Source organism: Acinonyx jubatus, chromosome D4 (assembly GCF_027475565.1).
Source record: "Acinonyx jubatus isolate Ajub_Pintada_27869175 chromosome D4, VMU_Ajub_asm_v1.0, whole genome shotgun sequence".
Lineage (NCBI taxonomy): Eukaryota > Metazoa > Chordata > Mammalia > Carnivora > Felidae > Acinonyx > Acinonyx jubatus.
Genome location: NC_069391.1, coordinates 67,941,768 through 68,085,946, shown reverse-complemented (window position 1 = coordinate 68,085,946; position 144,179 = coordinate 67,941,768). Strand labels below are relative to the sequence as shown.

Genomic DNA, 144,179 nt, shown 5'->3' with positions numbered 1-144,179 from the left:
TAAAATGGTTTCTCTGATATAGTTTAAGAGGGGTTCCCAAGGTAGGGGTAATCTTTTCAAACAGAATTTTAGCTATGGAAGAGGCATTGGCCTGTCTATGAGGGAAAGCTTTGGTCCAGCGAGAAAACTTACAAACTATGATTAAAACATTCTTATATCCATAAGACGGGGGGAGCTGCTGCATGAAATCCATTTGCCAAATGTCAAATGGTCCATTGGGCAATTTAAAATGCCTAGGGGTGGGGTGGTATGGACAGGTTTCCCAGGATTGTATTTTGGACAAATGAGATAAGCAAGGTAGACACTTTTTACAGCCTTCTTGGTATTTCCCCACCAATACTGGTTCATGAACACTATCACTTGTCAGCAGACCAATGGTTTAATGCATGTACTTGTAAGTAGTGGGAATTTTAGAATTTCTGGTAAGGTCAGATTGTTATTTGGTCCAAATCAGAGTTTGCTCTTCTTATCAATCCAATAATTATTAGATTTCCAATATTGTTTCTCCTTTTCTGGGGCCAGTTGTTGGGTATCTCTGGTCAATTTTTCTAAATTGTTATTTGGAAGAAAAACTCTTTGGAACAGGACAGAGGTGTGGCTATTAGTCCTGGAATGCCCAGGAACCTTAGTAATAGCTAGAGCCACAGCAACAGAATGGCATCTAATACATTTTAGACACAGGAGCCCTTTTTAATCATATCCCTTTTGGAGGTAGGGAGATCTTGTTGTTTCCATAACATTCCAAAATCATGAGCTACCCCAAAAGCACATTGACTATCAGTATAAGTATTTGCAGTTTTGCCCTGGGCTAACATATAAGCTTGAGGAAGTCTGTATAATTCAGCCTATTGGGCTGAAGTAGCCAAAGGTAAAGTTGCTGCCTCAGTGACTTCAAAGGGAGTTGCAGTAGTCTACCCAACAGGAAATTGACCATTTTTATCCTTTAAATAAGGAGCAGCAGTAAACCATGAAAAGTCTTCATTGGTTAGAGGAGTTTCTTTGTTTTTTCTTCTTTTTTTAATGTTTATTTTTGAGAGAGAGAGACAGAGTGTGAGCAGGGGAGGGCAAGAGAGATGGAGACACAGAATCCGAAACAGGTTCCAGGCTCTGAGCTGTTAGCACAGAGCCCAACGCTGGGCTCGAACTCGCGAACCACGAGATCCTGATCTGAGCCTAAGTCAGAAGCTTAACTGACTGAGCCACCAGGCACCCCTGGAGGAGTTTCTTGTAAATTGTCATGGTGAGTCAAAAGGTGATCTCTCAGTGTTAAGCAGTTATGAGGGGTTTCACTTGTGAAGTAGGGAGAAGGGCAGCAGGGTTAAGGCTATTGCAACAAGGAAGAATTATATGAGAAGTTAACAGGAGAAATTCACAGGAGGTGAGGAACTGGCTGAAAAGGGTTGAGTGTCATGAAAATTTAGGTGAGTGTCTACCACATGGGGTGCAAGGATGGTTAAGGGGACCCCATGACTATTTCTTCAGTGGTCTTAACTAAGAGGGCAGTGGCAGGAATGACTCTGAGGCCCAGGGGATACCCCTGAGCCACAGGTCTAGGTGTTGGCTATAATACACTATGGGGCAATGAGGATCCCCTGTATTTCAGGGAGCTAACAGGGCATTACCTGCCCTCTCACATGCAAAGAGGAAAAAGGGAAGTTGATAATTAGTATGTCCAAGGGCAAGGGGTTATGTTAGACTTTCCTTTAAAGTCTCAAGTATGGGGCACCTGGGTGGCTCAGTTTGTTAAACGTCTAAGTCTTGGGTTCGGTTCAGGTCATGATCTCATGGTTCATAGGTTTGAGCCCCACATCGGGTTCTGTGCTGACAGCGAGGAGCTTGCTTGGGATTTCTCTTTCTCCCTCTCTCACTGCCTCTCCCCTGCCAACCCCCCCCCCCCAAACTAAATAAACTTAAGAAAATTTAAAAAAAGTCTCAAGGACTATGTCATCCCCCTCTTTTCAAATAATAGAGTTAGGTTTATCGTTTTTTTAGTAAAACATAGAGAGGCTGAGCCATAGAAAGAAGTCTGGAACCCAATTTTGACAATAGTTAGCCAGTCTATGAAAGCTTCTTAATTGGCATTTATTTTTAGGTTTTGGGCAATTCAGGATGCCTTGAAGTCTACCTGGATCCAAATATAGTCCTTGTTATGAGACAGATGCCCTAAATATTGAATCTGAGTTTGAGCAAACAGTAGTTTTTCTTTGGAGACTTTATGTCCCTTTAAAGCCAAAAGTTTTAACAGGGGGATGCTGTGTTCCTGTGAAGAGGTTTGAGAAGAGGAGCAGAGAAGCAAATTGCCTATGAATTGCAACAAAGTAGAGCCTGAAGAAAACTTTATATTATCCAAATCAGACTTTAGGGCTTGTGAGAAATAGGAAAGACTCTGTGGGCATTACTGTCCAAGTGTATTGAGGTTCTTCCCAAGTGAAGGCAAAAAGATATTGGCTATCCTTAGCAACTAGAATACTACAAAAATGTACTAGATAGGTCATTTACACTTGATCTCAGCCAAAAGGACAAGAAGCAATACTATATAGGTCATGTACAGTGAAAACTTTGCTTTCGCTGGGAATGGATGTCAGTAGTGGATGATGGTTGGGAATGACAGGGTGCTGAGGGATCACAATGTTATTTAGTTCTCAGAGGTCCTGGACAAATCTCCATCCTAGGCTGTTGGTTTTATTGGTTTTTGTTTTTTGCTGGTAAAGTAGGGGTGTTATAGGAATTAGTGCAGAGGATAATGAGGCCTTGAGCCTTATAATCTCCTAGTATGGGCGTGATGCCTTGAAAGAATTCTTTATCTATAGGGTATTGATTAATTCTAGGGAGAGTTGATCCAATAGGAATAAATAATGACTACCCCCCAACTCAGCTAAGGCCATCAGAGACAGAGCATAGAAAAGATGACAAAGGGTCATTTATTTCCCCTTGTTCACTATTTTGGTTACTACTGTCAAATTCTAGAGTTATTTTCCCTTTTTGGGAGAAAGAAATTCCAGCAGGATATTTTTCTGAGAAATCTCAGCCCAGTAAATGAATAGGGGCAGTGAAACTAAGGAGAAGAGGATGAGTATCTCTTAAAGGACCTAGACAAAAGAGAATAGGTACAGAGACAGGAACACCCTACTGTTTGAACTGTTTAATACTCTAAGGCAGGGTTTGCTTTATAGTAGTGGGGTTAAGCACTGAGAGTGTAGCTGCGGTGTTAATAAAGACATAACAAGATTCATTCCTAATCTGGAGTATAGTTTCTCCAAGCCGATTAAGAGGGAGGATTGGGAAGAGTCCCTGTAGTTCCTCAGAGCCTTGTCATTGGGAATTAGGAGGACATGGCAAAGTTAGCCAGAGGGCTGAAGGTATCTGAAGTGCTTAAATTTATAGCGACCTTCTTTCCAATGACTTGGTTCCTTGTAACAACAACAGAAACTAGGCTTCCAGTTTTGTTTAGGGGCCTTCATTTGCTAGAGTTGAGCACTAAAAATTTTAGCGGTCCCTCCTCTAGGTCACTCCTCTAGGATGTGAGCAGGCTGGTGTGCCAGGTTAGTTAAATCTGTAGTGGACATAATTTCCCATCCTATCCTGGTCCTTCTGCTATCCAGGGAAAGATCCTGGATAAGTCCATGAATAAACATAGAGTTAAATGTTACTCAGGTGGATTCAATGTCTAAAGGAAGACCAGAATTTTCTTTAAAGACAATTTAGAGTCAATTGTAATAATCATGAACAGATTCATCAGGCTTTTGTGTACAAGCCTGAATTTTGTTCCAATCAGCAGGCTTAGGAAAAGCCATTATAATTGATCCATGGAAATTTCCAGCGAGTTTTCTAGCATCTTGCCAAAACTCAGAGGTCTGTTTCTCTAAATCCTGTTCAAGATTTTCCCATTGGGCAACTTTCATCCAATGTTTGGCCTGGCCCTCAGCGACGAGGATGTGGACCAATTGCTATAAATCTGAGAAAACAGCTTGGTAAGTTTGAATAACCATGTTAAATTCTTCAGCAAACTGATGGGGGCCCCTCAGTCATTTCAGGAAGCTCTTTAACTATGGCCCCCAATTCAGCCTTAGTCCTGGGAACATAAGAAACTTGGGTTCTGTTTGGATCCTCGGAAGATTTAACTTTAAAGGGGCAGGTTTTAACAGATTCAGGAGAGTTGGGTGTGGAGGGAGCTTCTGAAGAAAATCAAGGTTCTGTAAAAGGACTGGAATGAAGGAGTAGAGGAGATGAGGAAAGAGAAGAGAGAGCAGAGGAAGATGGCACCCAAGGCAAAGCACAAGATGGCTGCCACCTGTCAGCAGACAAAGAAGGTGGGGGAGGGGAAGACGAGGCCTTGAAGCTACCCCCTCCCCTTTTTAAATTGTTTGTTTACCTTGTTTAGTTTATAAACTGTAATGAGGAGAGCCAATTTAAATTCCTGATAGCGTTTGGAAGCTTCAAAATACCAGTTAAGATAGGACTCCCATTCAGTTTTGTCAATTTTAAAACCATGATTGTCCAATTCGGCTTTAAGAAAATTAAATTTGGGAGGATTGAAAGTTCCCCATAATGGCCATTGAAGTTTTAAACTACTTCTGGTTAAGTCAGTCCATTTATTTATAAATGCATAGTGGAGGGACCATCAGTTTTAAGCATAAAACTGGCTAGAGTTCCAGTAGGGAAGGCACCCTCAATGCATTCTGATACTGAGATGCCATTTCTTAGTGTTTTTTTTCAGGAACAGCCTGGTTCCAGAAGGAATCAGATCAAAGACCAGCATAGTTCTAGGAAGAACATTCCAGTTCCAAACGGAACTTGCACGGAAGGCTAGCACAATTCCAACAGGAACAATTTGATCCTGAAAGAAGCTGGACTGAAGGCCTATACAATTCCAGCTGACACAGTTCCAACAGAACAGATTCCAACAGAATCGAACCAAAGGCGAAATGATTATTCTCAGAGATAAGAAAAACCAAGACCTTAAAATAGATCCCAAATAAAGCCTAGAGCTCAGAAACAGAGCGGTGGGGTGTGAAATTCAGGAGAAAGCTTACCCTCAAACCCCAGCAGCATTGGTGAGAAAGAAGTGAGCCCATATAGCGCTGTGGGTGCCACCCCTGTTTACTCGCCAGCCCTGGAGCCCTCAGGGGTCTCTTCTGGATCCCACTACAGCCCAAGTAATGTTAACCTTCAACACAGAAACTGCCAGTTATTTTACTAAGAAAAGGTGGGTTTATTGGAGAATACAGGAGAATTGCCATCTGGGACAAAGAAGCTGTGCTGAAACCACAGGCAAGTCCTGGGAACAGAGGAGAAGTATGCTTTTTTAAGGAGAAAAGGGGTAAGTTGGGCAGGCTGTTATAAACTAAAGGTTAATTGGCATAAACTAGGAGTTTGAAGTGTGGCAGCTTCTCATTGGCTGAGCTCTTGTCCAAGGGTATAAGGAAAGCTTCTCTTCCTCCAGCTGGAATAGTAGGTGGAGTACTATCCACATGCAAGGTGAAGTCTGCATAAGGTCAAGTCTCTTCCTTTTGGGTCTGTGATTGACTACAAATGGTAGTGTGTGTGAACTCCCTCTGCTGGAACCTCTGGACTTCGTTTTAGTGAGGTTCCCTGTTCCTGATTTTCACAGACCAAAATGGTGTCCTGAGCCCTCTGTGGTAGTGAATGCGTATGCTCAGAGCTCTTTCTAGAATAGTTTTCATAGGAATGCAGGAAACTGGACATTTATCCAGGGACTTCTGTGTGTCAGTATTTCTGTGCAAAAAGGCAGGTTCGGCTAGGGAAGGAATACCACCTCTGAAGTCAGGGAGCCCTGAACTGGGAATCCAGCTCTATCACTGCTAGTTGGGTAATGTTGAGAAAGTTACTTGACCTCTTTGGATCCCAGTTTGTCCAACTATAAAATGTGTATGATTACAATAATATTAGCAAAATGACAAGGTAGTGCTTGCTATGTGCAGATACTGCTGAAAGCATTTGAAGTTTATTTAATCACTTACCATTCACAGGTTGTCAGGTGGATTAGCCCTAAGTGGAGTACTTTATTGTTCCTGGTTTATTGCATGTTAAAAGAAAATTTTCCACTTCCAGCAGCAGCACAGAGCCTGATGAGGGACTCGATCCTATGAACTATGAGATCTTGACCTGAGCTGAAATCAAGAGTCCCATGCTTAACAGCTTGAGCCACTCAGACACCCCCTAGATTTTCCAAATTAATAAACAATGAGGCCGTTTTAACCAACCAGTATGCAAACCTATGGACTATTAATGGACATCTCTGAAGAGATCTTGGATTAGCACAACCTCTATGAAGCATCTTTTATTACACTTAAAAATCCCTGATTTTTCCCTTTCTCTGAGTTCCTCAGTTACTTTACTCACTAGTGAGTGTTGCCTTGCATGGCAATTTTTTTTCCCCTAGGCACTGGTAGTCTTTGTTCTATTCTTTGATGGGTAAGAAGTCAATTAATGGGTGTTTTTTAAAATTAACTATTTACATATGGGTTTCCCTTTTGGGTGAGTGAGGTGAAGATCCCCTTCTCTCTGCCTCAGTACCCTATAACCACCCTCCTCTTGCTGAGCAAGCATGGAACCGTGGGGCCAGCCAGGTTGCTTGGAACTTACATAGTTTGGGGGACTATTTAAAGAAAAGAATTTTTAAAATTTCAGCAAATTTTTATTTGCAAACAAATATTCAAATATTTAAAGCAAGAGAACAGAATTCAATGGATGACAAGTTTAAAACAAGTGGGAAATTATAGTCTCCTAATTGGAATGCCTATGAAGGATTACTTCTGTGTATCATAAGCCTCCAAAGGAGCTTGGGCGAGTGGAGGGCCCTGAAGCTTAAGCTTTATGAATTTCATGATAAACCTCTCTGATGACACCACCCCTGAATTTTCAACCTCACTCTTCCAACAGCTCAGTGCTTGTGGCTTTCTTTCAGTTTCTAGTAACAAAGCATAATTTTGTGAATTGGGGTGGAGGGTTGCTTATGTATATAGATGCGTCATTGGTTAGATACCTGGCCCTTTCCCTGTGGGTTAGCCCGCTCCTTGGAAATTAACTAACTGTTCTGAGCTTTGCTCTTTCTTGATAAAATGTAATGAGAGGACTTGCAGCTTGCCCCCTGTAATTCTGTAAGAGGGATTGAGTGATGTGAGTGAAGTTTTACATTTCATAGCCACAAGTCCATGAAAACTCATGCATTGTTGGTTTTGAGTGGGCTTTACCCTAAGGAAATCTAATCAACAATACTCCGTAAAAAGCAAAGTAACTAACAGATAATTTAAGATGTGGAAATTTATGCTATGTGCCTACAGACAAGTAATAATAAGTGGCTTTAAGTGATAATAAACAGCCTTTCTTCATGGTGGATGGGAGTGGTCGCTGATGGCTGTTCTCTAGATGCTTCCAGAAACCTACCTTGGGGGTAGGTCTAGCATTTTAATGGGCCTATAGCAGGCTGTATAAATATTTGATGAATAAACACACACATTACAAAATAACCCCATTTTATAGAAGTGACATCTAAAAATTGCTCTTGTAGTGCATCTACACTGATCTTATTCTCTCTTCTTTTTCTTCTCTTTCTTAAATATAAACAACCTTTTCCAATTCTAGGGTCTGGGATCTGCCCCTTGGGATAAACAAATGCCTTCTGGCTGGTAATTAAACCCCTTAATTAAAGAAAAGCAAAGGAATAAAGGTTTTGTATACCCAGGGTCCGAAAAGCAGGCTGACCCCAAGTTAGGATTGGATTTCAGGGCCTGGACAGGACAGAGCTCAGGCAAGTGTGGCAAATCCCAAAGATCCCTGAGCCTGGCTCCCAGGGTGCAGGACATGGGGAGACCAGAAGTGTTCCGGAACAGGCTGGGCCTGGGGGCCTGTGGAAAGTTTCACACGCTGGTTTAGGAAACCTTTTCTTGGCAGAACAATGAGAGTGGCCAAGTGGCAGACCACTTGCTCTCTGCAAGGAGCAAGGGCAGGCAGGAAACCGGTGCCAAGAGTTTCTCCACCACCTCTGGATTCTGTAGGCCCCTGATAACTGGAGGGAAGGGAAGTGTAATTAGAAAAGTGCAATTAGAAAAGACTTTCCATTTGCAACTATGCGGATGGAACTGGAGGGCATTATGCTAAGCGAAATTAGTCAGTCAGAGAAAGGCAAATATCATATGACTTCACTCATATGAGGACTTTAAGAGACAAAACAGATGAACATAAGGGAAGGGAAACAAAAATAATATAAAAGCAGGAAGGGGGATAAAACGGAAGAGACTCATAAATATGGAGAACAAACTGAGGGTTACTGGAGGGGTTGTGGGAGGGGGGATGGGCTAAATGGGTAAGGGGCATTAAGGAATCTACCCCTGAAATCATTGTTGCACTATAAGCTAACTAACTTGGATGTAAATTAAATAAATCAAAACATATTTAAAAAAAAAGAAAAGAAAAGGGACAGACTTGGACTTCCCACCAGGTCAGAAGAGTGGGTGCCTAAAAGGGATTGCATTTGAGTTAGGCAATAAAAGACATGTGACACCACTCACACCCCTCCTGCATGGAGCCCTGGGGACAGAGTGGATAGGTAAGCACTTCCTAATCAAGGGGAGTCTAGTTGGAAGCTACTTTGTAGTTTGGCAAAACATAGCTTGGAAAGCACTCCCAATGGTGGTGGAGGGAGCTGGTTAATGGAGAGTTGGGTCACGAGGCTGAAGCATTAGGGAGTATATCTGGTGGTACAATGGGCAATGGGATGGAGGTAGAGTATGGCTGGGAGAGCGAAACCCTTGGGCAGACATTTGAGTTTCATCTAGGACACACAGGCAGGACTCAGGGAAAGGTTCTGATCAATGCCTGTCAGAATGTGGTGACTGTAGAAGACAAGTTCTGGGGCTAGGCATGGCCTCCAGGAAGCACCAGGTTATTCTAGAGTCTGTTATTATACCTTGTGCCATGAAACATTCTATCCCTTCCAGTGCCAGAGTTCCTTCCAGTGTCAGGGTTCCTCAGAGGCTACTCTTGTCTAGAGACCCTGTAGACTATCATTGAAGACCTCTTGGGTAACTTGCCTGAAAGTGCTGGAGAATCTGCTTCAGGCTCAGGTCAGCCATCTTTCTGAACTTTATCCCAAGACAAAGATAGAGTCAGTGCTCTTGAGTACTGCGCCAGACTTTCTAGAGACATTTTAAGCCATACCCCTCTATCCTAGGCAGTCTCATGGCCTTGGAAGACACCTCAGATTCCAGGCCGTTCTAAAAGCTTTCCCCAAACTTGGATCAAGTGGTTGTGTGGTGATTTGGGAAACATTTCAAGATGACCCAGAAATCTGCATTCTGTTTTTGAACAGAAATTTTTCCCCCCCTCGAGGCCACTCCTGGATGCCGGGACTTCTGTAATAGACAGGCATGTCTTCTCTTTGTTTTGAGAGTAGAAGATTTCTTGCCTTAAGTGTGCTGTGGGGTGTCAGGCCATCAGGCGGGCTTTGTCACAGCACTTTGCAGCTGTGATTCATGTAACATTTCATTTCGAGAAATGGCATTTCTTTAAGACCCTGCTGTAAATTGAGATGAGATGATAATGTGTTTTTAAAGTACTTAAAGAGAGTCAGAGACTCAAGTGAGGTCATGCGTGTTAAATGTTACATGGAGCTGTTGACAGGCTGAGTTAAGGTTTTTGGCATTTAAGTAAATTACCAGTGAGGGAAGAGGGTTCCATCAAGCCACCTTCTGACATGAAACTGCACAGTCCTTTGCGTAATCACCATGCCTCCAGCCTAGAAGTGGAGATCCATGCGTTTATGGGCCTCTTGGTTGCTTTCCTTATATTCATCGGGGAACAGTTTCAGAGAAAAAGGACTTTTGTTAGCACTTTACTCTCTTCTCTTTCCCTTTCTTCTTGGAATTATACATTGGGTAGGAGACAACCCTGTGCTTCTCTCCATTTTATGTTCTAGCACTTACCATCACACCGAGCAGTCTCTAGGTGACAAAGGATTTCTTTTTTTTTTTTTTTTTTTGCATAAGCAGTTTCTCCTTTTTTTCCCCAATATATGAAATTTATTGTCAAATTTGTTTCCATACAACACCCAGTGCTCATCCCAAAAGGTGCCCTCCTCAATACCCATCACCCACCCTCCCCTCCCTCCCACCCTCCATCAACCCTCAGTTTGTTCTCAGTTTTTAAGAGTCTCTTATGCTTTGGCTCTCTCCCACTCTAACCTCTTTTTTTTTTTCCTTCCCCCCCACCCCCCCACCATGGGTTTCTGTTAAGTTTCTCAGGATCCACGTAAGAGTGAAAACATATGATATCTGTCTTTCTCTGTATGGCTTATTTCACTTAGCATCATACTCTCCAGTTCCATCCATGTTGCTACAAAGGGCCATATTTCATTCTTTCTCATTGCCACGTAGTACTCCATTGTGTATATAAACCACAATTTCTTTATCCATTCATCAGTTGATGGACACTTAGGCTCTTTCCATAATTTGGCTATTGTTGAGAGTGCTGCTATAAACATTGGGGTACAAGTGCCCCTATGCATCAGTACTCCTGTATCCCTTGGGTAAATTCCTAGCAGTGCTATTGCTGTGTCATAGGGGAGATCTATTTTTAATTTTTTGGGGAACCTCCACACTGTTTTCCAGAGTGGCTGCACCAATTTGCCTTCCCACCAATAGTGCAAGAGTGTTCCCATTTCTCCACATCCTCTCCAGAATCTATAGTCTCCCGATTTGTTCATTTTGGCCACTCTGACTGGTGTGAGGTGATATCTGAGTGCGGTTTTGATTTGTATTTCCCTGATGAGGAGCGACGTTGAGCATCTTTTCATGTGCCTGTTGGCCATCTGGATGTCTTCTTTAGAGAAGTGTCTATTCATGTTTTCTGCCCATTTCTTCACTGGGTTATTTGTTTTTCGGGTGTGGAGTTTGGTGAGCTCTTTATAGATTTTGGATACTAGCCCTTGGTGACAAAGGATTTCTAATCCTCAGCCTGTGGCCATTCATTTGGAGGAACATCTGATGAGAGTCTCATTACAACAAAACATATGAAATAAGTGCTTTTGAAATGTGTTATGTTAGGTTTGAGTCACTTAGAAAAATCAAATATTATCATACAATACAGGGGCATTTTGCTTTTCCAATCTTCTTATTTCTTAATTAATTTTCCTCTTTTAAGTATTTTCATTTCTAAGTAAATTTTTGGTTTTATCAAACTAGTATCTGAATCTGGTTTTAAAACCCAAATACATTGCCAAAGTTGTTTAAAAAAATCTCTCTTAAACTTTTTTTTTGATTAGAAAATCAATGTATTTTTAAAATTAATTAATTTATTTTGGGAGCTAGATAGTGTGTGTAAGCAGGGAAGGGGCAGACAGAGAGGGAGAGAGAGAATCCCAAGCAGGCTCTGCGCTGCCAGGGCAGAACCCGAGGTGGAGCCTGAACCCATGAAGCATGAGATCATGCCCTAAGCTGAAATCAAAAGTCAGACACTCAACTGACTGTGCCACCCGGGTGCCCTGAAAATCAGTGTATTTTAATCAAAGAAAATTTAGCAAAATTCCAAAAGGTCTAAAGGAAAAAAACTTACATCTACCATACAGCGTTTGTCCACTTGGTCCATTCTCTTGTTAGAACTTCTATTCATTGGATGTTGAACTTCCTGAGCTGGACTTCTCTAGAACACTCGTCTCCCACCTCTTTTAGTACATTTTTTTGTTTGGTTTTTCTTTTTGGTTCTCTCTGGGTAATTCTCCTGACTCCCACTTCTAACATGTCTGATACATTTTATTTTATGTTTTGGTCCTGCCAGCAGCTGAGGGCCGCAACAGACAGCCCCCGAGTGGCCTGGGGTGTCACTTCTCCCTCAGGTTGTCTATGGCTTGCTTGTTTCTGATGCGGAAAATCCGTGCAAGATTCCCTTAGTTTCTTCTTCTCTCACTACTCTTTCAATTTTTTTCTTTTTGCCTTTAGGTTGCAATCACATAAATATTGAGAATCATCTGTGTATTTTATTTGACAGTTGAAGTAATTATGTATAATTAATGTAAATGCCAAGAACTAGGGGAATATGTCTCAAGAGGGATGCCTGCAGTCACAAAATAGGTTATGTGTAGGAGGGCGCAGCCGGGAGAGCAACTGTCCAATAGACAGCACCAGCTTTCCAGAGTCACCTCTTCACAGAAGGGGAGCAGTGACCATCAGAAAGAGGACTGTGCCTTTCAAATGTGCAACATGCACACACGTGCACGTGCGCACACACACACCATTAGGAGCAGTGCTAGAACAGATACTAGAGGGCTCCTCAGAGACATGAGGAGGTAGGTCTAGAATTCCCTTCTCTACCTCAAGCATCTTGAAACAAAGACTGGGACTTTGAGCTGAGCACCAATAGTTACCCTGCCTGAATTTCACTAGAGAGAGAGGAAGTGGAAACTGGAGATTTAACCATTACTGCAGGATTGAGTTTAACTGGTTGAACTACATTCCGTCCTTGTGAGGCAGAATGGGTATGGGGAGCCTGTCAAAGAACAGTGGAGCCAACTTCTCCCTTGTTCTTCCCTGAACCAAGACTATTCAACCACTCCTGTGGCCCAGAGAAGAGAACACCTGAAGAGGTATTCAGCAAACAGTTAAGGGTGCTTAGCTGTTGGGGGCATGTGTGGAGAATGGCAGGAGACATACGTTTTCACATTATGGGTTATTGTAATGATTTATATGTATAAGGTGTGCTATTTTTGTAATGATAACAGAACACCAACAAAGTGTACCCTAAAAGCCCGGAAGCTGATTAGCTGACAGCTGATCAGTCTGCTGTGGCCTGCAGGTACATGTGCTGGTCAGCTGTGCTTGCCAACGGAGTCCTTGCTCATGGGGAGGACTGGGAAAGGCCAGGGCGTGGGACGTGCAGATTAATGCAAACCCAATACTACGGCTAGCAAGCTGATTGGGGGTTCCCCTTGACTGATGATGGGCGAAGAGCTTCGTATTCACATATGATGCATTAGGAGGGCACACATTTAACGTATCGTCCATACCAGGATATTTTGAGAGTTAGTGGGACTTCTAGGAATAATTCTGCTGGGGCATTTGTATAAGCCAGGACTGCTCTGTAAACAGGGGCACAGGGTCACCCTAAGCACAGGACACTCATACAACCTCGAGTACATGCCATGTGGCTGTGTTCTAGGAGTAGAGGTCACCTGACGGCTGTACCCCACGCCCTCAAGAGAATCTAAGCACTCTAAACTGGTCTCTGTAGTGAACTTCAGTGATTAAAAGGCTCTAGAGTAGCACTGTCCTATAAAAATGCAAGGGGAGTCACATATATGTAATTTAAAATTTTTCTAGTAGACACATTAGAGAGATGAAAAGAAACCAGCGAAACTGATTTTAATAATATATTGTACTTAATATACCATATTCACGTGGTGGGCAGAATAACGCCCTCCAAAGATGTCCACATCCTAATTTTTTGCGACCTGTGCTGTGTCACCCTACATGAGAAAAGGTACTCTGCAGGCATGATTAAATTAAGAGATGGAAAGGCAGTTTTGGGTTATTCTGGATTATCTGGGCCTGATCTAATCATTCAGATCCTTAAAAGCTGGAAGCCTTTCTTGGTTGTGGTCTGAGGAAGATGTCACTACATAAGAACGGTCAGACAGGTGGAACATTGCCAATAGCTATGAAGATGCAGAAGGGAGGCCCTGAGATGAAGAATGTGGGCAGCCACTGGAAACTGGGGAAGGCAAGGAAACAAGATTTTCCCCTAGAGCCTGGAGGAACACAGTCCTGCTGATACCTTGATTGTAGTTCTGTGAGACCCATTTCAGACTTCTGACCTGCAAGACTGTAGGATAATAAATTGGTGTTGTTTTAAGCTACTAAATTTAGTAGCGATTTGTTACACTAGCAATAAGAAACCAACACAATTCAACATATTCTCATTTCAACATTTAATCACATAAAAATTATTCTTTCATACATTAAGATTTTTTTAATGTTTATTTTTGAGAGAGAGAGAGCAAGCGAGAGAGAGCAGTGAAGGGCCAGAGAGAGAGGGAGATACAGAATCTGAAGCAGGCTCGGGGCTCCAAGCTGTCAGCACAGAACCCCATATGGGACTTGAACTCACAAACCATGAGATCATGACCTGAGCCAAAGTCTGATGCTTAACTGACTGAACCACCCGGGCTCCCCAATCACATAAAAATTATTAACGAGATATTTTACACTTGCTGGTTTTCACACTAAGTCCTCTCAGCTTTACGTGTATTTTACACTTCAAGCCCAGCTCAGATCTCAATTCAGATCTTGCCCCATTTCAGGCGCTCAGCATGCATGACTAGGGGCTACCATACTGAGAAGCATAGTTCCAGAACCTTTGCCCCAGGATTGCGGCATCTGCAGAGCAGCCCTCCAGAGGAGCCATGTTTCCAGCCCTCTATCTCCAGCAAGTGGCAGTTTGTGTATGTGTGGGTGTGTGTCCCCCCCCCCCCCGTATGTGTGTGTATGTGAGGGTTATTTCCATGAACAGTTATGCTATGCCTGAGGGAGTGGGTGAGGGCCAGCAGCCTTGGCAGACATCCCAGATGCCCCGGGGGGGGGAGGGGCCTTTTTTTTTACAGGTCTTACATGTCCCCCCAGCAGGAACCAGCCTGCAAATTGATCTCCTGCTAAAGATCCCTTATTACTGCCCCAGTCTTGCCAATCTTGGCCAGCAGCTATTTCCACAGCTCCTCAGAGGCCAGCATTGACTTGCGGAGGGTCCGCATTCCATTTTTTAAATTAATTTTTTTATTCCAGCTTTATTGTGATGTAATTGACCTACAACATTGAATACGTTTAAGGTGTACGATGCTCTGATACACATATATATTGTGAAATGTTTACCACAATAAGGTTAGTTAACTTCACATAATTACCATTTTGATGTTGTCGTCATGGTGAGAACATTGAAGCTGTGCTCTCAGAACAACTTTCAAGTACACGATACCGTGTTAACTACAGTCCCATATTCCGCTTCGGTCCGCCTGCCTTGGCACCTGCACTGGGGTTGCCCCAGGATTGCAGCACGGCTGTGCTGACACTTCATGGACGGGACTGAAAGAGGAATGACAAATGATCATGTTTCAAGGAGGCAGAGCAGGAAGCAACCTCCTGAATCTTCATTGCATCCGGTTTACACTGAGAGGTTGCATTTTCTGCCAGTGCTTCATGAGGTTGAGGGGAAACATCACAATGTAGTGAAAGTCTGGCAGAAACATACGGAAAGCTTGAGCTGAGGCCATGTCAGTACGATTTCATACAGAAGGGGACGTGAGCATTCAGATCATTCTTCCGGGCCTCTCCCAGAGCATGATCCACAGTTACCAGGTTACCCAGGGCGTTGGACAGGGGGGCTACACAGCTAGGCGGCTAATACATCTCTTTAATTTGTTGGCATGGCCTCCGCATCCGGAGGAAAGCCAGCGGAGAGTTGCAGGCGCTATAGTCTTAACTCCTCGCATAAGGGACCTTCATAGTATTAGATGTGCGAAAGGTCACAGGAGACAAATTGCACTTGCTAATGGTGGTGTTGCTGTCACAAAGCAAGCAGAAAAACCCCTCCTGCCCTCCCCCTTCCCTGAAAAAGTACATGTTATTCTCGCCTCTGATTAGATTTCCTGGAGAAATGACCCATCACCTGGGCCAGTAATCCTAACGTCCATCTGCTTCTTCTGGGTCCCTGCTTCTGATTGTAATTCATTTCTCTCTCGCACATGTTGTTCTGTATTTCTGATTAGAAACACAGAAGGTGAAAAATAGGGTGGCAGCTGAATATATTGATATAATTTGCTCATGTAATTTATGCTGTTGATGATTCTGAAGTGCATTTAGAGGCATTAGCCTTCTAATTATGGATTTTCACAGAATCTTTTGATATGCAGATGGACAGTCGGCCTCTGAGTGGAGGGCCCTTCTCTGAGGTGGGGAGTGGTGTGCTGGAGGTAGAACTATTTTGACCGCAGAAAGAATGATACGTTTAATGGTTATGGCCAAGCTTTTCCCTGGGCCGATATCAGAGAATTTGCAACCCCCTGCAAATCTGCAAAGTGCTATATACATAAATAAAATGAATTCATTAAACTGGATATGGGAAATAGTTCCAGGGAAAGTCTAGTCTCAATACCACTGTGTTTTTATTTTTAGCTTGCCAGCAGAGAATAGCTCAGACTCCCTTAAGTTTTAACTCTGTGTGTGTGTGTGTGTGTGTGTGTGTGTGTGTGTGTGTGTGTTGCAGTGTGACTGGAGAGGTAGCGGTGTTCTCAAGAGGATAAAAGTGTAAGAGCATGGCACACTGTCACTCAACATTTTTCCTCATCCTTCCATCTCAAGATGCATTTACAGGCTCGGTGGTGGTAAAATGCACTGACAAAAAAGCCCTAGCTCCTTTTGAACATTAATAGGTTAGTGCAAGGCAAGGTGAGAGCTTACACTGGACATCTTGTCCTGAGGAATAATGTATGAGGCTCCTGGCTGGTCTTCAGAGTTGAGCGATCCTTGCAGAGAAGAGCTCAGTACACTTTCTTCCCACCTCACTGGGCAGATGCCCAGGGCCCCCATGTTGCTACATGCTTTGGGCAGCTTAAGGCTGCTTTACTTCCCATAGTCCACCCCTTTGCCAGGTATATCCCAAGCTCTTCCTTGTGACCATGACATTCAAAGCCCTCCAGGATTGGCCACATCCCTCTTCTATGAGCTCATTTCCTTCTATACCCCTTCCTATGCTCCGTGCTTGAAGTCAATCAAATGACCCTCCTCCCCCACACAGCTGCCATCCCTCTCCACTCTGCCATCTTTCACACCTGCTGTGTTTCAAATGTCTCGTCTTTACTACCTCTATGTTCCCAATATTACGTGTTATTTCAGGTATAAGGCATATGTCATCTCTCCAGAAAGCCAAGCCCCGTCCCTTCCCTGAATGCTACCTCTTCTTCCACTGAACTCTGTTCCTCTCTAATGACAAATCTCTTACTCCCTTTGATGGTTATGTATGTTCATGTCTCATTTCTCCCACTAGACTATAAATTTCTTGAGGGTAGGGACCCATGTGAAATCTATCTGCTTCTTCAGTGACATCTTAGCCATGGTAAGTCACTATTTGTCGAATAAATGAATGAACACAGCATTGATCAAAAGCCTTTGAGACAGACTCAGAGGTCACTGGTTTGTCAAAGTGAGTTCCAGGGTCACTTTACCTGGAGTGGGGACAGGAGGTTTTTGAAAATGCAGATTCATAGACCCCTGTAAGACCTCCTGGATTAGAGTCTATGGGAGGTGGGGCCTGGAAATCTGTGTTTTAAGTAAGATCCTTGAGAAGTCTGATTTTTGAGAGCCTCTCAGGATTTGCAAGATGTGTTCAGTCTGGCTGGGTTAGATCCCTTTAAGATAAGGATCTAGAGAGTGATGTTGGGGGGCTGGAGCAGTTATATCCCACTGATGTGCCAGAGTGGCCATTCATATCAGCTTTAAAACTGGGAAAGACGGGGCACCTGGGTGATGCAGTGGGTTAAGTGTCAGACTTTCGTTTAGGTCATGATCTCATGGGTCGTGGGATTGAGCCCCGTGATGGGCTGACCGCTGACAGCACGGAATCTGCTTCAAACCCTCAGTCTCCCTCTCTCTCTGCCCCTCCCCTCCCCCCACTTATGCTATCTCTCCAAAATAAGGAAACATTTAAAAAAAACTGGGAAAGGCAAGCTGAGGTGAATTTTGGTTATGATTTGTAGCAAGCCTAGCCTTTAATATAATGAATCCTTCTAAATCAGGGAGAAAAATACATCCTGGGGCAGACAGTTTAATGTGCATGTGCCCACCCACTGAAGCGTTTCAAGGATTAGCTCCAGCTTAGGAGCAGAACCATGTTAGAAATTCAAAGGTCACTGGTTTAATGAACAGAATTGGGCGTTTACTTATTAGTCAAAAACAATTTTATTTTGAATAAAGCCACTGAGGAAAATCAGCCAGGCTTGAGACCTCAGGGTGGAAAACAGCTCAGTTGAGATACAAAAGAAAAACACACAGCATCCAAGTGAATATTTTAAATGCTTCTAAAATTTTAATAGGAAGTGGGAAATGGATTTCTGTGGACTTTAGTTACTGTGGCTAATGGGTAACTAAGGAAATACTTTATTCTTCCCTATTGATTTTTTCCAGGTGATTTTAACCAAGTATAAAAGCCATCAAGAAGAAAAATAGCATCCCTAGCTACACAGGGAGAAGAGCAAATAAAAAGAAACGCACGTCACCCTTTACATAAAAAGCTTTTTCCCAAAGAAAAGTAATGTGGTGGTCGAGGGTGTCCAAAAAGGCAGGAAGGGACAAGTACCTTAAAGCGATGGCATAACGGGGCTGCTGCTAATATTTAGAAAGACAGAATTTTAAGAGTGGAGCTGCACAGAAAATGGCTCAAGGTTCTATTTTCAGCTTTTCAACAGGTCAGAGGCAGCTAATGAGGGCTGTTAGCAGGACGGCAGGCGCGCTTCTAGCTGAACTGGTTGTACAAGCTTGTACTAAAAGCAGAGACTAGGGGAGCCTTCCTGGGGTTGACGCAGCAGGTACAACAGCCTGTAGGACCCATTTTTCTAAATACTGTGCTCTTTTTTTCCCGTTTAATTTTCAACTTGATGCCCATTAGGAGGAAATGTACCTGGCTGGATCATTTAGACAGAATTACTGAGTCTCCATTTGACCACAGGCTGTGGGTCCGCTAACCCTGCAAAGAACTCCCGGTTAACTCTGAGCACTCAGAAGGCCACTGCGGTGTGATGTTCGTCAAGTGGCCCCAGAAGTCGTAGCAAGCCTTCCTTCTATATGGTCGGGAAGATGGGGACGCTTCCTTGGAGATATCCAAAGAGTTTCAGTTGAACTAGACCGTTGACATCTATTACATTTGCTTGAGGCCAAATTCTGGCTGTGTGTGTGTGTGTGTGTGTGTGTGGCCTCTGGGGTATGTGGTATTTATTTTCTCTCCCTCTCTCATCCTGGGCCAATTTGCCTTATCCAGGTTAATTGCACATCTTTGTTATTATTCTGGAAATTAGGCCATCCTGGCAGTCGCAGACGGAGCCACCTCGACTCTGAGTTACTGCGTGAATGTTTTGGTCAGGGCCACAGAGACAAACATCTTCAGGCACATCTTCCTTCTGGGACTTTCCAGTTGTACTTGCTTACAGGACTGACAAATTCAGGTTTTTCCTGCTGTCTTAAATATCGTGCCACCTTCATCTTGAAAAAGCAAGCAGGACAGTATGTATTGTGCATGGTCAACAAGACCACCAGATCACATTTGGGTCCCTGCCCTTGCTCTCCATGGTGGTGGGTGCTGATGGGATACATGCAGATGAGAGGGCCCCATTTGATGTCCCCTCTCTAGCTGTGGTCTCAGCAACCATGGTTCAACAATCTCATTGAATGGGGGTCATTGTCACAGTTATTGTCCCCAGGATGGAGAGTGAAACAAAAGCAGGCAGGTGGGGAGACGGGCACAGGCTGCTGTTGCCAAGTGGCTGTGACAATATCCAGCCCGTGAGATTGCAGCTGAAGCAGGTACTTAGATCAGTCTCCTCTGGGGAGGATTAAATTCAGTTCCTGTTTTGGAAGAACTTGCACGTGTGAGCCTAATGTTTTAACTTTGACTAATGACTGTTCAAAGAGAAATCAGAGTCCTGGATGATGTCCTCTGAAGAACTCCTTAGGAAAAAAATTACACCACACCCAGTACTGGCTTTACCACTTGTGTAGTGTCACCCAAGGCCCCGGGGCTGGTGACGAGAGGCCATATTTCATCAATGTCTATCAATTACTATGGACAGTGGAGGCAGCATAAAATGCCATAATACTCCTGTCAGCTCTGAGCACTAAGCAAAAATCTTGCCTTTACACAGTCTTCCCCACTTACCTACCCTTCCCTGGCTGTGGGTCTCAAACTAGTCCAGTCTGTTCTTCTCTACTTATGGTATGGTTTTGGGATCCAGACATTGGCTAGAAAGGTTTAGAGTCTGGAAACTAATCTACCAAAGTAACATCTCATAAGTTACTTCCTGGCTGGATGGATCAAGCCCCTAATCCAGTGGGCAATCCCAGCATCACCGATGGTGGGCAGCTAAGTGTTGTGCGTCGCCTGATGTGGCACTATATGAAGTATCCCACATCTCCTCTGATGAATTTTAGCCAGGAAATGTTTGAATTGAATCCTTTGGATCTAATTTCCAGTTTACAGGTAACATGGGAATGGGAGAACAAGATTAATGATGGATAGCCTAAGGAAGCAACAAGGCAAATAAATCCAGAGGAATCCAGAAGATAGGTCTTTAGCTTGACAAGTGCTTGCCCTTTTCAACAACTCAGTGATGTGCAACAAGAGATAAGTGTTCTAGATGAAAGGAAATGTAAGGAAACATAACAACTTGATATAATGCATGGACTTGGATTAGATGCTGGTTTAGCTAAAGCAGCCCACTTTGGGGTCAATGCTGGGGGGCAGGGATCTGAAAGGTATTAGATTAGAAGAAACTTTATAAACATGGAAAGATGAGTGATTATATATATCAGTATGTAAACATATGATATATATGTGATACATATATATGTGCATAAAGTAAGTGTGGAAGGATAGACACATAGGTGTTAACAGTGATAATCTTGGGAAATAAGAACATAATGTTTTAGTTTTCCTTTTTTTAAATCTTGATATTTTCTAATCCTCTCCCAGCTTTATTGAGATATAATTGATCTATAGCATTGTATAAGTTTAAGGTGTACAATGTGATGGTTTGATATATGTATATTTTGCAAAATGATCTAACTTTTAATATTGAAAAGATATTACTTTTGCAATCACAAAAGACTGGTAAAAAGAAAAACAAGTAAGAAACACCTTTCCAGGCAGAAATAATGAAAAGGGACCTGGAAGCCAGGTTGGCTCAGTTGCTTGTGGGCTGACACAAAGGACATGTGAACACGTCCCTGCCTGCCTGGGACTTAGCAGGAAGACCCCAGCAGAGATCCTAATTCTACAGCCACGTAGCCCCCACTAGTTTTATTCTGAGGCACAGGTGAACAATTTAAAATTTGTCACAATATAATTGAAAGTGCAGAGTGACTTCCTACTGACGGATTTGGAGACGTGGGGGCCATTGGGATCGAGGCACAGGGCATGCTCTCCACCATCTGGGCCATGAGGCCAGCCTGCTTCTGCTCAGGACAAGCTTGGTTCTACGTGGGAAGTGCCTCTTCTGCATAGGATCTTGATAGCTTTGTTGATCACCTGGGAAATTGCTCAGGGCCAGGTTTTATCAGTGACGGTTTTTCCTTACTCAAGGCTTATCCTAAGAGGAGGGTTCTGTAAGAGGCAGATGGATGGCACACTGTTTTCTGCCCAAATGTTAAATGACATTTTACACTGAAATAATAGCCAGAAACCTCTATGCTGTAACCAATGTGTCCTTTGTCTCAGGCAGGTTAGAGATACCGGATGATATACTTGAATACTCAAATGAATGAATAACAGAGTGGCTTCTCTGATCATGCTTTGATGGTAAATATAGGATAAGGAAAAACACAAGCAGCAATGAGGCACAGAAGAACCAGAGGGGAAAGATGGCTTATAGCATAGTGGCTTCAAACCTGATTTGCAGGGTTACCTCTGCCCTGCGGGAGGGAGGTGGGAAGGCCAAGGGTACACTCTGTTCCTTAGCAAAATCGATTATGTTCAAATCAGATCTTCTGCCCTGTGTAGCTGAGTCCTAGGACCCGGAGGTACCAAGTCGACAAACCTGCCTTCGATTATGGCTATTACATGCACATTATGACTTAGCATAAGACTGATATCTCTTACAGAACAGCTCTGTTTGGGAAAGGCTGTTTGTTGGTGGGCTTGGCAGATTTTTTTCATCCTTAAGATGTGCTGTTTAAATTAGTTAGTGAAAAAAACCTCTAAATGCATAAAAAGAACTACCAAGGGAGAAAAGTGATGTATACCTCCTGCAAAGTGGGTCAGCATTATACGCTGGTGTTGTCCACATTGGCTAGGTAACATTAGCACTGTTGAATTCCTTTAGCCACTGTGCTAAAATACTAAGATCACAGATATGTTAGCTTGAACCATAGGATTTTTGTAGGTCAAATATGGTCAAAAGGCAGCAATTTCATATGACTCAATCTGATAAGTGGCCTTTTGCTTACAGGAACTTAAACTGAGTTGGGAGGCAGAAGAGTAACTTATAAATAGATGCAAAATGATTAAGAACTAGACTTAAGAAGGCTTTATTTTCAAGTCAGGAACATACATATTAGTAAAGCCTTAAGGATTTTTTTCTGAAGGCTTCCGTGAGGGTGAATCTTTTCCACTAGATGAACCACAGTGGAAATGAACTTCCATGACCATATGCAGCTCCGTTTTATCCCCAAATGTTATTTTCTGCCCTGACCACCCACCTTTTCCCTAAGTTGACTCTGGAAATGTTCACCCTCTCCCTTCATGCCACCGAGATTTATGCCATGGTAGATATTTTGCAGAACACGCTGAGTCTCTGAAGGCAAGTCCCAAATAAGAGTTAATATTTGAGGTGCGGCAGCGTCCCTGGCACAAATATGCAGCTTCCCAAAGTGACTGCTTTAGAGGACACAGGGCTCACTTAGAAAGCTCTGGTTGTGTTTCTTTTAAAATCACACACATTACTTTATAGTCACACCTTGTGAGACAGGGCTCAGGGTCTCCTCCAGAGTCCAGAGAGAGGCATTTTTTTCCTCCTGTCTGCATTTAATTCAATTTCATATCCCATTTGAGTGGCTGTGACCTGAGAGGCTCTTTTTCAGGTTCCAGAGAGACTTCACCCTGGATCATTTATTAGGATTTATTATTTTTCTTTTTTTGGTGGTGGTGGAGATGTTACTATTGTAGTAATTACAATGCTCCTCTGATAGTTTCTGTCCTAACCACTATTGAATTTCTAACACAGCCAGCTGAACTGCTAATCACACACATGTGCTGGACTGATACTTTTTCTCCTTGTTGCTTTCCTCGTTGGTGTTTTTCTGTCCTATAGGGTAAAGAAAAATCTTGACTTTCTTGACACTGTTAAATAAAAGATTAAAATTAGCCCAAACTGTCTTGAAAATCAAGTCACAGAAGTTGTGGTCTCAGTTCTGAAAGGACTTTCTGTGTTGTCTTGGGCAAATTTATTAACTTCTGGCAATACTAGTTTCTTTCTTGGGAAATTGAGGGTGTAAAAGCAGATAACCTCCCAGATTGAGTCATCTGACTCTAAAACAATACGAGTCTATGTAAAACCTTGGATGTCGTCAGGTTGTTTTCTAAATTATTCTATGATCCTTACACATTCACTTTTGTAAGGAGTAAGGGAGAAGATAGCTCAGGAATAGGTTGGTAGGAAAATCCAGGTATGAAAATGCATATAGTAATTGAGTTATATGGAAATCATTTAGATTTGACTATTCTTTTTGAGATATTTTCATCTTTGTAAGAAAATATTTTAATAGGAGGGTTCTGGAGATTCTGGAGTATGCTTCTGACACCTAAAGCTTCTCAATTCCTTTATACATTTGAAAATTGGGGTTCATGGAAACAGAAGTAGTCATTTGTACTGGAATAAATTTATGGCCATCTTGAGGTTCCTTTTTGTGGATGAAGATTGTTGTGCCTGTTTTAATGTCTTGACTCAGACCGGAGCATTTAGACACATGAATGGCATTTGCAGAAATTTGGGCACTGGTTTATGTTCAGGACTAATGTCAGTTAGAATAGTTCAGTCTGTCATCTTGGGCGTCAGACATCACTCAGGGCCCTGGCCCCATTTGCTCCACTGTGAAGTTTGGACTTCAGCAAATATTTGCTCCAGAATGAAGGTTGGGCTTGAGTATCCTTGCTGGGGACATCCTGCCACCTAGTGGCCAGCTGTGGACTTGGGCATTGTGCATTGTTCCCTAAGGGCAGGCTCCTCTAGGCTGAGCCCCCGGTGGAGAAGCGATTTATGACAGGCATTTCCAGGCTTCATGGTTCCAAGCCCAATTCTGTGGGTTCTGTTCACTATTTATAGACTCTTTTACTGATCATCAAATATTTTTAATGCATCCTTCCCCAAAGAGAACCAATATTCCTTTCATTCTTTAAGAATCCTCATGTAGCTGGTGGGATGGCAGAAACGGGAGAGAAGTTAAGTGTTGGAAATTCTGATCTTGGTTCTGCTCCTAAATTGATCCTTGCTTCAAGTAAGTCCCAGATCTGGAGTTGAGAGGCCAGATTCTTCTTGGTTCTGGATCTGCAGATCAAACTGTCCACCTTTGGGAAGATCCCCTCACCCTCCGTCCCCAGCTAACAGCTACAGCATTTCACCAGGGTTCCCCCAGGTCTGTGACCACCTGTCACAGCATCTGTCTGTGGTAGGTACTATTCTTATCATTTTATAGCTTTATGGAGATTCAGAGACACTAAGTAACTTGTCCAAGGTCACTCGGGTGACATAAAGTAGAACTGAGAGCCAAAGTTAAGTAACATGCGTCCCCACTCTGAACCCCTCTGTCCAGTGTCTGTGAAACGAAGTAAAAACACCCACTTTCCTGCACACAAAGCAGATGGAAGACCAAAGGAAAAGATAATGCAAATGAAAACACTTTTGTAATGAAAAAAGACTTCCCCAGATGTTGGTTGACATTATAAAAAATTATCATTATTACTATTATTATGCACGCTGTTGAGATTATTGCTAACTGCAGGCAAAGACTGTCTATTTCCTAAATGGAAGAGAAAAGTGACTTCTTGGAGAGAAACAGGCACATTGATTAAAGAGTTGTTTGCAGTTGCTATTAATGCTGTTCTCTAATCCTCTCCTTTTCTCATTTGCTGCATGGTTTCAGATGAAGCCGATCCTAATTAGAGATTCCATTTGTGGGAAATGAATTTGTTTGTAAATTCAATATATAAATGAAAGGCTGGCTTTGGACCACTGGGGGTAACAACTAGAACCGTGTGATAAAGTTCTGAGGTTTTGGCCTGTTGCTAGGTGAATTGGATAGTTAATGTAAAATAAAGGAAGGAATAAAAGATGTGTAGTCATTCTCTCTAAAGGATAAGGAGGACATCGTTTTGTGTTCTGTGTCAGTGGGACTTACTTGGTATCCTGCACATATACACCCATCAGTCTGCTTGACCAGTGTAAGTGCAGTATGTGTAGCATGAAAATGAGTGATGCTCGGAGTAAAACCCAACAAACAAAAAGCAATGTGTCCTTCTTTTCTCTAAGCCAACGTTAGAGAAGGCTATCAGGAAGCATACACTAACTAAATGTAGCCATAGAGTATAAAGGGACCACATTGGATGCAAAGTATATAAGCGTCTGGTTCAGGGAGCACATATTCACCACTTACATACCCACACACTGTTCTCACAAATCATTCCTTCAACAGGATAAATGCAGAAAAAGGCCCGGGTTGACTAGCAAGTCTTTGGAAGGCAGGATCCTGCTTGATAGGCTGATAGAATCGATGGAGCAGACATGAGGATCCATCAGAGATTTTGAAAACGTATCCCTGTGGCTTCAGGGGGGAGTTCCTTGCTTCCCCCCGGCAAAGGAATGGTACGTTGGAAACTGTTTTGGTTTCCTTTAGTAGATACACATTGCTGACATTCACCACTTCATATTCACAGTTGGGACACCATGACCCACAAGTGAAATATCTATGTTTCTGGTGCCTATGTTTTATGGGTATGTGAGTATCTTGCATAGCTGAATCTTATTATCTACCTATATTGTATATTCAGAGATCTACAGGGACTAGAAGTAGAAAAAAAATGCACATTGAATTCCTCCCCAGGACACACACACACACACACACAATTTTTAATAGGTTTTACATAACCTATAGAATTTAAACTTATATAACTTCAAGGGTATATTGAAGGACAAAATAAATCATAAAATTAAAGGTTGAATGGGGTATGCGAAAGGGAGGACATGTCAGTTTTGCCTATTTCTCATTGATGGTGATGGTGATGGCAGTAGACAACTTGGATATGGGCTAAGTGTATAAGAACTTGGCCTTCTTAACATCCCAGAAGTTACTTCTCTAAGTTCTACCTACCTAATGTTTGTGAGGGATGGGAACTCTAGTATACTACATAAACCTGTACACAGGGTGATTTCAAATTATCTACACGTCTATTCTCCTAGTCTATATTGAAGAACGTCATGAAACACATCGTTTCTTCCATAAGGAAGTTGTTGCAATGTTGTTAATTACATTACATGATAGATATCCTCTTTATGAAGAATCTTAGGGTAAATTAATTTGTTCATGCAGTTCATGCAGGAACAGGGGGTGTTTCTCCTGGACAATTAAAAAAAGAAATCTTATGACACAGAATTGTGTCCTCAAAAGTTTTACTGTCACATTAACCACTATAAGCCCGAAGCTAAATTTGCAACTCATTCAGAGCAAATATAAAGACTTTATGATATATATTTTTGTATTAAGTTTATTTCTGACTCTTAGTATGTTTTTCCTCCCCACTCCTTGCTCTTCCACCTCAATTTACACTAGTAGTAAAAATTAGGTTTGGTTCTGAGGAATGGAAAACCCAAAATGCCAGTGACTTAACCAAGATAGAAGCTTCATTTTCTCTTCGGTAAAACTCTGGGTAGGTGGTCCAAGTTTGGAATGGCAACTCCATGATCATCAGGAATCCAGAATGCTAATGTGTTTCTCTGCCACCCTCAACACACAGCTTCCAACTCATGGTACAATACAGCTGCCTCAGCTCTTACCATCATGTCTGCATCCAGGCAGCAGGAAGGAGAATAGAAGAGAAAAGGGACACAACCAATCCTCCCTTTAAAAGATACTTCCAGGGGCACCGGGGTGGTTCAGTGTGTTTAAATGTCCGACTCTTGATTTCAGCTCATGATCTTATGGTTCGTGGTCTCGAGCCCCACATTGGGGTCTGCCCTGACAGTGTGGAGCCTGCTTGAGATTCTCTCTCTCCTTCTCTCTCTTTCCCTTCTCTGCACTGCACATGCTTTATCTCTCTCTCTCTCTCTCAAAATAAATAAATAAACCTCTCTCTCTCTCTCTCTCTCTCAAAATAAATAAATAAAGCTTAAAAAAAAAAGATACTTCCTAGAAGTTACATGCACAACTTCCATTTATGTCCAATCGACCAGACCTTAGTACATTACTTCAGCAAACTGTAAAGACAGCTGGGAAATGTCCTTAGCCATGTATTTTAGTTAAAAATGAGGAAGGGGAGACATGAGGTATTTGGGAAAGAAGTAACAGGCTGCGTGCTAAGTAGATCTATTTGCAATTTAGATTATATAATGGATCTTTGTGAATTAATTTAAATTGTCTCCATACTGGGGCAGGGGTGGTTATAAGTAAATGAAGGAGTTACATAAGATTACATTCCTTAGTAGGAGGGCAGATCTTGTTACTGTTTCTGTTTGACAGGTGTCAGACTCTCAGAACGGGCTCTGATGCCATGGAGTTCCTGAACAGTTTCTGTGAATCCTATCTTGGGATGCTCAGATCACTGAGTGTTGACAGAGGTCACACAGGTGAGCTCAGGTTATTCTTTTGGTCTCTGAAAGCTTCATGAGCCATATAGATTCACCCATGCTGAGGCTGTAAAGGAAGATACATTTTCTTTGATTTGAAGTGAATTTTTAATTTCTATCAACGTAATAGCTTAAGATGGTTCTCTCTGCCAGTCAGATTCGGGGTTATATAAATCTTTGATTAAAAAAAAAAGAGAGGGGAATTATTTAATACGTGCAACTTGTTTGGTAGGCAGATATCTTTCAAACAGCATGGCTCTTGGGGTGCAAGGGGGATGAAAACCATGACAGAAGGATTCAGAAGAGTGAAAAAAGATTTTGGATGCTGCTGGCTAGGATTTCCATCTTGTCAGGCAATTTCAAATTTATACAGCTACACTACAGCAGTATCTTTCAAACTTCAATGTGCTCAGGACCTTAGGGACTTTGTTAGAAGGGCAGATACCTGTGACCCACCCCCAGAGATTCTGAGTCCATAGCTTGGGGACAGCGTTTTCACAAATACTGGGCTAGAGGATGCTGATTGTCTAGAAGCTAAACATTTCTAAATGGAGTAATTACACTTTCCTTTGAAAAACAAGCCATTTAAAAATGCAGTTTGCTTTAAATACTTAATTTTGTAGGTCCATAAAGGGCCAGCAGCTCTCCCCACCCACAGCCTCTTTTGTGAAGCAGGACCCTCAGATGGTTGAGCTCCACTGAACTCCTGCCTAAATGTTAACGATTTGATGAGGGGCCTATAGCACTGGCTTGCAGCCCTGGGCACCTGACAGGCCAGGCACCAATGGGCTTGGAGAAAGCACTCTTAAGTCCCTCCTCACCATGGCAACCAGCACACACTGATCTGTGTCTGTCAGATTCCAAGCTGGCCACTCTCTAGGGTCACCTGTGTCATAGCAACAGGAGGAAGCTGCTGTTGATTTTGGCACTCCAAGTGCTCTGGCAACAGGGTGTCTGTCCCACGCCCTGACGCCTTCCTCTCTGCAGTTTCCTGGGTGCAAAGTTCTTTGGACTCTAGGAATTGGGGACCTGACAGAGATAGGGTGCGGGGGGCGGGGGGTGGGGGATTCGCAGACATGAGCTATTGGTGGCAGATGCGTGTAAATTGGAGCTGTCAGCTGGAACCACAGGAAATAGGAAGTATGAGTCTTGGAGGAAGGGAGCACATCACACTCATAAAGACAGCTTGAAATTTAGGCCGGGAGGGAAGTATAAGTTTTTCACTATGTGAAATATCCAGACACAAGGAAAATCAACCATCCTTTGCCGTTGAGTGTTTGTAGGGGGTTATGGTAAAAGCAGGACTAGAAGGAGAGAGGGATGGGGCAGCTAGGTGGCTCAGTTAAGTGTCAACTCTTGATTTCGGCTCAGGTCATGATCTCATGGTTCGGTTTGTAGGTTTGTAGGTGCTGACAGCACAGAACCTGCTTGGAGTTCTCTCTCTCTCTCTCTCTCTCTCTCTCTCTCAATCTGCCCCTTCTCCACTCGTGTTCTCTCTCAAAATAGATAAATACAAATTTAAAAAAAAAGGAGAGAGGGATGGTAGCCTTGTGTTTTTCCCAACATTTTAACATACAAACTTTTTTAAACATACAGCAAATTTTCCCATAATCAACACCTCTTATTTTTGGGGATAGCTTGGATTTTAATATTATGATTATTACTTCCTCCTTTCTTTTCTTTCAGTTCTGGTCTTATTCCACTCCCTTCATTTGTCCTCATCCACCCAAAGCCACCATCTTTAACGATTACAACAAGAGCATGGTGTTGAACATGTGTAGTAAGCACAGTGCTAGCTACTTTTCTTATATTACCATCTCATTATTTGTCAGGATGAGAAGGAGGTAAAGTATCCCTCTTAGTGACAGGAAATGGAGTCATGGCTCCAAGTGGCTGAACTAGAATTTGAGCTAGAATTCAAATCCGGTCTTCTCTGACATTCTGCATTGGCAGGCCGGTTATTCCAGGAGGAATAACAGCCCTGAGATCCCTTTTAACTGAATCAGTGAAAAATTCACTAAGATCATCTCAAACCTAGTAAGAAGGTCATTGATAATATCATTTTCCACATGTAAAGGAGCCTTTAGGACAGAGTACAATGGAAAAGTTTTAGACTACTGTTATGTACAAGCCCTCTGGATATCTGCCTTTCTTTGCATGAGAGTGAAGTAGGCAGTATTTTTCTTCCCTCATTATCATTGCTGAGATCATCGAGTTCTTCTATGGGCAAAACATTCCACATTCATTTAATTCTTAAGGCTAATTCTAGGGGGGAATATCACAATCTCCATTTTCGAGATTGTAAGGGAGGGAAAGATCTTTTCCTTTGCCCTGTTAGGTTCTGTGGCCAGAGACCATGAATAAACTTATAAAAGATAGATTAACAAGAGAAACAGCTAACTTCCCATGCAGAGGGGGGATTCAGAAGAAAGAAGTGAAAAGCCAGAAAGTGGCTAGACCGGGGATTATACCATTTTAACAAAGAGCCATCAATTGTGAAAGAAGTAGACAAAGGAAGGTGGTAGATTGTGGGAAGTGAATTGGCAGTAAAATGTAGTTCTAGGGGCAGTTACTTGTGGGAAGGTAAATATACAGGGAACTAATAGACGAAAACCAGTATTCAGTAAGATTTGTTACACAGACTTAAGTGGGTGCCTTCCCCATTGGTAAGAGCCATCTTCAGTGATTGAGTCGTGCTCCTCTTCTGGTGAGAGAGACACAGAGAGAGACAGAGAGAGAGATACCTTTACAAATGGAAACTAATGCCCTGCTTTTAGAGACCAAGGAAGAGGGCAGAGACCTAATTGCTTTCAGTTCAAAACAGTCCTTATACTAAAGTGGCATCGTTAGGGGTAGCATCAATTGATCCTCAGTGGAATAGATAGATCAATGGAACTGAACAGAAAGTCCATGTATACCTCAATACATGGAGATTCATTATGTGATAAAAGTGACATCTCAAATAAATGGAGAATATGAATATTTTTAATGTAATTTTATTGTAATTTTTAAAGTTTATTTATTTTGAAAGAAAGAGAGAGAAAGAGGAGAGAGAGAGAGAGAGAGAGAGAGAGAGAGAGAACAAGTGGGGGAGGGGCAGAGAGAGAGGGAGGCAGAGGATCTGAAGCAGTCTCCAGGCTCTGTGCTGACAGCAGAGAGCCCGATGTGGGGCTCGAACTCATGAACCGTGAGATCACGACCTGAGCTGAAGTCGGACACTTAACTGACTGAGCCACCCAGGCACCCCAAAAATGAACATTTTTAAAAATAATCTCTAAGCCCAGAATAGGGCTCAAACTCACAACCCTGAGATCAAGAGTCACATGCTCCTCTGACTGAGCTAACCAGGCACCCTGGGACAAGGTTTCACATGGCAAAAAAGTACCACAAAAAAGTAAAAATATGAATGACAATATTGGGGAAATATTTGCAATTCACATCACAGACGAGGGTTATGCCCTCTGATAGATAAAAAGCACCTACAAATGTCTGAGGAAAAGAAACTTAACCAACAGAGAAATGGATGAAGGATAAGAATGGACCATTTCTAGAAGAAATGCAAATGGCTCTTAAACACTCAGAAAGAAACTCAGCCTCATTTAACAAGAGAAATGTAAATTAAAACAACACTGAGTTGCCCTTTTCTTTGCATTATGCAAAAATTCAAGAGTTTAATAAAATGGTGCATTGTGTTTGGCTGGTGAGACTATCAATCAGGCTAATCTCCAAAAGAGGGCATTTTGTCAGTATCTTCCAGAATTAAAAAAAAAAATTTTAACGTTTATTTATTTCTGAGAGACAGAGAGAGACAGAACAAGCAGGGGAGGGGAGGGAGACACAGATCTGAAGCAGGCTCCAGGCCCTGAACTGTCAACACAAAGCCCGATGTGGGTTCGAACCCATGAACTATGAGATTGTGGCCTGAGCCAAAGTCAGACGCTCAACTGACTGAGCCACCCAGGTGCCCCAGTATCTTACAGAATTTTATTATTTTTTTAAATTTATTTTTTAATTTTTAATTTTTTTTAATTTAAATTTTATTTTTAAAATTTACATCTAAATTAGCATACAGTGCAACAATGATTTCAGGGGTAGATTCCTTAATGCCCCTTACCCATTTAGTCCATCCCCCTTCCCACGACCTCTCCAGTAACCCTCTGTTTGTTCTCCATATTTAAGAGTCTCTTATGTTTTGCTTCCCTCCCTGTTTTTATATTATTTTTGCTTCCCTTCCCTTGTGTTCATCTATTCTGTGTCTTAAAGTCCTAATATGAGTGAAGTCATATGATATTTGTCTTTCTCTGACTAATTTCGCTTAGCATAATTCCCTCTAGTTCCATCCACGTAGTTACAAATGGCAAGATTTCACTCTTTTTGATTGCTGATTAATACTCCATTGTATATATATACCACATCTTCTTTATCCATTCATCCATCAATGGACATTTGGGCTCTTTCCATACTTTGGCTATTGTTGATAGTACTGCTGTAAACATTGGGGTGCATGCATCCTTTCAAAACAGCATACCTGTATCCCTTGGATAAATAACTAGTAGCACAATTGCTGGGTCGTGGGGTAGTTCTATTTGTAATTAAAAAAAAAATTTTAATGTTTATTTATTTTTGAGAGAGAGAGACAGAGACAGAGTGCAAGCAGGGGAGGAGCAGAGAGAGAGGGAGACACAGAATCCGAAGCAGGCTCCAGGCTTCAAGCTGTGAGCATGGAACCTGATGCGGGGCTCGAACTCACTAACTGTGAGATCATGACCTGAGCTGAAGTCAGACGCTTAACTGACTGAGCTACCCAGGCGCCCCTGTAATTTTTTTATGTTTATGTTTATTTTATTTTATTTTATTTTATTTTATTTTATTTTATTTTATTTTATTTTATTTTATTTTATTTTATTATTTTTGAGAGAGACAGAGCGTGAGTCAGGGAGGGGCAGAGAGAGAGGGAGACACAGAATCAGAAGCAGGCTCCAGGCTCTGAGCTGTCAGCACAGAGCCCGACGCGGGGTTCGAACTCACAAACCGTGAGATCATAACCTGAGCCGAAGTCGGTCGCTCAACCAACTGAGCCACCCACGCGCCCCTCTATTTGTAATTTTTTGAGGAACCTCCATACTGTTTCCAGAGTGGCTGCACCAGCTTGCATTCCCACCAGCAGTGCAAAAGAGATCCTCTCTCTCTGCATCCTCACCAACATCTATTGTTGCCCGAGTTGTTAATGTTAGCCATTCTGACAGGTGTGAGGTGGTATCTCATTGTGGTTTTGATTTGTATTTCCCTGATGATGAGTGATGTTGAGCATTTTTTCATGTGTCGGTTGTCCATCTGGATGTCTTCTTTGGAGAAGTGTCTATTCATGTCTTTTGCCCATTTCTTCACTGGATTATTTGTTTTTTGGGTGTTGAGTTTGATAAGTTCCTTATAGATTTTTGGTTACTAACCCTTTATCTGATATGTCATTTGCAGATATCTTCTCCCATTCCATCGGTTGCCTTTTAGTTTTGCTGATTGTTTCCTTTGCTGTGCAGAAGCTTTTTATTTTGATGAGGTCCCAGTAGTTCATTTTTGCTTTTGTTTCCCTTGCCTCTGGAGATGGGTTGAGTAAGAAGTTGCTGTGGCCAAGGTCAAAGAGGTTTTTACCTGCTTTCTCCTCGAGGATTTTGATGGCTTCCTGTCTTACATTTAGGTCTTTCATCCATTTTGTGTTTATTTTTGTGCGTGGTATAAGAAAGTGGTCCAGGTTCATTTTTCTGCATGTCGCTGTCCAGTTTTCCCAGCACCACTTGCTGAAGAGACTGTCTTTATTCCATTGGATATTCTTTCCTGCTTTGTCAAAGATTAGCTGGCCATATGTCTGTGGGTCCATTTCTGGGTTCTCTATTCTGTTCCATTGATCGGAGTTTCTGTTTTTGTGCCAGTACCATACTGTCTTGATGATTACAGCTTTGTAGTACAGTTTGAAGTCTGGGATTGTGATGCCTCCTGCTTTGGTTTTCTTTTTCAAGATTGCTTTGGCTATTTGGGGTCTTTTCTGGTTCCATACAAATTTTAGGATTGTGTTTTCTACCTCTGTGAAGAATGCTGATGTTATTTTGATAGGGATTGCATCGAGTATGTAGATTGCTTTCGGTAATATTGAAATTTTAACAGTATTTGTTCTTCCCATCCAGGAGCATGGAATATTTTTCCATTTGTTGGTGTCTTCTTCAATTTCTTTCATAAGCTTTCTATAATTTTCAGTGTGTAGATTTTTCATCTCTTTGGTTAGATTTATTCCTAGGTATTTTATGGGTTTTGGTGCAACTGTAAATGGGATCGATTCCTTCATTTCTCTGTCTGTTGCTTCATTGTTGGTGTATAGGAATGCAACCGATTTCTGCGCATTGAGTTTATATCCTGCAACTTTGCTGAATTCATGAATCAGTTTTAGCAGCTTTTGGTGGAATCTTTTGGGTTTTCCATATAGAATATCATGTCATCTGCAAAGAGTGAAAGTTTGACCTCCTCCTGGCTTATTTGGATGCCTTTTATTTCTTTGTGTTGTCTGATTGCTGAGGCTAAGATTTCCAATACTATGTTGAATAACAGTGGTGAGAGTGGACATCCCTGTCTTGTTTCTGACCTTAGGGGGAAAGCTCTCAGTTTTTCCCCATTGAGGATGATATTAGCGTTGGGGTTTCATATATGGCTTTTATGAGCTCAAGGTATGATGCTTCTTTCCCTAGTTTCTTGAGGGTTTTTATTAAGAAACAATGTTGTATTTTGTCGAATGCTTTCTCTGCATCTATTGGGAGGATCATATGGTTCTTGTCCTTTCTTTTATTGATACGATGAATTATATTGAGTGTTTTGCGGATATTGAACCAGCCCTGCATCCCAGGTATAAATCCCGCTTGGTCATGGTGAATAATTTTTTTAATGTATTGTTGGATCCTTTTGGCTAATACCTTGTTGAGGATTTTTGCATCCATGTTCATCAGGGAAATTGGTCTATAGTTCTCCTTTTTAGTGGGGTCTCTGTCTGGTTTTGGAATCAAGGTAATGCTGGCTTCATAGAAAGAGTTTGGAAGTTTTCCTTCCATTTCTATTTTTGGGAACAGCTTCAAGAGAATAGGTGTTAACTCTTCCTTCAATGTTTGGTAGGATTCCCCTGGAAATCCATCTGGCCCTGACTCTTGTTTTTTTGGGAGATTTTTGATTACTAATTTGATTTCTTTACTGGTTATGGGTCTGTTCAAATTTTCTATTTCTTCCTGTTTCAGTTTTGGTAGTGTATATGTTTCTAGGTATTTGTCCATTTCTTCCAGATTGCCCATTTTATTGGCATATAATTGCTTATAATGTTATTTTATTGTTGTTTTTGTTTCTGCTGTGTTGGTTGTGATCTCTCCTCTTTCATTCTTGATTTTATTTATTTGGGTCCTTTCCTTTTTCTTTTTGATCAAACTGGCTACTGGTTTATCAATTTTGTTAATTCTTTCAAAGAACCAGCTTCTGGTTTCATTGCTTTGTTCTACTGTTTTTTTTGGTTTTGATAGCATTAATTTCTGCTGTAATCTTTGTTATTTCCTGTCTTCTGCTCTTTTGGGTTTTATTTGCTGTTCTTTTTCCAGCTCCTTAAGGTGTAAGGTTAGGTTGTGTATCTGAGATCTTTCTTCCTTCTTTAGGAAGGCCTGGATTGCTATATACGTTCCTCTTGTGACCGCCTTTGCTGCGTCCCAGAGGTTTTGGGTTGTGGTGTTATCATTTTCATTGACTTCCATATACTTTTTAATTTCTTCTTTAACTGCTTGGTTAGTCCATTCATTCTTTAGTAGGATGTTCTTCAGTCTCCAAGTATTTGTTACCTTTCCAAATTTTTTCTTGTGGTTGATTTCAAGTTTCATAGCCTTGTGGTCTGAAAAGATGCATGTTATGATCTTGATCTTTTTGTACTTGCCGAGGGCTGATTTGTGTCCCAGTATGTGATCTATTCTGGAGAACGTTCCATGTGCACTGGAGAAGAATGTATATTCTGGTGCTTTAGGATGAAATGTTTTGAATATTAAGATGTTTTGAATATTAAGATGTTTTGAATATTAAGATGTTAAGTCCATCTGGTCCAGTGTGTCATTCACAGCCACTGTTTCCTTGTTGATTTTTTGATTAGATGATCTGTCCATAAGTGGGGTGTTGAAGTCCCCTACTATTATGGTATTACTATCAATGAGTTTCTTTATGTATGTGATTAATTGATTTATATATTTGCATTCTTCCACATTTGGAGCATACATGTTTACAATTGTTAGGTCTTGGTGGATAGACCCCTTAATTATGATATAATGCCCTTCTGCATCTCTTGATACAGTCTTTATTTTAAAGTCTAGATTGTCTGATATAAGTATGGCTACTCTGGCTTTCTTTTGTTGATCATTAGCATGATAGATGGTTCTCCATCTCCTTATTTTCAATCCGAAGGTGTCTTTAGGTCTAAAGTGGGTCTCTTGTAAACAGCAGATAAATGGATCTTGTTTTCTTATCCATTCTGTTACCCTATGTCTTTTGATTGGAGCATTTAGACCATTGACATTTAGAGTGAGTACTGAAGGATATGAATGTATTGCCATTATGTTGCTTGTAGAGTTGGAGTTTCTGGTGGTGTTTCTGGTCCTTTCTAGTCTCTGTTGCTTTTGTTATGTATGTATGTATGTATGTATGTATATATTTACTTTTTCATCTTTTCTCCCCTCAGAGAGTCCCCCTAAACATTTCTTGCAGGGCTGGTTTAGTGGTCACAAACTCAACTCCTTTAATTTTTGTTTGTCTGGGAAACTTTTAATCTCTCCTTCTAGTTTGAATGACAGTCTTGCTGGATAAAGAGTTCTTGGCTGCATATTTTTCTTATTCAGCACATTGAATATATCCTGCCACTTCTTTCTGGCCTGCCAAGTTCATGTGGATAGATCTGCTGGAAACCTGATCTGTCTTCCCTTGTAAGTTAAGGACTTTTTTTTCCCTTGCTGCTTTCATGATTCTTTCCTTGCCTGAGTATTTTGTGAACTTGACTATGATATGCCTTGTTGATGGTCAGTTTTTGTTGAATCTACTGGGATTCCTCTGTGCTTCCTGGATTTTGATGTCTGTATCTTTCCCCAGGTTAGGAAAGTTTTCTGCTAGGATTTGCTCACATCACCCTTCTACTCCTTTTTATCACTCTTCCATTTCTGGGACCCCTATGATTATGATGTTGTTCCTTTTTAATGAGTCACTGATTTCTCTGATTCTTAAGTTTTTTTTTTTTTCAACGTTTATTTATTTTTGGGACAGAGAGAGACAGAGCATGAACGGGGGAGGGGCAGAGAGAGAGGGAGACACAGAATCGGAAACAGGCTCCAGGCTCTGAGCCATCAGCCCAGAGCCTGACGCGGGGCTCGAACTCACGGACCGCGAGATCGTGACCTGGCTGAAGTCGGACACTTAACCGACTGCGCCACCCAGGCGCCCCGATTTCTCTGATTCTTAAATATGGCTCTTTTGCCTTAGTCTCCCTCTTTTTTTCTGCTTCATTATTCTCCATAAGTTTGTCCTCTATATCTTGATTGTCTGTTCTGTCTCATCCATCCTTGCCGCTGTGGCATCCATTGGAGATTTCAGCTCAGTTATAGCATTTTTTATTTAATCCTGACTAGATTTTACTTCTTTTATCTCCGCAGAAAGGGATTCTAATCTAGTTTTGACTCCAGGTAGTATTCTTATTGTTGTGATTCTAAATTCTGGTTCAGACGTCTTGCTTGTATCTGTGTTGGTTAAGTCCCTGGCTGTTGTTTCTTCCTGCTATTTCTTTTGGGGTGAATTCCTTTATTTAGTCATTTTGAAGGGAGAAAAGGAATTAATGAGGTATAACAATTAAAATTAAAAAAATTAAAATTAAAAAATTAAAACCAACACACACATACAAATTAAATAAATGACCCTAATCCTAGGTGTGTTTTGGTCTGGGTGTTGAAAGGGGCTTGATAGATTAGAGAAAAAAGGGGAAAGAAAGAAAAAAAAAGAAATCATTTGAAAATTTGAAAAATGAGTACACTGAAGTAGAATAAAATGAAATGATGGCAGTAAAATAGAATTTGAAAAAATTTACACAAAGGTATAAAATATAGTAGAAAAAAATTAAAGAAAAATATTTTTAATAAAAGTTGAAAATAAAATTTTTTTTCTCTCTCTGTATTCAAGAAAAAGAAAAGAAATGAAAAAGAGAAAAAAGAAAAAATAAAATTGAATAGATGGACTGGTGAACAGACTGAAATATGATTGAAATTACTTCACTTTCCCCTAGAAGTTAAACTATGAGTTGCTTTACAGTCCGTGAACTAAGCAGGTGGAGCGACTTGTGTTCCTGAAAAGTGAGGTTAGCCCAGTTGGGCAGGGCTTAGTGTAACATCTCCTTTCTCCACTAGATGGCACTGCTAGCCTACTGGGGCAGATTGTTGTGGCGCTTGTAGGTGCATATGCGCATGTGAGGGAGTGGTGAAAATGGTGTCACCCGGCTACCCAGTCTCCAGCATCAGAACTCTGCTCTCCCTGATCAGCAATCGCGCACCCGTCCTTTTTCCTCAGCTTCTGTACACTCCCCACCTTTACACAATCTGTGACCAAGCCCAGGCAGCACCTCCCTCCTGAGTTTTATCTCAAATGTGGCTGTTTTTCCCGACCCCTCACTTCTGGGGGACTGCGGCTTTGACCTGTTCTGCCCCTCTGTGGGAGGATCTCACTGAGCAATGGCCAGGTGCTGGCCACACCCAGGAACATTGCAGGACCATGCTGCTGCCGATGCCTAGTGATTGTGGCCGGGTGCCAGCCTGCCCCAGAAAAAGTTTGCGTGACTGTGTGGCAGAAGCGTTTCAGGAATTATGGAAAATCACAACACACATCTGGCACCAGGCTTCACCCTTAAAGACCTTGTTGCAGCACCAGTGAATGTGGTTGTTCTCCCAGGTCCACTGGGGCCTTGCCTTTGGGGGATCCACTCATCCTCTACCAGGTGTCCTTTCATCAGGGGAACTGCCTCTCCCTGTGTGGCCTGAAGAACCCCGGACTCCACTCTGCTCCTGGGGATTCACCCTTCCCACCAGAACACTGCCAGGTACTGAGCTGCAGCATTTCAGACTCTGTGCTCCCCCTGTTTATACAGTCTTAATGGAACTTAAACCCTCTCCTTTCTCTTTTCTCCCTTTTTAGTTCAGTCCCTGCGGCTGTTCCACTTTTCCACTTTCTCTCCAGCTACTTTGAGGGGGGGGTGCCTTTCCCATATTCTTCCCCTGCCCTGTCTCAGTCCTCTCTCCTCTTGCAAAAACAGCTCCCTGCCCTCCGTGGCTTGTCTCTCCCCCAGTTCACCTCTCCTCACTGAGTACCTGCTGAGTTCTGTGGTTCAGGTTGTGCAGATTGTTGTGTTAATCCTCAGGTCAGTTTTCTAGGTGTGCAGGATAGTTTAGTGTTGATTTGGTTGTATTTCATGGATGGGAGGCACACAAAAAACTTCCATGCTGTTCTGCCATCTTGGCTCCTCCCCCAGAATTTTAAATGTATGTGCAAGTTTCAGCAATTCCATTTCTAGAGATTTCTCCTATGAGTGTGCTGTGTTAACTGACACATGTAGATGCTATTTACTGCAGCTTTTTTTTCTTGCAAAAGATGGGATACAACATAAATAGAAGACTACTGAATAAATTATAGTAAATCCATATGATATGTACAAAAGAATGACATCTGTATGTAGTAATTTAGAAAGTGCCCTAGAATATATATTTTTAATTTTTAAAGGATTTTTAAAGTGTATTTATTTATTTTGAGAGAGAGAGAGTGCTTGAATGGGGTAGGGGCAGAGAGATACAGAGAGAGATTCCAAGCAGGCTCCAGTGTCAGCACAGAGCCTGACGCAAGGCTTGATCCCGTGAACTGTGAGATGGTGACCTGAGCTGAAATCAAGAACTGGATGTTCAACCGACTGAGCCACCCAGGTGTCCCCTTAGAATATATTATTAAGTAAGAAAGAGCTAGGTACAGAACAGTATGCATAGTATGCTGTCATTTGTGAATCACGAGTACAGGGAGTTGACCCCTCTCCCAGCAATGGAGAATCCAGGAGGTGCTCTCCTGGGCACCTTGAGTAGATAGAACACACAATTCTGGTCCTGCTTTTCCTGGTGAAATTGCTGGTTCTCCCCTACCTGGGTGAACAGACCTAGATCCTCAGGGACTCATGCAGTGCTCACCCTTCTCCCTCACCATCAGCATACCTGTGCCCACCTGTAGTGGTGACAGCCATACTTTTTGATTCTTTGTAGATGAAGACTTCTTTCCTCCTGGACGCAGGCCTAAAGATTGTTGGGAGTTAGCGTTCACACTTACTTTTGTTTTATTCATACTTGATTAGTCTGTGTTGGCATTTATAGAAGCCCACTGAAGAAATAGAGAAATGACTTTCAGTTCCACATTTGGAACTGGAAAATTCATCTTTAATCAGATAAAGATAACCTGGTATGTCATACACCAAGGGTTTTTACAAAGTGGGTACCAGTGATCAATGTATGAAATCCCGACAAGCCCAGGCTTGCTTTCATGTTTCAACTACCTTCTCGATTGCTAGCATAATCTGAGATTTTGATTATAGGTAGACTAGCTTTGTATGGAAAATTTGTTGTCCAATCAAAGATTGATCATTTGGCCTTGCCTTGAGGCTTAGCAGAAGATGAGAAGCATTCTTTTGGGAGATAAGTCTCTATGTGTCTGTAGCATTTCTGTATGTCTTGAGAGGCAGTCACTGTGAATTTGTGCCAAGATTTGACTACAAGAATGTTCATTGCAAATGTGTTACTAATCATGAAACATGGGCAACATCCACTATGGCCAATCATGGGAGATAGATTAAGTTATGGTACAGTCATATAATGGAATGCCTTGCAGCTATTTAAAAATGATGAGGTAGAAGAAAAGTTAACAACATTCAAAAGTGTTCATGATATATTAAGGGGAGAAAAGCTGTCCTCAAAATAAATCACAATAGTGATCTCATTTCAAAAGTATTACACACACACACATGCGCGCGCACACACACACACACACACACAGAATGTCTAAACACCACGGATTATTAGCACTTGTTATATTTTTGTGATATGGGTAAAGTTTTTATTTTTTCTTGAGATTATGAATATTTTTCTAAAACAAATATGATTGCTTTTGCAATAAAGCATCTAATAAAAGATGTTTTGAGAAGGAATAGATGCAAAAATGTCTGTGAATGCCTTTTCTGGTTCAGCTGCAGTGTCTGATGCAGGAACCCAGAACCTGAATCTCTTTTTGTCCTTCCAGGCCCTTGTGGGTACTGGCCAGCTGCTGGGGAAACTCTCTGGATGTCTGCCCTGTTCCTTGCTATTGATGTCTGGAAAATGTCTGTGCCATCCACCTGAGCAGAGACACTTGTAAAAACTTCTAACCTGAATATATCCACCCACCCCCACCTCAAGCATATTCCTGGTATTCCTGTTAAGTGGGAGGAGAAAACATTTAAGAAATTTATTTCATTTTCAGGTCATCTAGATGGCAAGCCCCCTGCCAATTTCAGGTGGAATTCGATTGAATTCTTTCTGAAATCTCCAGTAGCTTTTGAGAAAGAACTTTCTTGAGTGTCCAGCTGCAGCTTCCTGGGAGCACATGGTGCCTGTTTGAGAACCTTGGAGTCCGTTGCTATGGAAACAATAATCAAGTCAGATTGCCACAGGAGGACCTCTCCTGAGTCCCCAAGAACATATTGTTTCCTTCCATTTGGTTCTGTTTGGTCCAAGTAGACACAGAAACCTTCACTTTCTGGATAACCTGTTTCCATGGCCAGACATTGATGAATGGATGGTCAAAGAGAGCAAATAATTCTTAACTCTTTGTGATGTCCTTCTCAGAAAGGTCAGGTTGTATTTTGATGGGTGAATTCTAATGAGAAATAGAGTCTTTGTTTTGCACAAGTTCTTTTAAGAGCTGGCCAACCTTTCCCATCAATGGGATTAAATTTATTATAGCTCCTAAGTAACAAATATGTCAGCTGATGGATGCTTCTGTAACTTGCAAGCTGCTGGAGCCAGAATCTGCTATGGTATGATCAGAGTTTACCTTGCATGCTCATCAGGCTTTCCTACCGTACTTTCAAGCTATGAGGTATTTTTACAGTTCATATATACACCCACATATATACATATACATATACATATACTTTTTTTATTTATTAAAAAATTTTTAAGTTTATTTTTGAGAGAACCAGGGAGAGAGAGAGAGAGAGAGAGAGAGAGAGAGAGCGAGAGAGCGCACAGGCAAGGGAGGGGCAGATAGAGTGAGAGAGGGAGAATCCCAGGCCGGCTTTGGGCTGTCAGTGCAGAACCCCACATGGGGCTTGAACTCGCAAACTATAAGATCATGACTTGAGCTGAAAAAGAGTCAGATGCTTAACCGAGTGAGCCCCTCATTTGTATTTTTAATTCATATTCCAGCACTATAGTTCTATGAGGTCAAATGCTAATGTAAATTTTACTTTTATTTGAGACTTAGAAAAGCCGAGTGAATTTTCTCAAAATGCAGTACGGTGAAATTACCATTATGTAGTGTAGCCTCAAGCAAACCAACACTTTCTTCAGCCAAGAGGTCACTCTTGGTCCTCTAGCTTCCCTGTTATTCCCTTCCGAGGCTCCATCATCACTGATCTTCCAGTCTGTGACCTGAAGCCAACCATCTTGAAAATCCCCGTGAAGAACAACATATAAATAAAAAGACTCAGCAAGATTATGAGGGAGAGAAAGGGCGATAAGGAGCAAACCAATCCCCATGTGGCTAACCAATGCCTTCTTCACATTCCAATTTATATTTCCTAAGCTTAAAGTCTTTTGAAACACCTAAGAATGTGTGGCAAATGGAAGCTTTTTTTTTTTTTCCAAAAATGTGTATTCTGCAAAAACTGAAAACAACCTAAATGTCCATCAGGAGCAGAATGGACAGATAAATAGTGGTACATTCATACGATGTAATGACAACAATAAAACAGTGGCCCACTCGATAAAGCTAAAATAACTTATGCTGAAGCGAGAGACAAGCAGGCATTTGCTGTGTGATTCCATTTATATGAAGTTCCGTCTGAGCTGTTTATCTGAACCAATCTTGGGAGGGGGAAAAGAAAATCCGGCTTTTCTGGGAGGGGCGGGTAGATTCCCAGGGAACTTTCTGAAATCATGGAAACATGCTCCATCTTGGGATGATGGAGCCACATCTTGGGATGTGGGATGATAGCCATACGGGTGCATCCGTTTGTCAAAACTCATCAAACTGTACACTTAGAATCTGTGCATTTACCATATATATATTATACTTCAATGATGAAAAGGAGTGTATTTTATAGGCTTTCTCAGGGAGGCATTCTTCTAAGTGCTTTACATGACTTAACTCATTTACTTCTCATAAAAAATATGGGGGAGGAGATAGGTTTATTTTGATTTTACAGATGGGGAAAATGAGGCATAGAGAGGTCATCGGAATTTCTAAGGTAATGGAACTAGTGTCCGGGGCCAGGGTTTGAACCCTGGCAGTTCAGCTCCAGAGGTGGATTCTTAGCTGCTGAAACATACTCCCTCCCACCCCTGTCAGCAGCAGCAACTGGCTTGTTGTTTTCCATTTTCTATAAGAGCTTTTCCAAATCCAATAGCAGAACAGTTGCTCAATTAAGCACAAGGAATCTGGCTGTTTAAAATACACCTATTTACATTGGGGATTAGGATTTTTTAAAATTTGCTAAAAAAATTTTTTTTTGAAGCGGGGATTAGGATGCTTTTAACGATTCCATTTAGCTTCAACATAGGAAACATTAGTAAATAGTAGACTGGCCTTGCAGGTTATCAGGAAGGCCAGGCTCCTGAACTTGGCTTGCTAATCATCGTACCATACAGTGTTACAAGACAAGCAAACAAGACGTGCCTGATGTTGCCAACAGATGGAATATGAAAGTGATTCAGGCATTGAGCTTGAAAGAAGACTCATCCAGTTTAGTTTGTTATAACTTACTGTAGTCTATCATAAAGAGAAAAATTAGCCATGACACCAAAGTGTTAACTGTGGCTAACTATGGGGACTACATAGAAGTTGGAAGAAAGTTTCCAATCTCTCAGTTATACACTTGCATACCATTTGCAATTTTTATCACGAGTATGAATTTTTGATGAGATTTTTAAAATTTTTTAAAAGTGATCCAATTAACTGTTCCTGCTTATGTGAAAGTCAGCCATTTGGCTGACCTTTGTCGTTGTTTATTCAATGCATGAGAAGATATTTATTGAATGTCTGCTAGATGCTAAGTGCTAGGTATTGGAGATACACATAGGAATTGATAGTCTAGTGGACAGACAGACATATGGGCAAACAATTATGGAATGAGGTGGATAGTCTGCAGTTGAAGGGACTTAGATTAGACCAAGGAATACTGCCCCCACCTCTCCTCTTAGCCATTATAATCTACGGGTTTGGTGACTCTAATGTGACTGGGGTAGGGGGTGGCTAGAGGAGATGAAAACATTTCTGAATGACCTAGGAATCTACAATCCTCTTATTTTATGGAAATTACTGGAAGCATGCCCAGCACATGGAAGATGTAGGGCTGATCCTGCATATTAACATAGCTTGCAAGTCATAGGTTTTTCCCTAATCTTGGTTTCTCATGGTAAAGTGGCTGGTTGTCCATTGCCAGAGCACTATATTAAGAGGTTGTCATTTAAATGCTTTTCTCTGTTCTGTGATTACAGGCTGTATCCCCACTATTAGAAACTTGTCCTCCCATTTTGCAAAAGGCATAATGTGTAAAAGGGGCTGGCTTGGTGCAGATTCATTGTTTACTTTCTAGAGTCCCTTGAAATGAAAATGCTAAGTAGTCCACTAATGACTGAGGTTAAAATTAATCACTCTACATCCAGAGGTCAATCATATTGCCTTGTAGTATAAAAGGAAACATAATTATCATAAGCTTATGCTGTCTTAAGGTCCAGAAAAAGAAGGGCTAAGTGTATACTTTCCTTCCTGCCTGAGCTTAAAACATTTTTCAAAATTAAGTAACAGGTTGTAAAAAAGTAGCTTTTCTCAGGACCATATGGTTCATTAGCACCATATGGTGCACCTGTTCCAGACATTTCTTAAGTCCTGTGCTCCTGCCTGTTTAAAATGTGAACGATTGCCTCTCCTTCCCTGCCTCCAAAACACTTAGGGTAGTTCCTGGCACACTGTGTCCGTCAATACCTCCTTTACAAGCAGGGCTGATTTGGGAATTGTTCTGTAATTGGAAGTCAGTCTCACTGGGCAAGTGTACATCTTAAGCCCTTCACAGTGGCCTACCAACCTCATTAAACTACAGAAATATAAAGCAATGAGTTGGGAGCATTTGCAAAATGAATGCATGTTAGTAATCTGGGTAGTTACGGAGACCTTCTCACTCAGACTTCACTGCTTGGATATACTGATTTTACCAATGGAATATAAAAAAAAAATCAAAGAAAATTCTCCGTACCCCATGGCTACAATTTATTCTTTGCTGGGACTGTAAGGCCTCCACAGGCCCAGAGAATTTGTTTGGAACCATAGTTTCTGGATTGGTGAGAGAAATGCCATTTCTGGTTCCCTCTCCTTTTGCAAACCGACAGAAAATGAGAATAAGCAGCAGAAAAGCAAACTTTCATTTTCATTAAAAGTAGGAAATACTCATATCTGGACCCACAATACTGTGTTTAAAAAAGGGCTTTCAGGGGCGCCTGGATGGCTCAGTTGGTTAAGCGTCCAGCTTTGGCTTAGGTCATGATCTCACCGCTCATGAGTTCAAGCCCCACATAGGGCTTTGTGCTGTCAGCTCAGGGCCTGGAGCCTGCTTTGGATTCTGTCTCCCTCTCTCTCTGCCCCTCCCCCACTTGCGCTCTCTCTCTCTCTCTCTCTGTCTGTCTCTCTCTCCTCAAATATAAATAAAAACATTTGAAAAAAAGGGCTTTCAGATTAGTGAAAGCTGTATTGGTGTCAAGATAGACACGGAGAGAAGTCTGGGGACTTCAAATTTCATGGGCAGACTAGACAGAGTGTAGAATTCTTCAAAATAGATGTCACAGCCTTGTCTTGAAAGAAGCTCAGGGTGCATAGATTCACAGCAACATGCTGTCAGCATTGAGTGACCTCAGACAACAATTGAATGAACATATAAGAAGCATACAAATGTCCCAACTTTGCCATCTTAGAGGACTATGGGTAGGTCAGTGTAGGACAAATCAGGAGGAACAAACAGCCCTCTAGCTTTTATGTTTGCCAAAGAAAAGTGGAGACATCACCATGTACCAAAAATTCCATGAAGTGGTTTCACTGGGAGGATGGAAACTTTCAACCAGTCCCGAGCCATTCAACATGGACAGGGGATTGATAAGGTTTCTGGATGCAACAGGTCCAAAGTGGTCACCAACTCGTTCGTCTTGTCCGTACCCTTACTATTCTTTCTCATATGACGCAGGAATAATATGCCCTCCTCAGTTCAAGGATGGAAAGTATTAAAAAAGAAATCCGCATGAGATTTATGTGAACATGTAGCATTTGACAAGAAATATCACACCTACACACAGAGGTAGATGAATAAAACACATTGGAAAGATTATATCACAAAGCAGGTAAAAGTCAAGACAACATATTTCTCCAAGAAGCAATCTGGCAACATATACTAACACCAAATATATGTGGCACTTTAGTGGACCTAGAAAACCATCTTATAGAATTGCACTGTCTAATATGGTAGCTACTAATAATTGAATTGTGGAACTATTTCATATGTGGAACTGAGGAACTAAAATTTTACTTTAACAACTGATACTCATTTCAGTTATTGGAAAGCTTTTGAGTGTGTTTGGAACAATTTGGGTGTATGCATTTCCTTTTCAACTGTAAATTTTATGGAATCCAAATACAGACCGAGTATTGCCAATAAAAATATAGTGTCTTAGTGTATGCTCTAGGTATAAAATATATACTAGATTTTAAAGGCTTATTTCAATAAAAAGAATATAAAATAATTCATTAAAATGATAATATCATGGATATATTGGGTCAAATACATTATTAAAATTAATCTTACCAGTTTCTTTGTACATTTTTAAAGTGGTCACTAGAAAATTTTATATCACATGTGACTTCCATTATACTTCTGTCAGATAGCACTGCTATAGAATAAAATCACTAATATGCAAAGTAAGTGGGCAGATACGATTCAAAGTAGTCCTCAAACAAAACCAAACCCCCAAAGTGGATCCTTGTCCTGAACGGAGTGGTTAATGCAGATACATAATATGTCATGGAGTATTATGATGCCTTTGAAAAAAATTATTAAAGTTTTGCCAGTGGACTTGAATATTCACAAAGTATTATTATAGAAGAAAAGTAAACTATAGAGAAATGTGAGTAGCTCCAGTATGGTAAAATCCTCAATGATAGATATGTTTATAAAATATGATCCGAACGTGAAAGGAAAGTACAGAAAGGTATATATCAGGTTATCTAACTAGGGTTACCCATGTGTGGTAGGCCAGAGACAGGGAAAAGGAGGGAAGGAGAAAGAAAAGATATTTAACTCTCTCTCTTTCTCACAGACACCACACACACACACACACACACACACGTGGGAAGGGAAGGCTAGAGCTAGAACTATATATAATAACTTGGTAGGAATGTCCAAGGTAAATTGCCAAGTGAAAAGAAGTTGAAGGTGATATGTAAGTAGACTCATTCTAGCTATGTAGAAGCAACAACTCCTCAACACTCTTATGTGTGTTTGAAGAAAGGTCTGTGTGTGTTTGTCCCTTTTTATTACAAATGGGTATTACATTCTGCACTTGAAAAAAGAAGACTTGAAAAAACAGGACAGTGAGGATTAAGTTTTCCTTGAAATAAAAGAGTGTGGAGAAGAGCCATCAACATCCAAAGAACAATAATGGCAACAGGCGGACATTGCAAATTAGTTGGCCAGAGAGGCACGCTAGAAACAACAAATCTCTTTGAGAAGGAATAAGAAGAGAGTGTCAGGAATAAAACAACATATGAAAATACAAAGAATTAAAATGAGGTAAAAAAGAGTTAGAAAAACAATAGTCATAGTAGACCAGAGAGAACCAACATATGAATAACTGGCACCCTTGACGTACTACATCACGGGCTTTTATGAAGGGTGACACAAAAAACACAGAGAGCAGAGGGAAAAGTCATGCAAATATGTTTTCCTAAAATAAAGTCTAAATTTTGCAAGGGCACATGAGTTCCAAGAATAATTTGTTACAAATGATCAATAGTTAGAAATATCCTAGTATATTATACTTGAGATAAAGAGTCTTTTCAGGGCACCTGGGTGGTTCAGTAGGTTAAGTGTGTGACTTTCTCTCAGGTCTTGGAGCCTGGAGCCTGCTTCAGATTCTGTGTCTCCCTCTCTCTCTATCCCCTGCCCCCCTCACACTCTCTCTTTCTCTGTCAAAAATAAATAAACATTAAAAAAAATTTAAGAATCCTTTGGGTATTTAATTTCATCCTTTACCACCACCGCCACACACACACACACACACACACACACACACACACACACACGCTCCAAGGTATTTACATATATATTTCAAAAAGTTGTGCATGAACAAGAAAGAAAGCATAAATAAAATAAATTACTTCAGGTATTCTCAAACCTTTTCCCGCATTTTTTCTTACTTGTGAATCACCTTTTGGCTCAGTCATTGGTATTTGTGTTTCCTCACACAATGTGGTCTTTGAGCTATTAAGAGAATTGGCAATGAGCATTTCATTAAAGAGCACCCTGCCATTGACTCTGGATTCTTCTTCTGACACATATCAAATCTCAGAACCCATTAAGGTTCTTCTTTGATACTCAGTAAGCAACTTTGATGCTGATTCTTTCCTGGTTAATGGAAGTATTGGTGGAAGGGTTTCAATAACCAGGAATTATTCCTCTTCTCAAATGGTCCTTAAGTGGCCTTTTGAATGAAAAGTAGTGCCATTTTCCTGTGTTGTCACCAGTAACATAACCAAATTTATGCATGAGTAGGCTTTCAGTTACACTCTATAACATGTTGGCACATTGAAGGGAAACATGGAAATCATGCATCCACATAGTATATCATGTTGTTTCTTCAAAATACTCACTATCCCTCCCGAGGACAGGATAATTCATCCATAACCATTGACATTGTGCTTGTCATATGATTAACTTCAGGTAATGGAAGGTAGTAGAAGTGAAGGGTTCTCCCTAGCAGAAAATTTAAGGGCCACCTTTCCCCCCTGTCCCAGTATACCAAACATAGTGGCTGCTCCTTTAGCCTGGGTTCTGGAAGTGAAGACAACATGAAATACAGCCCAAATCGACCTTCCATAAGCATATGGTGTGAGGGGAAAAATAAACTTGTAAGTCACCACGGTTTTTGGCTTATTTGTTATTACACCATAGTTTGGGGGTAAGCTGACTGGTCTAACTAAGCACATGGGATTTAAACCCTGGTTTTAGAACGGTCTAAATGTAATCCTGGTGCACTCGTGATTTCTGTAGGACCTCCCCAGGGCAGGCAATGACTGGGTGATAAACGATTCTCCATGTGAGATTCAAGGTCCAGGTGAATGCAGTGACTTCCCCTGAGATGTTTGAGAAGTGAGCCACTCTGGGTGTGGCTGAGCCATAGTCCCGTTGTCATGAGCAACCATTTATATCTGTATTCTGGTCAAACTATCATAAAATTCTAGTGTCAGAAAACATCTCTGGGACTGGAGACACATCTTGAGATATTATAGTGGTTGTCAGTGGGGAAGGGTTTGGGGAAGGGAGGGCCGGAGAGGGCGATGATGCTGGAGATCTGCAGTGTTCATTCCTGTTTTTCTTCTTTCCAATGAAAGCTGATTCCATGATGGGAATTTCCATCTGTGAAGAACAGTTTTTCTTTTCCTCCCCAAAGTAGAAAATTCAGCAACTGTACCTAGAGTTCTGTTGGAGAAGTAGCTGAACTCAAAATGCATTAGGGATCCAACTGCAGTTCAGTGTTGGTGGAGTCAGCAATGTGCAGCAGCCCCTTAAAGAAGTCAAGGTGTGGTTTCCTCCTGGGATGACGTCACCAGGACCATTGACAATAGTGCTGGTGGAAAGTTGAATAAAACAGTTAGTTGAGTCTTTGAAGACAGAGACCGTAGATGAGCAGAAGATGACACATTAAAAGTAGCAAAGGGCAGGAAGCTGATTTCTTCCCTCACATTCAGGTTAGGGTGGATTAAGGACAGAGGCACCAGAGAATTAGTTTTTGACTCTGAAATCCTGTTTGGCCTCAAGGATTCCCCCTCTGTCTTCCAGAATAAACAAAGAATCAATCCTCATAAAACACCCGCACCTTAAGAAGGGCACCTAGGGTAGGGATATTGATTTTGCAGATAGAAACTATAGAGGGTGAGAGTGGCCAGTAAGGGTCACTGGTGGTCCGTCATGCACTGTAGCCCAACATCATCACTGTCACCATGTCGTCAGGACAGCCTGCACGGCTTGATCCCCTTGAAAGAGAGGCAGTACCAGCTAGCTAGTCATGGGCATGGGCTCTGTGGGCAGAAAAACCTAAATTTTGTATCTTGATTGTGTTTACATTCATTTTGCTTGGGAAAGTGGTAGAGCCTTCTCCAGCCCCAATTTTATCAAACACTAAAAAGAGCAATAGTTCCTAACTTATGTTGTGGTTTCAAGGTTTAAGTGAGAGAATTCATACAAAGTGCCTATCGCAAAGCTGGGGCATAAGAAATGCTTGCGCAGCACTAGCTAGTATTATAGATCCTAGTCTTAGCTGAGAAATGTCAAAATGAAAGGTGGTTTAGAATTGCTGCACAAGTTCTCATTTTTAAACAGTTATAAAGTTATAAAAAGAAGTGGATTGCATCTTTAGGCCTAATATGTCTATTAATAATGGCAGAAGTTATAACCAAGAATACACTACCTGTTCAATAGACTTTGACAACAAGATACCACCTCAGTGGTGTTTGCAGGTGAACTGGAATTGAAGGCATTCTCCAAAATGAGATGGCAGTTGATGTCTACTGGGGTGCTGGAGAGCATCCCTGGAAGTGGAAAAGTGCCATTTATTTTATTAATTAATGTTACCGAGCCTTCCTTCTGTTCTTAGCTTCTCCACCATGCTCTGCACATTTCACTTGGCAATATGCTCAACAGCAGCTCTGCCTCTCAGCTTTCTGTGGTGGCATATGCTGCACATTTGGGTTGGAGGCATGCCCCCCCCCCCCAAAAGCTGCCATTCTGTGGATTTGGGGAGATAGGACACAGAGGACAGCAGGCGGTACCTGCAATGCAGGCTGTCATGAAGCAGGCGACGGTCCCAGCGATCAGAGCTCTCACTGCCCCTGAGGCGATATCATGCTTTCTGGAAGGAGCCATGGATGCTGGGGAACATGAAAATATGAGATTAATGTTGAGACTGTTAATTAGAATTCCAAATTCCCAGCCTCTGAGAACTGTTCTGAGGCTAGGCATGTCAGGTCAGTGACTTTTCTTTTTTTCCAAATTAGCTGGGAAAATCAAGATTCAAGAGCTTAGTGATGAATTAGCTGCATGTCTAGAGAAGTTCTCTGGCATGGGAGGAAGGGAAGAAACTTGTTCATACAAGAAGGCCCAGAGGTTTCCATTTTCTTTTTGTTTTTTTTTAAGTTTACTTATTTATTTTTGAGAGAGAGAGAGAGTGAGATAGAGAGGAAGGGGGATGCAGAGAGAGAAGGAGAGAGAGAACCCCAACCAGTCTCTGGGCTGTCAGTGCAGAGCCCTACGCAGGCCTCAAACTCACAAACCGTGAGATCATCACCGAAGCCGAAATCAAGAGTTGGACACTCAGCTAACTGAGCCACCCAGGCACCCCAGACTCTTCCATTTTCTACAGAGGAAACAAGTCCTAAGTTTTATCCTAAATTTCACCATAGTATATGGAGGGCATGCAAGGCCAAACAAATTTCAAGGAAAGATCCAAAGATCTGCAACTCATCGTCACCATCTACTTCTGTGCAGACATCACTAACTATTCACAGCATTTTCCCACTTTCATTGGGCCTCAGAATCCTTCCTCACCTGGCCGTTAGAAATCTGCAATTGGCATACAAAGTGGAACCTATCTCACCCCTGGGTGGAGAAGAACTTGTACATTTGACAAATTCTTCCTGAGGTTGGCTTGGATATACATGGGAAAACTATATTGCAGAGCAGGGATGAAAAATGGACCCCAAAGGATTTATTCCTGTCCCAGGGCCTTTTTTTCCCCTGACACAAATAATGTTACAGAGCAAGATGGATATTGAAAGTATATTCTTTTCACTTACTGAGTCCGCCGATCACTATTCCTAGGGAACCGAAATTAGCAAAGCCACAGAGAGCATAAGTGGCAATTGTCTCAGAACGAATCTGTAAATAAGCATAAACATATAGATGTATACATGGTGTGACCCAGCTTAGTAAATCTGATATCCTAACTAGGCTTCCTTTTCTGACTATGAAATCAGTATTGGCGAGTAAATGTGCAGTGTGTGATGTCAAACACCTGTTGGTTTGTAGACTCTTTTTTTCCATTTCCCCTTGAATTTTGAGAGAGAGAAAGGGGCTGTGTGGATTCAGAGACTCTCTATAAAGGAGTTGGAATTGGTAGTCTTGGCCTCTACAAATGCTACTTTCTGCCCAATGATAACTTTTTTTTAAAGTTTATTTAGTTTGAGAGAGAGAGAGAGCAAGCAAGAAAGCACAGAAGGGTCAGAGAAAGAGAGAGAGGATCTCAAGCAGGCCACGCACTATCAGCATGGAGCCCAATGCAGGGCTAGAACTGGTGAAATGTGAGATCATGACTTGAGCCGAAGTCGGAAGCTTAAGTGACTGAGCCATCGAGGTGTCCCTGATGAAAACTTCTAATGTTCAGTATGACCTGGCCACCTGCTATAATGTGCCAGGCACAGTGCTAGCTACTGAAGATATAAAGTTGGTCCCAGAAAATACTCACATTACATTTGTGAGACAAAGGACTTACTTAGAATGTATAAAGAGCTGTTATTTATTTATTTATTTATTTATTTATTTATTTATTTATTTATTTATTTATTTTGAGAGAGAGAGAGAGAGAGAGAGAGAGAGAGAGAGAGAGAATTCCAAGCAGGCTCTGTCCTGTCAGCACAGAGTCCAATATGGGGCTTGAACTCATGAACCTTGAGATCGTGACCTGAGCCAAGATCAAGAGTCAGACATTCAACCAGCTGAGCCACCCTGGTACCCCAAGCTGTTATAATTTAATGAGAAGACAAGCACCCGATAAAAAACAGTTAAGGAGATTTCACAAAAGACATGTAAATGGTCAAAAAGCACGAGAAGATATTTGACATCATTAGTCACCAGGGAAATGCAAATCAAAACAATAAGATACCACTAAAATGGCTAAAAAAAATTGGACAATACCAAGTGTTGATGGGGATGTGGAACAATTGGAAATCTTGTACATTGTTGTTGGGAATGTAACAGGACACAGCCTGTTTATAAAATACAAACATACTCGGCAGTTTCTATCAAGTTAATAGGCATAGCCTGTATGACCCAGCAATAACACTCTTTGGAATTTTCCCAGGAGAAATAAAAACATATGTCCACAAGAAGATTGTACGTGAGTGCTTATGACAGCTGTATTCATAGCAGCTTCAAGCCGGAAGCAACCCAAAGCAACAGGCAAGTGGATCAACAAATTATGGATATCCCTAAGACAGAATACTACTCTGTGGTAGGAAGGAAAATAATGGATGCGTGAAACAAGATGAAGCAAGTCCATTTGTATGAAATTTTACAAGCAAAAGTAATCGAGAGTGAAAGAAGGGTCAGGCTGTCTGGGAATGAGGAGGTGGGTGGGGGTATTTTTGACTGCAACTTGCCAGGAGAGAAAATTCCTAGCTGTGATAGCAATGTTCTATATGTTCATTGTGGTTGTGGTTACACAGATGATACATTGATCAAAACTTGTATATACACCAAAAAAGGGCCTTTTTTGGTATGTGAATTATACTTCTGTGAAAAGGAATTATATTAATAAAATGGAAACTCACAGATATCTTAGGAGTTCCTTTCATGCTGGCTGTGGTAGTGTGCTTGCCTTTCTTTGGTCCCCAGCTCTAACCATCCCATAGGAATATTAGGTGCCCCTTTAGAAGTAGGAGAATGAATGAGTCCTTTCACAGGGCAGTAGGAAGATGGAAGGTAAATTCATAGAAGCGTGAACATAGCCCTCTGGCTCTATTCTGATAGCCAGGAGGTGCTGCTCAGGACAGATCATTCTTTCTCAGGTTGAGGGACTGACCACAGGACACTCAGAAGATTCAGTGGACTCTATGGTCCACCAGAAGGTCACCCAATCTGGCAAAGGCACCCACACAACTGAGGCAATTATTTTCTTTTCCAAAATCCTGAAAAATCTATGATTTGGTTTAAAGAACAGACCGGGAAAATACTACATTCAAAAGTAGTGGTGCCTTTTTATCCTCCACCCCCCACCTCCCCAACTAACTGGATTTTTTAAAGCTCACATTCAAGACTCAAGTGGTCATGGTAAATTTTTTGTTGATTATAAGGACCCTTTTCTCTTTCGTGGTTTCTGAGAATGCCTTTGTTAAAATTTTCAATCAGTGTGCATATTGCAGGCAGGAAAAAATATTTCAAGTATTTGAGCAGTCCGCTGTTTCTGGAGCTCATTGTCATTCCCTGCTCTCTCTAGTGCTTTTCATTTAGTTCAATAAGCTTCAAAAACAGGCAGGCTTATTAAGAGACTGTGGGGAGGAAGATGGCACAAAGTGCTTGAGATTCCTCTTTCCTCTTTTTGGAGATCTGTGGGAAGGGATACACAGATGTGGCCATGTAAGGTTTTAAAATAAGAGGAAAAGGAGGTTGAAACGATTCCACTTTGCCTTCCCCCATTAATGTGCAAGATTACGTGATGGGAAGAGCTGCACTGGGAAAATAATAATGCATCATGCAGTTCTTGCACATGAGCAGAGATACCATACATACAAGGACAGTCATTGCATTACTTCCAATGGCAGAAAATGGATAACAGTGTCCATCAACAAGGGACTGGTTAAATTAAATAATGGTGTGTTCATACCATAGACTACTATTTCACAGACACTGATGGGGAAAGGGATCTGAGACAGGTTATTATGTGCAAAGAGCAAGTTTAAGAACAATGAGCGTTATGGTTACAGGGAGAAGAGCTGAGTGGCAGAGATATAGGGGGGTGACTTCCTTTTCCTTTTCACCTTTTTGTGCCTTTTGAATTCTGTATGATGGTATGTATAAATTAAGTGTAGACAAATAAATATACAAAGTATTACTTAAACATTTTTTTAAAATTTACATCCAAGTTAGTTAGCATATAATGCAACAATGATTTCCTTAATGCTTCTTACCCATTTAGCCCATCCCCTCTCCCACAACCCTTCCAGCAACCCTCTGTTTGCTCTCCGTATTTAAGAGTCTCTTATGTTTTATCCCCCTCCCTGTTTTTATATTATTTTTGCTTTCCTTCCCTTGTGTTTGTCTGTTTTGTATCTTAAATTCATCATATGAGTGAAGTCATATGATATTTGTCTTTCTCTGACTAATTTCGCTTAGCATAATACCCTCTAGTTCCATCCATGTAGTTACAAATGGCAAGATTTCATTGTTTTTGATTGCCGAGTAATACTCCACTGTATATATATACCACATCTTCTTTAGCCGTTCATTCATCTATGGATGGGCTCTTTCCATACTTTGGCTATTGTTGATAGTGCTGCTATAAACATTGGGGTGCATGTGTCCCTTTGAAACAGCATACCTGTATCCCTTGGATAAATACCTACTAGTGCAGTTGCTGGGTCGTAGGGTAGTTCTATTTTTACTTTTTTGAGGAACCTCCATACTGTTTTCCAGAGTGGCTGCACCAGTTTGCATTCCCACCAGCAGCGCAAAGTTGTTAATGTTAGCCATTCTGACAGGTGTGAGGGGGTAGCTCATTGTGGTTTTGATTTGTATTTCCCTGATGATGAGTGATGTTGAGCATTTTTTCATGTGTCGGTTGTCCATCTGGATGTCTTCTTTGGAGAAGTGTCTATTCATGTCTTTTGCCCATTTCTTCACTGGATTATTTATTTTTTGGGTGTTGAGTTTGATAAGTTCTTTATCAAAAGAACTTAGTTAGTTTTGGATACTAACCCTTTATCTGATATGTCATTTGCAGATATCTTCTCCCATTCCATCGGTTGCCTTTTAGTTTTGCTGATTGTTTCCTTTGCTGTGCAGAAGCTTTTTATTTTGATGAGGTGCTAATAGTTCATTTTTGCTTTTGTTTCCCTTGCCTCTGGAGACGGGTTGAGTAAGAAGTTGCTGTTGGGCCAAGGTCAAAGAGGCTTTTGCCTGCTTTCTCCTCGAGGATTTTGATGGCTTCCTGTCTTACATTTAGGTCTTTCATCCATTTTGTGTTTATTTTTGTGCGTGGTATAAGAAAGTGGTCCAGGTTCATTTTTCTGCATGTCGCTGTCCAGTTTTCCCAGCACCACTTGCTGAAGAGACTGTCTTTATTCCATTGGATATTCTTTCCTGCTTTGTCAAAGATTAGTTATATTAGTTATATTAGTTAGTCATATGTTTGTGGGTCCATTTCTGGGTTCTCTATTCTGTTCCACTGATCTGAGTGTCTGTTTTTATGCCACAAAGTATTACTTTTATTTTGGGAAAGAAAAGACGATGGGGTAAGGAAGAGCTCATTTTGCAGATGACATGCTACGTACATATTCTGACCTGGACAACACTGGGTTTTGCTTCAGGGACCCAGATCTTACGCTTCAGTCATGTGTTGCCTTTTCCAGGAGATGCTGTGACATCCCCACTGCTTGTTGGTTGGTAAACAAAAACTGCAGGGACTCATCCCCATTTTGTCGACCGGAAATAAGAAATGGGAAAAAACAAAATGCTTTTGCCATTATGACTCGACAGTAGCAGAAACTACTGAATTCCTGTCTCCAGATCTCTCCTGTGGGTCGGACTCTGGTGGGGGCTCACCCTCAACCCAAATCAGCTCTACTGTTGTGTCTCTGTTCTCTTAGTAACTGTTCACAAGCCCGCTCAGTACTGCTGGGATCGTGAGCTTGCTCAGCTCATGAACAAAACTACTTTCTCCTGGCAACTGACAGTTGGGGATGGAAAGCAATTCACTTAATTTAGCCTATTGTTTACTTTTGGCGCGGAAGCACACTGGTTTGTGGCGGCATCCAAACAATGAAGACATTCTGCCAAGCTGCACTGCATGGCCAGTTGAAGAACAGACATTGAAAAACAGGAGACCTACAGAGCCACTGTATCCGATGTGTGGGTCAAACGACTTGGACCATAAAACACAGATCAGTACTCCCCTGGAGTAGGCAGTTCCATTTGTGTAGTATATGTGAGTAAATTTGCATGTTTGGTCCTTTGCTGGGAAGATGGTAGTGTTGTCCAGTGGCAGGTGATTTCAGAGCCTTGGGCAGCATGATTTTCCTCCTCTTTCCTTTTAAAGCTGAATACAGGCCTAGAACCTTAATTACAAGTGGCTTTTAAAAATTTTAATTTTGTTTTCTAATGTTTACTTATTTTTGAGAGAGGGAGGCAGAGTAAGAGTGGGAGACACAGAATCCAAAACAGGCTCCAGGCTCTGAGCTGTCAGCACAGGGCGTGTATCAGGGCTCGAACCCACAAACCATGAGATCCTGACCTGAGCCAAAGTTGGACGCTCAACCGACTGAGCCAGCCAGGGGCCCAACAAGTGGCTTGTTTCAATGAGTAATGGTGGTGGTCAGAAATGTCCACCATTTCCCTAAGTTCTTTCCCTAAGACTTTCCACGTGTGTGACAATTCTGTTCTTCAGGAAAGTAAACATTGGAGATGTGGCTATATAATATGACCTAAGTAATGGCTTCCCCTGAGTTCCCTTAGCCCTTCCAAGGCCAAGTGGACATGACCATCTCCTTACAGCCTATTGACCTGAAGTCCTGACACCATTACAGGATGTTTGTCTCCAAAGTTCAGACCACTTCCCAAGATTTTCTCTTCCTTCATCCACTTGTGTCTCACTACTTCTTTAAGATGTCCAGGGACTGTCTTGCATTTGGGCAGTTCCTCAGAGTTCATAGAATTTGAAAAGCTGGAAGGAAGAGACTTTCAAGATGATTAGACTATGAGCCCATGAGGGCAGATGCCTTAGTACTCCTTCCCTCAGTGCATAGCTGCATTGCAGATAGGAGGCATATGGCAAATATTTGTTGATTGATTGATTCCAGTCCCAGTTCATATGACTCTATATTCAGATCCACAGCTCTCAAAAGTAAATGATCACAGTCGTAAGGATTAGCTGTGTTTCTCTACACACAAACACACACACACACACACACACACACACACACACACACACGGATTAGTTCAACACCATTGAAAATTATGAGGTACTATGTTCACTATGAGCCCATGAGATCAGAGACTGTTTTGTCCTCTGTTGTATCCCCAAGTGCCTATCTTGATACACAGAAGCACTAGTACTGTTTGACGAGTGTATGTATGTGATGAAGAAGTATTGAGAAATCAAAGCAGTTACTTACTGACATATATTGCTGCACACCATTCACAAATTTGGGTCCAGCCTCTTTTCTTAAGTTGATCAATTTTGAGAGGTGTTCATAAGCCACAAATTCATTGAAAAATGTCTTATAGCCTATGAGCTTGGCAACCATAAAGCTGTCTTGCCAGTCCACTCCCATCATGAAGGAAAAGGGCATGAAGATGTAGGAGCATATTATCTATAAAACCCCAAAATAGATATTTTATTAGAATGGTGATTTGTTTCTGGTTATTCTGCCTCACGCTTGTGATAAGATCCCCCATCCCTGCCACTGTGTCTCCTTTAAGCACAGAAATCCCTTCACATTGTCTGACCTATCTCTATCCATTAGGAGTCAAGGTTGGCATTGGTAACCTGGATTCCTGGCATGAGGTCAGGAGAGAATGGCTGTATGTTGGGGGAAGGAGGGTGATAGGGGGTGGCAGATACATGACAGGCATGTGCATTATGTAAGAGTATACTATAGGTTGTTAGGGAAGGCAATTCACAAACCTATTTTATTTTTAAACAAATATAGGCAGAAACAAAATGGAGAAGAGACATGATAGAATTATACCTCAAAACTCAGTTGTGGGTAGTCAAACATGTTTCCAAACCAGGACAGGGCTGCATTCAAAAAAGACAACAGGGCCAGGAAGGCAATCAAGTTCACAGCTATGTTTGCCACTAGGGAGATGGATGAGGATGCTCCCTGCGTTGCGGCTTCTAGGAGGTTCCTTGAATCACTTTATTAAAAAATAGCAATTCCAGAATTACCCAGGTGTTGTCAGCGGACGGACATCACAGGTGTAGAAATGGCATGATCAGAGCTCACTTGTTTGGACAAACTCTCAGGCTCATGACTGGGTCAAAATACTCTTCTAAATTCCATGAAATCATGATGGCATTTATAATTGCTGAATGTAGGTGATGGGTATATGGGTGTCTAACTGTTATACTACGCTGTTAATGGGGGGAGGATTTATAGTTAAAAATCTGTGAAAAGATAAAAATATTGTAGATTTAAAAATTGTATGAAGGTAGCTACTAGAAAATATTTATAAAATATTCACAGTATAAGAACTAATAATTCGAGGAAGGCCTGAATATCCATGACCTCATTTAAGAAATGGAATATCACCATCACCTTTGAGTGCCTCTGCTTCCTTAATCTCATTCTCTTCTCTTTAATCTCAGAGGTACCTGGCTCCCTAGAAATTGCTCATCATTCCCCTTCTTTTTATTTTTCCTACATCATTTTATGCCTAAATAATATGCTGTGTATATTTACACATTTGCTAACTTTATAAGTGGAATCACACATATTCACTATGTGTATTCTTTGACAACTTGCTTGTCACTCATGGTTCTGACTGTCCCTACATACAGACAAGGAGTGAATCTCAGCAACATGTTCATTGGTGGATTCTGTCATTTAATTAAATTCTTTTGACTATCCTAAATCCCTTTGTCTTTTTCACCCCTTTTTCTTTCTTTTGCACAGGACAAAAGAGAATGAATTGAAGAGGGGTTAAAGATACTTATACCACACCTTAATTCTCCTTGGTATATAAGAAACTTCCAGAAATGGTTGTCCCATGTCTTTCCAATGGTCTTAAGTCTGGGCTCAATAAACATATATATTTAAAATGAAATATCTACATTGCACAGTTAAGGAAATGTATTGACATTCAAATATTTGGGAAGTTTTTCAAGAATTGAAAAGAGATTTTTGTGGAAGTCTAGTGAATTCTAATAGTCACTGGGAAATTAAATTCACTTTAATACCATAATTAGCTGTGCTCTCCGATTGGCAACTTTTTGCTGTATTTTGAATTTGGACCCCCTTCCCCCCACCCCCAACTCCCCAGCTTGTATTAAGTAGATGAATGCATCCCACTTACCCACTTTCCATTTTCATGGCATTCTGGAGGGTTATTTTAGGTGTTTCTCTCTCAGGCCAAAAGAGTTTAGCCACAGCCAATGATGCAGGTGCGGACATGACTGAGGCAGTTAACAAGTGGGAGGCTGAAACCTGTGATTTCAGGAGAAAGGAGACCAACTGAGGTGTAGTCTTTCTGTTGTGAATGAAAATGGCCCGAAAGGCTTACAAGAGAAGAGAAGGGCAGGAATTGAGCCTATGCCAGTAAAGGGTTTCTTTGGAGGCTTGGAAACACTCAGTGAGCAAAGTCGGCATGACCTTGGAGAGTCAGAGGGGGAAGGGAGGAATTTGTGTTAATTGACCACATCCTTTGGGGAGAAGCATAAAACCGAAATCCAATCATTTCAGAATAGAATTAATCCTGTGTTGTAAGAACTTCCAAAGAAGATTCCTCTACCTCTCTGTTGACCTTTTGAATGTTTAAATAGTCCCTAAAGCCCATATTTCACTACATCATCAATGCACATAGGGGAAATATCTGGGGATGCAGGCATGGATAGATCCCTCTCTGTCTTCCTTTTGCTTTCCTGAAATCCTTGGTGCCTTTATACCAGATTCATTTATCCAGAGTCCCTTTAATCTGTAAGTTATTTTGTTTTTGCATTCTCTTCCTCGTATTTTCAGAATTCTAGAATCCATACATCCCTCTCCGCTCCTATTCCATCCTGCACATTTTTGCTGGCAGCATTCCTATGGTTGTGGCAGAGTGGACCATCCAGGGATTCAGTAGAACTGCTATTCTAAGATCACTTTCACCCTTTTTCTCTTCCCTGTCCCTGTTGGTTGGCTCTCTGAGGCCTGGATGAAATGGAGGAAAAAAAGCCCATCTATCTTATAAGAAGTATAAGTCACCTGGGTCACAAAGCTGCATGTTCTTCCATTTCTCCACTTATAAGCCACATGGCTTATAAGCTCTGTGCTTGGGACACATGCGTCAGTTGTGTTCTGCAGCCCTATGCCACAGACCACCAGCTCTCAAGCTGGCTGTCAATAATATAATATATATTAATATAGTAATAATTATATTAATTAATTATTAATATATTAATTATTATATTAATATTAATTATATTTATTAATATATTAATATATATTAAGAGATTCTGGTTTAATTACTCTGTGGTATGGGCCTGGGCATCAGATGGTTCTAATGTGCAGAAAGGTTTGAGACCCACTGCACTAGCCACAGGTCAGAAAACTTTCTCTATGAAGGGCCAGAGAGTAAACATTTTTGGCTTTTTCAGGCCACAGCTACTCAACTCTGTAGCATGAAAGCTGCCAAAGAGAAGTGAAGAGAAGTAGCTGGTTTCCTGTCAAACTTTAGTTACCAAAAAAGGGAGCAATCGAGTTTGTCCCAGGGGCCATACCTTGCTGACCTCTGGTCTACACTGCCTTTACTAGAGACAGTAATAGGGTTTTTTTGTTGTTGTTGTTTTTACATATTTGAATGTTCAGCCAAAATAAGCTCATAATATGATTTCATTCTGCCACATTCGGATATAATGCACGTTTAGGTGGCAGGGTTTTGAAAGTGAAGCCACAAAGCTCCTCAGGGTCTCTCCATTCAAATGCCAAAGGAACCACGACCAAATATTCAGCAAAAAGGACACTCTTTTGGCCTCCTTATCCAGCAGCAGTGGTAGAGAAAACACAGAAACAACAGCAGCAAAGAAAGAAGAGGTTGAATTTTCCATAAATTTATCTTCAAACATTCTTACCCCAAAAGAAATGTATGCACCTAACACACTTCCAGCAATGGTAGAGAACCCAGCGGTCATGATTGCATGGAGTTCAGACTTGGTGATGTGTGGTAAGTAGGGTCGGACCAGCAGTGGAGACTCCGTCTGGAACAAAGTGAGACCAGGTTAAACGTCCCCTTTTAAATCTTAGGAAGGTGTTCCAATCTACTCAAGATTCCATTTTCTAAAGCAGTATTTCTAAGAATGAACCACAGACCAGCTCCATCAACATCACCTGGGAACTTGTCAGACATGCAAATTCTCAGACTCAATCGCTTCAGCAACGCTGAGAATGGGACGAGCAATCGTGTGTGAACAAGCCTTCCAGGTGGTTCTGAGGCATGCTCATTTGAGAACCCATACCATCGATGTCTGGGTCATTGAACTCTGTCAGTGTTCATATAGAGTTATGTGTGAGGTTTGCAAAGTTTGCAAGGCCAATTCATATACGGCCCCCACCAACCTAGGATTGGAGTCTGATGGCCAGGTACATTTTTCTAAGGTTGGAACACTATTGCCCAAGTAACCCTGCTCTTCTGAACTGGAGTCTGATGGCCAGGTACATTTTTCTAAGGTTGGAACACTATTGCCCAAGTAACCCTGCTCTTCTGCCCTGCTCTTCTGAACTGGTGATTTCCAAGTCACTGTGATCTCACATCTTCCAGCTTCATTATGACAGACCATAAACCTCTTTGCTTAAACCACAGGGAAGTAGAGACACAAGTATAAAAAAAATACGAGCAATAGCAAGGCCAGGTGCCCACAGGCGCTTTCCTAGTTGAAATTCAGAGGCCCCACTCTTCCCCATGGGTGGAAAGGAATTAGAGAGGGTGTAGTTGTAAAGGCTTGAATCCCATTAAGGAGGACAGACAGCCCACAGTGTAGGGCTCTCCATAAATAATAGCTGTACTTTTAGCATATTAAGTATAACATTGAGCACCACAGAAGCATGTGTGCAATTTTACAATTTTCCCCTCATTATTTGTAATTGTTCTGTAAGATTGAATGTATTGAGCTTCACTTCATGGACTAAATAGAAACTCAGTACATGAGTCCTCTGACCCCACAGGTAGGAGTAATCAAGTCAAGATGGTGTTCTAATTAGTCCTGAGAGATTTTATGACTATAATTATAATAATTTCAACTCCTAGGGAAGGAAGTCTGGGCCCTGCCCTAAAGACTATACTCCAGGCTAGCATGCTGGGCTTACCAATAAGGCTCAGCCTGCCTGGAACAATTCTAAGCCTCAGACTTGGAGCCATGCGCTTCTCTGGGTGACTTGCTTTTTGCTTCAAATCCAATTTCCTTGGGTAGCTGTGCTGGCAAGCATTCATACTTTGGTTCCTGGGTGTGTGATTCCATTTTTCCCAAAGCCACATACCCTGAGCATTGAGGATGATTACCATATCTTACTTATTCTCCCCATAGGAATGCTGCTGTTTTGAAGGACACCCCCTAGCAGCATACTTCCTTGCTTAAATGGGCTTCAGGCAAAACACTTATCCATGTGATGGATCAGAAGGATGAGAATGCTTTTGCTCATCAGCATTTTTCTTCAGGCCCAGCCAAGACAGACTGTTGGCCAGTTCAGACAAGTTGAGAATAAACTCAAGTATTTACACGGCTGCAGGGTTATTGGTGAAAAGTCTTTCTTGGTCTCTTTCATTACCACAAGCATTATACCACAGAATGTGAGGCTCCCTGTTACATGTTTGCAGCTTCAGAATAAGTGGTGAACTCCACAGGAGTGGGTGACCTGTTAGCCTCTGAAGGGTGGATCAGAGACCTCAACAATTCAATTAATTCAGAAAAGATTTGTTGAGAACGGGAGGAGCCCAGTGCTTTGCTAATTCGATAAAATGATTTTCTGTCTTTTTTCTCCATACACTTTCAAGAACCCAAATTTTACACTAGTGCACTGGGACACTTGGAAGGGATCATTCTCGTACACTCTTTTTTCTCGCTGGAATCTGGACATTGTCAATGCTGAGGGCTCCTTATTTTGACACCCTTCTGCTGACACATAAAAAAAAAAATAACACCAGTATATTTATAATATTATATTTCTTACTCTAATTTCTGGTAAGAGTATCCATTTCAACAGGTGTTTTGTTTTGTTTTGAGATTACAACTTACCTGTCCAACAAATATATTGCCAGCAGCAACTACAGATTCAATAGGAGATGATCCCATAGTAACTAGCATTACCCATCCAACCTGAAAAGAGATAAGGGACAAAGTCAGTGAAGAGTTGTTTGTATACACAAAACTTCAAAGTAGGGATGAAAATCTTTGGAGGAAAATGCCTTCAACAATTGTTGGCAGGCCAGTGATGGTGCTAAGTGTGAGTATATCTTATCTAGAGTTTACAGAGTAGGCCCATCAAATCCTCCTATTTGAGTGGTAAGGCTGAGTCATTGTATTTGCCTTGAATTTATACATTCACTATAGAAACAAATCTGTACTGAAACACTGTATGAGAATAATAAATTCTAATAATTGCTTACATTCTTGACAGGCTTTACTACATTCCAAGCACTGTTTTAAGCTCTTGATCCATGTAATGCATTTAATTATCATAATACCCCTTTGACGGAGGTCCTATAATTATGGCCATTTTATAGAAAAGGAATCTGAGGCATAGAACAGTTTAGTTGTTTTGTCTAAGATCACCCAGCTAATAAGTAGTGGGATGAGGTTTGGCCCTTTCTACTTAACTCTCAAATGAACATGGTTTATGGTCCTTCTTCTCTATTGGCCCTTCCAACTAGAGACTGTGGTGCCCACCTCAGGATGGAAACTTCCTGTTGCATTCTCTCCTTCCTTTCTGCTTAGACATGAGCACAATAATGCTGCGTGTTCAGGTCAGCAATCAGAAAATCACGGGTCCTGGCACACTCTTGCTGACATTCTGGATTCTGCTGGTGTTCTGTTGCTTTCTCTCTGTCTCTCTCTCTCTGTCTCTCTCTCTCTCTCTCTCTCTCTCCCTTCTTACCTCCCTCTCTTTTATTTATTTACAAGGATCAAAGGAGGGCAATGGCTGTGCCCAAACTCTGTATGCACTGCCCCGTTTGTGTGTGTGCATTTGAACTAACTTGCAAATTTCCTCCTGTTGCAATTTAACACAAGTGTAGAACTGATGCTGGGGTGGCAGAAATGAGATGAAATTTTCAGACCTTGTGTGTGTGTGTGTGGGTGTGTGTGTGTGCTTATAAAACTTCCTCAGAAACAAAAAGTAGCTTCTCTCTTCTTGCTTTGATCCTGTAGCCACTCCTAGACCAGGAGTCTCCACTTTTGCAACGTCCTGAGGATAAGCAGGGATTCTGTGTAAGGCACAGGGTAGACAGCCAGGACGAAGGAAGGATGCTGTTCTCTCCACAGGTGTCAGCTCTGCTGGAGTCAATTATTTGGCTAAAGAAGTAATTACTGAGGTTTTATGAAGATAGCCGGTAACCACTGGCTGCAAGTCAAAGCCCCATTAGAAATCCCCAAGATAAAATTCCCTCTGTGGCTACATGTAAGATTTTTTGGTTTGGGTCTAATACATTGGGGTGGAGGGGTGGTGGTGGTGGATCTTGGCACAAAGAGAAAGGCACTTTGGAAAATCCTGGATAAAAGGCATCTAAGACTTTGTCCCTGAAAGAAGCAGCCAGTCCCTTCAAGACCCAGTACCTTTCTAATGATCCACTGCATCAACCCGAGGTAGTAGAGCATGGACATGACCGTGCTGAAGAAAACCACGATTGGCAGGACCTGGGGGTGAGATGGGGGTTTGAAAGCAATCCAGGGTTGATGTTGCCTCAGTTGTGTTAGTTAAGTTTCAGATCAGGTCTCTTTTCTGCCTCCCTCTCCCCAACCCTGCCCCACCTGGAAACATCATAAAACTACTAGAAACTCCTCTTGAACTTTTGACTAAATGAACTAAATGACACTTGAATGAACTAAATGACACATTTAGTTCACTCCTCTTGAACTAAATGACACTTTTCTCAGGCAGCTTCCCCATTTACAATCTTGTATTTGAATTTGCTCTGGATCAGCTTGAGGATATTTTATAGGAAGCATGACTTGTTTGTTTGTTTGTTTGTTTCTTGGCAATGATGAGCTGCTGTTACTTCAGTTTCTCAGAGAAGGAATGAAGTTCTATGAGGGGGTAGTTTGTAATAACTAGATCCACACACTGAAGGCCACTGGCAGATATTCTTGAAGTTCTGATATTAAATAGCCTCATTAGCAGAGAATCCTGGTTGAAACAGAGTGTGAGCAGCCTCAGATCTTTATTTGTAGAAGTTGCACAGACCAGATACAGCATGGTGGGTGCTTACTCAAACTGCCTCCCGTAGGGTAAGCATTCATTCACTTAGCTCTGAAGAGAATAATTATTGTACTCATGGAGTTTTTGAACCGTTAAAAAATAAACTTTGGAAATAGTTTATTGCGTGATACCACAAGCATCTTTTTCTGAACCCTATTTCCCTGAAGCTCTTTGGGTGCCTTCAAGATAGCCTGTTTCTACAGTGAGCAGTTTCCACCCTGCAGAGAACACACAGAGCTGTGGGCTGGGTCCCCCCACACTCCTACCCCTCTGTAACCCTTCTCCTCTGTTCCCCAGCTAAATGGCCAGGGACATACTGCCACCAGAGGCACAGAATGACTGAGGACAATTTGTACAGGATCTGATCTAGAAAAATTTATTAATAATATATATCAAAAGACATTTTGTGCCATTATGCAGAGCTCAGTCACTTCTGTGCTTTTATTGGCTTTAATGGGCAAGCAGTGCCTTCCTGAAAGCTTCGGGGAATTCAAGGAGCTTATCTCTTGAATGTTCCCACAGGGATTCTGCTTTGGCTGGGAGGACAGAGGCCACCTCTCTGGGTGAGAGGGAGGTGGTGGGTGTGTGGGTGGGTAGGTAAAGTCTAAAGACACTGGTGTAGTCTGGGCATCACGGTATGCCTTCCTTGTGACTTTCTTTTTCCAATTCTGGGTTCAATTCATGATATGAGCATATTTCTGTCTCAGTTTGTAAACACTTGGCCTTTGGGAGATGGCTTTGTCATCTTAGCAACCAAAGCGTCAAATCAGCATTTAAAAAAAATAAAACTCAGCAATTAAAAAAAAAGATTCAGCATAAAAGTTGGCCTAACTGAAGATGGGGTAGTTTGGAGGTAAACTTAGAGACCCTAAGTGAGAAAACAATTTAGATGTGTAGGAACCATAACACCACAACAAAGAATGCTGAAGGCAAAGCCAAATTTATCTTTCTGACTCATCAACAAGTATTTGTAGGGGCTTTGCTGGGGACAGTGAGCTTCCTGGGGCTTGTGGGAGCACTGGGAGGCCAGGTTGCCTTTCCTTTGGAGAATAATGTCCCTCCTTTGGTTGGGAGAAGGCCCAGCCTCCAGGCTTGCAGTACTGAAGGAAAGACACAAAAGGTTTAGCACGGAGATGGCTCTGGAAGAACAGAGGTTGATATGAGTGAGCAACTGTCTCTTTTTGGGAAATGGGGTTCTGGAGCACAAGGCTGTCTCTGATCCCTGGCCTGGAAGCTATCAGTGGCCATATGCTTGTTCATTGCCAGGTACCAAATGTTCTTTTCCCTGATGCTTCAGATGCTGTTACCCCATATGATTTCTCAAAAGTATCTCAGGCAATGCTATGAGCCCCCTCAAAAGTTTTTGTATATTTCTAGATGTTTCCCTCAGTGCTATAGTAACAAAGTAAAATGTTTACAATCCACTGACTTCAGATAAAATCAGATAAATCGAAAAAGGTGGTGATGTGCTATCCACGTAGGACATGCCTAGCAGGTATATATCTGGTTTCGGGTCAGATTCTATTGGAACATCTACAAAGATTGAGAAGCTACTGACAAGGAAGTAATACTTAGAAAAGGGGTTTAGCTTTACCTTAAATGCAAAGAAGTGGTCTGCATATGTCTCACCAAAGACAAATTCAGCCCCAGCGTTAGTATACTCCAAGAAGGTCTGAGTTAAAGAAAGGAAAAGAGCACATGATCATTACAACCATGGAACTGGTGGTTACAGTCCACAGGACCTCCCAGGCTCTGCAGAAGGGGAGCCCAGCAAACTTGCTGGATAGAGGTGGAAAGTAAATTTTTACAACCTTTCTCCCCCTCCAGTAGATGGCATGGAAGTGTATTTTTTTTTAATGTTTAAAAAATAAAATAAAGTAAAAGGGGTGCCTGGATGGCTCAGTCGGTTAAGCATCCGACTTTGGCTCCGGTCATGATCTCGTGGTTCATGGGTTCGAGCCCCACATTGGGCTCTGTGCTGACAGCGCAGAGCCTACAGCCTGCTTTGGATTCTGTCTCCCTCTCTCTCTGCCCCTCCCCTGCTCACGGTCTGTCTCTTTCTGTCTCAAAAATAAATAAACATTAAAAAAATTAAAAAAAATAAAATGTTTATATATTTGTTTTTGAGAGAGAGAGAGAGAGAGAGAGAGAGAGAGAGAGCCAGCAGGGTGGGGGGGCAGAGAGAGAGAGGGAGACAGAATCCCAAGCAGGCTCTGTGTTGTTGAGATAGAGCCTGACGCAGGGCTCAAACTCATGAACTGTGAGATCATGACCTGAGCCGAAACCTAGAGTTGGATGCTTACGTGACTGAGCCACCCAGGTGTCCTAGGAAGTGTATTTTTGAACTATACCTGCATACAGATTTCCTGTCACTTGTGACATTTAATCTGACTCCAGGATACTCAAAGGAACCAGGTGTGGCAGTTTGTTCCAGCAAGTCATAGATGGGACATAGGTGGCACTAGCTATCACTCCATGCAAAGAAAGCTTGTTTCTCTATTTGTGGAACCATCTTAGAAGTGTGACACCCCTGGGCCAGGATGAAGGGGCAATCAGGATGGGGAGTGATGTAGTGGATGATTGGGCGAGGGACAACTGTAATATTAATAAACTAGACAGATTAACATATTCTACACAAAAATGTGGGTCAACTAATGCAGACAAATAAACCTATTTCTGACATGTCTTGAGGATTATATCCAAATGTTAAAAAAGAATTTACAAGCAAGGTGTTCATTTAAACCCAACTTACTTGAACTTGTTTACCCAACCAATCGAAAGCCATAAATCCAGGTTCAGTCCTTAGGATTAAGAGCCCAAGAAGAAACTGTAACCCAATTCCCCAAAAGACAGGCCTCCAGTAAACCTATGCAGAAAGATGAAGAGATAGGTGTCACTAGAAAATGAATGGCTAAGCTCAGCATAAACACCCAGAGGATTACTATTTCCTCGGAAGCTTCTCACACATGGCCTGTAATCCATCTTTGAGAGGCCAAAGCACTTGTGAGCAGAGAATCACAGCCCCAGATCTTGGCGCTGCATTCCATCATCCCAATCCTGAGTTCGAAGACTTCAGTCTCCAGAAGGTATGCAATTATCATTATATCACGACAAAATGACTTAGACACAAAGAGTAGTCTTAGAAGGACAATCAAAGGAGGAAGGAAGTATCTGGCCCTCTTAGTTGTGCTATAAATGTGAGAGACATATAATTATTTCCCCTGTCTGGAAAATGGAAAGGCAGAGCATGACTTCTCTGTGTGCCCAAGGTTTGTTCATCTGACAATTTGTAAGTGAATTAAGTGAAATTCCTCCCCTGTTGAGGGGCTCTCATTTCACTGTAAAAGGAACCAATTAACTCTAATGCAGACCCAGGGAGTACAGCAGTAATGGACAATCATCTGCCTTCATTTTTGGTGCAGAGACGAGTGGGCTGCCGAGAACTGAAGAACTGGAGGCAGACCAATCAGCAGCGATGCTGACCCTAGCAGGGCAAGGACTTTGGATCTTATTACGTGACCTTCTTCTTGGGCCAACCTTTCAGCCAGTAAAGTCTTCCGGAGTTTGCCATTCTGAGTCATGTGTGAAAGCCTGGATGTCTCCAAATTCTTGCCCATTTAACGGGTTACAGGCTGTCAGAATGAGGATAGGGATTGAATTCAGTGGGAACAAATCTGGTCTGTTTAAGGACAGATTTTTGCAGTAAAATAACCTAAATTGCAAGTGGAAATATGATAAACTACAGAATCCAATGGTAGAATATTAGATTATTTACTGGTCCGGGGAGATCAGGATCAAAACAGATGAATTTTCTTAGCATGTTTGATGGAGGGAGGTGGAGGATATGAGTAGAAATTAGACTTGACAGGAGAGAACCCCTCACTGGTGATGTAACTGGAAAATTACTGAGAATGAAAAATGAGAGAGTACTAGTACTAAGCAAGTTCGGGAAGGAAGGTGCCCTAGCCACTTAAAAAAGCATAACAAGGTAAGACTAATATTGAGTAACAGTGAAATTCTCTCACACTCATTATTTTGAGCAATTTAGACATGAGGGAAAAAAAGAGGGAAAAAGCTGAAAAAGATTGATTTCATACTTACTTTGGTTGGGTGCTTGGAAAATATAAATACCAGGATAATGTACATTATGAGCCCACCAAAGGACACCAGCTGCTGTTGGCCCAGTTTGGCGGTGTCCAAGATGAGCCAGAATATAACACCCAGAATCAGTAAGCTCCAGATCACCCTAAGAAAATTGGAAAGGGGGCATCAGCATCGTTTGCGCTGCTAACTTGAAAATCTTAAAATCAGACTTAAACTAATAAACAAAAAATTTATTAAAAGTAACACCCTGGCACCAGGAAGTTATGCTTCTAGACATGGCACAAACCCTCTTTGGTTGTGGCTATCAAGGCAGATAGCCAAAAATTAAGCACTGGATTAAGCACATTCCAAAACTCTTGGGCTCTTCATTCGTTCAGGATCATACAAAGGGGCCAGAGATGAGAAAGGGTGTTTAGAGAGGGAAGTCTAGTGGTTTCTTTGGGAGATCTTCTGTGAGTTCTCATGTCCATTTTGGGAGATGGGAGAGATGTAACCTTCTGCCCTTTAAGGGAGAACTTGAAATGTGCTCTCTGAAGTTGGAGGACTCCAGCTGAGCCTCACAGAGTAAGTTAGACTTCAGGAAGGGTTATGACTCCTTGGCGGATCTAGTGAGCATGACAAGTTTGACTCACAGCTTGGATGGCAGAGCCAGAAATTGTGCTGTGTTGGGATTGAACAATCCTACGTTGTTAGGTCAAGGATATGTGAACTTTCCAGGTACATCCCTTGAGTGCCATTCTGGGGAGAACCTGTCTTGTGTCTAATCCACTAGAGTCACCTGGAGGAAGAGGAGGTCCCATAGAAAAAGGCTGAAAGAAAAGCTCTGAGCAGTCACTCATCGGATATGGATATGGGGTCTTATAGGAAAGAGTCAACTTTTATATTCACAGGGTCTTACTTTCAAAGAGGCCAGCTTCAGGCCCAGATCAGAAAGCCACCTCCCCAAGTAAGAACTGTCCTTTCTTTTGGACAATATTTTATCATTTAGTGGCACTTGGAATTAAAGCAGCTTGCAGGGACATTTGAACATATCTTGAACGAGTCATTGCCCTATCTAGGCTTTGATTTCCTGTTTGTAAAATGAAGGTATTATAGCAGATTATTCCCCAGGTTATTTCTAGTTTCAATAGCCTATAAATGAGGGACCCATTTCATAACACGTTTTTGGAAACAGTGTTGGAAAAGACTAATATTTCTCTCAAATGCAACAAGGGAACGGAGTGAGTTTACCACTTCATCCAGAACCAATGGCTGTTTAGGAGCCTTTTGCCAGGAGATAGGCACTCATTGATTCGATGCTCATATTTGGCCATAAAGTAATCCCAGACAACAAAGAAGATGACAGCCACGGTGATCACGAAAAGGGGAAGGGCTCTATGAAAGTTCAGCGCACAAGCTGCAATCACCATTGCCAGGTAACCTGTCAAGAAAGCAAGCACAGACAGGGGGCATCATCAATACCAGGTGCAGACCAGCCTCTAGCACTGATGGGGCTCAGCCAAGGAGAGGTTCAATCAAGAAACCATTGAATGCAGGATTGCTCTTGATAGGGCTATTGACTCATGTAATTATCTGTACTATATATTTTTAGGATTTTGTTTTTTTCACAGTAATTCCCTAACAGTCTCACCATGAATGCAGGAAGGACAGAGTGCTAGGTCTGTTTTCTCATAGAACCTCAAGTTCTTGAATCTTGATGCTTGATTGTTGGGTCTCTCAGTACTAACTCCTATTTTTGGGTATTCAGACTCAGCAGGGGAGTTTCTATCAGAGAAAGGCTAGGTGTTGAAGCAACCACTGGCAAAAAGGTATTGATTCTCCTGGTTTGCAGCTCAGATTTGGCCTACGCTTCAGTGGCAAAATAGGCCTTCCAACCATCTCTGAGTTCCAAAGAATCTCTAAAGAAAGGGGTGAGGGATAATTACCAAGGTGGCTGCTTTTGAAGAGGAGATTCTAGGATAAGAACAGGGTGTCCTAGAAAGGTCAGCCAACATGGTCTGCAGGTTAAATCGGGCCTACCACTTATCTTTGTAGGTTGCAAGTACAGTTGTGTTTGTATACTTGTGTCTGAATCTACAAATAAAATTGCATGGAAACACCATCACGCCTGTCTGTTTACTTTTGTTTTAGAAGGACAGAGTTGTGTGGCTTTCACCGCATGGCCTGAAAAGCCTAAAATACTACCTGGCCCAGTGTAGAGGAAGCTTTAAACCCTGCTTTTCCTTGTTTCAGATATCTGAGCACCAACAAAGCCACTGACCTTGGAGGTGCAAGAGTCTTGGGTTAACGTCTATGGACTTGGGTGCAACGGTTCACATTTTATAGACAGGGGTGTTATTCAAAATGGGCTGCAGAACTCTTTGCTTTGGAGGGAGTAAAAATAGGGGACCTGCTCATCTATGAAGATAGTGTGGTCTTGCTTTCAGGCAGGAGGGGTGACCTGCATGACCCTAGGCTCCTGCTCACATTGCATTTGTATGAAGTATTAATTGCTTATATTGTCCCCTGTGATTAGGTCCCCATCTTGTGTTTATCACCATGTTTTCTAGTTTTCTGTTTTCTGGATTTGCATGAACTAGCCCTTAAATCCATATCACAACAACCAAGGCTGTAAGAGTAGGGAACCTAATTAGATGCTAGCTACATAAACCAAACAGGGAAACAATCTGCATAGGCAACCACAGTTGAGACCCACCACTCAGGAGCTTCTGGATTAACTTCTCTGGATTCACCAAGGTCCAGGGGGAACAGAAAGATTTATTTTTTTTCTATAGAAAGCTACTATTTGGAATATTCTCAAAGACACTGGCATCCACCCCCCTTTTGTTATTTACCTACTATTAAGATGCCCCAGAGGATGTACTGAAGGGTGGTTTTGTGTTTCTTATAAAAATCACAAACTGTATCATACTTCCTTTCCAGATACCTGTAACAACACAAGAGCAAAAAGGCAGGCAGAAGGTAACATCAAAAACATGAAATAAACTGACATACTAAGCTAGATGAGGCTTTGTAAATCAAGCAAGCAAACGAACAGATGGATGAAGTGGATGTCCTACAAAATAGAAATGGGATACTCATATCCCTTTAGACTATAATCAGCCATAGCTTGGATCAGTGTTTGCTGCGTGGATGTGCCAAGCCCTGAGGGCTTACAGAGATGCAGAAAACATGCTTCTGAAAACAGAGCGGGGGAGATGGATAACTAACCAAAAGCTGGAAATAAATGGTAGGAGAAGACTGTTTCTCACGGGAGTATGTGGGCCTCTGATAGCTTTTAAGCTTCGGATATGAAACGTTGATTTAAGGAATTGTCATCCCTTTTGGCCTCATAAAGTTTGAGTAAGTTGGTGGTTCCCTGTCCTGGCTCACCATGTTTTTTAGTGGGAGACTGACAGATTTCACTGGGTGCTTGAAATATAAAGGAGGATTTTGTGGATTTCAGAGCTATTAGCCAGCAAGTTGTAAGGTAGCTTTCTCAAAAGTTCTGGCATTGTTGGCACATCTTTGTTCCTGTCCAGAGCTTTGTTAGGGGGTGGTGGGTAGTGAGTGAGCAATATGGGGATCTGGGCACTTGTGCTGGGGGGATGGTGGCCATCAGCAAGTGACTTTGGAGGGGCCCAGGCCCATACCCACAATGACCATGCTCTGCTTCTCCCAGGCTTCTCCTGGTTCCCTCTGTGCCTCCCCTGAGGTCTGGCTTCATACATTTGCCTCTTTTCTCACTGCCCCTTCTAACAGAGACCTCTTCTCCCAATGGAGGAAGGAATTTATTCACACAATCATTGCCACTTCTAGGTCACTTCTAGTCCTATGTAGGAGATTCCTCATCTCTGGGATTCCAAAGGACTCACTTGCTAATGCCTCCACTTGTCCATTTTGCAGCAGCTGTGCATCCATGTCCAAGTCTCGGCCCCTGTGCAAGTTTCAGGGCATAGCCCAAGCCCCTTGCTCCTACAACACCTTCTTGCATCTCCTTGAACAGAGTCATTCCTCTGTGCTTTACTCCTACTGTCTCCTTTGATTTCATTTTGTGATAAAGGCTTGACTGGCTAACTTCCTGGAGAGCAGATGTGAGCCCAATGGCACTAGGACCTTGGACATTAGTGTGCTTGATGGGCATTTGTTGCATTACTAGATAAATGAAGTGGGAGTGTGTGTTGCTTATTTGGAATAGCATGCTACAGCTGTGGGTTAGGACCAACTAGTGGGTTGTGAAGGCACAGTGTGTGACACTCATCTTTATTTTATTTTATTTTTTATTAAAAAAATTTTTTTTAAACATTTATTTATTTTTGAGACAGAGACAGAGCATGAACAGGGTGGGGGGGAAGAGAGAGAGGGAGACACAGAATCTGAAACAGGCTCCAGGCTCTGAGCTGTCAGCACAGAGCCTGACGTGGGGCTCGAACTCACGGACCGTGAGATCATGACCTGAGCCGAAGTTGGCCGCTTAACCAACTGAGCCACCCAGGTGCCCCTTATTTTATTTTTTAAATAGATGTACAGCTTTTATTATTTTTTAAAGTTTATTTATTTATTTTGAGAGAGAAAGCGAGGAGCAGGGGCAGAGAGGGGAGGGTGGAGGGAGAGCGAGAGCGAGAGCGAGAGCGAGAGAGAGAGAGAGAGAGAGAGAGAGAGAGAGAGAATACCAAGCAGGGATTCTCCACACTGACAGTGCAGAGCCCAACACAGGGCTTGAATCCATGAGCCATGAGATCATGACCTGAGCAGAGATCAAGAGTCAGATGCTTAATTGACTGAGCCACCCAGATGCCCTGACACCCATCTTTAATAAGAAAGAATAGGACTGATAAGAGCATATCACTCACAGTAATGATGTCTTATTTCATGAAAACTTTGGTGTTGTCTATGTGTGTGAATACATGTACTGAGAATTGGAAACACTGATCCAGAAGATATTGAGGGAATCAAAGTTCAGTAAAGACTAAATTTTCATCGTCTAATTTAGGAAAGGTTGATGATGCATCATCTTCAGTTTCTGATAGTGTTTCAAAGTGGCAGCGGTGGAGGGCGACATTTCATTGGACACATTCATATACTTTGGGTTGGATTGATCAGATTCTTTAATTGCAGGGAATATGTGTGGTCCATGACAACTCACACTGCCTAAAATAAAGTAGCTAGAAATAGAGGCTTCGGCCATTTGGTTATCATGGCTAGGCAACTCCCAGCCTCTTGGTGATTGCTTCCATCCCATTAACAGTAGTGAAACCTGACCACCCAAGAGAATTACTCAGCCCCTGGAGTCAGAGGTCCGTAAAGCATAATGAAAGATGGAACAAAGCTCAGGTTTCTGAGGTAGTAAATATTTTTGATGATGTAAATGTGACAATAGCTTTTAATCTTAATTCTGACCAACTCCAGAGATATCTTCTGATGCATAAAAATAAAGTTCCTCAGAGACATAGAAATTTAAACAAAATTTAAATAGGAATTTAGAAACTTGATAAATACTTGAGTGTTATGACAGAGTACCAGACAATCTTGGGCTAGGAATCAGAAGCTGACATTAAGTTATCTTTGTTCCTCTCTAGCTAACCTTGAGTAAGTCACTTTTCTGAGCTTCATTTTCCTGGTCAAAAAAATAAAAATAATTTGCCTCTCTTACCTCATGGGCAGTAAGAACTTGGAATACCTTCAGGATACTACGGTCAGAGCAAGTTTGTTGGGACTTAATGTGGACTGGGTTTTGAGAAATCAATTGCTTATTGATTGACACTGAGAAGATGAATTAACTACTTTTGCATGGACTGGAGCAATTAGTTAGTAATTTATGCCTTTAATTAGAAGACTGTCCTGGATATTGGGTTCCCAGGACATTAGCAGTTTGAATTTACCATGGTGATTATCATAGAGATCCATTAATTTTTCTGGAAATGGTGTTGGGTGGGTAGTGGGGAAGGGAAATGGGTGGTAGTGGTGGTAATGTCCAATAAATAATAATAAATGTTTAAAATTAGATGAAGATAAAACAAAGTGGCAAAACCAAAAAGGAGGTCAGTATGGTTATTTCTCCGTTTAAACCTGTACCCTTTTTGATGTGCCTCTGGATCATCCTCCACATCTTCTTTGTTTCTTAAAGAATCCTGCTCAATGGTGACCTGCTCTTCGTCCTGGAAATCAAACATTGCAGCAGAGATGGAATAATGAGAATTCTGGGCATAATGAACCCTGATCTCTTTTTGCTTAGAATTTTGGCAAAGGACTTTTTTTATGGACTGCATTTTATTTTATTTTTTTAATTTTTAAATATTTATTTATTTTAATATAATTTATTGTCAAATTGGCTAACATACAGTGTGTAAAGTGTGCTCTTGGTTTTTGGTAGATTCCCATGGTTCATCGCTTCCATAACAACACCTAGTGTTCAACCCAACAAGTGCCCTCCTCAATGCCCATCACCCATTTTCCCCTATCCCCCAACCCCCCAGCCCTATCAACCCTCAGTCTGTTCTCTGTATTTAAGAGTCTCTTATGGTTTGCCTCCCTCCCTCTCTGTTTGTAACTATTTTTTTCCTTTCCCTTCCCCCATGGTCTTCTGTTAAATTTCTCAAGATCCACATGAGTGAAAACATATGATATCTGTCTTTCTCTGACTTATTTCACTCAGCATAATATCTTCCAGTTCCATTCACGTTGCTGCAAATGGCATGATTTCATTCTTTTTCATTGGCAAAGGACTTTCTAAAGGTCTTTTAAAATTATTATGCAAGAAGATAGCTCCTATTATCTACTTGCGCATTTTTCCCTTTACACAAAACCTACAGGATCACACTTCTCTCTCCTTTTTCTTCCAAAGGAGCTGTTGGTATTTTCTTCTTTCCTTTAGGGAATAGGCTCATATCTATGCTTTTTGCTCCTTTCTCTACTGTAATCATTCAACCCCTGCTCTGTTCTCAGGCAAGTGCTAAATGAAGTTTATATCAGAGGCTGTATAAATCTCCTTTTAAACTCTGTCAACCCTGTTTCCCAAAGGACTGAGACCAAGGCTGGCTTTATTTTCCTGACAGCCCAAAGCTTGGCCTGCAGACGTGACCACTAGCCTAGTATCATCAAGAGCTGATTAACTTTCCTTTGGGAACTAGGGTCCTATCAGTTGGGCTAAAGGGAAGTATTTCCCTTTGTTAGCTAACCCTTGCTCTAATTAATGAAGTATATACCTGGGCTATCTTTCTAGATACTGTTTGAACTCAAAAAAATTTTTTTCAATGTTTATTTATTTTTGAGAAACAGAGAGAGAGAGACAGAGTGCGAGTGGGGGAGGGGCAGAGAGAGAGAGAAAGAGAGGGAGACACAGAATCCAAAGCAGGCTCCAGGCTCCGAGTTGCCAGCACAGAGCCCGACATGGGGCTTGAACTCATGAGCTGCGAGATCATGACCAGAGCCAAAGTTGGACACTTAACCGACTGAACCACTCGGTGCCACCCCCGCCCCCCACTGTTTGAACTTTTAAATATCCATGACCCGTCCTGTTCTCAGGATAGCATAGAGGATTTCCTGCCTTCCACCACTTTGCAATAATATCTCAAATAGGTCCAGCTACCGTAAGCAATGGTGAGGGAAAGTGGCAAAGAAGTATGCAAATGCAGAGTGGTTTGAATGTGCTGTAAGACAGGTAAAGTCATATCTCAGCTTTTATTTTCTGTCATAGCCCAGGTGACCATTGATTGATCTGGACTGTAAGAGAATTCCTCGAAATAAGTCACAAGCATATCTCTGAGCTGAAAGGATTCTCAAAGATCATAGAGTCCTTTGCTGCCAAACTCCATTATACTTTACATTTAGACTAACTTCATTTTCTGGTGAAGGATAACAGAAGGAGAGACCAGTGGGGTCCAAGCTGCAGCTGCTGAGGATAGGGGTAGAGATAAGCCTTATTCATTTCATTCCCATCTAACACCTAGCTTAGCCAGTAGTTAAAGTTTGACAATTATTTGACTTAATTAATCATGATTATTATTTTCTTACAGTGAAATTGTCTCAAGTTACCTACTATCAATGGAATGCCTGGCATTAACTATTCTCTTTTATTCCCACACCCATTCCCATCTTTGTTTGTTTAATTAATGTTTACCTATCAGATTGGTAAAGATTTTTTCTTTTTCAAAAATCGTAATTCCAGTATAATTAACACACAGTGTTATATTAATTTCAGGTGTATAATATAGTGATTCAACAATTCCAGTGCTCATGATGATAAGTGTAGTCTTAATTCCCTTCACCTATTTCACCCATGCCTCACCCACCTCCCCTCTGGTAACTACCCGTTCTCTATAGTTAAGAGCATGTTTTTTGGCTTGTCTCTTTTTTTCTTTGTTCATTTCTTTTGCTTGCTAAATTTCACATATGAGTGAAATCATATGGTATTTGTCTTTCTCTGGCTGACTTATTTCAGTTGGCATTATACTCTCTAGATCCATCCATGTTGCTGCGAATGACAAGATTTCATTCTTTTTATGGCTGAGTAATATTCCATTATCTATCTATGTATCTGTGTATCTATCTATCTCACCTCTTCTTCAACCATTCTTCTATCAGTGTACACATGGGCTGCTTCCATAGTTTGGCTTTGTAAATAATGCTGCAATAAACATAGAGGTGTATGTATCCCTTTGATTTAGCGTTTTCATATTCTTTGGGCAAATACCCAGTAGTGTAATTACTGGATCATATGGTAATTCTATTTTTAAGTGTTTGAGGAAGCTCCATACTGTTTTCCAGAGTGGCTGCACCAGTTTCCATTCCTACCAACAGTGCATGAGGGTTCCTTTTTCTCCACATCCTCGCCAACACTTGTTGTTTTTTGTGTTTTTAATTTTAGCCATTCTGACAGGTGTGAGGTGATATCTCATTGTGGTTTTATTTGCATTTCCCTGATGGTGAGTGATGTTGAGTGTCTTTTCATATGTTCATTGGCCATCTGTGTCTTTAGAGAAATGTCTGTTCATGTCTTCTGCCCATTTTTTAGTTTTTTTTTTTTTGTGGGATTTGTGTGTGTGTGTGTTTGTGTGTGTTAAAAATATGGGAGCTTCATGAATTTGCATGTCATCCTTGTGCAGGGGCCTGCCGGTCTTCTTCCTGTCATTCCAATTTTATATGTGTGCTGCCACAGTGAGCACCCATCCTCATCTTTAAAACAAACCGAAAACAACAACAACAAAATCTCCTTGACCCCATAGTCATAGGACATCTACCCTCCCTCCTTCTCTTCACAGCCAAACTGCTGGAGAGAGTTGCCTTTACTTTTAGTGACCCTCACATCCTACTCAGTCCATTGTGATCAGGCTTCTATTGAGATGGCCTCTGCCAAGATCACCCAAGGACCATTGGTGCCCAATGTGTCGGATCTTCCTCAGTCTTTATGTTCTTGTGTATAACAGTAAATTATCTAATTTTTTGTTTTTGATTGTTTTGTGAAACAATAAAAAAAGACTTCATTTTTTTAAGGAGCAGTTTCAGGTTCACAGCAAAATTGAATGATAAGGAGAAGTTCCCCATACACCTGTGCCCCCACTCATGCATAGCCTCCCCCATGATCACCGCCTCTTGTTGCAATTGATGAACCTACAGTGACACATTATCACCCAAAATGTATAGCTTACATTTAGGGATCCCTCTTGGTGTTGTCCATCTTATGGGTTTGGACAAATGACATGTATCCACCATAATAGTATCACATAGAGTAGTTTCACTGCCCCCCAAATCCTCTGTGCTTTGCCCATGTATCCCACCCTCTCCTCTTGGTAAACACTGGTCTTCTTACTGTCTCCACAGTCTTCCCTTTTCCTTTGTCATGTATTTGGGATCATACAGTATGTAGTCATTTCAGACTGCCTCTTTTAATGAGTAATACATATTTAATGTTCCTCCATGTCTTTTCATGGCTTGGGGGTTCATCATATCTTTTTAGTGCTGAAGAATATTCCATTGTCTGGATGAACCACAGTTCATTTATCTATTCACCTGCTGAAGAACATCTTGACTGCTTCCAAGTTTTGGCAATTGTGAATAATGTTACTATAAACTTTTATGTGCAGGTTTTATATGGACAGAAGTATTGTTTTCTCTTGTTTTGTTGCATAAATAGGGAAATGGACACTTTTTTATAATATATTAAGTAAAATAGACAGTAAGAATATGGATAGTATGATCCCAATATAAGTGACATGTGCATGGCAGTGTATATTTGCACTAAAGGGCCACGTTTTAAGATGTGAGGCACTGATTTTTTCCTGGAATTATACAGGTCACGTTTTCTGTCTTCCAAATTTTGCTGCAATAATTTCCCACATAATCTACTTTAAACAAGTTATTCTTTTTATCATGAGAATAACTCCCTCCAATAGATGGCTTGATATTAGGCACCCAGAATTACCCAAAAAAGGATGATCTACATGAATAATCTGCTTGATTTTTAGCAACAGAAGCCTTTCTCCAAATGAGAGCCTACCCAGAATTCAATATATAAAAGAAATAAAAGTAGCCTTGCGACAGAGTGCCTCAGCCTGCTGTAAGCTTAGGCATCACTGAGGAACTCGAGAGGCATGATGGATAGTGTTAGAACCACATCTTAGAACCTTCTTCATCTGCCTCACTTACTTTAAAATCGAGATGCTTTGGTTTAAGCCAGTGCTTTTTGCTTTGCGATGGAGTTTGGCATCTGTAATAGTGATGTGTCCGAGAAAGCCTATGTACTCTCGCCAGCAGAAAACTCTGGGGACAGGTGTACAAACACAAAATCTCTTTGTTTGAGCACGTGTGTTTTCTTCACGACTCTGCCTTACACATTCTAATTACCAGTTAATTCATTCTTCCGAGTGCCAGCTGAGCACATGCATTCTGTCCCCACAGCTGTCCGTCCCTGTTGCACAGCAGTTACTATGGTAATAGATTCACTCAACCATCGCCGCCCTACCTGCTGGGTGTTTTGCACAGCTCTACACCTTAGTGAGTTGTTGTTTCCTGATGTGTTCTGTTTTTCATCGAAGTCATCTTCATTCTAAGGAAAAAGTACAGATTGCAAAAATACAATTTCAGAATCAAGAAACTCAAATGTTCTTTTTATAAAATGGTACCAAAAGAATTTTGAGGGATGGGACAGCAAAGAGGAGGTGTTTAGATGAGTCAGCTGAAAAAAGAAAGGACCAGTGGATCTCAGGCTTATAAAGAAACAGATGATCTCTGTTCTGTTCTGATGGAAGGAATGATGTGGTCCAGCTTGAGGAAGAGAGAAAGGAGGACCAGGTGCCTCCATCTAAGTCATGTAACTTTATAATAAGCAGAGAAGAGGCTAGGGGGCTTCACATACCACAGGTTTCCAACTTATAAAATAAAGAAAAATGTAGGCCATGTAGTTTTCTTCTTAGATGTTAGATTTTTGAAATGCTAAAATGTGTTTTGTTTAGCTTAAAGGAATCTCTCCTAGTAATGAGAATCAGAAAATGCCTTCTTTTGTCAAGCTGTCTTGATTTTACATTTTGGATGGGAGTCAGCTGTTCTCTTGGAGGAGTGTCCCTACCCCTGAGCTGCTGTTTTGACATATGACTGACACCCCCTGGCTCATTGCTCTTTTACCTGTTTTGAGGGGGTCCAATCTTTCTCCCATCTCATCCCAACTTGCCTTCATAAGGTAATTCATTCCACGTAAGGCAACAAGGTAGATAAACCGTGTCAGGTAGGTCCCCATAGCCTTTCAGGAAATGTATCCTGCTTGGCCTGTCGGCTGTGACCTTGTCTTTGAAAGAAGAACAAGTGTATGACTTTGATATTAACTTTAGATCTGTCTGGCCCCAAGGATCTATACAAATTACAATTCCAACTCGTGTTGCATTTTCCACCTATTAAAATACAAGAGTGTATAAAATGTGGACAAAATCTAACTTGTAGCATACATGTGATTTATGCATAAAAGCCTGGTTGCCACAGTGCCTTTTTGTGTCACAGCTGCATATCTTACTTTAGCACAGTGCCTCCCACACATCATTAGTTGCTGTTGCTAATGATTAGTTGTTGAATGAATGAACCACAGAAATTTTGATGTTGCATTAACTGGTATGGCATAATACATCTGAGTATTTGGTAAAAAATATAGTAGGGGGCTCTGGGTATGGTATGGAAAGATGACAAAGCTTGCTGATTGGGGTGGGCTGGTGGGCACTCAGGGACTCATTTTACTATTCTCACTTTCGTGGATGCTGAAAATTTTAAAATAAAAATGAATACATAAATAAAGCTGAAAAGTTACAAGTACAGCAAAACCTTGGTTTGTGAGCATAATTCTTTCTGGAAACATGCTTGTAATCCAAAGCAGTTGTCTATCAAAGCAAATTTCAAGAACCATTGGCTCAGTTGTGATCATGTGACGTTTGGCATCACATACTACTTTTATTGCAAGACATCACTCGTTTATCAAGGTAAAATTTATTAGAAATATTTGCTCATTTGTGGAACACCCACGAAAAAAGCTACTCACAATCCAAGGTTTTGCTATAAAACCCAGTGTAAGTTGGTGGAAATACAGGGCACAGGTAACAGAGGGTGTTGGTCCTTGGGGTCCCTAATTCCATGTGTGATGCTTTGCAACCTCAGTTTACCCATCTATACCACAGTTTTGATTCAGTGTTCTTATGATCCCTTCCAGAATCGTGACATTTTCTGGGACCTTCTTGGTAATTCCTGCTAATTCTTGATTACTCCTGCCACCTGGTGGCGGGATCTGAAACTTGTGGAACTCAAGGATGAAATAGGAAGTGGTGTGTGTGTGTGTGTGTGTGTGTGTGTGTGTGTGTGTTGTGTTTGGGGGTGGGGCAGAGTAGATGTAAGCGTTGAGAAGGGCACCTGTGGACGTATTCTGTAACATGTAATGGATTGTTTTACCTCTGGTAGAGTGTGCGCCTTGGCTTTTTAACGTTTTCAAGAAGAACAATGTCTATCATTTGAGGATTTCCAACAGAAACGATGGGGGTGTTGTGGGTGTTGATTGGCGCTAGAAAAATAATCCTTAAGACATCGCTTTGCTTTGTCTTATTGCTTCTTGTCAAATTGGAGTCATAGGGCCTGAATGGGTGGTCGGTCCATAATTACTTCTTGGCCTGTTGTTTTTGACCATCTACTTAGCAATTCAGATTACTAGATACATTAGTATAGATTGCTAGATATCTTAGTACACTGAACTACAATGAATATTGTGTTCTAAATGCAAGCTTGTCACTCCACTGAATGGGTGACAATATTGTGGTGTTGTGTATGAGTATTTGTAAGCAGCTTACAGCATGCCACGTAATTTCTCTTGTTAGTGTTAGTTGCTGGGTGTACTCCATTCTGGCTTGAGATGCTCTGAATGGCAGATCCTTGAGCCTGGGGTTCCATCCTGAACTTTCCATGCTGTTCGAACAACTATAGGTCCACAGTGGGTGTTGCAGTGAATACAGATGGACAGAGGTGTTTAAAATTATTTATTTATTTATTTATTTATTTATTTATTTATTTATTTATTCCTTTCAGTTTCTAAACCATTCAACCTCTAAAACATGAGAAATCACTGAAACCATTTCCTCCCCATCTACTTAAGGTATTTCCCTTCTATAGAATTATAGCTGAACATGTAGCCACCCAGAAAAATGGCAACATTTCCACTTATAATTAGATTCTGGCCAATGAAGTACAAATAGATGTGGTGCCTTGAGTGGGGCAGCTCAGGAATATGCCTTAAGAGATGGCTGGCAGGTGCTCTTTGTCCCTTACATTTTTTCCTACATCATGCTGCCTTGTGTATGGATGGCTCCAGCCAGGCCATGAACATGAACACAAGAGCCCCATCCTGGGGATGTTAGAGCAGTGAGTGAGTTGTAGGGCTCTTGGGTTCCTAAAACCCAGAGTAGTGCTTCCACTCCAGCTCTATACTACCTACTTCCCGACCTTTATCTGCAGGATACAAGCTTCTCCCTTGTTACTTTTGGTTTTGCTTTTATTTGCACCTGGATTGATATAATACATAGTAGGTACACGACACAAGGTTAAACTCTTTGAAATCCTGTGATCCAATGATCTCCATTTTTACAGATGAAGAAACTAAGGCAAACGTAAGTGCATTGCATGACTCAGGTTATATAACCAGGATAGCCAAGATGGGATCTGAACTCAGACCGTCCAACCCCAGACTATCATGCCTGTAGAGTTTAGACCTCAGGGCAGGACCCTTTGGTCTTGGGAATGTCTAAAGAGATAGTGGTAAACCCTAGAGGAGAAAGCAGGAAAAAACCTCTCTGACCTCAGCTGCAGCAATTTCTTACTTGACACATCCCCAAAGGCAAGGGAATTAAAAGCAAAAATGAACTACTGTGACCTCATGAAGATAAAAAGGTTCTGCACTGCAAAGGAAACAATCAACAAAACTAAAAGGCAACCGATGGAATGGGAAAAGATATTTGCAAATGACATATCAGACAAAGGGCTAGTATCCAAAATCTATAAAGAACTCATCAAACTCCACACCTGAAAAACAAATAATCCAGTGAAGAAATGGGCAGAAAACATGAATAGACACTTCTGTAAAGAAAACATCCAGATGGCCAACAGGCACATGAAAAGATGCTCAATGTCACTCCTCATCAGGGAAATACAAACCAAAACCACACTCAGATATCACCTCACGCCAGTCAGAGTGAACAAATCAGGAGACTATAGATGCTGGCGAGGATGTGGAGAAATGGGAACCCTCTTGCACTGTTGGTGGGAATGCAAACTGGTGCAGCCACTCTGGAAAACAGTGTGGACATTACTCAAAAAATTAAAAATAGATCTCCCCTATGATGCAGCAATAGCACTGCTAGGAATTTACCCAAGGGATACAGGAGTGCTGATGCATAGGGGCAACTTGTACCCCGATGTTTATAGCAGCACTCTCAACAATAGCTAAATTATGGAAAGAGTCTAAATGTCCATCAACTGATGAATGGATAAAGAAATTGTGGTTTATATACACAATGGAATACTACACGGCAATGAGAAAGAATGAAATATGGCCTTTTGTAGCAATGTGGATGGAACCGGAGAGTGTTATGCTAAGTGAAATAAGTCATAAAGAGAAAGACAGATACCATATGTTTTCACTCTTATGTGGATCCTGAGAAACTTAACAGAAGTCCATGGGGGAGGGGAAGAAAAAAAATGAGGTTAGAGAGGGAGGGAGCCAAAGCATAAGAGACTCTTAAAAACAGAACAAACTGAGGGTTGATGGGGAGTGGGAGGTAGGGGAGGGTGGGTGATGGGTATTGAGGGGGGACCTGTTGGGATGAGCACTGGGTGTTGTATGGAAACCAATTTGACAATAAATTTCATATTAAAAAAAAAAAGAGATAGTGGTGTACCTACAGATGAAAGTACCCTTCCACGAAGAAGGCCCGATTTGAACTCTAGATATCAAAAGACCAGTCAGAATGGCTAGAATGAAAAGATAAGAAATAACAAGTGTTGGTGAGGATGTGGAGAAAAAGGAATCCTTGTGCACTGTTGGTGGAAATATAAGTTGGTGCAGCCACTATGAAAAATAGAAGTTCCTCAAAAAATTAAAAGCAGAACTATCTTAAGATCTAGCAATTCCACTTCTGGATATTTATCTGAAGGAAACAAAAACACTAACTCAAAAAGATATATGCACCCTTATGTTTATTGCAGCATTATTTACAATAGTCAAGACATGGAAGCAGTCTAAGTGTCCATCGATAGACAAATGGATAAGGAAGACGTCATCTATATCTATAGCCAACAGAATATTATGCAGCCATAAAAAGGATGAGATCATGCCATTTGGGACAACATGAATGGACCTACAGGGTAGTATGCTAAGTGAGATAAGCCAGACAAAGAGAAACACTGTATGATTTCACTTATATGTGGACTCTAAAAAACAAAACAAATGAATAAGTAAATAAACAAAAAGCAGAATCAAACCCATAAATACAAAGAACAAACCGATGGTTGCCAGAGGGGAGCGGAGTCGGGGGTTGGGCAAAATGGGTGAAGAGGAATGGGAGACGCAGGCTTCTGGTTATGGAATGAATAAGTCATGTGCATAAAGGTACAGCATACAGTCAATGGTAGTATAATAGTATTGAATGGTGACAGATGGTAGTTACACTGTGAGCATAGCATAATATAGAAACTTGTAGAATCACTATGTTGTATACCTGAAACTTATGTAACATTGTGTATCATTGTGTAACATTGTGTATACTAAAAAAGAAAAGAAAAGAAAAGAAAAGAAAAGAAAAGAAAAGAAAAGAAAAGAAAAGAAAAGAAAAAACCAGGTAGACTTGACAGAGGTGCTGAAAGATTCCTGAAATGCTCGTGGCCACTTTTAAACTATATTTAGGCTTTGGTGGTCATTTCCCAACCCAGGATAGTGGCCCTCTCACCCTATAGACTGGTTTTAAGTAGATGCTATTCTTTAAAGACACAAGCAGGCACTTCTGCATTTGTGGACATGTCTGTCTCCGTGATTAGTCTGACGCTTTCTCTTGCAACGATGTCTGCTTCGCTTACTTGGTCTCTCCCTCCCACTGTGGCCCTGATTGCACAATGTGGCTTCCATTTCTCAGTTTTTGTGGCGGGGGTTTCTCTGCTGCAGACTGAACATCACTCTGCCAGGGGAGACTTTCTTCAACCTTCTTTCCAGAAACTACTCTGGCCTGGTGTGCTCTGACAGTATGGTTGGTCTTGCTGAGGGGGGCACTGATGGGCTTGAGCCTGGGGCAAGAACAGACACCTTCATCCCTGGAGAGACTTTCATCCTGAGTTCTGGTGGGACATACATCGTGTTGGTTAATGACAGATGGGAATGGCTCATCAGGCAAATATGATGTTGATAAGGACCCTGAGGAGTCACTAGGAAGATATTTTTTTTTAAGTTTATTTATTTATTTTGAGTCGGAGTTGCAGAGAGAGAGAAAGAGAATCACAAGCACTTGTCAGCACAGAGCCTGACTCAGGGCTCTGCGAGATCATGATCTGAGCTGAAATCAAGAGTTGGATGCTTCACCTACTGAGCCACCCAGGCACCCCACTATGAAGAGCCTTAACTGGTTCTAGAGCTTGACACTTCACAGCAAGTTTTGTAAAGTGTTTGCTAAAATACCTTGGTTGGAAGGCTTTATACTATCAGAACAGATTTAGGTTGGTGATCAGATTTGTTTATTTTGTTATGTGTGTATGTGTGTGTGCCTATCTATCTACCTACCTACCTATCATCTATCCATCCATCCTACCTATCTCCCCATCTCTGTACATCTTTAAAGCAATCTTCCTAAGAAACAGTCAATGTGATACTTTCTGAGGAGTGATGCCTTAAAATATTGCTATGGATGTCATTTGGAAAACTTGGAACTGTGTAAATATGTTAAAATCTATATTATACCCATTGGACTTTAAGCTGAGAAGCCGGATTCTCTGTCCCCTGTTCTCTGCTGAATACCATGTATATAACACAATGGCAGCACAGAAGTGCTTGGTGACTGTTTTTCAGTGGAAAGATATTCCTACAGGCTTATTATAGTGAAGCTATAATTGTGTCTGTACAACTAAGTAGAGACAAAATGGTATGGGACTGCTTTCTCTACTTCTCCAAGAAGGTTACTGTATGTTCTAATATTCTATGCCTGAGATGCCTGAATGAAGGTACCAGACATACACCTCCAATTTTTTTTTTTTGAGTTTCAAGTGACTGATTTAACTTTTCTGTCTCCATTTCTATGAACATGGAATGGGACTAGCTGGAGCAAGTGTTTCAAATAGTAACTTAAAATTCCAAAATGCAACATAAATAGATCATAGGAAGCGGCTCACCAAAAACCTGAAGACGACTGCTTTCAGGAATATTGACAAATTATCTATACTAATTGGTGCTGCATTGTGATAAAGGCTTGGGTTCCATCGCCATTTCTGGGTTCAACTCCAAGCTTAATGTCTTGAAGCCATATTCATCACCATATAGGAGTGTAACATTCATTACCTACCTAGTGCCATATATGGCAATTGACTTTTGTCAATTGACTTTTATATTAGTTTTACTGTTGAGTTTGCTACCTACTTGCTTTTCTGGGGCATTTATAGTCACTTTGCTCTCTATGGTTGAAATTTGGCATATAAAAGTCAACATCTGTTTCATGAATCTAATCTCTTCGCATTGTTTGGGAATATAGCTCCCCCTTTATTTATTTATGTTTTACTTAATGTCAAACATTTTAAGGCCATTTACTCTATAATGTTCCCTCTAAATTGCATGGGCTTTGCCTTGGAATGATGGCATTTTCAAAGGTGGTATTCCAGAAGTCTTTGATCTTATTGTATGGCATGTGACCCTTTTGGCTCAGGTAGCCTTGTGCCTCAAGTCTCTGGTTTACAGAATCCTCAATGTAGTTCATGGGCACTAGCTAGACCGTTCCTTCCTGAGATGTTCCTGTTTTTCTCACCAGCCTGTGTGGGTTTATGGACTGGATTAAGGAGCAGCAGTACGGCAAGAGGGGAAATGCCTGCTCAGCCTGTAGTTCATCATCACATTTCCCTGGCATAATTCTCTGTCACTTCTGAATGATCTGAAGGGAGCTTTGAATTGGGTGCAAGGAAGCAGGACCACAGAACATTGATAACATTCTCCCTTTGTGATCTTTGTGAGCCAGGAGCTAGTGAAACCCCTGAGTACAGGAAAGTAGGGAAAAGCAGGGCTCTGTACCCAAATGAGAAAAATTAGGGGAAGGTTTAGAATGATGAGATTTATAAAAATAAATTTAAGCCTGCAAGTACTCCTAGAAATGGCTTCCACGGTTTTCTTAGAGAAACGTCTAGGGGAGAAACTTCAGCCAAACAAAAGATTAATGAAAAATTATGGCAAAAGGAGTGACAGTATGTTGTGAATCTACTTAATGAATTAAAACCTTAATCCAGGGATTAAGATTCCAGAAGAAATTATATACATTTTAACCCCTCACAGTGTAGAAAAGATACTCAGAACACTTAGCTGAAGAAAGAAAATAAAAGAAAAGTTAGAAGATAGGGTGAACAGGCCAATCTTCTTATCTTTTAATTTCTGAGAGCTGAACAACATTATAAGCAGCAGTGTTTTGGAAAGGTAAATGCTAAAATATATATATTCCGCTAAAATCAAGTGGTAGAAGAGAAGAAAAAAAACCCACAGAAATTAGAAAAATATACTAATTTTGTGATTACTTATAATCTTAAGCTCATTATAAAAGGAACCATTAAGATAACAACAAAAAAATACATCTTCAGAAGAAAACGAACAAAAATAAAGAATATGCAAACCATATGTGAAAAGATTTTTACAAAGCACAACATAAAATATGATGAGAGGAGCTAAGAACAAATACACCCATCTGGCAGATCAATGGATTCGATGGAGTCAGAGGGGGTAATAAGGACACGTAACCACACACAGACACCTTCTGATGTCTTTGAGTTTTATGATGGTGCGTAAGAGACATGCATTTACTACAGTACAAACTGTACGTTGAACTTTAAATTTTGACCTCCTCTGGGGCTATCAATATGCAGTATGAGCCTCACACGTGATGCTGGGCATTGCCTAGTCAGCCATGAGATCACTAGCATCCACAATCAATTCTGTGCCCATTCAACCACTGTTTCTCACTTCACAGTATTCAATGCATTACAGGAGATATTCAACACTTTGTTATAAAATAGGCTTCATATTAGATGATTTTGCCCAACTCTGGGCTAACATAAGGATTCTGAGTACATTTAAGGTAGGCTAAGCTATGTTTGGTGGATGAGGTGTATTAAATGCGTTCATGACATACAATATTTTCAATTTATGATGGATTTATTGCGACATAACCCCATCATAAACTGAGGAGATTCTGTCCTGGAAATGACTCAGGGACTCAGAAAGATAAAACGTGGAGTGGTCAGGATCGTAATTGACCAAGGCTGAATACAGGATTAAAAAAAGCAATTCAGGTGTTCCAAAAGAAACAATGGTCAGAGTACAATCTAATGCTCTGAGAAACCTGGCTATCTGTGTACAAATGGTGTAGATTAATGTAAAGGGAACCGAGGAAGAAATATTTAGAAACACATTTCGAAAGAGGTTGATAGAACTCTTTCAGTCTATGACAGATCAAATGGGCAAAAGTAAGAATAAGGAAGACCAAGATGACAATAAATAATATGAATCTGATTAGCATCCATTGAATTATATAACTCCAATAGAAAATATATTGTGGCCAAGACTGCTAGGTGTCCCTGATATCTATCTTTCTCTATTTCCTTTAAATATAGGGCTCTGAATTTTAGCTGGGCCTGAGATTTCACAGAATAGAGGTACATTTCTGACCTCCCTGTGTCTCTCGTTGAATTCTGCCACTGTGATTGAAGCTACATGCAGCTTCTCAGAAGTGTCCCAAAGCAGGACAGTTGATGGAGCCTGTGGACTCCTTTATTATATTAATTAAATATAATATTAAAAAGGAAATACTTTAATGAAATCTAGTTATTAAAGTATTAAAATTAATTTGTGATAGTGTATATACATCTTTTCAACACTTTAAAAAACAAGAAAAAAAAAACCAACAAGGTCCTGTGGCAAGTGTGAATGACTGCCTTAATTGCAATGCCATGGATGTAAATTATATTTGGAGATATTTGAAACAGATATCAATTCTTTTTTTCTACTTGTATATATTAACTCAATGTAGTGACGGTTCTTTTGCACCTTTCGCATTCATTTCAAACAAGCGGTTCTACCTCCTGTTGGTTTGTGTGATGGAGCATATTCTTCTCTGTCAGGACCACGGAGAAGGCATCCCCACTCATCTTCCACCTTGTGGATCTCTTAGTTATGAAGCAACCATAAGTACATCTGGGAGAATATGGACCTTTATTCTTACTTGCACTTGGATATCTTGGTTTTACTTCTGGGTCTGTCCCTATTATCGTCCAGAAAATCTACCAGTGGGGGAAATCAAATAATACCCAGGAATAAAGGCTTGAAATAAGCTTTGCTTTGAAATAAGCAGCAAATGAATGATGTTTAAGTATCCTGCTTAACCGGGGCTGATGTCATATGCTTTTCTAAAAGCAGTCGTTTTTCTATCAGAATTCATTAGAGTCTTGGGTTATGTTTAGAAGATGAAATGCAGATTAGCTTCCAATGTAATTCTGGTGTCAGACCAGACACGTTCATGTAGGCCAGACACTAGCAGTTGCTGCATGAAATGTCCACTCGGTGGAGCCACTTAAGGCTGTAAGATACAGGTACCATGAAGGCCAACGCTTGGCCCCACTTCTAATTCTGGCCATCTGTTAAAAGCATTAATATGCTAAAACATGGCCACAATTTTATATACTACAAATGTTTACTTCATATATTGTCTAGAATGGTTGTATGTAATAAATAAATTGAATCCTTATCAAAAAGCATTCTGCGATCACTGGCCAAGTTTAGGACAAGTTGAGCACTAAACAGTGGAAAATATGAATAATGTCTGCAACTTACATGTATCAAAAAATAAGATGGACTAATGGGGGGATAGAGGGTAGATGAAAAAATACATGAGAAAGCAAGTATGGTAAAATATTAATTATGGACTGTAGTTGGCGGATATATAGGTGTTCGCTATGAAATCACTTCAGCTTTCCTATATGTTTAAAAATCTTCATTATATAATGTTGCAAGAAGCAAAAAATGTTGGTAATTGATTATAAAATATGTAATAAAAGAAAGGGAATGTTAATCCAGATAGACAAATATGATCAAAGATAAGTCTATTCTTTTCAGAAGAATGTCAGGGAAGGAATATTGAAGAAATGAAAACTCCCATTTTGCAATTCCCTAGTACTAATTGATTCAGGAAAGGGTCATCCATGGATGCGAAAACCATTGGGTGAAATGTGTTGGGAACCTGGATATTCACATAGCCTTAAATGTCATCCCGCCCCCCTACCCCCCACCAACAGATTACTTACTAATTAATAAAGAGGGAAACATGCCTTGGTAATGGAGTGCTGTGCTCATCACCATCCTAACCAGGTCATCACCACAACAGTGGAGTTAAATTTCTACAAATGCATTATGTATATTTTTAATTTCTTTTTTTACATGCAGTATTTCCAGAGCTGAAGCTACCTAAAAGTCATATAAAGATAGAACTGTACATTCCAAGACACCACTGACCTCCTGCCTGGTTGCCTTTCACTCTTATTGTAGCTTTGATATTTGTGTTGATAATTTGTGTTTGGTAAATGTGTGATTTCAGCCCGGACAAGCTGTTCTTAGAGCAATAATATAACAATGCCTGGACTCCTTCCTTACTGGGCCAGGCACAGTGCTCTGCACTTCCTCACACACTGCCATACTTAACCCTTGCTTCTCTGGTATTTGCATCTCTATCAATTCATAGATAAGCATCCTTTCTCCTTCTACTAAAAACCAGTCTTCCATCTGCACTTGCTGGCTGCTATGGTCAATGTTTGTGTGCCCCTAAAATTCACCATGTTGAAATTCTAACCTCCAAAGATGATGGTATTAGGAGATGATGCCTGTCGGGGCTAGGAGATGGTGTTTAAGTCATGAGGGTGAAGCCTTCATGAATGGGAGTAGTGCCCTTAGCAATGAGGTCTCACAGAGATCCCTGACCCCTTCTACCATATGAGGACACTGTGAGAAGGCATTGGTTATGAACTGGGAAGAGGGGCCTCACTAGAATGAGCCCATGCTGGTGCCTTGATCTTGGACTTCTAGCCTTCAGAACTGTGAGAAATAAATGTTTGTTGTTTATAAGCTTCCCAGCTTGTGGTATTTTGTTATAGCAGCCCAGATAAAGGCACTAGTTCCATTTTCTTGCCACATTTTGTCTCCCACTCATTCCAATATGCATTTCATTCCTACTACTCCATGGAAATCACCCTTGCCCAAGTCTTTGATGGCTTTCATGTGCTTAAATCCAGTTTTCATCATCCACAAGGGATTGTTTCCTCCTTAAAATATCTTGTCCAACTTGTGATATCACACATTGCTAGTTTCCTCTTGTCACCCAGACTTCTTCTCTATTTCCTGTACCATATCAGCCTTTCAACTCAACCCTTAATGTTACATATAGTTCCTTGGGGCTCTGTCTTAGGCATTCTCATTCACTCCTCTAACAAATATTTTTTGTGTACCTACTATGGACTAGGCAATGGTTCCTATGCTGGTTGCTGGTCTCTGTTCTCAGGGAATTTAGAAGATGCCAACCATAATAATAACACAATTAATTATTTTCTTACAATCATGATAAAGACTTAAAAAGTTCAAGTCCTGCACCTTATAATGCTTTTACAGATTGATTAGAATGAACTTGTCTGTGTCTGAAATTCCAAAGATGCATGAGGGAAACAGAAACACTCTTAACAGCAAAACATCTTCCTATAGTTGAGAAAAAAAATAAAGAAACAAAGATATAATCTCTTTGACTCTGTCAATTGAAACTAAAATTCTTCTTATTCTCATTTCCTTCTCTGATTTGTTTTTCATAGGTAAATCGCCAGTCTTCCTAAAGGGATCAAATGTTATTATAGATTTTTTTTTAAATGAAAATGCATTTCATGCCAAAGCCTAAATCACCTGCAGGATGAAGTCTTATTTGCTCAGGCCTGCCTTATTCTTGTGTTATTTTGGGAAGTCATGGTCACTTCCTAAGTATTGGTCTCATCAGACCATTATCAGACTTACCAGACTGTTTCATGCCACAATAGTTAATAGTGAGGCATGAAAGAGGATACATGCACCATGGAAATTTGAATTTGCTTACGTTTGGAAAAACATTGCTTCTTAGTGACTCCTAAAATCACCTTGGTCATCAAGCACCTTTTCCCAAAGAGCACTGACTAAATAAATATAAATTAATTATAAATACATGGATAGAGCCCATAAATTTTTTTTAAGAGATGCATTTGGGTAAGTAAGATATGGATCATAATGAACCAAAGTATTTGAAAAATAACTTTATAAAAGTCCTTTGGAAGAGACACAGATGCTGGGAGGGAGCCAAGGTCTCTCCGTCTGGCAGAAACCCAAGGGGCTTGACGTTTACATTTGACGGCCATTAAAACAATTCAGAGTTGCCTGTTGGTGTCTTCCATAGTTATCCATCAGTAGATCCCAGTATCTACTATACAAAGAGGCGGCCTTCATAGATGGGTTTCAAATTTTGGTTTGGCCCCTGCACCAAAATAGCATCCCCAACTAAATGGTTTGGTTAATGGTTGCTGATACTTGAGCATTTGCTAGGTGCTAGTGCTTTCCACTAATCTCCCCTTAGTCCTTTGATGCAGGGTGTTATGGACCTATTTTTGAATGGGGAAGTAGATGCAGAAGTTAGGTAACTGCCTAATGGCAGTCTGGTTCTGAAGCGTCAACTCTTCACCCAAAGAATTTATGTTTTACTCTCCTCATAATGATTCACTATGTGACTTTTAACCTGTGCCCTGCTAACCCCCACCCCTTCCCAGTCTGACTTTTCTCAGAAGCTCACCTCTCTCTTTCCTCTCCACTTCCTCCTTAAGAAGGGGCCCCTTGTTATCTTCAGCCAAGCTCAAAGTCACATGCAGTACAGTCAGTTCTTGGACCATGATAGACCACGTCTTCTTCCACGTGTGCTTTCAAAATGCTTCCACTCTTACTTCTTTCTTCCCTCTTCTCTGACCTCAAGACCTCATGTTCTACAGGGAAACAAGGAAGTAGCCATCTGGGTCAACAGGAAGCCTAATGTTTGCTGGCTCCTGGAAATGTCTCTGTTGGCTTTGTGTGTGTCTTTGTCTCTTTTTTCCCTTCCTTGCTGGATCCAGCATACCATGTAACAAGACCTTTGCTCCCACCTGCTCTATCTGCACGGGTCTGGCCCTTAATTAAGTAATTTACATTTCAAATCCTCCTACTGCACAAGTTAGGCCAGTGCCCTCTAATCAGCTTCCTCCTTGCAAAATGTTTTCTGAAGCAACAGATTCAGGTGTATGAGAAACTAGGACACAGTAATTTGAAAATAGAAAAATAGAAACTTTAAAAGCTAGAAATGTTGTAAGAAGTGATGTAATTCAAAGGGAGGGACACTGAGAGGCAAGTAGGACCCACTGGGGGACAGCTGCACAACTTTATAGATTGTGCTGTTTGGAACTATGTTATGTTCCCACAGTTGAGCAGGTGGAGGGAGTAAGGCAGCTGGAGAGTCCACAGGGAAGCAGGTATGCCTATCCTGGCTTCTGTTTAACTATGACTGACACTTTCTTATGGTGCAAAAAGCCTCACCTCACATTAATGGGCTATTTTCTGACCATGTTTCATGGAGGAGTTTATACCATTACTTTGCTTACAACCCCTTATCAGCTGTCTGGCTAGTTTACTGTAGAATGTTCCCGAATCTGCAGAGAATAGAAATTCAGTTTTAAACCTAAACTTATCATTGGTTTCGGATTCTTGGGACCAAGATTTTGAAATCAGTGAAGAGTCTTGAGGTGAATCAGAACTGGCCTCTATTCCTGTCTGTCTCTCTTTACTACTTTTCTGTTTCCCTGTACATGTGTTGCATACCTTCTCATCTGGGGCCTTGACTTCTCCACATAGTGCCATATGGAAAAAAGTAATTTTTGATATGGTAGCTTGTGGAATTATTTGTGTCTTACTGGTTATTTTCCTTATGCCTAGCGCCCATTGATTTGGTGCTCACTATATATTTGTTGAATGATAAAGCCTGGAAGTGTTCACTGGGAACATTTGGGAAATATTCCCCAACTCCCTGTCTAGATGAGACCACCATCTTGTGTCATGAGTAACACTTTTTATAAACTGTGTTGTGCTGATTTGCCATTGTGAACTAATTTTAACCAAATGGTAGCTATTTCCTGCTTTTTGCATAATGCCTGGCACACTGTCAATAAATTTTCGTTGAGTCAATAACTGTCATGCTTTATGTCAATGGGTTTTGGCTCTTGGAGGAAAAGCAAGCAAAGCCTTGAAATCACAGAACTAGGGGATTGAAAGGAACATTGAGAAGTCTTCAGTTACATTTCCCTGTTTCTCAACCGAACCATTCCTGGTAATCATCTACTTTGTTCCTGAACACCCACAGGAGGCTCTCTAACCGTGTGACTCATAGTGTTTTCCTAAGAAACTTGTCTTTATTTACTTCCAGAAGACACAAGGCATGCATGTCATCTTTTTCTTTTCTTTCTTTTTTAACTTTTTTTCCTTTCCAGGAAAAAGAAGGAACAATTGGGCACACCAAGGCTGTAAGTGGCCTCTGGGTCAAATACCTTTGCCCACGTGTGGAGTAGAATTAGATGCCTCCAAATCTAGATCCCGGCTTTGAGTGAAAATCATATACTACATCTGCCTAAATCTACAATCTGAAGACACAGTTCTAAACTTCTGTAGCATGATAGAAACTTGGGGCTCCTGCTCACAATAATCTGTTCTCTATAAAAGTCCAAATACTCCCACTTCTGATTTTTTTTTCAGTTTGACACATGACAGTTCAGCTCGCGTCCAGGGCCAGCTTCTCATCAACATCAACAATGTCTAGATGAGATGGGTCAGTTGGTGCCACCACCTTCATTTTAAGTTAAGACACCGTGAAAAATAATAAATTCAGGGACTGTGGAAGAAACCAAATCCCTAAATCTTTCCCCTCTAAGATGTCATGGAAGTGCCTTGAGTTCTTAGTCATCTAGGCTGTTAGAAATAAGTCTAGGTATGACCTGATTTGAGGATAGAGGAGAGAATTTTTTTTAACCTTCTTCACAAAGACAATTATTGTCATGTGTTTTCTGTGTTTTAACTCACCTGTGGAAGAAACACATCTAGATAGTTGTAGCCAAACTTGTCCTGAATTAGTGGAAACCCCTCATCCACCTGGTGTGATTCATGTTGACCTCCCTCAGGGGATTAGAGAGAAACAATGCTCTTCCTCTTTACTTTGCATAATTGCCACCAACCTCGAATTTCTCTATTCAAATTATTAGGCCAAACATTCTCGGACTTAAATGACCTCCCAAATTTTGACCTCCATTTAACAAACTCTTTAAACCCCACTGACTCACCAGGCATTTCCTGGAATAGGTCAGCTTTTCTCTGTGTGTGTGTGCAGAGTGGAGACGTATTTCCCATCTAGTCCTGTCTTGAACTTTCGTAAGTGGGTCCACACCCAGCTGGCTTAAGAGTGAGCATGGGTTCTGTGGCTCTGAGGGCCACATGTGGTACAATCGATACTTACTCATAGGCAGAAGGAAACTTCATTTGGGATTCTAAGAAACATCATTTAGTAAAAGTATTCTTTCAAAAATTGCCTGAATTTTCACCCTTAGAAATTCTGAGCTTTATTTGGACTCTCTTGCTTTCCTCTTTTCCTCTTCTCTGGATCCTTCTCCTTCCTTTGACTTTGCAAAAATCTTTTGGTTGTCCTATTCTAAAAAGACTTACCCTAAATATGGACACTCGATAAATGTGGTATTTGTCAAGTGGGGAAAATATATATTTTTTAAAGCAACACTGAAATAATTGGATACCCATGTAGAGAAAACAAACTTTTTTTTTGCTTTTAAAGATTTTATTTTTTTAAGTAATCTCTATACCCAGTGTGGGGCTTGAACTCATAACTCCAAGATCAAGAGTCACATGCACTACTGAGTGAGCCAGCTAGGCACCCCCAAAAACAAAAACTTGATGCCTGCCTCACACTATACATAAAAACTAACTTCAGGGAGAGTAGAGTCCTCAATGTAGAAGGAAAATAACAAGCTTTTGGAAAATATGGGAGGGTATCCTTACGATCTTGCAGAGTAGAAAAAGATGTCTTAAACAGGATATATAAAACAGACACACCTGATAAATGGACCCCAAATAATTAGCTTTTGTGCATCTAAATATTAAAGAGTGAAAGACAGTTTCAGTGGTTGAAGGCATTTGTAAACCATATAATTGGAAAAGGGCTTATATTCAGAACATTTAAAGAACTCTTTCAAATCAGTAGGAAAAAGACAGAATCCAGTAGAGAAAACGGGCAAGAGACATGAACAAGCATTTCACAAAGTTGGCATCTAGTGGCCAATAACATAGGAAAATTAAAATGAAATCTCAATGTTACACTATTCACTACACATCTACCAGAATCACTGAAATTAAGAAGCCAGGTAACTATTGGTGAGGCTATGGAGTAATAGGCACTCACACTCTGTGGATGGAAATATAAATTAGCAAAACCACTTAAGAAACCAGTTTGGCATTATTACTGAAGTTGAAAATATATATGCATTCTCCATGACCTAGCAATTCCACTCCTAAATGTAACCCCAAATAAATTTGTTACATATGCGCCAGGAGACATGTCTAAGAGTATTCATAGTTGCATTTGTTTCTAGAAGCTCCTAAAAGCTCCAAGGATAATGGCACAAATGTCCACCAACAAGAAAACAGATAAATTGTGTAATGTTTATGGAGAACATCGTATATCAGTGAAACTGGATGAACTCCACTTACATGCAACAGTATGGCTGAGTCTCAACAATACAAAACTGAGCAAAAGAAGTCAGGTACAAAATGATTTGTCTTGCCTAGTTCTATATAAATGTTTTAAAATAAGCAAAGAATTTTCCTGTAACTTTCTATTTATATAAAGTTCAAAAATAGGCAAAAACAGTGCTTGGGGATTCGTAACTATACGTTAAGGTATAAAGCAAAGCAGGGTAGTAATTACCATAAGGTTGGGGTCATTGTCACCCCTGTGGGCAGGGGCAGTTGTGACAGACGTGCAGGATTGGTGTGTCAGAGCTGAGGGATGGCAATGTCCTATTTCTTGATCTGGATGGCACTTTATAATAAGCTGTCTAGTTGGCTTTGTGTGTTTTTCTGCATGTTATATTTCACAATGAATTTTTAAAAAATAAAAAAGCCCCCTGCCTGCAGCCCCAATCTTGCCTCTTCTGAGCCTCTCTTCCCTGCTCTTCTCTCCACCAGGGGAACTTCCTCTCTGACTTCATTTTCCCCAGTTTCCCAGCTCCCACTCATCACACAAACTGCCCCCCATCCCACCCCTGGTCACCAGTGACCTCCTGGTTGAAAAATCACATGAACTGTCTTTGCTGCTAACCTTGTAGTTCTCTTTTCCCTTGGCTTCCCCAGACCCTTCCCTCTCCTGGTGCTGCTCCCCTTTCCCTCCTTGTGGCCTCTCTGCTCCAACCTCTGACTGCTCTAACTTTCCAGCTCCTGAAGTACCGGGGCTTCCTGGGTTTCCTTCCTCCTGGTGTCATCCATGCCACTGGCTCATTGTTGTGTGATCAGCCCCCAAATGCATGATGTTCCCTTCTAGACTCCAGGTGCCTTTATCCCTAGAGCTTCCTGCCTCCTCTCCATTTTCTTCTAGGGGTATGAAATCACCCTAATTTCAACCAACAACCTCAAAATGAACTCATGGTCTTCCTTGCTCCAGCCCTATTTCTGTCTTTCCAGTCTACATAAAGAAAATCACTTCTAAGTTGAGATCTCAGGCTAGAAATGTTGACTCTCTTTAATCTGCCCCAGCACTGAGACATACTATTATTTATGTTCACACTGCATGCTAGGCACTTGCTATGGTCTGAATGTGTCCCCTTACCTACCCTCCCACCCCCTGCCAAATTCCTGTTTGGAAAATCTAATGCACAATGTGACAGTATTAGGTGGTGGGGCCTTTGAGGTGATTAGGTCATGAGGGCAGAGCCCTCATGAATGGGATCAGTGCCCTTATAAAAGAGACTCCAGAGATCTCCCTTGCACCTTCTGCCATGTGAGGACCCAGCAAGAAGATGGCTGTCCATGAGGAAGTGTGCCCTTGCCAGACACTGTTCTGCTGGTGTCACAATCTTGGATTTCCAGGCTCCAGAATAATGAGAAACAAATTTCTGTTTATAAGCCACTCAATCTGTGGTATTTTGTCATAGCAGCCTGAACGAACAGTAGTTTTTTAAAACATATATTACATACTTAAAAAAAATGTATTAACTCACTTAATTCTCTCAACACCAGGATATGGTATTATTATCCTACTTTAGAGAGGAGAAAATGGAAATATTCATCGCCAGAGCAGCTCTTAACTCACCCTGACTCAATGCTAATTGCATGGCCAAGGGGGCCTCCTATGAGTATTGGTACTTCTGTCCAGTGCTGGTTGTTACCACCTCTAAGCTACAATCTGATTATCATACCAACTTCCCAAATGGCGTCACAACCACACATAAATCTCTTTCCATTTTGTCCACCTTCAATGGGGGTATCAATAATTTGATAGTGTAAATTCTTTTATTATTTTTTTTAAGTAGGTTCCGTGTTGGGCCCCATGCCCGTCTTGGGCTTCAACTCATGACCCTGAGATCAAGACCTGAGCTGAGATCATGAGCCCGATGCTTAACCGACTGAACCACCCAGGCACCCCTTGATAGTGTGAATTCTGATCTATTCTTTCCTGATGCCTTAGCCATTTGGAGGCCCCGTGATCTGGGGCCAGCCTGTCTCCTGTACCTTCCCTGGAGCCCCTGCTCCTCATCTCCTCTATCCCCAGCATACATATTCTTTCAGGCCCCTGGGCCTGTGCAGACAGTTCTCTTTGCTTGCAGTGCTCTGCTGACACCCCTCCCTGTTCAACCAGGAAATCCTTGCCCACCTCAGAGACTCCCCAGTCAACCCAGCTCCACCTGCTTATTTATTTATAATGTACTTGGTGCCAACTTCCAGCATTGTTTTTTGTTTTTGTTTTACATCACACATAATTGCTTATTGGTTTCTGCCTGCCTTGTTCCTGGAGGGCAAGAATAGTGTATTATTCCTTCTTGAATTGGTATCCCTTTCCAGCAGTGGTCTTATCTAGGGGGCAGTTAATGGTTTTGCTGAGTAAATATGTGTCTCTGGAAATTCTTGTCAAGCAGCAGGCACTGGAAGAAATAACCTTGTTTCTGCTCGTTGGTGGTGGTATGTGGTATTCTGCTGGGTTTGAGATGCTGTGTTCTGCACCCTGAGACCTAGAGGTACTTTTTTCTTTCCTCTTCTCTTCTCTTCTCTTCTCTTCTCTTCTCTTCTCTTCTCTTCTCTTCTCTTCTCTTCTCTTCTCTTCTCTTCCCTTCCCTTCCCTTCCCTTCCCTTCCCTTCCCTTCCCTTCCCTTCCCTTCCCTTCCCTTCCCTTTCCTTTCCTTTCTTTTCCTTTTCTTTTCATGGAAGAGAATGAGGGATAGAAAAGAGGACTATCTTTGGTGGATGTGTGTCCTCCTCACTGACTGGGCTACCAGTTGCTGGTGACATGGACCCGCCTCCCTTGCAGACATCTTTGTCTTGCTGTCATACTCACTTTGACTCTATTCCATTCTAGCCCTTCTATTCTTTTGAGCCGTAAAAGGCCCTCTGCTTTATGCTTTTTTTCTCATTTAATCCTTATGAGGGGAATCAGGACATGCTGCCCCCAAATCTACCACTTTGGCATGAGAATTATCTTGAGCTGAAGGCAACTGAGAAAAAACAAACACAGAAAGAGCTCTTCATTTTTCCTCTCTCTGTCTAGAGCAGGGACAAACTTTCCCTTGTGTAGGTGTCCCATAACAGGCAGAGGAGAACAACACTTGTCACTGGAAACAGATATGGTGCTAAGATTGCATAAACCTCACTGCCAAACCTTATCTCCCATTAGCTGCCCCCATGTCTTTCCTCATCACTTTCCCATAATTTCTTCGCCCTAAGAGCTTAACCTCTCTTTTTTTGGTCTAATCACTGCTCCACAATTTTTTGTCCTTTGTTAAAATGGTACATAAGACCCTGAGTCTTAATGTTTCTTTGAATTTTTCATTTATTTTCTGTGAGGCTGCATTAATATAAAATGAAGAATATTAATAAAATTTGTATAGCTTTCTCTGGTTAATCTGCCATTTCTCAGTTTAATTTGCAGATCTCAGGTGCTGAATCTAAGAGGGTAGAGGAAAAGACTTTTCCTCCCTTACACGTATGATCTATGAGATGAAGTTCAGTGTGACCACTCTGTAGACAACTGAACTGAAGCTCAAGGAAGTTACAGTCACATGTGGGTAAAAGATTTAGGACTTGTGCCAAAGCTCTTTTACCTTCCTTGTTCCCTCCTTTGTTAGTGCCTAAAAGTTTGTTTTGCCTTTTTGGTGATTCTGAATCCCAACAGATTGCTGACACCTGTTTGTGTGGGCTCCCAAGTCAGCTTAGGAAAGGAAGCACAGCTAGGGACATCCCTGAAAAACTCTCATCCCAGAGCCAGTCAGAACAGGCTGGTGTTTCCCTGTGACAGGACTCTTTCTAGGCCTCTGCAGCACCCAGTTCCAAGTTAAGCAGCATTAATCACTCAGTGAGTTTTGGTTGATGACATGAGACTGGTTTGCATAACCCGGCTGCACTGGGGCAGGCACCCAGGCTCCCATCTGACAGGTGCTTTGGGAGGTGGTGTAAGAGAAAGAAAGCCTGAAGTGCTCCCTACATCCAGGATCTGGAGTCTCTCCATTCTTTCCTTCTTACCAGCTCTTTGGAAAATATTGGCAGGGCTTGTGAACCTGAAACAAAAGCCTGAGAAGACAATCTTGTTTCTAAGTGACAGGGCAAGTTAGGGATCAAAACAAGTTGTACTAAAAGAGACTTTTCAGGTTTGTCAGCCCAAAAGGAAAAAATCATAGGTTTAAAGAGTGTCGTGAAAACCTCTTATTGTGTTCCAAGAACCCCACTGGTTTTGTCTGGGAATTTGCCAAGGTTGCGAGAAATGAGCACTGTGTCCATTTACTTGGTCTCAAACACAAGATAAAACTTCCGCTCACCTGGAAGCCAGTGTTGCTGTAGCCCTCCGCTCTGGCGGCCGTCCTACTCTTCAGCTCCACGAAGTCTTCGCTGCTCATGGCATTGGTTGGGCTCTGAATTCTTTTCAGGTGTCTGGTCTAGAGTTTCCTCCGTACCTGAAGGAACATCAGCCTCTGCTGATGTCAGAATGCCACCTGCTGTTGTAGGAACCTGGGCACGACTTACATTTGAAAACTTAAGAATCTGTGGGGCGGAGCAGGAGTGATAGGTGGGTGGGGTGTGGCCTCCAGTTCAGGTCCACCCACCTCATTAATCTTCCCGTTTAGGATTGCTGGCCCATTTTTACTTTGGAAAACTCAGTACACAGAGCAGAAAAAGACACTTTCCCAACAGTCACGAGTCAAATAATCTATTTCCTGTGGGTGGTATTGGGGACTAGGAATGGTGTGGGGTGGCAAGGAACATAAGGGCTGGCTGCTACCAATTGACCACTATTCTCTGCTAGGTCCGTGCTCAGTACTTTGTATACGGTTGTTTTGGTTTATCTTCAGGACAAGCAAAAACTGAGATGTGATAAAGTAAAGTCAACAATTTGCTCAGGGTCATTTGGCTAATAAAGGGACAGTGAGAAGTCAAATCAAAGTCTTTTTTTTACTACATCCCTGTCTACAGATCGGTTTGCTTTTAAAAAACCAATTCCTAGAAATGCAAATATGCAGCAGATAAATGGAACGTGACCAACTGCTCACTTAATAAAAGGATTCTTCACTTTAGGAAATTATTAGCTATAAGATTCTTTCAAATAGCAGTTTCCCCTAGTACATTTAAAATGAATATAGTTGTGTGGCCTCTGAGGAAATGTGAAAAATGCTAATGATAAGTGAAAAGCTAGAATTAATAAATGGAATACTGCATACAGTAGATAAAAGAATAGAAGAAAATACCAAATGTAATTATGATTATTTCTGGGTTGTGGTTTTTATGCCTGGTTTTTATTTGCTCTTTCTTTGCTGAGTTTTCTATAAAGACCATGATTTATTATTATTATCATGATATAGACTATATAATAATTAAAAGCTCACTGGAACCACATTGCCTGGGTTCAAATCCTGGCTCTACAACTTACCACAGCTCAAGAGCTAAACCCAGCCAGCTGTTTATTTTTAGTTTTTATTTAAAAAAATTTTTTTTAATATTTATTTTTTGAGAGAGAGAGAGAGACAGAGACAGAGACAAAGCACAAGCGGGGGGAGGGCAGAGGCAGAGGCAGACACAGAATCCGTAGCAGGCTTCAGGCTCTGAGCTGTCAGCACAGAGCCCCGGCACAGCAGGGCTAGAACTCATGAACCAGGAGATCATGACCTGAGCCGAAGTCGGACGCTTAACCGACTGAACCACCAGGTGCCCTGCCAGTGACATATTTTTAAACATAAAGCCCAAGAGCTAAGAATGGATTTTAGATTTTTAAGTGGTTGGGAAAATTCGAAAGAACGAATATTTCATGACACATGCAAACTATACAACACATGCAAATTGCAGGCCCCAGAAATAAAATTTTGTTGGAACACGAACATGCCCATCCCCTTGTGTATCATTTATGGCTGCTGTTGCCCCACAAGAGTAGAGCTGGGTGATTGTTACAGAGACTGCATGGCTGGAAGTCCAAGATATTCACTACCTGGCTCTTTACAGAAAATCTGTGTGGATCCCTGACTTACTAACCACGTTGAATTTGGGCAAGGTACTGTGTTCTCTGTGTCTCAATACCTCATCTATAAAATGGACATAATAGTTCTGTTTCACATTGTATATTACTGAGATGACAAAATGGGATAATAGACTTAAAAACACATGGAATGGTGCCTGGCACATAATAAAATTGTGATAAGGTAATGCTTATCTTAAAACGTTAAAAAGAAAAGGCACAATGATCTCTGAACAGTAGTGGGCATGTGCTTTAGGGACAGGCTTTCTCCCTGAGGCCAGGTACACCTGTCATTGAGCAGGTGATATATTGCACCCTACATAGGAAGGCATAGCACCCCCACCAGACTGGTGGTCAGGTCAGTCTCTCCCCAAAATCCCCACCATATTGGCAGCATGGAAAAGGTGATCTCTGACTTCTCACTGTGTGCTTGTGGAACCCTGGTCGAAGTCCTCACCATTTATCAACACCATCGGAGCTTTCTTTATGCTTTCCTTCTTTAATGATTCTCACTGATGAATGGAGACTTAGGAATTTTTACCAGTTCTCCCCCATAATTGTGGTATGCCATAACAAGTTGTTGCCATGTAACCCAATGCAAAAAGTCCCATTGGAAGTGATCAAGAGGGGTGCAGATAAACAGAAAGTAGTTAATATGGGAAGCTTTCTTTAAAAATTCTTTTTTAATGTTTATTTATTTTTGAGAGAAAGAGAGAGAGAGCAGGGGAAGGGCATAGATAGAGGGAGATAGAGAGTCTGAAGCAGGCTCCAGGCTCCGAGCTGTCAGCACAGAGCCTGATGTGGGTCTCGGACCCACGGACTGCAAGATCATGACCTGAGCTGAGGTTGGATGCTTATCTGACTGAGCCATCCAGGTGCCCCGATATGGGAAACTTTCATTGTAAAGTTGTTGGAAAAAGCCAGTTGCTGCCGTTAGATATCAAGAACTATCATGAACTCAAAGACTCAATCTGGTTCAGGTTTACAGAAGATTTTTACTCTCTGGAGGGGGGAAAAACCCGTTTATTGTCACTTACGGTTATAAGTGCAGAAGCTTGGCTCAAATACCTGAAATTCCTGCCGATACGCTTTTATGAACCTTTTAAAATGCACAATCCAGTGTTTTCTCTGTCCCTAGGCTGTTAAGCCCATTAGTTTGAAGAGTGCAAGAGTATTTGAGAACACGTCACTGTGCAAGCAAGAGCACTGTATAGTGTTGATTAAAAGACACAGTGACCTGCCCCTTCCATACTCCATCTACACCAGTGAAAAGGAAACATGGAGACCTACTTAGAATAAATTACACATACAACTGTGATGCTAAAACATAAAAATGATGGTCAGTTACAGGGAAGTTTGGACTTAAAATGCTATCTATCTGAAACCTATAGTTAAGATCTTTAAGAACTAATGAAAATTCAGACTTTCTTTGCAGCCTAAGAATTAACTTGAGTTATGGGGCTATCGCTTAAAATGATTGGTACCTTGGTAGAAGTGATGGCTCATTTTTCCCAATTTGGACATAGAAATCATGATCAGAAAATGAGGTGAAGGACCCTTTCAACTTTACAAGACTACATTTTAAATCATTCCCCAGTCATGCAGAATCATTATTTGTAAGGAATAAGTTGTGCCAAAGGCCAAAGGAATGATCCCTTAACTCTTCTGAGTCTCAGCTGTTTTCGTAGTGTCCCTCAAACTCAATTTTAAACTTTGAAATCATTGTGTAGCGACCAAATTACTGGGATTTTTAATCAAATAATTTCTATATTCCATTCCCCAAGAGTTAGCTTCCGAAGACTGAAAACCCATGGGTTGTGTGGACAAGCTCATTCAAGAAAAGCAAATGAAAATAACCTCAAGCTCCTCCAAATTTATTAAAAATATGAAAGTAAAATGGGGTGCCTGGGTGGCTCAGTTGGTTAAGTGTCTGACTTCAGCTCAGGTTATGATCTCGCAGTCTGAGTTCGAGCCTTACGTTGGGCTCTATGCTGACAGCTCAGAGCCTGGAGCCTGCTTTAGATTCTGATTCTCCCACTCTCTTTGCCCCTCCTCTGCTCATGCTCTGTCTCTCTCTCTCAAAAATAAATAAATATTTTTTAAAAATTAAAAAAAAATGAAAGTAAAAAGAAAATGAAATACATGACAATGTATCTTGCCTTGTGCATGAAATTCTATACTAAGGTCACTCTTTTGGTGACAGTGCTTCCAAAAGGAGTAAAATTAATTGTTAAAAATCGTGTGTAACATTTGTCCCATGTTAAGAATGATGTATAATATGTTATAGCATGAGTTTTATCTGCTCCCTGCTGTTCTCCCCCAAGGAACATTTCATGTATTACAGATTAACATTTGTTTATACATTTTATAGTTTAATAAACCAAAAATGTAATCCTGGGATGCTTACAAAGCTTAACCTAATTAACCAACTCTAACTATTCAGATCATTCATGAGAAAAAAACCCAAAACAATAATGTATATTTGAGATAAGAAATACTTCGGGACGTTTTCCAACAAAAAAATCCCTTTTGCTTTTCAACACTCCCACTGTTCGGGGTACTAGAAGAGGCCAGCCATAGCATTTATAGTAGTCAGAGATCGGTCAGAAGATATGCAACCTGAGTAATACCTGTGACTTAAGATTGTTTGGCTGTCTATATCACTTTATTTTTTAATTTATATTTGTATTTGTATTTTATTTTTTAATGTTTATTTATTCTTGAGACAAAGAGAGACAGGAAGAGAGACATAGAGAGCATGAATGGGGGAGAGGCACACAGAGAGGGGGACAGAGGATCTGAAGTGGGCTACCGACAGTAGCGAGCCCATGTGGGGCTTGAACTCACGAAGCATGAGATCATGACCTGAGCCAAAGTAGGAGGCTCAACTGATTGAGTCACCCAACCAGGCACCCTATTTTTATTTTTTTAACTAATCTCTATGCCCAATGAGGGGCTCAAACTCATGACCCCAAGATCAAGAGTCACATGGTCTCCTGACTGAGCCAGCCAGGTGCCCATGTCTGTACCACTTTAGTTAAAATCCTGGGAAGGATGACCTTGGCCCAAGCGCAGACCAATAAAGAAAGGGAGAGAACTAGTGTCTGTGGAGCACTGCCATGTGCCTTTTAAGTACTTATGTTGTTTCCATTTTGTCTTCAGAACAACTCTGCAAATGAGGTATTAACATCCCCATTTCACAGATGAAACACCTGAGGCTCAGGGACACAAATTGATTTTTCCAAGAACATTAATAAGTGGCAAAGTCTAATTCGAGCCCATGCCTCTATTGAGAGTTCTAAGTTCTGTAAAGAAATAAAACTCAGGGGAAGCACAACCGAGTTAATACCCAAAAGTGCTCATTCTATCAGTGGGGAAAGCAAACCACAACCATGCTAAATGCAAAAAAGTGAATAAAATGAAAAAATGATACGGTTGTCATGATAGCAGAGTTTCATCTGTCTGTGTACTTTGAAATCCTCAAAAAATGTGCCAGTGCTTAGTTGAGGAGATTTGTTAGAAGGCCCAAGTATTGGTCTGCCATATTGATTCCACTGGAAATGAATGTTTGGGCTACAAGCTATGGGAGGGCTTTAGCCATCTTAGTCCCTGCTCTCTCTTCAGTGCTCTGGGACAGAATAGGCTCAAGGCTAAATAGCTTGTCCATTGCTCAAAGGAAGAAACTGAAATCTTTACATTCCGTGTAGCCCAGAGATACTTGTGAGTTGCACAATGAGTTGTTAGTGAGATGAGTTCACACTGGCCAGCTCTCCCCAAGAACCAGGGCTGGGAGGGGGGTGAGGTAAACAAAGAGCCTAGGGTACAAAGTTTAACAAGCCACTCCTCTCAGTGCCTTGCAAGTGTAGGATCAGCACCTGAGAGTAGTGACAGCCTTCTTAAATTTGGCATCCTAGGCACCTTGCTCAGCTCACCCTGCTTCTGGCCCCACCAAGAACAATCTATGAGTTTATTTTGGACTAGTATAACATAGGAGTTAAGGGTTCAGACTCTGGGTGTGCCTGGGTGGCTCAGTCGGTTAAGCATCTGACTTTGGCTGAGGCATGATCTCATGGCTCGTGAGTTCGAGCTCTGCGTCAGGCTCTGTGCTGATAGCTCAGAGCCTGGAGCCTGCTTTGGATTCTCTGTGTGTGTCTCTCTCTCTTCCCCTCCCCACTTATGCTCTGTGTCTCTCTGTCTCTCAAAATAATAATAATACAACATTAAAAAAAATAGAGTGCAGACTCTGGACTCAGTTCAGCTTCCAATCAAGGCTTTGACTCTTACTAATACTAACTAGCTAGAAGTTCAGGCAAGTTACTTACCAGTAATCTCTCTAAACGTCTGTGGTTACCTGAAAAATGAGGTTTATAGTTCTATCTATCTTACAACAGGCCTGCTGTGGAAAGTGGTTCACATTGGAGAGTAAGAGTGTACATTCTCAAGATTCCAAGGAAAACTTGCCAGTCGCTTCCCAGAAAGCAACTTAGAGTGGACCTCTAGAGCCTGCTAAGTGTCTAGTAGGGTAAGTGGTTAAATAGGGTTAACTAAGAGAGTGACGAAGAAGCAGTGATTTTTGCCTGGGTTATGGTAATGGCAATGTAGCCTTTGTGGATGACCAGTGGCTCTCCAGGAAGCCCATTCTTGAGTCTAGGATTCTTGAGTCTTGAGATTTCCAGAGATAAACATCTTCCCCTTTATTCTGTTTGTTCAGAGAAAGACAGCTGTGTGAGTGGTCTGCAGAAAAGCTTCATACTGGGCTGGGTCTGTGTGTAAAATTTCCCCAGTTCTCACCCATAAGAGTGGTTGGCGGTAGTGCCAGCTGCATTCTTTTGATGTGATCAGGTGAGTTGATCTTGTGTGATTTAAAGGTCCATGGACCCAGCCCAAGGTTTGAACACTTAGGTATCACTCTGTAAGGGCCACAGTGCTGGTCATTCTCTTGTGGGAAACACTCACTGTCCCTTTTCACAGATGAGAAAACAAGACACAGTTCATGAGGGAATGGTGGGTGGTTTGGGATGGTTAGTTAAACAAGGCTGTTATGAGTGGGGGGGAACATTGCAATTTCTGGAAAAGAAAACACTCAAAAGTGTTTTCTTTATCATTTTGTAACCATGATGGCAAGAATCATGAACAGGTGTTAAACCTAGCTTGAAAATTTTGATGAGAAGAGCATTTATAATGTTGAAATTTAATAATTGTGACACCTGAAAGATGCCATCTTAACCAAATGGTCATCAAGAATGGGACAAAGCAAAAAAAAAAAAAAAAAAAAAGAAGAATGGGACAAAGCTACATCACGTGCCTCCTGATAGGCTGCACAGAAGACAGATCACTTCTGTGATACTTCTGCCCCAAATGTATAACTTGAATCTAATAATAAGGATATTATAATCAATCACAGGATATTTTACAAAATAACTGGCCTGTATTTTTAAAAATTGTTAAGGTCTTGGGAGGCAACGAAGGCAGAGAGGCCATTTCACATTATAGGATACCAAAGATACAGAGTGAATAAATGCAACATATCATCCTAGAGTGGGTCCTAGACCAGTGTTAGAAAGGACAATACAGGGACAAATTGACCATGTTTGAATTTTGGTCACAGCATGTGTCAGTGTTAAATTTCTTCATCTTCATAACTATATTGTGTCATGTAAGAGAATGTCTTTAGGTAGACATTGGGTCTTTAGGAATAGAAGGGCATGATGTCTATAATTTATTCCTGAATGGGCTTAGAAAAAAAACCAATGACAGGTAAATGTATATGAGTATATGAGAAAATTTGAAAAAGCAAATTAGATAATGTGTTAATGGTGAATCTGATTAAGTTATGGGAGTTTTTGTTATTCTTGCAACTTTTCTGTAAGTTTGAGATGAGTAGTAAGAAGTTATAAAAATAGATGTTTTATGAATTATTCATACATACAAATGTATAAATTTAGCCTCAGTTATGTATGTAGACAGTGAAATGGTTAATTATATATATGTATATATATATATATATTTCCTCTTTTACTAGTTTTATTTTGCATATGGAAAACAAAAACCAATAACAGTGCTTTTCTTCCCATTCATATGGATTTTAGGAAATGACTGCCTTTTCCCCTGGAGAAATAGCCCACAGACAAAAAAGTAGCACCACACTGTGAGATCTGTGAGTGCCGGAGTCAGTAGCTTGAAGATGACCCCCAGGGGCAGGGAAGAAAGCAAGTGTGTCACAGGAGATGGGACAAGCACATCAGGACCATAAGCTGGGGAAACCTGTCATTTCTGTCTTCAACACCACTGACCCGGAATACACAGTAGGTACCCTTTTTCTCTTGGCATCCACCGCCGCCACCTCAAAGGGATCGTTTTCGGTCTATGGTCTGAAGAATGCTTTTGAAATGACACAAGAGTGTCTTTGAGGAGTCGTGCAAAGAGAAATGCCCAAATGTGAATAAGAATTATGCCAAAGTTCAAGTTCAGGAAAGAGCCTCTAAGGAAAAGGAAACTCAGCATGTCAATGTCTTGCTACTTCAACCAACTGCCTCTGTTGGACTCAAGAGGGAATCTCAAAAAATTTGAGGGGTCAAATCAGCATATATATGATGTCCCTATAAACTCTGTAGGATTACTTTCTTGGATGGTGATCATGTTATGTCCTGAAGCAACAGAGACTGATACCGAGGCTGCCAAATTTAAAAACTAAGATTGAAATTATGCTTCCTTCAGAATGAATTGTTCTTGTGACTGTTTTTTTCTCCTGGTCTAGCAACTGCTTTCCTCCCTGTTGCTGCAGGTATTTGCTACCTTAAGCTTGGAGTGAGAAGGTAACTTTAGGTGCAGAGATTGGGCAGCCCTGAGAATGCAGGGGGCTGGAAGAACAGGAGTCAGTGCTCACTGTGCTCTTATAGCGACTTGGCCCTTCCTTCAGCCTTGAGGACCTATCCCTGAGGTTAGTCTGAAGTTTGACTGCAAGCCTGGTGACTGCTCACTATCCCACTGGGGCAGGGGAACAGAGTGAGGTCTTTAGTATTGCACAGGTATGAAATGTACATGAGTGAGAAAGAAAACCACAGTTGCTCTTGAGGCTGGGCTGGTCCCCCCATCCTAGCTTTAGCAGGATGTGTCTGTGCCCATGGACTCCCATTGAGTGGGTGGGCACTGGTGGAGTACCGAGGTAGGGTGTGTGCGGTAGGAACTCTTCACGTCAGGGCTCAGTGACTGCAAACGGTCTGTAAATGAAGAGCCAGCTCTCTCCCCTTGGCTGGAAGGAGTCTGGGGTGGCTGTGGAAGGCAGGATCCCAGATTCATACTGCAGGACCTGGCCCATGAGGCCAAAGTTGGGTAAGATCATACTTCTCTTCTTGATATAATGTAAGGCCTCCTTCAGGCAAGTTGCTTGGTCTTCAGGAGATAACCCATGCAGAGTTGGGTGAACAGGAGATCCTGGCATTGCAATGGACAAGAACCTTGCCTCCCTTTCCCCAAACACTGTCCAATGAAGTCTATGCATCTTAAAAGTGAGAACTAATGTCAGCCACATAGCTGTCTTCCTCAGGGATCCATTTGTAGTGTAGGTGGACCATGCTGGCCTCAGGGCTCTGTTGTGAGACATTCAGTAAGACTGTGATGTGGGGTATGGTGTGGACCTTGCACTTGGAGGCATGGTAGTCAGGTTAGTGTGGACCTTGTACTTGGATGCATGCTAAGCAGGTTGGTGAGGACCTTGCCCTTGGATGCATTGGTAGGTACTTTTGAGGTTGAGGAAAAGGCAAGAGTGCAAGTAGGCTGCCCTTCAGCTGATGTTGACCACACTGGCTGATGAGGCCTCTCTTGTTGCAATCTTCTCTTGTGAAATGGGTTGGACACCCACATAACACTGAGGATATTCTGAGTAAAAGGTCTCACATCCCACTTTGAGGAAGTCCTCAGGGCTGCAGCCAGCGGATGGAGTTCAGTGCTGCCTGGCATATTCAGCTACAGGATGGGGTGCCTGGCTGGCTCAGTCAGCAGAGCATACCACACTTGATCTCAAGGTCATGAGTTTGGGCCCCACGTTGTGGGTAGAGATTACTAAAAAAAAAAAAAAAAGGAAACACCAAGGAGACTTGACATGTTCAGCTACTGACTAGCTGCTCACCACACCTAGAAGCCCTGATCTATATATTTTAAGACTTTGAATCTATACATTATCCTGCATATTTCTTCCTATGTGGTTAAATGCAGATTCCATGCAAATTTTATCATTCTAGTTCAGAGTTGGGATAGACATATTAATGACAACATCAAAAATTCAGTTATTAATGGAGGTTAAGATTTTTGGTATGGGGTTTCCTCTTACATAACGTATCCCTGAAATGGTAATATTTGTCCTTACTTGGTCAAGTGGTATGGCTCATAATTCTAGAAATGCCAACAGTGACATTAAATTTCAAATTGGTGGCATTGAATTTAAAGAACTTAAGGGGATAGCCCAAATGCAAGTTGTTCTAACATTTTCTCTCAGTGTAAAAGTAAATGTTTAAATCACATCTTGAGCTCAATTACATTTTCAGCCATACCTATCACTACCCAATTATTTCATGTATTGGCGAAGTTTGAGATAGTATTGGAGCTCTTAAACCAGGTAGTAGAAAATCTGAAGCTGTATTATTATTTGGGGACACTGTGAAATATTGATATTTTATTCTATTTGACCTGCTGTGCTAGAAATAACGTCTGAGCAGAAAAGGACTATATTCTACATATGCACTGAAACCATCACAATCACAAATTGCCAGAACTATGTAAACTCAGGCGAGAAAACCTCAGTTTCTGAGTTTTTCTGTTAACTTTAGTCTGTTACTTATCATGTGCTTTGTTAACATTCATTAGCAGGATCCAGAACTTATCAGAAATTCCAGGTAACTTCTACTCATTCATTCGGTGCAGATTTTAATGACTAAACTGAAACAAAAGTAATCCTATTCCCTGCTTCCTCTTCTGAGGATTGAACACACTGAGATATTGTTCACCACTGTTTTCCGCTGGTGGAGGAAGAGGGCAGAAACGCCTGGGCCTTGACTCGTCCTTGTTCTATTCTCATCCTTGCTTACAAATCTTCCAGGCCCTCTGGACTCTGTTCTGGTCTTGGAGCATTTTCACCTGAACTTGGACTGGTTCTTTCACATTGCTGGGTCCTCAGCTCCCCAGTGGGCTGTCTTAGACCTCTGAGTCCTCTAGGTAGCCCACCTCTAGTTGAGGACTCAGACTGTCTTTTGCACTATAGAATCCCCTGTCCGGGCACCCAACCTGGGGGCAGCAGAGAGGAGCTATATAGCAGCTCTGAAGGCCTGGATCTTGACTCCTTATGTTATCCCCCTGAAAGGAACCTGACAGGTGCACCTAAAACTTGTGCTGGAAACAAGGAAGCTTTTAAGCCTGGCTGATGGTGTGGCTAAAGGAGTGATCTGCAAAGGGTTCCAAAAAAGTCAAGTCAAGGTGATTTTAACACCAAAAAGAGCAATGCTTATAGTGGAAAGACATCAAATACATGAAAATTCATGAGTCCATAATGATTTTTTAAAAAGAAAACTCTAGAAAACACCTCTCATATTTGCTGTGACTGAAGTGGGATTAATTCCTTACTGTGAAAGTAGTTAAGGGGAAAAGGAAGGCTTTATATTGTCTGGTAGGAATTGCATTTCAAGGTAAGTAACCAAATGCCCAGTTGAGCTATACTTTACATAACAATGCAGGCATCATATATAAGAGGAATGGTAAGATTCAAAAGGTGTGATTTGGAGACTCCTTGAGTAAGGATGATCAGCTGGCATTAAATTATTTGGTGGATAGTTGGTGAAGTGCTGGACATTGTATGGAGCCAAAGTCTCGACGTGCAGGTGACATAGTGGCACAGGGGACCATGAAGTAGCAGAATAGAGCTCAGGCCAGTTTTTTTTTAAATCAATGTTTATTTATTTTTGAGAGGCAGAGAGAGACAGAGCATGAGCAGGAGAGGGTCAGAGAGAGAGGGAGACACAGAATCTGAAGTAAGCTCCAGGCTCTGAGCTGTCAGCACAGAGCCTGACACGGGGCTTGAACTCATGAACCATGAGATCATGACCTGAGTCGAAGTCAGACACCTAACTGACTGAGCCACCCAGGTGCCCCGAGCTCAGGCCAGTTTTGATGCAAATGGGTCTATCATTTTTTTAAGTGGGTCTGCCAGCTATTATGAGCCTTTGATGTGGGATAATATGAAGTGTGTATTATCACTTCTCTTTTTGCATATGTTTTTTTTTTGCATTTTTTTTTTTGCATTTGCATTTGCATACGGTTTCTTTTTTTCTCAAGAGCTCTGAAATGAGACTGCCTGGTTTTTCTCCTGATGCTCTCACTTCTGGGTTGGGATCTTGAGCAATTTATGCAACATCTCAGAGCCTCGGTTTCCTAGACTTGATAGGGTTTTGTGAAGATCTGATAAGAATATTTGTGAAGGAGTGCCTGGGTGGATCAGTCAGTTAAGCATCCAACTCTTGATTTCGGCTCAGGTCATGATCTCATGGTTTTTGAGTTCGACCCCCGCATAGGGCTCTGTGCTGACAGGGCGGAGCCTGCTTGAGATTCTCTCCCTCTCTCTCTCTGCCCATCCCCTGCTGGCACATGTGCTCTATCTCTCTCCCTCTCTCTCAAATTAAATAAATACACTTAAAAAAAAGGATATTTGTGGAATTGTTGGACTAGGGCTGGACCTTATAACACTCAATAAATTAGCTTTATTATTATTGTAAATAATTATTTCCTGAATAAATGAATACTGTAGCCATATGTACCTATGTACCTATGTACCTATGTACCTATGTACCTCCCCTCTCCCTTCACCCAACCCAGTCCAGCCCATGAGATTCTAGACTTCTAGCAGGGGATACTTTGAGAACCTATAAATGTGTCAGAACCCAGGCTCCATATTCTTTCATCACTAACCCACCTGCAGAACCTGAGTGAGTCACTCAGTTTCCTCATCATGAGCCTAGAAAAGAGGTGGGCAGAGTGGACGATGTGTAGAGCGTGTGGCATGTGAGGGAGAAAGATGACGCAAACCTGGTAGGAAGGTATTATTCAGCATGACCCAGGGGACAACGTATATAAGATAAAATATAATGTTTCCCCCACTCAGGGGACAGCACAATGACCTTACTTTTCTTAAAATTTCCAAAATAAAACTGAGGGCTGCCTTGATTCTATCCCTTCCAGGATTGAGTGAACAAATATTTGTTTACTAAATTCTTTAAATTTGGGTGGCTCAGTTGGTTGGTCGTCTGACTTCAGCTCGGGTCATGATCTCACAGTTCGTGGGTTTGAGCCCTGCATCGGGCTCTGTGCTCTCAGCTTAGAGCCTGCTTCGGATTCTGTGTCTCCCTCTCTCTCTGCCCCTCCCCGACTCGCACTGTGTCTCTCTCTTTCAATAATAAAATAAACATTAGAAAAATCCTTTAAATTTTTAATGATAATTCTTATTCCAGAATAAAAATTCCCTTGCCCTTATCCCCTTATACAACAGTACAAGGACTACATTGATTGCCTGCTTCCCCTACTACACTGTAACCTCCACGAAGGCAGAGATCTTTATTTTGCTGGCTCATACATCCCCACACCTACAGCGGTACCTGGCGTATAGGTAATCCTTTGCGTATATTATCTTAATTGTTCACAAATCTTACTAAGTTATTAGCATGGGTATTGATTGCTCTTATAACATATGGGGCTTATGTCTGCAGCCTGTCAAATGGGTATATTCACTTGTCTCCACCCAAGACTGTTTTGAGTCAGGGAAACAACAGAGCTGTTTAAGAGTGTGGGTGAGGCCTGATGTAAGTATGTGTAATACGTGTCACACTGCAAAGCAGGTTGGGTTTTGCCCAGACAACCCAACTCGGGCCGTCTGCCTTGAAGACTTGGGCTTTTCCTGCTGTTGCCTGTCTTCCTTTGGCATCTCCAACTCCCTAACGAATATTTACTCAGAACTTATCATGAGTTACTCACCATTCTAGACCCCTGGCAGTCATCAGCGAGCAAAACGAAGAAAGATCTCTGACCTGAAATGTGGGACATGGAATTTGAGACAAAGGGCTGAAAGGTCGTGCAGAAAATTTTGCCTGAGCTCCTGAATGGAGTCACAGTTGCCTGAGATGGGGGAGTCTGTGGCGGGCAGCCTTCAGGGCAGAGACGGGAGTCCAGCTCTTTAAACATCTGTAGAAGGACTCCTTGCTTTTCCCCTGTCCCACCAGAATGTTCTACCACACAATCTGCCTCAGCATTAAAAGCTGTTCTCCAGATGGAGCCTTATCTATCAGTCCTTGTACTTCAGTTCAATCTCAATCTTTGCTTCAAGAATGGCTCTCATTTTTGGTTGGTTCAAATGCAATCCCAAGTGCAGGAGTTTTGAGTGGGAGGGGTTGCAGTGTAGTGGTCTTTAAGCAATAGACAGGCAGCAGTCAGGTGAAAATAAAGGGGACCATTTCATCTGTAAGTGCCCGTGGCACCACTACCAATCAGATTGGAAGAATATGAATTAAATTTGTGGCAATAAGTGCAGAGCACGAGAAGGAAGGATGGGTCCGTGGCCAAGGGGTCCTTGACAACAGAATTGTTTGTGTGTTCAATTCTTCCTTTCTTCCTTCCTGTCTATTTTTTTTTGTTTCTTTATTTATGAGAGATAAGAGACAGCATGAGTGGGGGAGGGGCAGAGAGAGAGGGATCCACACAATCTGAAGGAGGCTCCAGGCTCTGAGCACAGAGCCCAGTTCAGGGCTTGAACTCACAAACTGTGAGATCATGACCTGAGCCAAAGTCGGACGCTTAACCGACTGAGCCACCCAGGCACCCCACTGTTTGGATTCTTTAGAAAAGGAATGTTATAGTACCAACTGGCTTAAATGTTAGTAGCCAGTTCTGGCTGGTGGGAACATGGGTGTTTATTATTTTACTTTTGCACTTTCTGTGTGGTAAGCATATAGATTAGAACAGGAGGTAGTGGTTAAGAACAGATTACCTGGGTTCAGTTTCAGTTCTGTTACTTATTAGCTGTGTGACCTTGGCCAGTGACTCAGCCAGTCTCTCTTTTTTCATGTTATAAAGATTGGGCTGAGGTTATACGGAAAGTGGCCAGATGAATGCTTGGCACATAACTAAGGGCTATTGAAGTGTTAGCTGTTATTGTTCCTAGAATTAAGAATGTAGTTATAAGTAGGGGCCCCTCCGTGGCTCAGTCGGTTCAGCGTCTGACTTGGGCTCAGGTCTCGATCTCAGGGTTTGTGAGTTGGAGCCCTGCATGGGGCTGGCTCTGCGCTGTCAGATCGGAGTCTGCTTCAGATCTTCTGTCTCCCTCCCTCTCTGCCCCTCGCCTGCTTGCGCATGCACACTCTCATTCTCTCTTCCTCTCTTTCTCAAAAATAAACATTAACAATTTTTTAAAAAGAATATAGTTATAAGTCATTATAAATTAATCACCAAAAGATTCATAGGATTTTATAATTGCAAAGAAATCTTGCAGTCTTGATCAAAGGAGTTCTTCTGTGTTCCCAAGACTCCTTCAACGTGGGCCCATGTGTGGAGTGTACTGTGAGACCATGAGCAAGAAGGAGTAGAGGGGAGACCTGCTGTGTGGATGCGCAGAGTGTTCACGTGATTCCCTCAGTGACGTCCCAGAAAAAAAAGAGCCCTTCCTTGCGGTTCTAGGAAGAATTAATAATATATATGCGGGAAGCATGAATTCCAGGAAGCAAGACACAGGCTTTTTCACACCTTTCTATACAGTAAGTTTCCTTCCTTCCTTCCTTCCTTCCTTCCTTCCTTCCTTCCTTCTCTTTCCTCCTTTCCTTCCTTCCTTCCTTCTTTCCTCTTTCCTCCTTTCCTTCCTTCCTTCCTTCCTTCCTTCCTTCCTTCCTTCCTTCCTTCCTTCCTTCTTTCCTTCCTCTTTTTTCTCTTTTTCTTTTCTTTCTTTCTTTCTTTCTTTCTTTCTTTCTTTCTTTCTTTCTTTCTTTCTAATTGTTTCCTTGCTGCCCTTATCCATCTTTTAGTAATCACCCTTGCCATCTATGTATGCAAGGATGATTAGTGGATTAGCCTCACTACAGATGTGGATTATTTAAATGAGTGTGTATCTTAAAATTTTTTTTAATGTTTTTATTTATTTTTGAGAGAGAGAGAGAGACAGAGTGTGAGCAGGGGAGGGACAGAGAGAGAGAGGGAGAGAGAGAAGCCCAAGCCAACTCCAGGATCTGAGCTGTCAGCACAGAGCCCAATTCGGGGCTTGAGCTCATGAACCCTGAGATCATGACCTGAGTCAAAGTCAGATGCTTAACCTACTGAGCCACCCAGGTGCCTCTAAATGAGTGTGTATCTTGAAGCTGTTTTTTCCTCCTTCAATTAGTTTGTAAACCAAATGCATTTCTACTATCTTTGCTGAGAGGAAATTACATCTTATTTGTATATTGTCTCTGAAGTTCAATGACACCTCCAAGCATGTTTATTCATTTCTGATTTCACATTTAGAATAGGAAAGCAAAGAGCTCAGCTTTGAGTCTTTAGAGGGAAAATACTCATGAATGCACATAGACTGAGTCATAATTCCCTCTGTGACTCATATCTCTTTGTACCTTTTGTTTTTCTTCTCCACTCACTGCTCTCTGTTTCCTCACTATTTCTTCAAAGTATTCTCACTTTAAACCTGACTTTCATTTCCTAAGAGGCTTGAACTGTTGAAATTAACATTGGTTACCGGTCATGTGTTGCTGGTGGAAGCAGTTAGTGTGCAGGGTGCTCTGTGCCATTCTGGAATAATAACCTCAGATCTAATCAGACACCAGCTGAGAGAAGAGTCTACACTCACTAAACCCACTTCATCTGCAGGTCACTTCTTAGTTCTTTGTGCCTCATCACATTACAGAATCTTTACCAATGTCACCAACGACTTCTCCTTGCAAATCCGTGAAGCCTTGGCCCTCCCCGGCCTGATACTGGCTCTCTGCCCTCCCTAGCCCAGTTGCCCTGCACTTTGGCCACCCTTCCCTCGGTCCTCCTCCCTCACCACTCCCTCTTAGTTGCGTTTGTGACTCCCCTTCCCCTACCCGCCCTTGGGGTGTCCCTAGGGCTGGGTTCCTTTTACTCTGCCATCGGTGTGTGACTCAGTTTCTTAGATGAGATCAATGCATGGTATCTCCTGAAATCATCCAAACATTTGCATGCATGCTGTGATAAAAATGAAAATAAAAATGCATCTGGTCTTTGTTCCTATTCTTGGCACAGAGTTCTTGAAACCTGTGTAAATCTCTAAGTGATAAGGGCACTAGGACCATCTTTTGTTCTATGGAGGTGACTCTGGGTGGGCTCCTGGATGGCTCCTGGATGGGGCCAGTCACCAGAAAGACCTGCCATGATGAGAAGCTTGGGATTTTCATCTCCAACTCCCATTCTCCAGAGAGGGAGTGGGGCTGGAAATGGAGTAATTCATCAGTCCTGCATATGATCATGCCTCCATAAAAACACCAATATTATGAGGTTCAGAAGGCTTCTGGGCTGGTGTACACATAGACATACACGGAGAGTGGTGTGCATGGGGAGGGCGTGGAAGCATTGCACCCCTTCCCACATACCTTGCTGTATGCCTCTCTTCTTTCTGGATGTTCACCTGTATCTATTATCATATCATTTCCTAATTAACTGGCAAATAGTAAGTAAACTGTTTTCCCGAGTTCTGTGAACCTTCTGGCAAATTAATTGAACCTGGGGAGGGGGTCGTGGAAACCTCTGGTTTAGAGTCTATTGGTCAGAAGCACAGACGACAAACTGGACCTGTGACTGGCATCTGAGGTGTGTCTGTGGGGGGCAGTCTTGTGGGACTGAGCCCTTCACCTGTGGGATCTGACACTATCTCCAGGTAGATGGTGTCAGAATTGAGTTAAATTGTAGGACACCCAGCTGGTGTCACAGGATTGCTTGGTGTGGGGGAAAAGCCCCCAGATCCGGTGTCAGCAGTGTTGTGAGCTGATAGTTTTGTGAGTCAAGGGGAAGCACAGGCAGAGAACAGGTGTCTCTTCTGTGTGTGTCTGACTGATGTGTTTTCCTGGGGAAAGGGTCTCAAACTCTCATCATTCTTAGGAATCGATAAGAAGTGGGGTGGGGAAGGAGGAAATGAGGGAAGGACACAGGTGGAGCCCAAATTTGCAGGTGGCAGGTGCTCCACACCCATATTAGGAAACTGCCCCTTGGACATCTCCACCTGATGATCCCACAGGCACCTCCAACAATGTGACTAAAACGGAAATCAACCCCCCAAACAGGTTCGGGTTCCTATTTTTTTCCACCTGTGCCTGGCATTGCCATTCACCCTGCTTCCCAAGTCAGAGCCTGGAGGGAGAGTTTAGCTTGTTAATTTGCTCTCACATCTCATACCCAACCAATCACCAGTTTTCCCTCTCTGTCCCCTGTTTTCTTTTCACCCTTCAGCACCTGCCCAGTTCAGATACTCACCTAAACCATAGCCAGAGTTTCTTTGCCAACATCTTGCCTCTCATTTGTCTAGTTATCTTCACGTGGCTGCCCAAGAAGTATTTCATACATGGACATTCATTCTTGTCATTCTCATGTCCAATATTCTTCAGGGTCTTGCCATTGCTCACAGAAAAAGACACTTGAGCCAGCTAAGGAAGGCCTTGGCCCTTGCCTACCACTTTCCATGATCTTCCATTCTCCAGCATGATTTGGTCAGCAATGCTGAACTCCTTGTGGCCTCCAGAACATGCTAAGCTTTCCTGCTCTGCTTTGCACATGGAATTTCTGTCGGGAACATCACCTCCATCTTCTTACCTCCTCCTTCATTTTCTATATCCAATCCAGGCAAAGTTCCCCCACCCCCACCTTTGAAGCCTCCCCTTCAAGGGATGTGTCTTCTGTAATACATCCTGGCTTTCCCAGGTGAATTAGGCCAGGATCCTGGGATCTGCCCACTTCCCAGGTAGGCCCACCTAGGTACCCACTCCAAGTTTCACACCCCTCTTATACTGCATTTTCCTTTTATACTGGAGTGAGGCTCTACATCCTTAAATGATTTACACAGGGCAGCACTCTGGCTCTACGTATAAAGAACTGAAGCAAGATTAATAGAAGGATCAAAAAGAGAGCTGATATGCAGAGGTCTGGGCATCCATATCTTCCCAAGCTAAAAGGGAGTGAAGGGGGTGTGTGGCGAAATTTACAATTCACAGGTGGTATTCACTCATTTAATTTCATCTGTATCATCCATTGCACTGTTACATATTGAGATTTATTTATTTGTTACATGTTGAAATCCCCTGTTGCTTGTTTAATCCCCTAGATTAATCCCCTGGATTAAACAAGATAGCAAAGTGGTTTTCTACCCAGATCTTCCTTAGAGCACAGCACTAACTAGGAGGAAAACTCCAGAAGTTCTCCATCAGTGAAGAAAGAATTCTTAACAACAGGCAAACAAGGTAATACCTTTCTATTGTTAAGAATTCAGTACTTTATTTATTTTTTCTTTTTCAACAACTGGAAGCCTGCATCTCCTACTCTCCTTCAGGCATTTTGCCCACCCCCACCCCTCCCCAACTCTGGCAACTACTAGTTTGTTTTCTGTATGTATGGGTCTGTTTCTGCTTTTTGTTTGTTGATGTATTTGTTTCATTTTTTAGAGTCCACATATAAGTGAAAGCATATGGCATTTGTCTTTCTCTGTTTTATTTTACTTAGCATCATAAAGAATTCAATACATTTTTTGAATGAATGTGCAAAACAAGGAACCAAAAAGAAGACATTTTCTAATAAGTCGTATAAAGATGATTACTTCATCATGCCTTTGAGTAAGTAGGGTGCCCGTCAGGCACTAGCTTCTCTCCTAACAGCTGGAGAGAGAATGGCGAGTGACCGCAAACACTTTCGTGGTGCTGTGTGCCAGGCATGGCTCTAAATGCCACCGCCTACTGGATCCTTACAATAGTCGGCGGTGCTGTTCATTATCCCATTTCATGGCAGCTGAAGTACAAGCGGGTTAGATTGCTTGCTTGTTCTCTGTTAGAGCAGGATTCAAACCCAGACAGACATGATCCAGAGTCTGTGCTCTGAGCGCCTGCACCACGCTGCCTTTCCCTCCAGTCCCCGGTATCCACCACCCCTAGCTTTGGTTCATCTATGAACAGGGTTCTCATAAGCTCATCGCATGTATTAACACCTGTAATCCTCGCAATAACCCTGAGGCCCGTTCTATTACTTTCCCCTCAGCCCTGCTGGTTGTGGGCGTGGCCCAGAGAGGGTGTGCCCGGTGGGCGTGGTCTGTGTGGGTGGCCGGGATGGGCGGGACCTGAGCCGCAAGTGGAAACGCTCTGGAGGTCCTATATACCACCTTACTCCCTTGCTAGAGGGTGGGGAAGACTATAGCCAACTCAACACTTTTGGAGTTGGGATCTTCTGAGTTAGTTCAGGGGACACACGCGGCATCCTGTGTTGAGGGAACACTGTGGTTCAGAAGAGGCTTCAGGCTCTCACCAGCTGTGTGATGGATGGGGGGGGGGGGGGGGTCCTTGACCTTTCTGTCTCAGGGCTGGCTGAGAGGGCTGGAGGGGTAAACAGCCAGTAAACCGTACCCGTTTCTGCGTTGGCGATCTCAGACACATCCTTGGGAAGAATTCAGACCAGATCACTCTACTGAAAACCCTCCTGGCCACTTGGAAGCGTCTTTGGTCAGGTGTTGTTCTTCTCCCGCTCCTGGCTCCTCTGCTGACGCGGCTCTTGGCCGGGTTCTCTTCATTCCCTGCAGAGCTCCTCTTCCCCTCCAGACCCTGGAGGGCGCTGCTCCTCTCCACGTTGTCTCTCTCAGGGCGAACCGTCCCTCCGCCACCAGGGGGCTTTCCAAATCGCTCCTCTGAGCTCTGTTTTGATCTCCAGTTCTGCCTGGCAGTTTTTGTTCCCAAGTTTTCTTCTCGGGTTACAAAGCACAATGGGCCACATGCTCTCTAATACTTGAGGTTAGGGCAGCTAGACCAATAACAGATGAACATTTAAAATGCGCTTTTCATATACTTTCCAGCATTCCACTTGTGGAATCTTACAGAAATACTTAAGTCCTCAGGGACACATGTACAGAGATGTGCACCGTAGTATTAATAAAAGAAAAACATTAGAACAGCTTATAGGGGAAATGGTGAATTATGGTACACTCCTACCAGGAGAGAGTAAGCTACAGAAAGAATAAAGCACATCTGTAAGGACCATAAAAGGATTCTGCAAAAAGTAAGTTGAAGAACAGTATTTGGACTGTGATCCCATTTGTGGGTGTGTTTGAAGGCATGTGTGTGAAATATAAATCAAGGGGCGCCTGGGTGGCTCAGTGGGTTGTGTCTGACTCTTGATTTTGGCTCAGGTTATGATCTCACGGTTTGTGAGATCAAGTCTCTCTAATGCTGACAGCACTTGGAGCCTGCTTGGGATTCTCTCTCTTTCCCTGTATCTCTGCCCCTCCCCTGCTCTCTCTCAAAATAAATAAACAACAACAAAAAAAAGAAATATAAATCAAGGTTTATTTTAAACCCTATTTTAGGGTTTTTAAATAGGGTTTCCAAATTAAAATGTCTTTGTAACTAGGCTGAAAGCTACAATGAATATCAGAGCCTAAAAACAAATGACATTAAATTGCAAAAACTTTCAAGATTAGTCTCATGTTGTATCTCTATGGATGTGGAGGAGATAAAGATCCTGACACAGGATGGAATCCGGAACCTTCGAGGCCTTTGTGTCTAGAGCGGCAGAAAATAAAGCCAGAGTCTGAGGTGTCCCCTTAAAACCTCTAAGCAGTATGGTTCTGAGTCATTCTGGGAGGTTTTGAGTGAAGGAGAGTGGATCTGGTGAAGGGGACAGACTGGAAGCTGGGATACCAATTGGAAAGATTTTGTGAGGCCAGCAATTTTGGTGACGGGGGCAAAGGGTAGTGGGAATGTGGAAAAAATATGGAGCCTTTAAAGGTCATCTGGAAATCTTTTACTTAGATAAGTAATCTTAGAGATTAGCAGTTTGATGAGGTGGCCCGGGCAGGACATGGAGAGTCCTGGGAATATTTAGGGTTCTCGCAGGGGATCTGAGCAGAGAAGTAGAGGAGGAAGTTTGAGTTAGTTCGGGCTTGCCCTTAGATGCCAAGCTGGAGATGGAAACATGGATACACAGCAGGTAGACACGTCGAGTGAACAGGAGACAATGGTCCAGGATTAATCCCAAGAGCTCTGTCATTTCATTGAGGATTACATGATACCACACATTAAAAACCCCCAACATAGGGCCTGGAGTGGAGCACATGCTCAGTAAATGTCAGTTTCCCTTCCCTGAAGAAACATTTGTTCAATGAGCCCATAGTCAACAATTAATCCCAAACCAGGCTGACCTTTAAGGATAAACATGCAAAGAAGGTCATGAGGCTGATTTAGAATATGAGCCATCACACACTTGTTGAGTTACACAAAGAAAACCATTTCAGGGAAGGAAGTTCTGTTCTCTGTATCACCACTGGAGCCACAGAAGGTCTTTACACTTTCTGGAGCCTCCTCGCCGGTGGGTCTGCCTGGAAGGCCAGATGCCAGGTTTGCTCCCCAGCTCACCTATGATAATGACTTCTACCCTCTGAGAAGCCTTTTATGAGTCCTGCTGGCTAGGTGTGGATAAGCCCATTTTAAAGGATCTGTTTGTTTTCACCCTCCCGTCTGCCCCACACATCCTGAATTGCCCCACCTGAGGGTAGACCTCAAAAGGATGGGCAGTATGAATTTTCGACTCTGGGTAGACATTCATCCCTAGTAATTACTAAGGGAAGTTTCTGGTTCTGGAAATTCTCTGTAGAGGCTCACCCTAGCAATTCTAATACTTTTGTGCTCCTTTCAAAAGTAAAAAGTCAATTTGCCTTTTCTGGGGGACATCTGGCTTGTTATTTTTTCCTGAAGCTTATTGACTAGAGACTTTCAGGTGCTGTTCTGCAGGTGGTCCTGAACTTCCGGCGATGTGAGGGGGAGACTGGGAGAGGAGCTAGTGTTTTTTCCTGGTCCTCATATTGAGATGCCTACTGGATGCCCATTGTGAAGGGGTCAAGGAGGCAACTGAATTTATGAGGCTGCAACTAGTGCGAAGTTAGAGCTGAAGATTGAAATTTAAGATTATTACTTAAATCAAGAGTGATTCACTTTTTTTATGCCGTTGGACCCCTTTGGCAGTCTAGTGAAGCCACTAGACTTTTTATCAGAATGATGTTTTTAAATGTGTAAAATAAAATGCGGAAGATTACACAGGAAACCATATTAAAATACAAACAAGTTTTTAAAAAATATGATACAGTAATATAATGTGCTCCTGTATTAATACATTAAATAACAGATCTAGTAGGATGATGTGTTAAATTAACAACCCGAGGTCTGAGAAATTAATGGCCATAATTTAAGGTACTAAGAAAGTAAGTGATATCTTTGATATCTGGAACAACTCTAATGTAATATGAAAATGTTTGTGATTTCTATTGGTGACAAATTCACAGTTATTGTAACACTGCTGTGCTCAGCTCCTTTATTCATGAATTAAAAAATGTTAAATTTCAATTAGGGATTAGTGAAAATAGGATATTTTCCCCGTCCAGTTCATGGATCCCCTGACTGCTATTTAAAGCCACAGAACACAATGAAACCAACTAGCACGTAAATAAAGAAGAACAAGTTTCTTAAGACGAATACCTGGGAAATTCTGACATTTGGAGGTTGAGCAAAGGAGGAGCTCAAAAGAGACTGAGAAAGTGCAGGCAGTGAGGTAGGAGAGGAGGCAAGAGAGGGTAGAATCCAGAAGCCAAGAGAAGAAAATGTCTCTGGGGGAGCCTTGTTTATAATCCTGTGATTGTAAATTGGGATTTACTGTATACAACAACATTTTAGACTCTTCTCTACTGGACTATTCCCAGTATTCATCCATCCATCCATCCATCCATCCATCCAACCATCCATCCATCCATCCATCCATTTTTGTCAACTCCAACAACATAGCAAGCAAGGTGTTTTAAGGCTGGGAATACAGAAGCAATGGCCACTTACTCTGTGACAGACCCTCAGTATTTATACTTTTAATTATTACAGCAACTCTTTTATTGTTACTCCTGTGCAGTAGATGAAATTGAGGCAGGAGAGGTTAAATAGTCTATCCAGGGGAAGGGATATTAGCCTGAATTTAGACCTGGCTCCTGAGCCCTAGATCTGTTTTTTGTTTGTTTGTTTGTTTGTTTGTTTGTTTGTTTTTAAGGATCTGAAAGGTTGTTCATCATTCTTTTAAAATTCTTTTTACCTCTGCTTTTTTGAGATATAATTGACATATAACATTGTATAAGTTTACATGATGATTTGATATATGTATATATTGTGAAAATATTACCACGATAAAGTTAGTTAACAACATCTATCACCTCATAGAGTTTTGTGTGTATGTGGTAAGAATATTTAAGATCTAATCTCTTTGCCAATTTCAAGTATACAATATGGTGTTGTTAATTATGGTCACCATGAGGTACATTAAATCTCCAAAACGTATTCCTCTTATAACTGGAAATTTATACACTTTGACCAACGTCTCACATTTCCCCCACCCAGCCTTGGCAATCATGAAATCTACTTTTTGCTTCTATGAGTTCAACGTTTTTAGATTCCACACATAAGTGATATCATACTTTATTTGTCTTTCTCTGGCTTCTTTAACTTAGCAGAATGCCCTCGGGCTTCATTCATGTTGTCACAAATGGCAGGATTTTCTTCTTTTCCTTTTTTTTTAATAGCGACTAATATCCCATTGTATACATACACCACATTTTATTTGACCATTCACCTGTTGAAGGACACATAGGTTGTTTCCATGCCTTGGCTGTTGTGAATAATATTGCAGTGAACATGGGGGTGCAGATATATCTCTTCAAGATATTGGTTTCATTTCCTTTGGACACATACCCAGCAGTAGGATTACTGGGTTATATGGTAGTTCTATTTTTATTTTTTTTGAGGAGCCTAGATACTGTTTTCCACAGTGATTGCACCGGTTTACATTCCCACCAAAGTGCATGAGAGTTTCCTTTTCTCCACATCCTCCCCAACATTTGTTATCTGTTGTCTTTTTGATAGTAGTTGTGCTAACAGGTGAGGTGCCATCTCACTGTGGTTCTGATTTGCATTATCCTGAGGATGAGTCATGTTGAGCACCTTTTCATGTACCTGTTGGCTATTTGTATGTCTTCTTTGGAAAAATATCTATTTAAGTCCTTTGCCCATTTTTAATCAGATTTAAAAAAAAAGTTGTCTGAGTTTCTTATATATTTTAGATATTACCCCCTTATCAGAAATATGATTTGCAGATATTTTCTCCCATTCCTTAGGTTGCCTCTTCATTTTGTTCATTTTTTATTTTGCTCTGCAGAAGCTTTTTTGTTTGATACAGCCCCACTTGTTTCTTTTTGCTCTTGTTGCCTTTGTTTTTAGTGTCAGTTCACATTTTATCTCTTCTGTCTCTCTCAACTTCCACTTCACTTTTTGAAACACCTTCTTCTGGTTTCTATGACTCAACACTCTCTTGGTTTCCTTCCAACTCACTGCTCTTTCTCTCCTATGCTCTGTATGAATAATAATTATCAAATTTAGCCTGCATCAGAATCATATAAATGTTTTGTTAACTAAGAAAAAAAAAGATGACTGGGTTCTGCCATACACATTCGGAGTCAGAATGGGGGCAGGAGGTGCCCATGTCCCACTGTGTTTCAAATAAATGGCACAAGTGATTTTGGCATAGACCAAAGTTTGAAACCTAGCACTAGCTAGGATTTAAAAACTACTTTTTCAGGAGTGCCTAGGTGGCTCAGTCGGTTAAGCATCTGACTTCAGCTCAGCTCGTGGTCTCACAGTTCATGAGTTCAAGCCCTGCGTTGGGCTCTGCACTGAATTCGAGCCCTGATTCCGGCTCTGTGCTGACTGCTTAGAGCTCGGAGCCTGCTTTCGATTCTGTGTCTCCCTCTCTCTCTGCTCCTCTCCCATTTGCACTCTGTCTCTCTTTCAAAAATAAATAAAAACATTAAGAAGAAATCTTTTTAAAAAATTACTTTTTCATAGATTAGTTTTAATAAAATCAATAAAGTACTCCTTTCATAGTATGGGTGTTATGATAATTCCATTTCTAAAATGAGGTCATTTGGTGATATCAGTCCAGTTATCAAGGATGGAAGGAAGGACACATTCTAAAAACCAATCATAAAGATAAATTCTCTTGTTTCCATAATATGCCTAAAGATAGAAGCATCAGCAACACTGGATATGGGGTTCGAAGACCCAAGTTCAAGTCCATTTTACAGATGTGATTTTCCGGTCCTGGATGAGTCATTTAACCTTTTTAGACCTTAGTTTTGCCTCATTCACAATATGAGGATTGCCATAATTCCCATCTAGACATGATTCATTCCATTGGCTCTCCTTCTTTCCCACGTTAGAATACTTTGTTGTTTCAGAATTCCCGAATGACTGTTGCAAATATATCCAATCATCAGTTTCTATTCCTGGAGGAGTCAGAATCCTAATCTAGACACTGTTTGATACCTATAGTTGTCTGGTGTAGTTATTTGAATATAGTGAAGGATTATTTTGATAAAAGATGAAAGGCCAGATCATAGTTTTATTGTTTTGGGGTCCAGACTTTTTGCAAGACTAGATAATGAATAGATAAAATGCAAACTGAAAAAATTATGAATATGAGAGAAAAGCAAGATGAGGATTCATCTCTCAGTAATAGGTCTAACAGATCCCCAAATCCTATGCTCTTGTTCTTTTGTTCCATTTTTCTTTGTGTAAGAAAACTTCTCTGCAAGATTCTGATTATGGTGTAAGGTGTGGCTGGATGGAAACAGGTACATAAATAGTGAGCCCCTTTCTAAAAAACAGGGGAAGAAGGGCGCCTGGGTGGCTCAGTTGGCTGAGCACCCGACTTTGGCTCAGGTCATGATCTCATGGTTCATGAGTTTGAGTCCCTGTACTGGGCTTGCTAATGTCAGCACAAAGCCTACTTCAGATCCTCTGTTTAAAAATAAAATAAAAAAATAAAAACAGGGGAAGGAAAAGGGTCTGGACAGATCTGGTTGGAGTGGTTTTATTTTTACTTCTTTTCAGTCTATAAAACAAATATTTGGTAGCAAGGTGCCATAAACACAGCTTGTACAATTTGGCACCTTTTAAATACTTAAAATTATTTTAATGTTTATTTATTTTTGAAGGAGAGGGAGACACAGTGTGAGCAGTGGAGGGGCAGAGAGAGAGGGTGACACAGGATGTGAAGCAGGCTCTAGGCTATGAGTCATCAGCACAGAGCCTGATGTGGGGCTTGAACTCAACAAACCGTGAAATCATGACCTGAGCCAAAGTCTGACACTTGGCTGAGCCAACCAGATGCCACAACTTGTTTGGCACCTTAGTGAAGTCTCAGCTTTCTCTCTTTGTAGACGCTCTGGCCACCACCTTCCATGAAGTATTTATTCAAGGCAGATATGATATATTCTAGAGCTGTGTGCTCCAATGTGATAGTTGGTTTTTGTTGTTGTTGTTGTTTTACAGATTTGATAGAGGTTTATTAAGCTCTCCTTTGCAGAGAGAGGGCCAAAGTGCCTCCTTTTTACACATATGATATGTTAATTTAAATCTCAAAGTTCAAGTTCTTTTTTTTTTCTGGGTAGGGATTTTTTTCACTATTTTTTTTTAATTTTTAAAAATTTTTAAAATTTACATCCAAATTAGTTACCATATAGTGCAACAATGATTTCAGGAGTAGATTCCTTAATTCCCCTTACCCATTTAGCCCATCTGCCCTCCCACAACCCCTCCAGTAACCCTCTGTTCTTCATATTTAAGAGTCTCTTATGTTTCATCCCCCTCCCTATTTTTATACTACTTTTGCTTCCCTTCCCTTGTGTTCATCTGTTCTGTGTCTTAAAGTCCTCATATGAGTGAAGTCATATGATATTTGTCTTTCTGACTAATTTCGCTTAGCTGTAATACCCTCTAGTTCCATCCACATAGTTGCAAATGGCAAGATTTCATTCTTTTGATTGCTGAGTAATACTCCATTATACACACACACACACACACACACACACACACACACACACACACCACATCTTCTTTATCCACTCATCCATCGATGGACATTTGGGCTCTTTCCATACTTTGGCTATTGTTGATAGTAAGCTACAAACATTGGGGTGCATGTGTCCCTTCAAAACAGCATACCTGTATCCCTTGGATTAATACCTACTAGTGCAGTTGCTGGGTCATAGGGTAGTTCTATTTTTAATTTTTTGAGGAACCTCCATACTGTTTTCCAGAGTGGCTCACCAGTTTGCATTCCCACTAACAGTGCAAAAGAGATCCTCTTTCTCTACATCCTCACCAACATCTGTTGTTGCCTGAGTTGTTAATGTTAGCCATTTGACAGGTGTGAGGTGGTATCTCATTGTGGTTTTGATTTGTATTTCCCTGATGATGAGTGATGTTGAGCATTTTTTTCCTGTGTCTGTTGGCCATCTGGAGGTCTTCCTTGGAGAAGTGTCTATTCATGTCTTTTGCCCATTTCTTCACTGGATTATTTGTTTTTTGGGTGTTGAGTTTGATAAGTTCTTTATAGATTTTGAATACTAACCTTTTATCTGATATGTCATTTGCAGATATCTTCTCCCATTCCATCGGTTGCCTTTTAGTTTTGCTGATTGTTTCCTTCACTGTGCAGAAGCTTTTTATTTTGATGAGGTCCCAATAGTGCTGTGGCCAAAGTCAAAGAGGTTTTTATCTGCTTTCTCCTCGAGGATTTTGATGGCTTCCTGTCTTACATTTAGGTCTTTCATCCATTTTGAGTTTATTTTTGTGTATGGTATAAGAAAATGGTCCAGGTTCACTTTCCTGCATGTCGCTGTCCAGTTTTCCCAGCACCACTTGCTGAAGAGACTGTCTTTATTCCATTGGATATTCTTTCCTGATTTGTCAAAGATTAGTTGGCCATATGTTTGTGGGTCTGTTTCTGGGTTCTCTATTCTGTTCCATTGATCGGAGTGTCTGTTTTTGTGCCAGTACCTTACTGTCTTGATGATTACAGCTTTGTAGTACAGCTTGAAGTCTGGGATTGTGATGCCTCCTGCTTTGGTTTTCTTTTTCAAGATTGCTTTGGCTATTTGGGGTCTTTTCTGGTTCCATACAAATTTTAGGGTTGTTTGTTCTAGCTCTGTGGAAAATGCTGGTGTTATTTTGAAAGGGATTGCATTGAATATGTAGATTGCATTGTAGTATTACAAAGCAATCCAGTATACTACAAAGCAATCTAGTAGTATTCAATCTGTAGTATTCATTGTAGTATTGAAATTTTAACAATATTTGTTCTTCCTATCCAGGAGCATGGAATATTTTTCCTTTTTTTTTTGGTATCTTCTTCAATTTCTTTCATAAGCTTTCTGTAGTTTTCAGTGTATAATTTTTTCACCTCTTTGGTTAGATTTATTCCTAGGTATTTTATGGTTTTGGTGCAATTGTAAATGGGATCAATTCCTTGATTTCTTTTTCTGTTGTGTCACTGTTGGTGTGTAGGAATACAGCTGATTTCTGTGCATTGATTTTATATCCTGCAACTTTGCTGAATTCATGAATCAGTTCTAGCAGCTTTTTGGTGGAATCTTTTGGGTTTTCCATATACAGTATCATGTCATCTGTGAAGAGTGAAAGTTTGACTTCCTTCTGGCCGATTTGGATGCCTTTTATGTCTTTGTGTTGTCTGATTGCTGAGGCTAAGACTTCCAATACTATGTTGAATAACAGTGGTGAGAGTGGACATAACCAGTCTTGTTCCTGGCCTTAGGGGGAAAACTCTCAGTTTTTCCCTATTGAGGATAATACTAACGTTGGGTCTTTCGTATACAGCTTTTATGATCTCAAGGTATGATGCTTCTATCCCTACTTTCTTGAGGTTTTTATCAAGAAAGGATGCTGTATTTTGTTGAATGCTTTCTCTACATCTATTGAGAGGATCATATGGTTCTTGTCCTTTCTTTCATTGATGTGATGAGTTATATTGATTGTTTTGCGGATATTGAACCAGCCCTGCATCCCAGGTATAAATCCTGCTTGGTCGTGGTGAATAATTTTTTTGATGTATTGTTGGATCTGGTTGGCTAATATCTTGTTGAGGATATTTGCATCCATGTTCATCAGGGAAATTGGTCTATGGTTCTCCTTTTTAGTGGGGGTCTCTGTCTGGTTTTGGAACCAAGGTAATGCTGAATTCATAAAAGGAGTTTGGAAGTTTTCCTTCCATTTCTATTTTTTGGAATAGCTTTAAGAGAATAGGTGTTAACTCTCCCTTCAATGTTTGGTAGAATTCCCCTGGAAAGCCAGCTGGCCCTGGACTCTCGTTTTTTGGGAGATTTTTGATTACTAATTCGATTTCTTTACTGGTTATGGGTCTGTTCAAATTTTGTTTCTTCCTGTTTCAGTTTTGGTAGTATATATGTTTCTAGGTATTTGTCCATTTCTTCCAGATTGCTCATTTCATTGGCATATAATTGCTTATAATGTTATTTTATTGTTGTTTTTGTTTCTGCTGTGTTGGTTGTGATCTCTCCTCTTTCATTCTTGATTTCATTTATTTGGGTCCTTTCCTTTTTCTTTTTGATCAAACTGGCTACTGGTTTATCAATTTTGTTAATTCTTTCAAAGAACCAGCTTCTGGTTTCATTGATTTGTTCTACTGTTTTTTTTGGTTTTGATAGCATTAATTTCTGCTGTAATCTTTGTTATTTCCTGTCTTCTGCTCTTTTGGGTTTTATTTGCTGTTCTTTTTCCAGCTCCTTAAGGTGTAAGGTTAGGTTGTGTATCTGAGATCTTTCTTCCTTCTTTAGGAAGGCCTGGATTGCTATATACGTTCCTCTTGTGACCGCCTTTGCTGCGTCCCAGAGGTTTTGGGTTGTGGTGTTATCATTTTCATTGACTTCCATATACTTTTTAATTTCTTCTTTAACTGCTTGGTTAGTCCATTCATTCTTTAGTAGGATGTTCTTCAGTCTCCAAGTATTTGTTACCTTTCCAAATTTTTTCTTGTGGTTGATTTCAAGTTTCATAGCCTTGTGGTCTGAAAAGATGCATGTTATGATCTTGATCTTTTTGTACTTGCCGAGGGCTGATTTGTGTCCCAGTATGTGATCTATTCTGGAGAACGTTCCATGTGCATTGGAGAAGAATGTATATTCTGGTGCTTTAGGATGAAATGTTTTGAATACATCTGTTAAGTCCATCTGGTCCAGTGTGTCATTCAAAGCCACTGTTTCCTTGTTGATTTTTTGATTAGATGATCTGTCCATTGTTGTAAGTAGAGTGTTGAAGTCCCCTACTATTATGGTATTATTATCAATGAGTTTCTTTATGTATATATTTGCATACTTCCACATTTGGAGCATACATGTTTACAATTGTTAGGTCTTCTTGGTGTATAGACCCCCTTAATTATGATATAATGCCCTTCTGCATCTCTTGATACAGTCTTTATTTTAAAGTCTAGATTGTCTGATATAAGTATGGCTAGTCTGGCTTTCTTTTGTTGACCATTAGCATGATAGATGGTTCTCCATCTCCTTACTTTCGATCTGAAGGTGTCTTTAGGTCTAAAGTGGGTCTCTTGTAAACAGCAGATGGATCTTGTTTTCTTATTAATTCTTTTACCCTATGTTTTATGATTGGAGCATTTAGTCCATTGACATTTAGAGTGAGTACTGAAAGATATGAATGTATTGCCATTATGTTGCTTGTAGAGTTGGAGTTTCTGGTGGTGTTTCTGGTCCTTTCTAGTCTCTGTTGCTTTTGTTATGTATGTATGTATGTATGTATGTATGTATGTATGTATATATGTATGTATTTGCTTTTTCATCTTTCTCCCCTCAGAGAGTCCCCCTAAAAATTTCTTGCAGGGCTGGTTTAGTGGTCACAAACTCCTTTAATTTTTGTTTGTCTGGGAAACTTTTAATCTCTCCTTCTAGTTTGAATGACAGTCTTGCTGGATAAAGAGTTCTTGGCTGCATACTTTTCTTATTCAGCACATTGAATATGTCCTGCCACTTCTTTCTGGCCTGCCAAGTTCATGTGGATAGATCTGCTGGAAACCTGATCTGTCTTCCCTTGTAAGTTAAGGACTTTTTTTTCCCTTGCTGCTTTCATGATTCTTTCCTTGCCTGAGTATTTTGTGAACTTGACTATGATATGCCTTGTTGATGGTCAGTTTTTGTTGAATCTACTGGGATTCCTCTGTGCTTCCTGGATTTTGATGTCTGTATCTTTCCCCAGGTTAGGAAAGTTTTCTGCTAGGATTTGCTCACATCACCCTTCTACTCCTTTTTATCACTCTTCCATTTCTGGGACCCCTATGATTATGATGTTGTTCCTTTTTAATGAGTCACTGATTTCTCTAATTTTTAAATTGTGCTCTTTTGCCTTTGTTCCCTCCTTTTTTGTGCTTCATTATTTTCTATAAGTTTGTCTTCTGTATCGCTAATTGTCTGTTCTGTCTCATCCATCCTTGCTGCCGTGGCATCCACTGGAGATTGCAGCTCAGTTATAACATTTTTTTTTTTCATCCTGACTAGCTTCTCTTTCTTTTATCTCTGCAGCAAGGGGTTCTAAACTATTTTCGACTCCAGGTAGTATTATTATTATCATGATTCTAAATTCTGGTTCAGACATCTTGCTTGTATCTGTGTTGGGTAAGTCCCTGTCTGTCGTTTCTTCCTGCTCTTTCTTTTGGTGCGAATTCCTTCATTTTGTCATTTAAAAATTTTTTTAAATTTATTTTTAATGTTTATTTTTTTTGACACACAGAGAGAGACAGAGCATGAGTGGGGGAGGGGCAGAGAGAGAGGGAGACACAGAATCCGCAGCAGGCTCCAGGCTCTGACTTGTCAGCACAGAGCCTGACGTGGGGCTCTAACTCACACACCACGAGATCATGACCTGAGCCCAAGTTGGACGCTCAACCGACTGAGCCACCCAGGCTCCCCCTTCATTTTGTCATTTTGAAGGGAGAAAAGGAATGAATAAGGTAAAAAAAATAAAAGTTAAAGTTAAAAAAATTAAAATTAAAAAAAATTAAATTTAAAAAATTAGAAGCAATCACACAGACACAAAATCGAATAAATGATGCTAGATTCTAGGTGTGTTTTGATCTGGGAGTTGGAAGGGTTTTGACAGATTAGAGAACAAAGGGGAAAGGAAAAAAAAGGAAATCATTTGAAAATTTGAAAAAATGAATACACTGAAGTAGAATAAAATGAAATGATGGAAGTAAAATAGAATTTGAAAAAAATTACACAAAAGGAAAAATATAGTGAAAAAAATTAAAGAAAAATATTTTTAATAAAAATAAAATCTTTCTGTCTCCTTATTGAAAAAAAAGAAAAGACACGAAAAAGAGAAAAAAGAAAAAAAAGAAAATTGAATAGATGGACCAGTGAACAGACTGAAATATGACTCAAATTACTTTGTTTTCCCCTGGAATCAAACTATGAAGTGCTTTATAGTCCATAAAATAAGCAGGCAGAGCGACTCAAGGTCCTAAGAGCGAGGTTGGCCCACTTGGGTGGGACTTAGTGTAATTGCTCCATTCTTACTAGATGGCGCTGCTTAGCTTATTGGTTGGATTGTTGTTGTGCCTGTAGGTGCGTATGCGCATTCGCGGGAGCGGTGATAGTGGTGTCACCCAACTACCCAGTCTGTAGTATCAGAACTCTGCTCTCCCTGATAAGCAATCAAGCACCTGTCCTTTGTCTTTGGCTTCTGTCCACTCCCCGCTTTTACACAGTCCACAGCCAAGCTCCAGGCAGAACCTCCCTCCTGCGTTTTGTCTCGGACGCAGCTATTTTTTCCGACCCCTTATTTCTGAGGAACTGTGGCTTTGACCTGCTCTGCCCCTCTGTGGGAGGGTCTCACTGAGCAATGGCCAGGTGCTGTGGCTGCACCCAGGAATGTTCGTGGCTTGTGCTGCTGCCAACGCCATGACTGCGACTGGGTGCCAGCCCGCCCCAGAAAAAGTTTGCATGATTGTGTAGCAGCAGCATTTCAGGGATTATGGAAAATCACAACACACATCTGGCACCAGGCTGCATCCCTATCAACCTTGTTCTAGTACCAGCAAATGTGGTTGTTCTCCTGGGTCCACTGGGGCCTTTGCATTTGGGGGAGTCACACAGCCTCTCCCCGGTGTCCTCCCAGTAGGGGAACCACCTCTCCCCTGTGGCCTGAAGAACCCTGGACTTCACTCTGCTCCTGGGGATTCACCCTTCTCACCAGAGCACTGCCAGGTATCGAGTTGTGGCATTTCAGACTCTGTGCTCCCCCTGTTTATACAGTCTTAATGAAATTTAAACCCTCTCCTTTCTCCCTTTTTATTTCAGTCCCTACGGCTGTTTCCACTTTTCCACTTTCTCTCCAGCTGCTTTTTGGGGGGAGGTGATTTCCCATATTCTCTCCCCCACCCCACCCTGTCTCAGTCCTCTCTCCATGTGCAAAAAGGGCTCCCTGCCCTTCAATCTTCTCCCTCCCCCAGTTCACCTCTCCACGCTGTGTACCTGCTGATTTCTGTGGCTCAGGTTGTGCAGATTGTTGTGTTAATCCTCAGATCACTTTTCTAGGTGTGCAGGATGGTTTAGTATTGGTCTGGCTGTATTTCATGGATGCGAGACACAAAAAAAGCTTCCATGCTGTTCTGCCATCTTGGCTCCTCCAATGTAGTAGTCTTTAGCCACACCCGGCCATTCAGATTTCAATGTGAATGAATTGAAACGAAATATTAAAACTAAAAATTCACTTCCTTGGGCACATAAATAACATATCAAAGGTTAGCAAGGCATATGTGGCAGTGGCTACTGTGTTGGACCCTTGCAGACATAGAACATTTTCATTGTCACAGAAAATTCTATTGAATAGCAGTACTTGACAGCAAGTTTGCTCCCTCAAGAATATTTGGTAATACCTGGAGATGTTTTTGGTTGTTAAAAGAGAGGGTTGGGTGCAGGGTGCTGCTGGAAATCCTACAGTGCTTAGGATGATCTTCCACAAAAGAAGAATTATTGGACCAAAATAACAGCAGTGCCAATGTTGAGAGACTAGGCTGTAAAGGTAGGATTCTGTTAGACTGTTGGTTGACATCAGGTAACCAGCACATTCTGAGATTATGGTGGGATTTAGCTTAGGGCATTGTCCCTAAGATCACAAGTGACAGATCTCCCTGGATCCTTTTATTCTGTTTGGGCTATATTGATTGGGTGGAGTTGCTGAAATATTTGAACCAATTTACATATCCTGAATACCATTACTTTCCCTAAGTAAAAGCTCATTTTAAACAACTCTTACGCTGATTACCAAGACTAGTAATTTCAGCAATGAAAATCTATCTGTGACATTCATTATGCTGAACATAATGGCTCTCCTATGGCCAAGAAACCTTTGGACTGGGACCTTTCTGATAAAAAGTGGCTGACTACTTATCCCTGAACCTTGGCTCAACCTTGGCTGCCTAAGTAAAAGTGTTCTTCAATGACTTCAGTTTGGTCTCCAATTCTTAACTCTCTTCTTGGATAAAACCAGCCAGAAGAACATAGCTTTTGCAAAACCTGCCACCTTAAATTATAATGATTTTTCAAAGTATGCAAACATGAGTATATCACACACCAAAACACTCAATGTTGGGATATCTGGTGGTCTCCATCTTTCTGCTACTTCTTTCTCTTCTTTGACCCCAAAGCCCAGGGAAAGTACCCAGCCAGGGTGATTCATTACCCTGTATAGCACTGCCTGCAATGGGTATCTTGTCTTATTTAACTGGACCAAGGCCAATTATGCATTCTGTCCACCTTCTCTGCAGCTCCTCCCATATCCTAGTGTCTTTAGACTGACTTCAGTACTACTGGCTCTCCCATAATGAGACTTGTGATACCCTTGATTTTAGGACTTTGTTTCCTTTGTCTATAAAATGAAAGGGGTCAGCCTGGTAATCCTTTATCTCCCTTTTAGTTCCAGCTTTCTGTAGCTCTCTACACTACTGACTTCATAGCAACCTTCCATTTACACTAAAATCAGAGAAGTTCAGGTGATTTTGCTGTCTCCTTAAAGCTCCTTACAATGGGTTTTAATACAACTGAAGTAATTAAAGATGAAGTCTTGATGTTCAAAAGTTTTCAGACAAAAAATTATAAGGGAGAAGAAAGCAAGTAGCAAAATGTCAGTGAATATAGGTGAAGGATATATAGGTATGCATTGTCAGATTCTTGCAACATGTATGAGGAGTGACTTTTTTTTAAGTAAAAAATTAAAATAAAAACAATATTAAGTGAGTTTCTCACTCTCAGTGTGGCTGTCCAAAGGGATTTTTTTGCTCCCTACTAAAGTCAAATTCAGAAATGTCTCAACTATCCTAAGAAGCATATTGTGTCTTTACAGGAGCTGTTGACACAGGTGAATGAAAAGACCAGGCAAAATGCCCCACACTGGAGAATGCTATGGTCCAATCCTTAGATTTTTCTTTTTAACAAAAAAAGAATACAACACTTATCTTCTTCCCCTCAAACTTGAAGATATGGACATAAGACTTTTAAAACGTCTTGAATTACAGCTTTGAACATGATGAAAACACATGAGGGTTTTACTGTTGACCCTTGAACAATGTGAGTTGGAACTGCATGGGCTCACTTATATTTGAATTTTGTTTCAATAAATACAGTACAGAACTGTACTGCAAATGTGTTTTCTCTTCCTTATGATTTAATTTTTTAAATAACTGTTTATTTATATTCTAGTTAGTTAACATACAGTATAATATTAGTTTAAGGTGTACAATTTAGTGATTCAACAGTTACATACAACACCCAGTGCTTAATCCCCATCGTATATTTAACTCATCCTCCCATCTACCTCCCCTCTGGTAACCATCAGTTTGTTCTCTATAGTTAAGCGTCTGTTTCTTGGTTTGTCTCCTTTTTTTCCCCGTGATTGTTTTGTTTCTTAAATTCCACATATGAGTGAAATAATATAGTGTTTGTCTTTCTCTGACTGACTTATTTTACTTAGCATAATACTATCTAGCTCCATCCATGTCATTACAAATGGCAAGATCTCATTCTTTTCTATGGCTGAGTAATATTCTATTGTATATATATACCACATCTTTATCCATTCATCAGTTGATGGACATTTGGGCTCTTTCCATAATCTGGCTATTGTTTATAATGCTGCTACTATAAACATTAGGGTTGCATGTATCCCTTTGAATTAGTATTTTTGTATTCTTTGGGGAAATATCCAGTAGTGCAATTGCTGGATCATAAGGCAGTTCTATTTTTAACTTTTTGAGGAAACTCCATACTTTTTTCCAGAGTAACTTCACCAGTTTACATTTCCACAGTGTAAGAGGGTTCCCCTTTCTTGACATCCTCACCATCACCTGCTGTTTCTTGTGTTGATGATTTTATTTATTTATTTATTTATTTATATTTATTTATTTATTATCAAGCAAATAACCCTGTTTTATACAGTGAAGTGGAAGAGCCAAGGCTCAAATCCAAAATTTCTTTTTTTTTTAAAATGAAATTTATTGTCAAATTGGTTTCCATACAACACCCAGTGCTCAATCCCAACAAGTACCCTCCTCAATGCCTATCACCCACTCACCCTCCTCAGTTTATTCTCAGTTTTTAAGAGTCTCTTATGGTTTGCCTCCTTCCCTCTCTGTAACTTTTTTTTCCCCCTTCCCCTCCCCCATGGTCTTCTGTTAAGTTTCTCAGGATCCACATAAGAGTGAAAACATATGGTACCTGTCTTTCTCTGTGTGACTTATTTCACTTAGCATAATACGCTCCAGTTCTATCCACGTTGCTACAAAAGGCCATATTTCATTCTTTCTCATTGCCAAATAGTATTCCATTGTGTATATAAACCACAATTTCTTTATCCATTCATCAGTTGATGGACGTTTAGGCTCTTTCCATAATTTGGCCATTGTTGAAAGTGATACTGTAAACATTGGGGTACAAGTGCCCCTATGCATCAGCACTCCTGTATCCCTTGGGTAAATTCCTAGCAGTGCTATTGATGGGTCATAGGGTAGATCTATTTTTAATTTTTTGAGGAACCTCCACACCATTTTGCAGAGTGGCTGCACCAGTTTGCATTCCCACCAACAGTGCAAGAGGGTTCCCATTTCTCCACATCCTCGCCAGCATCTATAGTCTCCTGATTTGTTCATTTTAGTCACTCTGACTGGCCTGATGTGGTATTTCAGTGTGGTTTTGATTTGTATTTCCCTGATGAGTGACGTTGAGCATCTTTTCACGTGCCTGTTGGCCATCTGGATGTCTTCTTTACAGAAGTGTCTATTCACGTCTTCTGCCCATTTCTTCACTGGATTATTTGTTTTTCGGGTGTGGAGTTTGGTGAGTTCTTTATAGATTTTGGATACTAGCCCTTTGTCTGATATGTCATTTGCAAATATCTTTTCCCATTCCATCAGCTGCCTTTTAGTTTTGTTGATTGTTTCCTTTGCAGTGCAGAAGCTTTTTATCTTCATGAAATCCTTGTAGTTCATTTTTGCTTTTACTTCCCTTGCCTTTGGAGATGTGTCAAGTAAGAAATTGCTGCAGCTGAGGTCAGAGAGGTTTTTTCCTGCTTTCTCCTCTAGGGTTTTGATGGTTTCCTATATCACATTCAGGTCCTTCATCCATATTGAGTTTATTTTTGTGAATGGTGTAAGAAAGTGGTCTAGTTTCATTCTTCTGCATGTTGCTGTCCAGTTCTCCCAGCACCATTTGTTAAAGAGACTGTCTTTTTTCCATTGGATAGTCTTTCCTGCTTTATCAAAGATTAATTGGCCATTCTTTTGTGGGTCCATTTCTGGAGTCTCTATTCCATTCCATTGTTCTATTGTATTGCTGATTTTAGCCATTCTGACAAGTGTGAGGTGATATCTCATTATAGTTTTTTTTAATGTTTATTTTATTTTAAGAGAGAGCGTGGCAGGGGGAGAGGGGCAGAGGGAGAGAGAGAGAAAATCCCAATCAGGCTCCACACTCAGCATGGAGCCCAATGCAGTGTTCAGTCCCACCACTGTGAGATCATGACCTGAGTGAAACCAAGGGTTGGATGCTTAACTAACTGAGCCACCCAGGTGCCCCTCTCATTGTAATTTTGATTTGTATTTCCCTGATTATGAGTGATGTTGACCATCTTTCCATGTGTGCGTTGGCTATCTGTATGTCTTATTTGGAAAAAGGTCTATTCATGTCTCCTATTGTTTAATTTGATTATTTGTTTTTTGGGTGTTGAGTTTTATAAGTTCTTTATATATTTTGGGTACTAACCCTTTATCTGATATGTCATTTGCAAATATATTCTCCCATTTTGTATGTTGCCTTTTAGTTTTGTTGATTGTTTCCTTTGCTGTATGGAAACTTTTTATTTTGACGGCATCCCCTTGCCTCAGGAAACATATCTAGTAAGAAGATGCTATGGTTGATGTCAGAGAGATTACTGCTTGTGTTCTCCTCTAGAATTTTAATGGTTTCCAATCTCACATTTAGGTCTTTAATCCATCTTGAATTTATTTTTGTGTTTGGTGTAAGGAAGTGGTCCAGATTTTTTCTTTTGCACGTAGCTGACCAGTTTTCCCAACACCATTTTTTGAAGAGACTTTTTCCCATTGAATATTCTTTCCTGCTTTGTCAAAGATTAGTTGACCATGTAGTTGTGGGTTCATTTCTTGGTTTTCTATTCTGTCCTATTGATCTATGGGTCTACTTTTGTGCCAATAACATACTCTCTTGATCACTATGGCTTTGTACTATAACTTGAAGTCTGGAATTGTGATGTATACAGCTTAGCTTTTTTTTCAAGGTTGCCTTGGCTATTCAGGGTCTTTTGTGATTCCATACAACTTTTAGGATTGTTTATTCTAGTTGTGTGAAAAATGATGTTGGTATTTGATAGGGATTGCATTAAATGTATAGATTGCTTTGGCTAATATAGACATTTTAATGATACTTGTTCTGCCAATCCACGAATATGGAATGTTTTTCCATTTCTTTGTGTCCCCTTCAATTTCTTTCATCAGAGTTTTATAGTTTTCAGAGTACAAATCTTTTACCTCTTTGGTTAGGTTTATTCCTAGGTATCTTACTGTTTTTTATGCAGTTGTAAATGGGATTGATTCCTTAATTTCTCTTTCTGCTGCTTTATTATTGGTGTATAGAAATGCAACAGATTTCTGTACATTGATTTTATATCCTATGATTTTACCAATGTCATGTATCAGTTCTAGCATTTTTTTTGGTGGAGTTTTTTGGATTTTGTATATATAGTATCATGCCACTGTTTAGTGAAAGTTTTACTTCTTCCTTGCCAATTTGGGTGCTTTTTATTTCTCTTTGTTGTCTGATTGCTGTGGCTGGGACTTCCGACACTATGTTTAATAACAGTGGTAAGAATGGATATCCCTGTCTTATTCTCGAACTTAGAAGAAAAGCTGTTTTTCCCCATTGAGGATGATATTAGCTGTGGGTTTTTCATATATGGTCTTTATTAAGTTGAAGTATGTTACCTCTATCCCTACTTTGTTGAAAGTTTTTATTTTATCATGAATGGATGTTGTATTTTGTCAGATGATTTTCTGCATCTATTGAAAGTATCATATGGCTCTTATCCTTTCTTTTATCAATGTGGTATATCACGTTGATTTGAGAGTATCCAATCACCTTGCAACCCAGGAATAAATCTCGCTTGATTGTGATGAATGATTCTCTTAACGTACTGTTGGATTCAGTTTGCTAGTATTTTTTTTTTTTATTTTTTTTTTAACGTTTATTTATTTTTGAGACAGGGAGAGACAGAGCATGAACGGGGGAGGGTCAGAGAGAGAGGGAGACACAGAATCTGAAACAGGCTCCAGGCTCTGAGCTGTCAGCACAGAGCCCGATGCGGGGCTCGAACTCACAGAGTGCGAGATCGTGACCTGAGCCGAAGTCGGCTGCTTAACCGACTGAGCCACCCAGGCGCCCCATCAGTTTGCTAGTATTTTATTGAGAATTTTTGCATCCATGT

General features: G+C 41.2%; 1 protein-coding gene, 1 non-coding gene and 1 pseudogene across 2 annotated transcripts; all 3 read right to left on the bottom strand.

Moving 5' to 3' along the window:
• Positions 1 to 45,322: 45,322 nt before the first annotated feature.
• On the bottom strand, positions 45,323 to 103,533 carry SLC28A3 (solute carrier family 28 member 3). Its single transcript, XM_015076287.3, has 18 exons — positions 103,310 to 103,533; positions 81,375 to 81,458; positions 76,490 to 76,572; positions 73,270 to 73,361; positions 71,666 to 71,855; positions 70,433 to 70,577; positions 69,084 to 69,197; positions 67,926 to 68,003; positions 65,689 to 65,769; positions 64,153 to 64,233; positions 61,996 to 62,121; positions 60,240 to 60,370; positions 58,913 to 59,081; positions 58,337 to 58,534; positions 52,028 to 52,109; positions 51,005 to 51,103; positions 50,644 to 50,764; positions 45,323 to 49,803 (listed from the first exon to the last, which is right to left on the bottom strand). The coding sequence occupies exons 1-18, from the start codon at positions 103,385 to 103,387 to the stop codon at positions 49,677 to 49,679; spliced, it is 2,079 nt and encodes a 692-aa protein (XP_014931773.1). The 5' UTR covers positions 103,388 to 103,533; the 3' UTR covers positions 45,323 to 49,676.
• LOC113596161 (U6 spliceosomal RNA) lies at positions 79,474 to 79,578 on the bottom strand. The gene has a single exon (XR_003416902.1). It is a non-coding gene; the product is annotated as a U6 spliceosomal RNA (small nuclear RNA).
• An 8,562-nt stretch (positions 103,534 to 112,095) lies between the features above and the next one.
• Positions 112,096 to 112,658, bottom strand: LOC106978585 (dual specificity protein phosphatase 5-like; annotated as a pseudogene).
• Positions 112,659 to 144,179: the final 31,521 nt, after the last annotated feature.

What these genes read in the sequence shown, in the direction of transcription:
- SLC28A3 (XM_015076287.3), bottom strand. Translation starts at nt 103,387, where the DNA reads ATGAGCAGCGAAGACTTCGTGGAGCTGAAGAGTAGGACGGCCGCCAGA. An exon ending in GGTTGGGTAAACAAGTTCAA is followed by an intron (nt 68,004 to 69,083) that starts GTAAGTTGGGTT and finishes TCTTTAACTCAG; the next exon opens with ACCTTCTTGGAGTATACTAA. An exon ending in GCAATATATTTGTTGGACAG is followed by an intron (nt 62,122 to 64,152) that starts GTAAGTTGTAAT and finishes ACTTTGTTCCAG; the next exon opens with ACGGAGTCTCCACTGCTGGT.